Consider the following 144,179-nt stretch of genomic DNA (forward strand, 5'->3'; position numbering starts at 1 on the left):
TCTAAAGCAACTTTTCCAACAGAGGGTCTCTAGAAAGTAAGAGTCATTAGAGGCAATTTTTCTGAGGCTAGTCTTTTACTGGAGAGCGTGCTCAAATGTGCTGCTAAGCCTAACTGTTCAGGATTTCTGGTCAGAGAGACCCACTCATTCACTAAATGATCTCTCCAGCTGAAGGCAGTCAGCTGTGGGAAAACTTAGGCAAGAAGAGAAAGAAGGGTGTGGGATTTTGTGTGCAAGCCCTACAAAATAATGCCAACTCTGCCCAGAGCCTCTGCAATATCCACTTGCCAATCAGAGGTTAAGAAAACAACCAGCTTTCCCTTTGTCCCCAAGGGTGTTCAAACCCGAGTTCAAATTAGTTTGTTGATGAGGAATTTCTTTCTACATTGAATATGCCTATCTTAGTCAGTTTTCCATCTGTATAAAAGTTTACCCATATAGGGGCACCTGGGTGGCTCAGTGGGTTAAGCCTCTGCCTTCGGCTGTCATGATCCCAGGGTCTTGGGATCGAGCCCTATATCGGGCTCTCTGCTCAGCAGGGAGCCTACTTCCCCCTCTCTCTCTGCCTGCCTCTCTGCCTGCTTGTGATCTCTGTCAAATAAATAAATAAATAATCTTTTTAAAAAAGTTTACCCATATTAAAAAAATGAATTACACTAAACTTTGGGATTTGATATTCATGAGCAGTTTCTCCCACTTAAACTCATTGTTTGTTAGTTTAGTACTTAGAACAAACATTCTTGTTCAAAAGAGAATGCCCAAACTATTAATTTCAATTCTATCAGGTAAGAAGATACACATCTTTGGTTATTACATTTAGTATCATTCTCAAAACAGTTGTTCTGGTACGTAACTCATATGCAAATCAAACTGTAGGATATAGACAACCCTTAAACAATATAGGATTGAACTGTGTTAGTTCACTCGTATGATTTTTTTTTTGGATGAAGTACAGTAATGTAAATGTATTTTTTATGATTCTCAGTAACATCTTTTCTCTAACTTTACTGTAGGAATACAGTACATAATGCACATAACATTAAAAAATGTGGGGGGGGCACCTGGGTGACTCATTGGGTTAAGCCGCTGCCTTCGGCTCAGGTCATGATCCCAGGGTCCTGGGATCGAGCCCCATGTCAGGCTCTCTGCTCAGCGGGGAACCTGCTTCCTCCTCTCTCTCTGCCTGCCTCTCTGCCTACTTATAATCTCTATCTGTCAAATAAATAAATAAAATCTTTAAAATAAAATAAAATAAAATAAAAAATGTGGGGGCCCCTGGGAGGCTCAGTGAGTTGAGCCTGTGCCTTCAACTCAGGTCATGATCTCAGGGTCCTGGGATCGAGCCCTGCATTGGGCTCTCTGCTCAGTAGGGAGCCTGCTTCCCCCTCTCTTTCTGCCTGCTGCTCTACCTAGTCGTGATCTGTCAAATATATAAATAAAATCTTAAAAAAAATAAAAAATTTGTTAATTGGCTATGTTATCAGTTAAGACTTCAGTCAATGGCAGACTGTTAGTAAAGTTATTTGGGATTCAAAAGTTGTAAATGGGATTTTCAACTGTGTGGGGGTCGGCACCTCTAACCCCTCACATTGTTCAAGGGTCACCTGTAATTATTTTAATTTTTACATTCTACATTAATATATATCACCTGTGGCTGAGACTACTGAGAACCCAACCCAGGGGCTCCTGGGTGGCTCAGTTGGTTGAAGAGCCTGAGTCTGGACTTCACCTCAGGTCATGATCTCAGGGTTGTGAGATAGAGCCCTGCACAGGACTCCATGGTGGGTGGGTGTGGAGTCTGCTTAAAATTCTCTATCCTTGGGGAGCCTGGGTGGCTCAGTGGGTTAAAGCCTCTGCCTTCTGCTCAGGTCACGATCCTAGGGTCCTGGGATTGAGCCCCGAATTGGGCTCTCTGCTCAGCAGGGAGCCTGCTTCCTTTCCTCTCTCTCTGCCTGCTTCTCTGCCTACTTGTGATCTCTCTCTCTCTCTGTCAAATAAATAAATAAAATCTTAAAAAAAAAAAAAAAGAAAAGAAAAGAACCTAAGAGAAGATGATTTGTTTCCCCCCTCCCCGCCAAATTCTCTATCCTTCTCTTAAAAAAAAAAAAAACAAAAAACCAGGGTGTAATGAAAAGAAAATACGTCTTAAAATTTACCACTCACAAGGAAAAGACAATGCTTCTTAAAATTTACCCTCTTTCTCTCTGAACTTAATTCTAAAGTGCCTAGTAAGCTTGGGATCAATGAAACAATTTTTCTTTGCTGGTTACTCACTCTATATAGACCAGTTATCATTGAAAGCCACATCGAGGGGCGTCTGGGTGGCTCAGTTGGTTGAGCGACTGCCTTCGGCTCGGGTCATCCCAGGGTCCTGGGATCGAGCCCCATGTCGGGCTCTCTGCTCAGCGGGGAGCCTGCTTCCCTTCCTCTCTCTGTCTGCCTCTCTGTCTACTTGTAATCTCTGTCTGTCAAATAAATAAATTCTTAAAAAAAAAAAAAAGCCACATCGAGATGAATCTAAATCTAGAAAGCCCTTTCTTTAGGCTCTCTCAAAGGTTTACTACCTATGCAATGAGCTGTCTTCCCCCACTCCCAACCCAAGTACTGGTTTTCTACTTTCTGGTTGTAAGGTATTACTGAAATGTTACTAACACGTCTCTCAACAATAAAGTACAACTTCAGAAAAGATTCAGAAACACTTCTAAAGGTGCAACCCACACTTTAAGAAGTAGCCTTGCACAAGAACGTGCTTCAACAGCTCTAAGATCTGAGGAGCTTCTCTAACTAGCTTCCTTTTTATCTCTTTCAATCCACAGTGCTTGTGGAATCGGTGCACTTTCAGCTCTTTTCTTCCTGGCATGTACCATCTAATGTAAGAATCTCTGGTCTGTGTGCACTCAGTGGATGCTTATTTAAGTAATGCGTTATTCTGATAACTTTCTCATCCACTTCTCAACCAGCACCACCAGTTTCTTCCTTCCAGCCAACAATAAAAAACAACAGCAGGAAGTTTTACTCCATAAAGCATTAATAAGATATTTTAATGAGAAAAAAAATCTTAGTATTATGTTTCTATTCAAAGACACTCAAAACTAGTTTTTCCCTGCCCATCCCTTCTAACTGCAACTTTGTGACCATGTAATAAAGGCCAGTTTAAAGATTTTTTTAAAAAAGTTTAAACCTTTTTTAAAAAGATTAAACAACCAGGCTAGCAAAAAGGTACTCAATACATACTTTCCTTATATCAAACAAGCTAATATTTCAGTACAATGTAACTATACAGAATATATACAATACACATATGTTCACAAAGCAAACACTATAGGCTCAGAACAGATTTGAAAAAACATGATATTCACATTGATTACAATAACTCTAAAAATGATTGTTAACGTTGAAACGGCACTTAGTTTACAAAAAAGTCACAAAAATATATATATATGTATATATATATATATATATATATGAAGTCACCAAGAACTATGGTTCCTGTAAAATACTAATAGCCAGATACTAGTATAAAATGTGAAGTTCTGACATTGTATACATTTTTTAGGAAATAAAACAAAATCCAAAACCATTTTCATTATTGTTGAAAGTCAAACATGCCAAGTAACTTAGCTATGGCCACTGACACCAAGTAAAGCCATATTTAAATGAGATGACAACTGGATACAAAGCTGGTGAGCTGGGGACTGGCAGTTAAGGGAGTTGTACTGGTTTTAGGAGAGGCTAGAAGACATAAAAACACCCATCCATATACTTTTAATTCACATTTCTGCCCCAGCATTACCCTCCCCCAACGGTTTCATAAAACGCCAGTGACCAAAAAGAATCATAATGCTACAAGGTAAAAAAAAGTTTCCCCCAGACTTCTTGATGCTGGCCTATAGGAAAATATTAAGCATGCATTGGCTAAACAAAGCAGTCAGTCACCCATCTGGAAAACTGTGATGCGCAGTTTCCTCCCAGGCTGGTTGTACTAGAAAGTACTCCAGTTTTTAAATGGAGCCAGATTTGTATGTTAGCTCTGTAAATTATTGAGCTACTATAGCAGCAAATATGAAATTACAGAAACAAAACCACAATTTCATTTAAAAATTCATTTCTGTGACATCAAAACAATTTTTTCCTTCATATCTGTCTCCTGTAACCAGACATCAATTTTTTCTATCACTGAAGTATGGTCAATTTCAATTTCAATCTTTCTCATTATGCTGCTGTGGAAAAAGACAAGTCCTAATCCTGGAAAATTTTAATTTACTCTTAAAAATGAGAATACAGGAATTTCAAAGTAAAAAAAAAAAGTCTGTTCTAAAAGGATCTCACAAATATATATATTTAAATATTAAAATAGGCTACCTAGGATTTTTATAAAATGGCTTTTGAAAAGATAGTAGAGGCACAAAGAAGCCATACACTATCTTCCAATTGGACATAAGGTGCCACAAGGGTGCCCTATAAAGAGGCAGGCAATCGCTATCTGATGCAACAGGAGGCACCAGTAACAACAGAAAAATCAAATATATTATTGGGACTTGGATCAAAACCAAATTTCGCTCTATTAAGGGCTGTTTTTTTTTTTTTCTTTTTATCTTGAAATATATGCATTAGAAGACATCACTTTGTATAAGGAAGAAAATAAATACAGTTTATGATCTTACTCCTTCCAAATACCTGGTGGCATTCATTTCAGGCACCTGAAAGATGAAAAGCAGTGCAACTTTCAGTAATTTAATGGACTACTCTCAGTATGAGAGACCTTACATAGCATCTATCAACTTGAAAATTAAATTGATAACTGAAATAAAGCAAAGCTTTTAGAGAAAACACATTTATAATCTAATCATAGAAAAGGTTCTTTCTAGAAAACAGATGTTTCTAGGAACTGCATGAAAGGCTTCCCACCTCTAAATGAACACAGCTTCCACTAATGCCATTGGAAACATGTGTTAAAGGGAGTTGACTGGCTCCTCTTAAAGCAGGGAAGATTTATCCTTCCTTAGGAGGTGATGTACTTTGGTAACCTGAACATACAATTACAGGATGATTTTTTAGCTTGTTTAACTGGATTACGAAATCTGGATATAGTTAGACCAGCATTTGGAAAACAAGGATAATGTAATAAAAGTCATGACACTAGCCCCTCAAACAATCAAGCAGCGATTTTGTCAATAAATCATCACAACTGAATCCAGGGCTTTAAGCTTACTTAGCAAAATTAGTCAATTTAAAATAGAAAGGCAATAATCAAAGAATTAGATTTTATAAACCAGGCACTTCAAACTGAAATTAAAATTTTTAAAGTTAAAAACATTTTTTAAAAAAAGTTTCTGTTTTCAGTCAATGGTCTCAACTTTTAAATTCTTTGTAAACTATTATGTACACAGGAACCTTGGTACTAGTTGTAACTGGCATGGGGCCTGCACAGAGGAAGTTTGCTTAAAGTAGCACGAGCACTTTAAGGCAGTTTTGTATTTTGGATACCGCCAAACTGAGAGTCCATAACACTGCCTGACATCTCTGCAGAGACTACCTGTAAAGACCTGGAACTGTTTTTTTCTGTCATAAAAATATAATCACTACAATGTAGTGGATATATCTAACTGTATTAGTTTAGTATGAGGTTAAAAAAAAAAAAAGTACAACTAGGATGTCACTAAGAGTCTATATCCCATAATCTGATATAAGCTTAACTCCTCCATTAATAAAATTTCAGCCTTTATAATCGAAGAATAAAATATCCACAAAATGTCTGTTCCTTAGTTGAACCTGGAAATTCATTCAATTCCACTTCATTGTTTAATCTTAACCATTATTGCTTTTGGCAAATTCAGCTTGCTAAGGGCTTTCCAAATAAAAACAGCCTATATCACCACAAGTAAAATGACATTAAAAAAGTGGGTATAAGCAAAATAAAAAATAAGTTTAAATTTTGAGATTTTAGCTTAAAGCTAAAGGAGTATGCTTAGCTATAAATATTCCTCATAGATGTGTTTACTATAATAGAACTCTCCCCAATTTTGTGCCACTGCTTAAGAAAAATCTAGTTTCTATACACTTTTCTTCCAGTTACTTTTAAAATCTGTATATATTATAAATAAAGCATCTTATGTCAATAACTTATAGTGAAAATCATATTTATTACCTTTTAACAACTTTGGGTTGCTTCCAAATGCAAACTTTACCAGTCACTCCCCTTGCCATTAATATTAATATCTAGAAAACTATTCTCCCTCACTTGGATGTAAATTTCAGAGTTATAGCTTCACATTTTACAGATGAGTGAAAATAGGATAAGTGCCACATGAAAGCTTCTAATTCTCTTCGTCAATTCAACAAATCTCAAACTCCTTTCTGTTAAGATATTACAATTTCAGGACTTGATTCATCAAGCAATAACAATGATTTTCTCCATGTGGTACAGTACAGAGTTGCTATTACCTTATAATTTTTTTTTAGGGACTACAAAACTAAGAGACTAAAGATCTGAGAATCTTCAAAATAAAAGCCGCTAACCAAGATAACTGGCCTCTATCTAGACTGAATACAAAAATAAAACAGAAGATCAAATAAAAGACTGAAAGAGTTAATACAGCTTCCAAAGGTTCCCAGGGACTCATTTATACAACGGGGAGAGTCTGGCTCAGTAGTCAGAAGGTAACAGAGCTACCAATGATACTGCATTAGATATGCTGACTAGTCCATTCCATTTGAAAAAATATTTTAACAAAACACGTTTTTCTGTTTTTAAAAATCAAAGGGCATGTGTCATATCATGGATCCAAATTACTTAACCCAGAATGGTTGCTGAAAGGCTAAAATATAAGACTGAATGAGGCTATTTAAACATTTTAGTACACTTTGTCTCACTGAAATCGAGAACTTTAAAAACTGGCAGTGTAACTTAATGTGCAACTAATTAAGATGATTACTTGAAATTCCAAGTAAGAGAAATTCATTTAAATGTATTTGTGGATGATAATCTCCATCTGTATCCATTTCTAAAAACTTCACATAACCCCCCCAGTATTAATCCTTTTGTTTCTGAATTATTACAATCACGGTCACGCTAGACGCCTCCTTGTTAGAACACACCCTTAAAAATGGAAAGAACGACTGTAGGAGCTGTAACATCCAGTATCACAGCGAGCATCTTTACTCATTTCTAAAGTGTATCATCTATTTGGTAGCATAAAAATGTAAAATAATTGCTTTTCTTGTATAAAATACTCGTTTTTTAAAAAGGCAATTTATCCTGCATCCTAAAATTTAAGCCCTTTAAATATCAGAAAGTTACCCTCTTGGGCCCTAACAAAGATAGCTATACTTAAGTATTCTATACTGGAATTTTTTGTTTAGTTTCACTGGCAATCCCTAATGGATGGGATAATGTAACTAGCTTTCATCTCTTTGCAATCTTTTTCATATATTCTGGTAAAAATTATACATTCGGGTATCCCTCTCTGATGAATTTTAAATAAACCTAAATAACACTATATACAATTATACCTTGCGGCTTAGTTTCCTAAAACAGATCCATAAGCTAAAAATCCTTAAGCTGTCTATCAAGAAAAATGTAGAGCTTCAGTGAAAGAAAAAAAAGGCTTTTGTTTATATCACTTTATGTTAAATACTAGTTAGCTACCTGTATTGATAAGATTTGGGGAATAAACAAACCAAGTACACATTTTCATAATATATTCAAATTTTTCATTAAACTTGAAAAGCTGTGCAATCCGTAATTACCAATGAAAATCTAAAGTTTCCATTTGGGAAAGAAGAGCCAGTAGTGGTAATCCTACATTTCTGAGAATACAGACCACTTTTGAGCTGCCAAAATTGTGGGCTCTTTTAATGTAGAGTTCTCAGAATAGGGGACGTGTTTTAACACTTTCAACCATAAAAATCCCCGATTTTGTTTTTTTTTTTAACCCTATTTCTTTCTGTTTTTTCTTCCTTCCTTCTTTTCACACCCTTAAAAAAAAAATAACTCTTAGAACTGAAGGCAACAATGATTCCTGGCCATAATTTTACCTAGTTTTTATTTTGCCAATGTAAGATTTTAAAATTAACTCCAAGGCTTATCCATTGGTAGGCATAACAATTTTCAAGAATATGTAGGACATTAAAAATAAAAATTCCTGACCTTTCTAGCTGAGACACAGCGGTACTGTTACAAATTAAGTATCTCAGTCTGTTGCAAAAAATGTAATTCAACCCTACTAGTAAAGAAGCATAAACGGTGGAAGCCCATCATAATTTGAGTATGTTGTTCTTCCTGAAGGTAATATACCTGTGTTTGGGAGCAAAGGGGGAAAAAATGTTCAAGATGGAGATAAGGAGTCAAAAACAAGTTCAAGACAGCAGAATCAAGAAAAAGAATGTTACCTGAAAAAAAAATCTTCAATGCATTTACTTTCCCTTCCTTTACATTTGTGGGAGGAAAATCAATCAGAGAATTAGCCAATTAAAAAAATGAAACAAGTAAAATCACTAGAACTTAAAAATTAATTTTATTATTAAGGTCTAGCACCTGGACAAAATTCAGAACATGTATTTTGAATAAAAAACTGTATTTAGTTTCTTTTTCTAATTTAATCAGGTGTTCTTATAATTATTAAAGTTTGGGAATATACACAGAAAAAAGTTATTCAGAAGTTGTCTATGGACTCATGAATATTTAGGATCAAGGTCAGTGATGCTTTAATGGCACTAGATGAAAAGTATACTCCAGTCTAGAGTATCACATAAATTTCAACTATAAACAGGAAGTTTCATTTTTTTAGCAGCAAAAGAAGTGATATTAATTTAAGGTTTTAGTTTTAACGATTCTTTCCCCCCCAGATTAATGAGTCATAGATCATTAATTTAAAGCCTCTTCTTATCTTTTACATTATTGCTTACATTGTGTAAAACCTACACTAACCCTTTTAATGAACTTGGCAATGTCTAAAAATATTTTGGGAACAAAAAACAAAGTATCACTGACATAAGGAATTTTGTAAACAATCTTAATTGGGTTAAGAACGTAGCCTTAACAGAGAATTCTTTTATTTTGTCCAAATCAGCACAATAGAAACATCCCCAAGATTACATAAGCCTATATATAAAATATAGAATATCTCCAATATTTTTCCCTTATATGATATCATGCCAGTATATGCAAGAGGAAGTACTGTTCATGGGGCAAGAGAAAAATGATTTAGGCAATGACCTAATTAGCCAGGCACTAACATTCAGAGACCAGGTAAACAACAATTTTAGTCAGAAAAGCAGTATTAAAAGAGTTCCTATAAAGCTGAGATTTATGTATACTTCATTTCCCACTCCTGGTCATTTCATGCACAGCCTGACTATTCTCAATCATGGTTCTCCGACTTCATAGAAGAAAGATTATTTGGAGTGGTACTAAAAAAAGTTCAGGGACTGCCTCTCCCAAAACTATTATTTTTACCGTGAAAAATAATAGAAATGACAAAGAAATGAAAAAAAAAAGAGTACATTGGATTTCAGAAGCATTTACCCTAATAATTTTTAAGAAAGCTTACCGTAAATATTTCCAAAACCAACAGGCTTTACAAAATATTGTACAACATCTTGTGCATAAAGAGCAAATATCTACTCAGGCTACCTGTCAAATTATGTTTAGTAATTTGTTTCTGGTGTACCCTTTCATCTCAGGAAGGTCAACAATCATCTGAATTCTTCTTTACCTCATGATCTCATTAGCCCACTTTTAATAATGGAAGAAGAAACTGACAGAGGCCTTAAAGTCTACTGGTTCTCCTTAAGTCTCAGTTTCAATTATGTTTCAACATCATGTTAGTGTGCACTTACAGAAGCAATCTCTCAGTCACGAAAAATAAAACGTCAGTTGTGGGGCTTACAAAGTAAAAAGGGAAATTCTTTCCTAAACTCTTTTTTGTTTAAAAAATTAAATTAAATTTAAAAGTACAAGACCAAGCACAGGCACTTTCCAAAAACCAAAAATGAAGCCAAACCATGAAATTATTCAATGGTTATAGAAGACAGCTCTGATTTTGGGGGGTCATCTCTGGTTGCCTCAGTACAAGCACTGGTCTTTGGCTGCTCTGGCATTTCTTCCTCTTTTTCTGCCAGCCCACCAAGAGACCCCAAGGGGAAAGTGCTTTCACAATTCTGGGTTGAGGAGACCTGCGAAATTACAGGCATTTGAACAGAGGAGTTGCTTTCAAAACTGTGTTCTCCAAGATCATACTGAACAAGGGTCTCTTCTTGCTCCTGGTTTAAGTAGTCCGGTACTAGGAAATCACTAGATAAGAGGCAAAGGATGAAAGAGGGAGTTAATTTTCAAACCAGTAATAAATTAGCCACAATAAAAAGACCTGATTTGTAAAACAAGATTGGGATTTTTCATTTCTCTAATTGTTGATTGGTTATAATTCAGGATGTTCAATTTCTAAACTAAATATGAACCAATAGTATCCATTAGAACCAAAGTACATCAATTCTCTCTACCACCAATAGATAAGATTATCACCTCCACTGTCATTTTAGACACCTAAACAGACTTTCTTGTTCTATGTAGAAGAGTTTCCGTATACAAACAAATGTAATTCGCATGCTCACTTAAGCAAAGATCATGTGAGTAACTTCTGCTTAACCTTTCTTGGATTATATACTAATTAAGAGGTATATCAACTTAGCTTTTTAAGTCCTTGAGCATAAAAGGCATTATATTTGAAAATGTCATGAGACTGGTTATATATTAGTCCTCAGGAAGTGTTAATATTGAAAATATTTAATATTCTATTAGTAGAGTAATTAAGTATTTAATTTTTGAATATGGACAGTAAAATATACCCAAATTTTAACAACAGTGGGTATTATCCCTAAGTGGTTAGAACAGAAAATATTATAGTTTCTTATATTTTATACTTTCCTACATTTACTAAATTTTCTACTATATGCATTTTTTGGTAAAAGAATAAACATTATAAATCTTAGATGCTTTAATTAAATCTTTGTTAAGCTAAAAAAGCTCATTCTGCTAGGAATGTCAATAACTAATACATTTAAGAAGGATATTTTATAATTTGATTGTCCAGTATTAATAAAAAATTAAAATCTGTTCATCTGCAAAACAATTTAAAATGCCCTATGTTGTATTTTCTAAAGTCTTCAGGTGTTAGATAGAGGAATGGACAGTAGAGGGGCTCTGAATAGGGAAGATACAGGCAACAGGAGTGGTTAACTGAGACACTATTTTCGTTATGAACAAACAATGTTTGATAAGACATGTAGAATTTAGGTTTAGTGGGTGCCTGGGTGGCTCAGTGGGTTAAGCCGCTGCCTTCGGCTCCAGTCATGATCTCAGGGTCCTGGGATCGAGTCCCGCATCGGGCTCTCTGCTCGGCAGGGAGCCTGCTTCCTCCTCTCTCTCTCTGCCTGCCTCTCTGCCTACTTGTGATCTCTCTCTGTCAAGTAAATAAATAAAATCTTAAAAAAAAAAAAAAAAAAAAAAAAAAGAATTTAGTTTTAGTGATAGGACAACCAGACATTCAGACATGATTAAATAACATGAATGTCGGGTCTGGTGAGAAAAACAGAATTTATGTAGCAATAATTTAGAATTTATTAAAAAACAAGATTTAAAAAATAAAGATGATTTAAAATGTAAAGGTTTAGGAAGATTTCATTTGATAAAAAACAAAGGATTCCTACAGATGTGTATTTATGATAAAATATTAAAAAAAGATGACAGAATTTTATATCTAGAGACCTTAGAAATCATCTTTAAAGCTTACATTTTATCTTTCTCTATGTTTCAAGCTTCTTCATTTGTAAAGTGACACGTTCAATCATAACAGCAGTTAGTGGTAGAGGCAGAACTAGAACCTGATTTCCTTGGATACTCTATAAATCAGAAAGGAATTCTATTATAATGAATTATTAATATTAAAAGCATGGAGCTTTAAATTGAAAAAGAAAATTTGATCTAAAGAATCATATCCATCATAGTTGCTATTGAAGTTTCTTTCTTTATTGGTAAATATATGTTCCTTTATATAGAATTTTAAAAAATGAGAAGTGGTCAAAAATTTTATGACATCCAAAGAGTCTGAAGTAATTCAGTATCACTAAGATTATCCAACATGGTAAATTTTCCAGTATGGTCCATATTACTTTAACCCTATGTTATTGAAAAAACAAAAACACAAAAAACAAAACAAAAAGACAAAGCAAGAGGTAAGTAGTCTACTTCTGTAGGGAAAAATTTCCAATACCAACTAGAAAAATATTTATAATTGTATAAACTTAGAAGATTCAGCAAAATTTTATCAGATCATGGGATCAGAGTATGGACAGTGGGAATTTAAAGGAATGTGACTGATTAGCTGGCAACCTGATAAAAAACACAGCAGGCTGCCCTAAAAGCAGGAAAAGAGAGTTTAGTCAGCAGTTTTCCTGGTTCGTTTTTGTTGTGCACCTCACCTGCTCTGGAAGTAGTTTGCTAGCTCTGACGCTTCATGGTTCAGACTCCTCAGGTGCACGATTAAATTTCCAGAGTTGGTGAACATGGCGCCACATGTTTTGCACTCGTAAATCCGAGGCTTGCGGATAATGTGCCGGGAAACCCTCATGTGGTGTTTATATTCCCCGAAGGAAGTGAAAGTGGCACTACATATCTGGCACCGGAAACAGCGTTTACCTTCATGCTTTAGGCGATGCATCTTTAGCGAGTAAGCCCTGGTGAACTTTTTCCCACAGCGGTCACACTGAAATGGTTTAATTCCTACAAAATTAAGCAAAACAAAATATTATCTAAAAAACAAAATAAAACGAAAGGTCACAAACCTCACAAATTTCTGAATTATAATTTTGTAGCAATAGGTAATTTAAAAAGACAAAAATCAGCAAAAATGGATTCCAATTCAACATCTGAGAAAAGGTAAAGAACATCTGAAAAGTCACAGTGCTTAGAAGGAAAGAAAGAAAGAGAGAGAGAGAGAAAGGCATTAGAGGGAGAGGTAAACTTGTTTATACTGAACTTGATTTTTGAATATTCTTCTAAATCATCTATCTTATAGATGATTTAATCACAGTATTTAAACAGAATTAAAATCTCCATAAAACACTGTTATTTCAATTTCATTAAAGTAGTATTGTTTATACTGAAAAGACGGAAAAAGGACCTATTTTTCATTCCCTACCTGGGAGAGAAATGAGAAGAAAAAAGGAAAATTCTAACATCTCTGAACATAATTAATAATGATGGTAGAACTATCACTTGGCAAAGTGGGTTTCTGGGCCTTTAAAGTGACAGAAAAAGATATAGAAACTAATATGTGAATTATAAAGTATATTAATTGTCTCTTCCAATTAACTATCACAGTTTTGGCAAAATTTTTATAAACCTTCAAAATATAATCTGTTGATTTAATAAAGTCATAGGGAATTGATGTTAGCTCAAGGACTATTAGAACTAGCCAGGGCACAGGAAAGTAAGATAAAAACAGATGAAAACAGTTGCAAAGATTTCTTACTCTATCAGAGGTCAGTGTTTATCCACGAGAATTTTGTTGCCTTTATGTGATCACTGAACTAAATTTTAAATCTGTACTAAGCATCATTTATTAAAAATCTCTTTTATACTAATAAATAATACAAAGCTGATTAATCAGGGTACAGAGAAATTTAGGATTGCAGAACTGAAATTAAATTATGGTTATTAGATTAAAAAAAAACTTATTTGGAAATAAGTCCAACCCTTAAAGAAAAGTTACAAGAATAGTACAAAGAACATCAATAAATACCTTTTCAAAAAAAAAAAAAAAAGATTTTATTTATTTGACACAGAGAAAGAGATCACAAGTACACAGAGAGACACACAGAGAGAGGAAGCAGGATCCCCGCTGAGCAGAGAGCCCGTTGCGGGGCTCGATCCCAAGACTCTGAGATTATGACCTGAGCCGAAAGCAGAGGCTTAACGTTACCATGAGCCACCCAGGTGCCCCAATAGATACCCTTTTAATTTCATCTGCTCTATCTGCTTCAATAGAGAAAAGTATTTGTGCTTCTCTATTGTACATATACACACAACTAATATCCCTTTTATTTATGTATTATACACACACAGCCCTTCAAGTTTTAATCTAAATACTTAGGCCTATGGCAAATGTGCTAAGCTTTCTGATACTGTACCATTTAAGCAACAGAATAAGTAAGGCTTATCTGACTTCTCAGAGATACATATATATTTTTTTATTAACATAGAATGTAGTATTTATTTCAGGGATACAAGTCTATGATTCATCAGTCTTACATAATTCAAAGCACTCACCATAGCACATACCTCCCCAATGTCTTAGAGACATATTTTTTAAACTCAAAAACACCTGTTTTCTATTTTTAACTGGGATTTCTAAATATGTTTCAAGTACTCATTTATGCAACAATAGGGAAGGTGGCATTACCTGAGTGGATGAGCATGTGCTGTTTTAAGTTCTGAATACGGGTGAATCGTACCCCACAAGTTGGACACTGAAAAGGTCTATCTGGACCATTTGGACTTGGTCGTTCTGTACTGCTGGTAGAAGGAGCAATGTAGAGTTGGTAGGGATACTGAACATTTTCCAATCTAAAAAAACAGATCAAAGAAGGCAACCAGATTCTGATTTTTAAGTTGAATAAACATTTCTGTATAATTTAAAAATGAACAGAAGAAAAAATGACTTTTTGAGAGCTTAAGTGTTACATTAAAAGTTTCATTTATAGCAATATGAAAAACAATGTTATTGTCCAGAATGTCTGGCATCTTAAGTAACATATAAATGATTTTACCTCAGGTACCATTAATCTCTCTAATCCTTTCCTTCCTAATATTGCTTTAATTTAGGTCTTCATCAATACACTCCCTCTCTTTATGCCCCCCACCCCCCCCCATCTATCCTTCTGCTTGCTTCACAGTGATCTGATTAAATCAGCCCCCTCTTTAAAATCTTGCAACGGCTCACTGTTACCTTCAAAGTCTAAACCCTTTGCGAGGCATAGGAGACTCCTTATGATCTGGGTTCTGTGTACTCTTCCAGCCTCATTTTTTCTCATATTCCCCAAATACACCATATACCAAATAGTTCCTAATATTTCTCAATGCTGTGCTTTTCTACATTTAACTAATGACAATGCTCTTTAGAGATAGGTAAGACTGGATGACCGGGATTTAGGTGGGGAGTTACGGGTCTTGGCCATGTTAAGTCTGGAAGCCCCTTATACATCTATGTGAAAATATGAAGAAGGGAGGGACAGTTTGAAGATAATAACTTGTGAATTATGGGTATGTAGAGGAGCATTTGGCATCGTTCTCTGTAGTAAGTTAAATAATAAATATTTTTGGCTTTCATCTCTGTTTCAACCACTCAACCTGAGCATTCACAGACAATACATAAATAAATGAGCGTGGCTTTATGGGAACACTTGATTTACAAATTAAGGTGGTGAACTGGAATTGGCCTGTGGTTCACAGTTCACCAATCCCTGATACAGAAATTATTTAAAGGTAATGGGCCTGGGCTGTTTTAAATGCCAAAAACCCTGTATAGGTGGTCTAATTCATGATGTAATGACCTCTTTGCTCTGAAAAATAAAATGAGGTACCAATAAACTTCTTATATAATTAAAATTATATAGTTAAAATGTTTGGATTTACAGTTGCAATCCCCCTTTATAAGAAAACAACATACTATGTCAGTACTAACCGATCATCATCATCTGCATGAGCATTAGTGCTAGAAGTGCTTTGAAGTGTAGGTAACCCTTCAGTGACACCTTCATCTACTGAACCTGTGAACAGAAGGACAAAAAGAGGACAGCTGTCAATACTGTGGTATAAATGAGCCAAGATATTAACTGCAATCTGTATCACCAAGCCCCTAAAACACAGAACATAAAGAAATCTTTTACAGAAATCAGATGTAAGACAACAGCCTTATATTACTACTTAAATTCTTTTAGGAACAAATAATAAATTTCAGAAACAAGCAAATTCAAATGTAAACTAAACAAAAATTTGCATAAAATTAAATTATGTAAGGAAGCACTATTTTTACTTTTCAAGACTTTATTGTGACATACACATAGAACTTCTACATAGAATTTAAGAGACAGCTATAAAGTGAGTATGTATCTGTGCAACCTTCATATGAGTCTCACTAAAACACTGCCAGCATCCCGTAAGTCCCCATTTACCCTGCCTGGATCACAAACCAAAACTTCTTCCTTCCAAGTAATAACCACTCTTCTATCTTTCATGGTCATCATTTCCTTCCCCTTTTCCTTTTAAAAGTACTTTTATTTCCAACATGTGTACTTGTAAACTATGGGTTGGCTCTTGCTGGAACACAGCCATGAACCATCTAGGGCTGCTTTTACACCAGTGGCACAGCAGAGTCATTGCAGCTGCGACAGAGACCACACGGCAGCTAAGTCTAAAATACTTACTATCATGCCCTTTACAGAAAATCAGCCGCCCTCACCAACAACAGTATAGTTTAGTATTACTGCTTACAAACTTTATATGGATTACACTGGAATGCACTCTTAAGTCTTCTTTCCTTCAATACTGTGGACCGATCCATGCTATTACAGGTGAAAGTTTACACTGTAATAGTCATAATCTAGCCATTTCACTCTTAATGTACAGTTTCAGGCTACCATGAACAATGCTGCTGTGAATATTCTTGTACATGTAACATAATGCTTTTTTTAAGGGTACCTATACTTAGGAATGAAATTGTTGGTTTGGGGCACTGGGTGGCTCAGTTGGTTAAACATCTGCCTTCAGCTCAGGTCATGATCTCAGGGTCCTGGGATCAAGCCTCATATTGGGCTCCCTGCTCAGCAGGCAGCCTGCTTCTCTCCTCCCTCCCACTTGTGCTGTTTCTCTCAAATAAATTTTAAAATCTTAAAAAAAAATTGCTGGGTCATTGGATATGTGTATCTTTATTAGAAAATGCTAAACTCTTCCAAAGTGATCATACTAAATTTATATCACTACTTGCAATGTATGAGAGTTCTGTCATTCTACCTCCTTAGCAAAACTTGGTATTGTCGAATTTTTAAAATTTCACCGATCTGGTGGGTATGTAGCTATATTTCACTGTGGCTTGAGTTTTATTTCCCTATTGCTAGTGAGGTTGAGCACACTTATTTACTGAACCCCCCGTTTTGTGAAATGCCTGTTCGAGGCTTGTTATTGAGTCGTCTGCTTTTTATTATGAATTTTTTCATATTTCAGTGATACATGTTAGAAATATTTTTCTCACTTCTATGGCTAATCTTTAGATGACCAAAAATTTAAATTTTAATTGAACTGAATTTGTAATTATTTTCCTTCATGGCTGTGTCTTTTTGGTGTTGTTTTAAAAAATCCTTGGGTGCCTGGCTGGCTCATTTGGTGGAGCATATGACTCTTGATCTCAGGGTTGTGAACTCAAGCCCATGTTGAGTGTTGAGATTACTTAAATATAAAATCTTAAAAAAAATAAAAATCCTTCCTCATCTCAGGTAATCTTATCAAACATTTGCCCTTGACATTTAGGTCTTTTCTTTAATCCACCTGGAGCTGATTTCATAATCAAACACATTTCCTGAAATGTCTGTCTTTTCTTCTCTGTTCTGCAGGCCTCTAAGTGTATGGGTCTGTTTCCAGGTTCCATTAGTCCCATCCGCTTGTCTGAACTTACATCAATGCCAATCTTCAGTTACCAGAGCTTTTCTATCAGATAGGGCAGTAAGTCTTCTCACCTTGTTCATTTGCTTCCTGAACTCGTTGGCTATTCTTGGCCCTTTGCATTTCTTTATACATTTTAAAATGAGTGTGTTAGACATAAATGATAATTATCATTCTATTTCCTCTTTTTAGTTTGGAAATTATATAATCTTTCCCTATTTTTACTGGTTACTTTGGAAATCAGACACATAATTACCAAATTCTGAAATTAAAACTTTTGAACATTAAGGATCTTAGAACAGTTTAACTCCATTTTTCTACACTTTCATTCTGCAACTTATGAATTATTGTGATATTTTACTTCGCTTTGACGAAGTCCCACAAAATATCATTACTTTTATGCAAGCAATGTTTACCAATATTTGTCCATCTATTTTACCTTTCCTTTGCTCTTCATTACTTCTTGTATATTAGACTTTCCATCAGTGCTTACTTTGCTTTTGCCTGAAGTCCACTGTTAAGAATTTTCTTTAGTGAGGATTTGTGATGATAAATTTTTTGTTTCTTTGAAAATATCTTTATTTCACCTTCATTCTTGAGAGTTATTTTCACTATGTATGAAAATTGACAGTTATAATTTTCTTTTAGCACACTGAGGATATTATTCCACTGGTTTCAGAAGTCATTCTTCCGAAGGTAATGTCTTATTTTGTCTTTTCTGTATTTTCTCTATAATGTGCCTAGGTTTGTATTTTTATTATTTCATCTGGGATTTGCTGGCCTCTAATCTATGGATTGGTGTTTTTCACCAATTCTAGAAAATTCTCAGCCATTTTCTCTTCTCTTCTTAGGGCTTCATCAAACCTACATTTGTATCATCCATAACCTTTATTCTCTTCTTCGTAGTAGTTTCTGCCATTGTCCCTGTGATGGTTAATTTTGTGCATCAACTTGACTGGGCTAAGGATGCTAGGATACCTGGTAAAACATTATTGCTGGGTATATCTGTAAGAACATTTCTGGAAAATATGAGCATTTCAATCAGCAGACTGAGTAAAGAAGACTGTTCTCACCAATGGAGTTGATGGCAAGTGTCTGTGGGTGTTTCATCCAATCTGTTGAGGCCAGAATAGAAAAGGTAGAAGGGCAAATTTGCTCTGTCTTTGCTTGAGCTGGGGTATCCATCTTTTGTTCTTGGGACACCAGAACTACCAGTTCTTGGGCCTCTGGACTTGAGACTTATACCATCAGCCCTCCAGTTCTCAGACCTTCGAATTTGTACTGGAATGACATCATGGGCTTTCCAGGGCCTCCAGCTGGTAGATGGTAGACTGTGGGACTTATCCTCCATAATCATGTGAGTGAATCCATCCTAAGAAATCTCCTATATTCATACCCCCCCCATGATCTGGAGATACGCTAATACAGTCTCTTTCTAGGCAGCATTCAGGTGATTTCTTCCTTTCTTTTAAAGATTTATTTGTCAGAGAAAGAGAGAAAGAACATGTGCACGCACAAGCAGGGAGCAGCAGGCAGAGGAAGAGGGAGGCTCTCTGCTGAGCAAAGGAGGCCGACGTAAGTCTTGATCACGGGGATCATTACCTGAGCTGAAGCGAGACACTTAACCAACTGAGTCACCCAGGCATCCCACAGGTGACTTCTTTTATCTTCTGATTCACCCATTCTCTCTCCTGCAAAATCCAATCTGCTGTCAAAATGCTAACAGTTCTTTATTTTTGGTTACTTTTTTCTTTTCTAGAAGACCTACTTATCCCCCCGAAGCCCCTGCCAAATCTGCTACAACTTTTCACAGTATACTATTGTCTGTAATTATTGTTCAGGTTTATTTCATTAAAACTTGGTAAGCATATGCATTTTGTATCTGTGTGTGAAAACTAAGCACCAATGCATTTCTGCTACCTGTTTTTGTTATATTGTTGTTTCTTTCTCTGCTGTTTCCTTGTGGGCCTCAGTTGTTTTTCACAGTGGTTACTGCCCTTAAAAATGGTATGTAGAGACATGATTTGCTTAGCTTAGGATGGATATGCCCTCTTCCAGAGAAGCTTTATGTTTGCTTCTGCTATGTTCCTGGAGGCCACTATCTACACCAAATTCACTGAAATTCCCTGGCCCACTTGTGCAACTATTAGATCAGGATCTAAATCTGCAAGAGGGCTGGTCAGTGGCCACAACTTCGCAGAGATGTGTTTTTTTACCCCTTTTCCTTCCCATTTTCTACTCTGCCCACTGCCAAGGCAGCTATTTCTACAGTCTTCTGGGGTCTGGAGGAAGGGAAGCCAATTTGGTTGTAGTGGGGAAGTCCTTTGGGGTCCCTACTCAGTGTAAAGCAAGGTCTCTAGGATTTCATAACTTTCACATGCTCTGAGCCTTAACTTCTGTTTGCCTTGATCTTTGAGTTAATGAACCAAATCCCCTTTGTGTTCTGGCAAATGTCTTAGGAAACAACTGGTTTTAGTGCTCTGATATACATTTACCTCTCTGGGTTGGGCTCCCCTTACCCCACGTTTAACTTGGCAGTTCCCCGACTATTTTTCAAATACTAAAAAAAAGCCCCATGTTGTTTTTAGTGGGAGGAAGATCCGCACAACCTATCCTGTTCTCATCAAAGACTGAACTTTGCCAATGTATTTATCGTATGCAAATAAGCTGTGCTTTACCAAATGAACAAATCTGAACTCAAGTTGTATAGTCCACTGTAACAGCAAGCATGCTTTTGGTTGCAATATTTTAATGAAAGCTAAAACAAACTAGTTTGTAACAGTTTGAACAATACCATATACATGTGGATATTTAATAAATATCATCTGTTATTAGAGAGTTAGTGTGAAATTTCCTTCTGATGAAAACGTAGAATCCAGTACTTCAGTTTTCCCCTTTGGAACGCTTGAATTAGCTGACATTATTAAGAAATGAATACATTTTCCACTTAAGTAAAATTTCCCCCAAAAAATAACCTAATCGCTGTAAAGGCATCCAAACTTACTTTAAGTCATTTGTGCTAGAAAATTTGTGACAGTCTGCCTTGATTTCTTAAGAACACTAAATATAATTGTTTCTTGATGACTCATGGCAAACATCACAAGGACACCAATTACTATATTACTATTCTAATACACTGATAGAGATTTTTGAAAGGACACAGGACTATGTGCATTTACATCCATCCCCAACTGCATCTATATTCTTCCTACACACCTCTCTCCCACACCCAACCTCACTCTCACTGGTGTGTGTTTAGCATTTCTGTATGCCTTTTCATTTTCTCTTTCCCTTACTGTTAAAATCTTTGTATGCTTTTCCTCATATCTACTTGCCCAACTTATTCCCAATCCTTTTGATTTGTTTTTAATACAGATTGGGGGACCAGATACTGCTAATTTAAGAAAACTGTTCACTTGTCAACATTTCCTTCCCCATTCTCATTTTTTCCTTAAAGGGAACTAAACACTAACATTTCAATCTGTCCTAGGATAAAAACTGGAAAAATCCCAGTATTTGGACCTGGTCACCATGGACACACAAAAATCTTCTTTATAGCAGTATTCTGCAGCTATTCAGAGTGCAGACAATATTAAAGCTTATAGGCAAAGACCTGCAAAAAAGGACTAGAGGTGTGACTAGAGCAAGTCAGGAAGACTGATCTGACATTTGCTTCTCACAATCAGACCACACTACTTCTAGGTGGGGCAGGGGTGGAGTCTTGGAGAAGTGGAAGTAAAAAACCACTCTGCTTTGGATGGATTCTAGCACCGTCAAGAGTTTGCTTAAAAAGCTGGTCAAAAAAGAACTAAAATGGAGTCTAAGATACATCTAGCAGATGGCCCCTCTTAAAGAACATTCTCCTCTTGCCCATGGTTATTAATGCACCAAAAGCTAAATATAAAAACTACTCCAAGTTAAATTAAGAGTTAAAAAGCACACTTTAAGAATTCTATCTATACTGTGGACATTATAACACACAAATAATGTTATATCACTTATGCAACTATTGATGAAAATCCTTTTTTTTTTAAAGATTTTATTTTATTTTTTTTTTAAGATTTTATTTATTGACAGACAGAGATCACAAGTAGGCAGAGAAGCAGGCAGAGAGAGAGGTGGAAGCAGGTTCCCTGCTGAGCAGAGAGCCCGATGCGGGGCTCAATCCCAGGACCCTGGGATCATGACCTGAGCTAAAGGAAGAGGCTTTAACCCACTGAGCCACCCAGGCGCCCCTGATGAAAATCTTTTAAACTTTTTTCCCCCGAGGTGATGGTTTTGGCAATGATAACACAAATAATCATATGAATTGGAATTTAATTAAAACAGTTTAAGAGCAGGATACACAAACAGCATTACTTTCCTTGAGTTACAGTGATGCTTCTTAAATTATAAAAATGGAATTTTCTCACCTTATGAAACAGGAAACAGATTTATAGAGACAATTAGCTTCATATGGTAAGGGTTATCTTATCAAGATAGAGTCTACTCTCTTCCATCAGTTAGTAGTATATAATAGCTTCTGTAGCATCAAAGGGATTCCTGTTTTCTGCCGCTAACCATTATTTAAGTACCCAAGACATAACAAACTCTTCTGGGTGGTGAAAAAGAACTCCAGTGACCATCCACTACTGAACATTTACCATGTGCCAGCCACTCTTCCATGTGTTTTTAAAACATTATCTCATTTCATACTTGAGAAAGAAAAGCAGCTCCTAACATCCAGGAACCGGCCTGAACACAGACACTAAGGAGTGGGCCTGGTGTTCACAGCTAGACCCTGGCGCTTTATGTTGGACACAGATAATCTCACAGAATAACAACATCAGACCAGGTCACAATGGTCTGAGACAAAACACATAATTTTGTTTAAGCACAGCCAAAAACAAGGTCATTGTGCAATTACAAGAATACCAAACATCCCCCCTCTAGCTAATAAAAGTTATTGGGGCACCTGGGTGGCTCAGTGGGTTAAAGCCTCTGCCTTCAGCTCAGGTCATGATCCCAGAGTCCTGGGATTGAGCCCCGCATCAGGCTCTCTGCTCAGCAGGGAGCCTGCTTCCTCTTTCTGCCTCTCAGCCTACTTGTGATCTCTGCCTGTCAAATAAATAAATAAGATCTTAAAAAAAAAAAATTACTGCTGCTATAGCTTCCCACTAGTAGGCAATCCTAGATATTTGTTAGATATTTTTCCTAGATACACAATCACAGGGGTGGCTGGTTGGCTCAGATGGAAGAGCATGCGATTCTTGATCTTGGGGGTCGTGAGTCTGAGCCTCACACTGGGTGAAGAGATTACTTTAAAAAAAAAAAAGACACATAATCATAGTTTTCCCTGTTTACTGATATCGCTAGTCCTGAGCAGACCCCATCACTTCTGTGAATCCTCCCTAAAATCACTTCACACAAGCCAAAACCTCTAATTTCTTTCTAACACCCTCTTACTAAGAAACCCTAAAGACCCCAGGGTGTGTGATTTTCTATAATGCAAATGAGCAATAAAACCCAACTTGCTCAATTATATTTGTACTCCTCGTAGTCACTGGCAACCAGACACTGGCAAGAATGGAGGATCCATTGAGATTCAATCGCAATTCTTGTTCTCTTGCACTGGGCACCTTGTTAACAGAGTGTACATCTAAAATCCCATTTGAGGTGCAACTTGACCTTGGCTGGGAGATTAAGTTCATTACAAACTGAGCTAAAATATTTCACAGTAAAGTCCTTCAGTGGTGGGTTTGCTTTTGTTTTCCTAGAAAATCTTTTGGGAATATTTTGGTTATCTACTCAGATTTGTCACTGTTTCTTGGTCAGATTGTTTTCTAGCCTCCTAAGACCTGCTCCTATGATAGGTATGTCTAGGGTGTTGACTCCTGTCTAAAGAGGAATACATTACAATGAGGATGGAGATAGGCCCATCTGATCTGAACTGAATCCATCTGAACTGGGCCTGGAGGCTGAGTTCAGAAGATCTCTGATTGGCAAAAACTTTTCAAAACTCTACAAGGTATGCCACAGATGAACCTTGAAGATAGTACAGAAAGTGACAGCAGCCAGTCAGGAAAGACCACATATTGCATGATTCTACTTATCTGAAATATTTAGAACAGGCAAATCTATAGAGAGTATATTTGTGTTTGCCTAAGGTTTGGGTGGGACTAGGAGAGATTCACAGCTAAAGGTACAGGGTTTTTTTTTAGGGTGATGAAAATGTTATAAACTTTTGTGGGGATGGTTGCACAACTTTGTGAATGTACTAACAACCACTAAAGTATACACTTTAAATGGGTGAATTTTATATGTGAGTTATATATATATATATATATATATATATATATAAATATATTTATAAATATATATTTATATTTTATATAAATATATAAATTTATATATAAATATATATATAAAAAATATATATATATTTAAGATTTTGTTTATTTATTTGACACACAAAGATCACAAGTAGGCAGAGAGGCAGGCAGAGAGAGAGGAGGAAGTAGGCTCCCTGCTAAGCAGAGAGCCCAATGCAGGGCTCAATCTCAGGACTCTGGGACCATGACCTGAGCCAAAGGTAGAGGCTTTAACCCACTGAGCCATCCAGGCACCTCAATATAAGTGAGTTATATTTCAATGACGATTTTTATTTTCAATGAGGATGTTTAAAAAAAGAAAAAGATGGGGTGCCTGGGTGGCTCAGTGGGTTAAGCTTCTGCCTTTGGCTCAGGTCATGGTCTCAGGGTCCTGGGATCAAGCTCCATATCAGGTTCTCAGCTTGCCAGAGAGCCTGCTTCCGTCTCTCTCTGCCTGCCTCTCTGCTTACTTGTGACCTCTCTCTCTCTCTCTCTCTGTCAAATAAATAAGTAAAAAATCTTAAAAAAAAAAAAAAAGGTTTAAGGACTTTCTCAATTTTGTCTGCATCCCTAAGAACTGCTTTGTTTACTTTCACATGCTCAGAATCAGGTATTGTCTGGTCCCTGATCAGTGACAACTGGCCTTTAACCAAGCCCTGAAATAAAAAGTTACACAAACATTGTTTTGGACCACTGCAGTTCTCACGAATTGTCTCAATCTAAAACTGCCGCCTCTTCTAGGCCAAACATCTGCCTCCTTCATGTTTCCTCTCTCTAACACTAGCTAATACACTCACCTCTAAACTGATTTCAACAATGAAAATTTGGAACTGCAAATGACCATTTTGGGGGGAGCTTCTGACATAAACAAGATTGTTCACTTGAGGTGCATCAACACTGTGCAACACTATAGAGTGGGGATTTTAAGAGGCACTGCCATGGTTACTTCCGACGTGTGGCCTTGCTGTCACTGACACAACCTTGATAAGACATGGATATGGACCAAACACTGAAGTATACTTAAATATCTCCAATGAGCAACCAGTTTGTTCTGGTTATTGGTTATTTTTAGGGTGGCCTGAGGCTTTTTCATGCTAAAGATCTATGCTATAATGATGGGGAAAAAAATTACTAGATTTTGTATTCCTGACTTGGGAAATCCCAACTTCTTTCTCCAGTAATAGGACCACACATTCACTGATATTATTGCGAAGAACTCCATAAATGTTCTATTTTACTGAGACTTTTGACTGTCCCTATCATCCACAAACATCAAGAAAAATAAAGGGAATAAATTATGTAGCCACTAAAAAAAGAAAAGAAATAAAGAAATCTTGCCATTTGCCAACAACACGGATGGACTTTAAGGGCATTATGCTATGTGAAATCAGAGAAAGACAAATACTGTATGATCTCACTTTTACCTGGAATCTAAACAAACCATGCTCAAAGATAACAGAGAGCAGGACAGCACAAGGATGGTTGCCAGAAGCAGGGGGTTGGGAAGATAGGAAAAACAGGTAAAGGCGGTCAAAAGGTACAAACTTCCAGTATGAAATAATTAAATCAAGGGGATGTAATATACAGTATGGTGACGATGGTTAATATCGTGCTGCATATCGGAACGTTGCTAATCTAGTATATCTTCAAAGTTCTCATCAGGAGAATCTTGTGTGATAACAGATGTTAACTAAACCTACTTGCTGTCATCACTGTCATGTAATACATGTCATGTAATACAAGATTTTATTTATTTGAGACAGATCACAAGCAGGCAGAGAGGCAGGCAGAGATGGGGGAGCAGGCTCCCCGCTAAGCAGAGAGCCCAATGTTGGGCTTGAGCTCAGGACCCTGAGACCATGACCTGAGCCAAAGGCAGACGCTTTAGCGCACTGAGCCAGCCAGAAGCCCCTGATCAGGTAATATTAACAACTAATTTAGCAGTAAAATTTCAAGGTGCTATTCAGTAGATTCATGTTTCCCAACCCAAAATACATACAACACATTTTTTGAGGGATTCTTCAGAAGATGCTGATTTAAAAGTAGATAACTCCCTCCCAAGATAACAAAATCATATTAATTTTGATTCTTCAGTTATCTTTTCTATCCCTTTACTACTTACCTACTATCAATACTAATCTTGTTTAACAAATAATGTGATCTCTCATCTCTACTTCATGTTTTTTAACTCCCTAAGATCTCCTTTTGTCACTTAAGGAAAAACAATACTCTTCTAGGTTTCCTCCAGACTATAAAGACTATTTTGAATGTAACAGATCAATGAATCTATTATCTATTAATAACTGTTCCTTTAAACATGTCAGAAGGTAGGTTCCGTTTTAATGGCCCCTTGTATCATATTATATTTCAGCTCTGAGCCTTGAGAAAAAAATGTTCCCTGATCTGACATCATGAAAATGCTTCTGCTTAAGTCATTACAATCCTATCATCAAGGCCTATTCAATCAGAAAGACATTAATACAGGATATCCTGAATATGACAGTCTAAGCTTATTCTCTTCAGAGACACTTCAGCCTCTGCAGAAACTGTTTTAACTGATTAACAGTTTCCTCAAGGAATCTGTCCATTTTAAGGGACATAAAACCGACACACTCCTGTTGGTTTTTGAATGATACTTATATTCATTCGCCAAACACCAACCATGAGGATACTACTTCTTAATGTGATCACAGGGTTTACAGGTGCCTGCTGCACACCAACTTACCCTGTGTATTTGCAGTAACCTGTTAGGGATTTTCAGACATTAAAACTACTACCCTGAACTGTACAACTATGTTCCTGGTTGTCTTTTGCTGGAGGGCACTGACATATTTTATAGATAGGTATTAGTATCCTTACTTTATAGTTATAGGAACTCACTGAAGTTAAATGATTTATTTCCTCAAAGTCATACACCTATCATGTGGCAGAAACTGGTAGCAGATTCTAGATCTGACTCCAACCCCTGAACTTTTAATCATTATACTACTTTTCCATATGATCAATGTTGTAATCCTACCATTATTCTAGTCGCCAATTATCTATTCACTACTGCTACTGAGAAAACTGTCAAATTATCTCTTAATATAACTGACCCCTGTAACAATTGCTTTACTTTTGAAGGCAGATTTTAAAGTTTAGAAAAAACTGAATTCCTTTAACATAGGAAACTGTCGATTATCTAGAGCTATTTATTTTGTTTTTGTGAAGTGCCTAAAGATAATTGAATACTTCAAGACAAATAATAAAGCCATCTCACTTACATTTTTTAAAAACTGTATCAGATATTGATGACCATCTTTTTGAGTATGAAGACCCAACCGAAAACTAGCATACTATTTTTCTCTTTTAAATTTGCTGTATTTATTGCTTCTATTTGCCCTAAACTGGGGTCGTCAGATTTTACAACCCCCCTGTTGGGCCAAATGGCAATAAAAGGAACTTAAAAGAACAGGCAAAATCCTATCTAAGTTAACTTCATGGATTATCAATTTTAGAATTTTGTAATAATGGGCGCCTGGGTAGCTCAGTCAGTTAAGTGTCTCCCTTCAGCTGAGGTCATGATCTCAGGGTCCTGGGATGGAGCCCTACATCAGGCTCCCCGCTCAGTGGGGAGTTTGCTTCTCTCTCTGCCTCTGCCCCTCCCTCCTGCTCAAGCTCTCTTTCAACTCAAATGAATAAAAATCTTAAAAAAATTTTTTTAAATAATGTGTTAAATATTATATTCCCAGTTCTTAGGAAAGACAAACTACTTTTTAGATATCTTCTTTAATAAATCAGTAGTAAAATTAAGTACTCTTATGAGTATTCTTATAGAATACAGAAAAAAAGTTAGATACATATTTTTCCTTTCTCCTGCCCACATTTTTTGAGTGCCTACTATACTCTAGGAATTTTGTACAGTAAAGCTTTGTTTCGTTGTATAGATTTGGAGTTAAGATAGATTAATTGAGAGTGATTAGTACATTTACTATGAAGGCAAGGAAAACAACTCCTTTGGATATCCTTGATTCTGTGATATTCCTATCGTAGTTACTCACATGTCAGCTTTATAACAGAATCTGTACCTGACAGTATATATTGGAAGTAAATCATAGTTATATAATTGGTAGGTTTATTCTACTTAAGTCTAACTTTTCTATTTAGTCATGTTAGTAAGACAGAAAGGCATATCTCAACTGATTAGATACACCTGAGAGTGGTTAAAATCAGACTATCTCACATGCCTAGTTAGCAAGATACTGAGTGAGATTAATATTTGGTTTCTAAGTTCTCAGATAAAATGATTAAAATAATAATATCCATGAAACAGTTCATTATTTAGAAGGTGTTTGAGGAGTAAAGAATAGTAATTTAACAAAAAAACTTGGTCACATTAACAAATAGCTAACATTAAATACTTTATTGAAGGTGTGGTCACTGAAATTCTTCAAAAGTATCCTGACCCTTGTCCATCAATAGATGAGTGGTTAAAGATGCAGTGTGTACACACACGCGCACACACACAGGAATACTTCTCAGCCATAAAAAAGAATGAAATCCTGCCTTTGCAGTAACATCGATGGATCAGAAGGTATAATGCTAAGTGAAATAAGTCAGTCAGAGAAAGACAAATACCATATGATTTCACTCATAAGTGGCATTTAAAAAACAAAACAAATAAACAAAGAAAAACAAGGCAAAACCAAAAACAGACTCAAATACAGAGAACTGAGAACTCAAATATTGAAAGCCTCCCCACAGGGGAGGTGAATGAAATGGGTGAGGGGGATAAGAGCACACTCATCATGATGAGCACTGAGTAACGTGTAGAATGTTGCATCATTATATCGTACACCTGTAACTAAAATAACACTGTGTTAATTATACTGGAATTAAAATTTTAAAAAAAAGAAAAAAGAAAAAAAAACCCACCTTGACCCAAATTCAGGTATATGATCTTTAGCTGGTGCTGTGGATAGAACTATGTGAACAAAAAGCTATATTCAAGTCCTAACCCCTGATATGTAGGAATGTGACCCTATTTGGAAATATGGTCTTTGCAGATGTAATTAAGTTAGATGAGGTCATCCTGAGTAGGGCAGGCCCTAATCCAAAGACCAGTGTCCTTATAAAGTAAGGGAGATTTGTAGGCAGAAACATAGGAAGGCCACCTGAAGATGGAAGTAGAAATCAGAGGGATGCAACTACAAGTTGAGGAACAACAAGGAGTATTAGTAACTGCCAGAAGCTAGGAAGAGGCAAGAAAAGAACCCTCTTCTAAAACCTAAGGGAGCACAGCCCTGCCAAACACCTTGATTTCAGACTTCTGGCCTTCTGAAAAATGAGAGAATAAACTATTGTTTTGTATCACCCAGTCTGAAAGTACACTTTGTAGTGACAATACAAAGTAGGTCAAAATTCAAGAAATCAACAAAGTTAATATGGCATTCCTGGTTCCCCAATCTAATAGAGAAATCCTCCTTCTTAATCTTTATTGGCTATTCTTCTCTCCCTGAATATAGGTATTTCTTAAGGATCAGTCCTTTGGTTTCAGCTTATATATATATTTTCCTATTGAGGTTCAATCTGTCAGAATACAGAAAAAAAAGTTACCATACTAAAGACAAGCCCTGAACTGGTAATCTTCAGTCTTGATTTCACCAATCTTGCTTTTTCAACTGCTTTGTAGCATGACATTATGTGGTTACCACCAAAGCATAATTCACACAGAATTGACCTTGCTGACTTACTCTTAAAACTAGGTTCCCATCTTCTTCCACTGATTTTCATATTACAGTAACTAAATTTAATAGACTCCTATCCATTATATAATTACCATGATTTTTCTACCATTAAGAAAAAGTAACTGTAAAAGATTAACTGTAAGATATAGCTCCTATGAAAAATTATGACTTCAAATCAGTGAATATAATAAAATGTTATCACCATTTTTCTAATCATCTAAAGTTCTCTAACCCCTTCCATCCCTCCATCCACATATTCAATATCATCAGGTAGTAATGATTCTTCCTTTATAAAGTCTCTTATGCTTTTATAGTTTTACTTTAAGCATCTTCATTCATACAAAAGCAACTGTAACTAGTTTCTGAGACTCTTTGCCCAGAAGAACTCCCCTGCAAACTATTACCAAATTAATTTTCTTAAATATCTGCAAGTGTCTTATTTTTACTCCCGTTAAGGTAGACTCTTTATTACCACAAGGATAACATTCAAGCTTATGTGGCCTAGCTAGTGGCAAACACTGCTAGTTGCACATAGTATCCATTCTCCAATTTTGAGGCAGCAATTTTGAGGCAGTTCTATATCCTACTAATAGACATAACTTCTCAGATTCCCTTACAGCTAGGAAAGATCACATGACATAATCTGGCAGTTCTTTAAAGGATTTCTGGGAATGTTTGTGCTTTGATATAAGCACTGCCCCTTCCTAGAATATGAAGCTAAAGATGAAGTAAGCATTTCTTAACTATGAAGCAATAAGCGTATCAATGAAGCTGACAAACTAAGGACAGTGGATTATAAATATAGAAGGCACCTAGGCCACACTGATTACACTGTAAAGCCACCATACCAGTCCTGGATTTCATACTTCTGAACATTTTATGTGATAAAAATAAAGCCGCCTTTGTCTAAGCCACTTTTATGGGTTCTGTTAGATGTAGTTAAATGTAATACTAACTGAAATGAGAGAGAGCAGTGTCTCAACTGCTCATTTTGTCCTATCTCTCATTATTTCCAATACTTGCAGGCTTCCAGGGTTTATTCACATCATTTTAAACTGAATTTGCCGCTTCCCAAACATGCAATGGTTTTCCACATCTCTGGGCTCTCATTTTCAAAGAAAAGTCATTTCCTCTCGTGTACAAACTCATATTTACTGATGAAAATCCAGTTCAAATACATAGGGCTAACTTGCTCTGTCCTTTGTGACTCTTAACACTTTGTTCATATGGCTAGCCTAGTACTAATCACTGATTTACACCTCTGCTTCCTCAATTAGACTGTTAAACCCTGAGATGCAGGAACGATGTCTTTTTCATCATATATCCCCAGTGTTTGGCACAGGGTAAGTTTTCAGCAAATATTTTGACAAAGAATAAAACACTAACTGGATTTTTAAAAACCGGTATATTCTGCATTGAAAATAATTCACAATTCATATATAACACAATCTGCCTTTGACCTGTCAGAAATTGTTTAGCTATTTTCTTTCTCAGTGCATAACTTGTAAAAAATAGGACTAATAAGTCTCTAAATAAATCCAGTTATCCTGTTTTATTCTTTTTCATGATTCCTACAGGATCCAACACAAACTTTTATCTTAAAAGGTATGCTCAAGTTGACTTTACAATATCATGAAAAACAAAGACATTATACCTATAGAGGAAGACTGTGGACTAATCAGAAGGTCTTCTTGGACTTGTTCACTTCCTGGCACTGTCTGTTGATCACTCAGTGAACTCTGAGATGCACTGACAGGCTGAGACACTTCCTCATGGACCTCTTCATCACTTAACCTTTCTACTTTGACCCGGACATCTTCTTCACTACCCAAAGGCAAGGTAGTTTTTGTGCTCTCACAAGTCACATAATCAGTCATTCTTCGCCCCGTCTCAGATGGGCCAGGTAACTCTAAAGTCCTGGTGTTTTCTGCCTGCTTAACCTTATCAGGCTGAATCCTTCGATCAATTCCAAAAGGAAAAGTCCAGGGAAAAGCTAAAGAAGAGTCAACTGGCTGATTTCTATTTTCTGAGTAGGAAGCTGAAGAATTCAATACCTGGGGAGAACTTGTTTGTGTGCTACACTTTACAGGACTTTCAGGAGACATAACAATGTAGCTTTTGCGCTTTCTCCGGGACTCTCGGCAGACAGGAATGGTTCTTTCTACCACACTGCACTCTGAAGACACTGGCGAAATACTTCCATCTCGAGAAGTAAAATTGCAGTTAGAGTTATTTTCTTGTCCAGCATCTAGACCCTTTTCTGGTTGGCTGTTGGGTGTATTCCATAAAATGCTTGATTTCATGAACTCTGAGCAGGTGCTAGCAACACTAAACATTTGCATATAGCTGGCTGCAGCTAGAACATCAATGATATTTTCTGTGTTAATTGACAGAGTGGCTGTGTAAGCATATTCTAAAAGGGGTATAAAGCCAGTCACTGTAACATGATGCAAATCCAACACATTCTTGTTCTCATCCTCTGCTTGGCCTACAAGTTTGGTGCGAAAGAAATCACTGCAAGCTGCTAGTACCACCTTATGTGCCCGGAAGATTTTGTCCTGGACACGAATAGTGATATCACAAAAATGTCCATCATTTCGCAACATATTTAGCTTTCCAAGCATTTCCTGGCTGTGGGAAGAGGAGCTATGAGTAAATGTTTTCACACCCATCTTTTCCTTCCTCTTCTACAGATGCTCTTCAAGGATGCAAATGAATCAGAAATGTCCTAAAAAATACATAAAATAAACATTAATTGGTGGTATAGTGGTCGAAATAGAAGGTGATTTACATTATTTTCATGTGGCCACTGTGCTAAACAAACAAAGCTGAAGGATGGTAATGAGAAAGTTCAAGGAAGGGAATATATTAAAATACATTCTCCTTACCATTCCCTCAAACTCTTACCAGTGGAGTCTGTGAGCTAATGTTTCAATGAGCTGGATAGTTTTAAATAATAATAGTTTGTATATAAGACAATTATATATTTATAATTTAGAGTGCTCTCTATGTGCCAAACACTGTTCTAACTTCACATTTGATAATTTAGTTGACTGTCCTATCAATGAGGACATTATTATTCCTGATTAACAGAAAACGGTTAACTATTTTGCTAAAGTCAGAAAGTTACTGAGTGGCAGACCCAAGGTTCAAATCCAGACAGGCTGCTCCACAGCTCCCCTCTTAACTTTAATGCTATATATTGCCTCTTTTAGGATATAAAGTGATTAAATATAAGGGGTTAAGACTTCAAGATATAGAATATGATGGGCCTGGATTTTTTCTCAACAATTCCTCCATGATTGTTACCTGTAACAACCTGTTACCTATAAATGAAACAATGCTTAAGTAATGCTTAGCACAGTACTTGGCATTTTGTGAATGCTCAACAAATGAAACCAGTTATTTTTATTGTTTATGTTCTTAATACAATGAAACAAACTTTCTGGAAATAAATTTATAAAAAAGTGGTTAGAAATCCATCAGTTGATTGGATTTTTCCCTTAAGAAAGAAGTTAGTTTGCCCTTATCAGATTTCACATTTACTAAAAATATAAAAAACTGACATTCTCAAATAGTTTTAATATAGCACATCTAATAATGCTTCAGTTTTTTAATACTTTCCCCCTAACTTCTCTTTATACCCTCTATGTGAAGTCAGGGAGACCTTTTAAGAAAGTTAATGCTCAGAAAAGTTACAGGACTAACAAATGACAACCAAAGCTATAATCTGGGTCTTTTGACTCTTAGATCACAGACTTCTCGAGTGTAAAAAAAAATACAACTATGTACATTAATTATTTTACGTGTTATAACTTTTTTTATTGTTAGTACTGAAATAAGTATAAAACAAAGTCACTCTGGAAATTACCTCTAGATAAAAAAGATTTCAAATACTTCAAAAATACAGCTATCAATTTTAAAAGATGCTAAAGACGAATCTTTAGACTTGGAAAAATGTTTGGTTCTGAATATTAAATGAATGCCTAATTACTGACATATAGTGGACACTCAACAGTAGTAGATATTACTATGTATTTGGTGAAAAATGTGATTAGAGTGTTTGTATCCATATCACACACATGGAGCAAGAGAACAGGAGGTCTTAACCTGAGATTCATGAATTCCCTATGGGAGCCATAATCCTTCTGAAACTGTACAGAATAATGCCTGCATCTATGTACAAAAGCTTTCATCATATTCAAGGGAATCACTGGTAGGAGTGTGGGTATTTATTTTATTTTTTTGCAGATTAAGCAAATTTTTTTCTTAAAAAAACCCTAGCATACTGCTACACAACTAGGTTTTCAGGTCCTCTTGGTTCAAACTCTAAAGTCATATAGACTAGGTCTACTTTTTCTTTTCCCTCAAAAAAGTCTTAAAAAACTGAAGATGGCAATCACATGCCACTCGTTCCCACGGTTTCTCTTCTTTAAACTAAACATCCCAAATCCCTTTCAGAGCTCCTTAAAATCTGATTAACATCCCTGTTCTGAACCATCTCCACTTTTCAATGTTCCTGTAATACTGGTCCCCAGAACTGCATGCAAATATGGTTCGGTATGGTAGGATTATAAATGAGCATAGCTGTACTATTTTTACGTCCCTTGTTTTGGGCAGAAATATTAATAAGACTGAGTCAGGTATTCTAACAGTCAAATTGTAACTGATTTTGCTCAATAGTAGATTTGCCAAATGTGAGGTACTCTATTATGTGAAGGGAGGAACATTAAGTACAAATAAAACACTGTCCTTGACCTCCCTGAGCTTACAGTCGTTATAAAAAGGCATGTTCCTAACCAAGACTACAAAAGGTGTGCAGCAGTGCTATGTGAAAGCAATGAATGAAATAATTAATTTTGAATGTACAACGGAGAAGATGCATCACAGAGGATGGGGCCTAGCGAAAGTAGAATTCTGCCAGGTGATAAGGCAGAAAGGAGTTCCAGGTTATCAAGGGTTCACACATGATCTCAGCGAGTGTTCACTATCCTGATGGTTCTTCCCTGCGCAACCAATTGTTAATGTGCACTGTATGACATTTTAAATGTGAGCATGCACCTGCAACTAATATAACATTGCTAACTATACTGGAATTAAATTTTTTTTTTTTTTTTAAAGTAAAGGGGAGCCTGCCTTCGGCTCAGGTCATGATCCTGGGGGCCTGGGATCAAGACCTGTGTCAGGCTCCCTGCTCAGTGGGGAATCTGCTTCTCCCTCTCCCTCTGCCCTTCCCTGCTGCCCCAATAATTAAATAAAACCTCTAAAAAAAAAAAAAAGTGAGCATGCAGAGGGCAGTGTCAGTTTAAACATCAAACAATCCATTTGATAAATATCCCTTTGAATGTACTATGCAGATAAATATATATGTAAAGGGGGGGGACAAGATTTCTAGCTGAATAAATATAAGGTCATTGAATATTCTAAAATGGGAAGACAAAATTATCAACCTGGGATAACACAACAGAAAGGATAAAAGGCATAAAGCCCTGTGCCCAGACAGCCAGGTAAGGCCACTGAAATCATTATCTTCATTGTTATCGGAGAGGAGTTCAAATACAAATATACTTCATATACTCTTTCCAAAGACAAGTAACCGCAATACACTAGACAGCTAAAATTGGTCTAAGCAAACCTCTGTTTTAACATTGCAGATTTTTCTCATAAGAATGACATGAAAAGGAAGAAAATGGAAGGATTTTAAGTTTTAAGTTTTTAAGTTATTAAGTTTTGCTACACCACAGTAAACCGGCTTCTTTAAAAGCACGGCCATTAAGAGTGCTTGGTTTGATTGGGATCATGTGGTTCAGGGAGGAAACCACATGTCTTCAGAGCAAGTGATACAGTCTTAATCTGGGGACCATCTGCAGGAACAAAGGTGTGAAGGCAAGGAATTAAAGAGCATTTGGAGAACATGTGCAACAGGGTCTTAAAATGAAACCATTTCAATCTTGGCTTGGGTGGAGGACTCAGACACTGCTGGCCAAAAGTGAGATGCAAGGCCACCTATACAATAAGGTAGTGGAAAATTATTTTTCTTTTTCTTTCTTTCTTCTTTTTTTTTTTTTAAGATTTTATATATTTATTTGACACGGAGAGCGCAAGCAGGGGGGAGAGTGAGAAGCAGGCCCCCTGCTGAGCAGGGAGCCTGACACTGGGCTCCATCCCAGGACCCTGGTATCATGACCTGAGCTGAGGGCAGAAGCTTAACCGACTGAGCTGCCCAGGTGCCCCAGAAAACTGTTTTTCGACCTTGAGTTATACCCACCTTCAATATTCAAAGAGTTAAATATTACAAAAAGATTTCTGCAACAGCAATCAGTGTGCTTTGAGTTCCAAACCCCATCCCACTCCCTCCTACTCTTCTGCAAGGGAAAGAGTTGAGACATGTTTGCTCTTTGTCTTAGGTCTATGGAAAATGTATGTCACACTTAGAAAAAATCGAAAGGGTTCAAGTCTTATTTAAACTCCAGCAAAGACTATGAAGTATGCTTACCACTTCCCAACAGAATATAAAAGCAATAGATTAGAGTGGTTGAGATGGGGCTCTGGAGCTAGAGTGCTGGGTCTGCATCCTTGTACTGCCTTCTAAGTTTGTTAAGCTGTATGACCTTAGGCAAGTCATTAAACTGTGCCTTACTTCCCTCAATAGTAAAAGAGGGATTAACAGAACCCAACTCAGAGACTTGTGAGGATTAACTGGCCTAATAGTATATGTAAAGTACTGTACTTAGTACAAAATAAACGCTATATAAAGCTGATATTGCTTTTACTAGTATCAAACACCTTTTCCTTTTACTCAACTTTTGCCTCTCTCAATCCTGGAGGGGCCAGAAGCCATAGTTAGCAAATGAAGAGGAATAAAAGGCCAAAGGGTAGAAAAACGGGGGGGGGGGGAGCCAAATAAACCTCATTTTCACATTTTGTCTGCAGTACGACTGAAGGAGGAAAGGAGGGAAACCTTTAACTCTGAATTAAGTTCATTAGTTTTTTTAAAAAAGTATTTTATTTATTTGACAGAGAGAAAGAGAGGGAATGAACACAAGGGGGAGGGGAGGGAGAGGGAGAAGCAGGCTTCCCAGGGAGTCCCATGCAAGGCTCGATTCCAGGACCCTGGGATCATGACCTGAGCCGAAGGCAGATGCCTAATGACTGAGCCACCTAGTAGGCACCCCAAGTTTATTAGCTCTTGAAAATAATGCTTTCATTTTCTGAAAGTAACCTGAAAAGTTACTAAGACTTGACTTTAAAGGAGTTGGAGGAAGAACTAACACCACAGTATACATTTAAATGGATAATGGAAGACAAAAATAAAAATGGATTATAAGAACCTTCCATAAATTCTGCTTCTTTAATGTAATGGTTACAAATCTAAGCTACAAAGCCTGATATAGCTGAAGGTATGGGATGAGAGGAAGGTGAAGATTAGACTGAGAAAGGTCTTGTATACCATGTACTATATGCATTTCCTAATACATGTCTGTGGAAACCTAGTCTTATGATATACTCCATGATAAAAAATTACACGGACTAATATATTTTGGAGATACTGCAATATTATACATTGTGGCAAAACTTAGGATGAAATTACTCTATTTGAAAAAGTCATACATAATATGGATATAGTTTAGAAGTCAGGTTATACTCAAAAAGTATAACCTGAAATTTTTATCAATTACATAATTCTATTAAACATTTCATTTTCCCCACCTGTGTAGATGAATATGTATGTGTATAGTTACAGATTTAATTTGGAGCTCATTCAAAATTCTTGAATAAAGATAAATATTACTGCATTCCAATTACTAATGTAGAATTCATGCAGTATTTAAAAGTAATAAAATCTATTTGTGTAATAGTTTGCAATTTGAACTAGTAATTCAGAAATCGTCTCCTTCCCGCCCACCCCTCTCCCTTTTATTCTAAATCACTGATGAAATAGCATACATGGTTATGAAAACAGTAATTGCTAAATCCCATGTTGTTTTGCAGCTGGGCTGAAAAATTTTTGGCAAATAAGGTATATAGCCTAGTTATTAAAAAAAAATGGTTTAAGTTAGACAATCTTGGGTTTTGAAAACTGACTCTTCCACTTATAAGTGAGGCATCAAATCTCAGTCAAGTTACTTCACCTCTATACGCTTGTTTGCTCATATGTAAAACAGGAATAATGGAAATCACACTTTCAAGACAGTCAGAAGATTAAATTAGCACAGTTCCAGGCATTAAGTAAGCATTCAGTAAATATTAGCTACTATTACCCTAGAAAAAGTGAGAGTGAAAAGTGAAATGAAGATCAAATTTCATGTCTACTCTATATCTTATATGACACAGAATACATCTTGAATATATATATATATTTTGGTATAGAGATTAGCTGATAATAATTATCAGAGGATTTGAGGTTAAAATGGAGTAGAGCTCTTAGCATGCAAAGATGGCTGCCTCACATGATTAAATAGTGATGAAGACTGCTGATTGGAAGGTAAACTTGATATTTAAAAAGAATTTGCATGTTTAAACAACCAGCCACATTTATAACTGGACACTAACCTTCCCAATGATCTACCAAGGTTTTAATTATGGGAAGAATGAACTGAGATAACTTCATTTCTACTCTATATCCTAATTTAAACCAATCAAAGGCAGAAAAGGCGGCTAAGGAAAGGGACATACTGCTTTTAAGATGCCTCGAAGAGGAGTATCTAGGTAGAAATATATGAAGTTGCCTGTACTGTCTACCATATAGCAGATGCTAATAGTAGGAGCTTTAGATATGCTATCACACATGAGATAAGATGATAATAATCTGATTTTACAGAGTAAATTTATACTTGGGATATTACTTTGCTCAAAGCCACTTATGTTTGTTTATGCTATGCTAAGGACCTAATGAGATTTTTTTTTTTTAACTGGGACCTAATGAAATCTTATTCAATAGGGATGAGTAGCCATTGGGGAGCAGTACTGTCATATCTGTATTTTAAAAAGATAATTCCGAAGGCAATATAGATTTGAGGGTGACTATTACAACAGTATAAGTAAATGATAAAAGCAAACTAAGTGGCATTGAGGATAGAGGAAATACATCTAAGAAATATTTAGGAGGTAAAACCACTTAGGTATGATCTACCAGGACTGGGGTCGGGGAGTAGCTAGGAGAGAAGAACATGACTCTTAAGTTTCTAATCTGGGTGACTGAGTGGATGGTGTTTTCACAAATAAGAGAATGAAAGAGAAAGAAGGTTTTGGTAGGGGCTGATGATGAAGAGAAAGAACATTTTGGTTTTAGGCATACTAAATTAGAAAAACTTTAAAGAGGAACATTTACATCAATTTGTATATGAAATTGCCCATTTTGATGTGGAGTTCAGGAAGAGGTCTGCATGGATTTAAGTACTGGATCTTATATAAGTCACTGATAAGTCTCATTCTGTTGATTTTGTTACAACTAAAGACATCCAAAGAATGTACAGCTAAAAATGTGAAGGCAAGCTGTGAGAAGCTCAGGGCAGGCAGAGCAAAAAGATTTTTTTTTAAAGATTTTATTTATTTATTTGAGAGAGAGAGAGAGACAGAGATAGTGAGAGGGGAGGAGAGGAAGAAGCAGGCTCCTGCTGAGCAGAGAAGTCCAACATGGGGCTCGTTCCCAGGGCCACAGGATCATGACCTGAGCTAAAGGCAGATGCCCAACTGACTAAACCACCCAGGTGCCCCTAATTTATCTTTTGATCCTATCCAGTATCTAGCATGATATATTAAAAAAAAAAAAAAAAAAAGGCTGTGAAATATATGGATAGATATACTTCATAAAATTTCTATGTGGTACACACATATATATGTAAAATGCCTATATATATTGGTTATCGAGGATTAAAGGTAAAGAAAGTTATAATTTGAATTTATACTCTTAAATCTGAATTAAAACAGGAAAGAATAAGGCATTTATCCTGGCTTTCCAATATAAATGGTATTTTTTGGTAATCAAACAGACTATGAAGAAAAATATGTCTTTATAGAATGTTCTGGCTAATAAATGAAGGAGTATCAAAGTAAAAGATAACCATTTTGCAGTCCCCATCCCTAAATGAAGATGTATACATCACCAATGGTTCAAACTTGACCAAAAAAAGGACAATAAGACATTGCAAAAAAGACTGAACGAAATTCTAGATCCCATCAACACACTATCAGTTCATAGGAAATACACAGGTGACAGGAACATGTTAAGTCACATCACTGCAATGCAAACAGCAAAATCTATACTATACTAATCTATACTATACTCTATACTATGGGAAAGCCTACAAGAGGCTTTTTTTTTTTTTTTTTTTAAATAAAGAGCAAGGGGAAAAAAGAGATAAAGAAGGAACTAAAATAGGGAACTTATAGATTAAAAGAATTTATGAATCAATCACACTGCAGAGGGGTTATCTTAATTGAAACAAATTAACACAAAAATAAATGCTTTAAAAAAAGATTTATTTGACAGAAACAAAGGGAGAGAAGAAACACAAGCACAGGAAGTGGGAGAGGGAGAAGCAGGCTCCCTGCTGAGCAGGGAGCCCAATTCAGGCCTTGATACCATGACCTGAGCCGAAGGCAGATGCTTAATGACTGAGCCGCCCAGGCACCCCCACAAAAATAAATTTATGAGATAATTGGAAATTTGTTTTTACTGTTTGATATCAATAAATTATTTATATGTAATGACTATATATTTTATAAAAGTTTTAGATAGAATTCACCTCCCATATAAATAACCCTTTTAAAAGTATACAGTTGGGGGACGCCTGGGTGGCTCAGTTGGCTGGGCGGCTGCCTTCGGCTCAGGTCATGATCCCGGCGTCCTGGGATCGAGTCCCACATCGGGCTCCTTGCTCCGCAGGAAGCCTGCTTCTCCCTCTGACTCTTCCTTCCACTCTGTCTGCCTGTGCTCGCTCTCATTCACTCTCTCTCTGACAAATAAATAAATAAAATCTTTAAAAAAAAAAAAAAAAAAAGTATACAGTTGGAAGCTTTTTTTTTTTAATGTTCTGACATTTTGATTCTAGCCATCCTAGTGGGTGTGAAGTGGTCTTTCATTGTGGTTTTGATTTGCATTTCCTGGATAACTAATGATGTCAGACATCTTTTCATGTGCTCACTGGCTATTTGTATAAGCCTTGGAGAAATGTCTATTCAGATGCTCTGTCCATTTTTTACCTGGCTTGTATGTTGTCTTCTTACTGAACTATAGAAGTTCTTATATCTTCTACATACAAGTTGCTTATCAGACATATGGTTTACAAACATTTTCTTCCATTCCGTGGGTTGTAATTTCACTTTCTTGATAGTGTCCTTTGAAGCACAGAAGTTTTAAATTTTGATGAAGTATAACCTATTTTTCCCTTTTGTTGCTATATTTAAGAATCCTTTGCCAAAGTCAACATCATGAGTATTTATCCCTATGTTCTCTTCTACAGGGTTTTTTTTTTTTTTTAATTTTATTTATTCTTAGAGAAATAGAGAGTTCATGCAAGCAGGAGGAACAGGTAGAGGGTGAGGGTGAGAGAGAGGGAGAATCTGGAGGAGTCTCCATACTTGAGTGTGGAGCCTGGAGTGGGGCTAGATCCCATGACCCTTAGATCATGAACCCAGCTGAAATCAAGAGTTGGATGCTTTCCTGAGCCACCCAGGCACCCCTCTTCCACAGGTTTTATAGTTTTAGTGCTTATAATTAGGTCTCTGATTTTTAGTTTTTCTTTTATATATGGTATGATGTAAAAGTTTAACCCCATTCTTTTGTATGTGGCTCTGTAGCTGTCACAGCACAATCTATTGAAAATATTCTTCTTCCCCAATGATCTTGGCATCCTCATTGAAAAATTATGGGTTTTATGAAAAACCCATAAACACATTTGTATGGGTTTATATCTGGATTCTCAATTCTATTCCATTGTTCTATATGTCTATCCTTATGACAGTACAATACCTTAGTCACTGCTGCTTTGTAGTCAGTTTTGAAATCAAGAAGGATGAGTTTTCTTTGTTCTTTTTCAGTATTGTTTTGCTTATTCTGGGTTCTGTATAACTATAAAATATGAATTTTAGAATCAGACTGTCAATCCCTACAAAAAGTCAGCTGGGACTTTGAGAGGGATTATGCTCCATCTGTAGATCAGTTTGGGGAGTCCTGTCATCTTCACAACACTGAGTCTTCCAATATTAAGAACATGGGGTATTTTTCTGTTTATTTAGACCATCTTTAGTTTCTTTTGTAGTGCTAAGTTTTACACTTTCTTTGTTAAATTTCCAAGTATTTATTCTTTTTGATGCTACTGTGCATGGAACTGTATTCTCAATTTCAATTTTAATGGTTGATTGTTTATAGTATTTTTTATTTATTCTTTTAAAAAGATTTTGTTTATTTCAGAGAGAGCAAGAGCAGCATGAGGGGCAGAAAGAGAAACAGACTCCCCAGTGAGCAAGAAGTCCGGTGTGGGGCTCGATCCCAGGACTCTGGCATCATGACCTAAACCAAAGGCAGATGCTTAACTGACCGAGCCACCTAGGCATCCCCATAGTATTTACAATTTCTATTATTTCCTTTCTTCTCTTGGTTTTAGGTTGACTTTGCTCTTTTTCCAGTGTCTTCAGGTAGAAAGTTGGTTATTAATTAGAGCTCTTCTTTTTTTTTTAAAGATTTATTTTAGAGAGAGATGGGGGGAGGGGCAAAGGGAGAGAGCATCTTTTTTTTTTTTTTTAAAGATTTTATTTTATTTTATTTGACAAAGATTACAAGTAGGCAGAGAGGCAGGCAGAGAAAGAGAGGAGGAAGCAGGCTCCCTGCTGAGCAAAGAGCCCGATGCGGGGCTCGATCCCAGGACCCTGGGATCATGACCTGAGCCGAAGGCAGAGGCTTTAACCCACTGAGCCACCCAGGCGCCCCGGGAGAGAGAGTCAGATTCCACACCGAGTGCAGAGCCTAATGCGGGTCTTGATCCCATGACCCAGAAATCACAACCTGAGCTGAAACTAAGAGTCCAATGCTTAACCAACTGTATTTATAGTTACACATTTCCATCCAAGCACTGCTACTGCTTGCTGCATATAAGTTTTGGTATGTTGTATCTTCATTTTCATTTATCTCAATGTTTTCTCATTTCCTGTTTGATTTCTTCTGTGACCACTGGTTATTTAGGAGTGTACTCTTTTATTTTCACATATTTCTGAATTTCCTAAACTTTTTCCTGCTATTACTGATATCTAATATCATGCCTGTATGTTCTCAGAGCACACTTTGTATTATTTCAACCTTTTAAAATTTATTGGTAGGAGCTCCTGGGTGGCACAATCAGTTAAGTGTCCAACTCTTGATTTCAGCTCAGGTCATGATCTCAGGGTTGTGAGATGGATCCCTGTGTTAGTCGCTCAGCTCAGCACAGTGTGCTTGAGATTCTCTCCCCTCTGCCCCTCTCACTTGTGCTTTCTCTCTCTCTCAAATCAATCTTAAAAAGAATTTTTTTTATTGGTTTATGACCTACCATACGGTCTACACTAGAGAAAGTTCCAGATGCTATTTGAGAATGTATCCTACACATTTTAGTCCATAAAACCCTCTCACTTGGTACAATTCTTTGGAGTTCTACTCTATCTATATAATAAATGCTGTCTAATTCATGAATTGCTAAATAAAGCCAACCAGATCTTTTCAAAATTTATGGTTGGATTTTTCCTTTAACACACTGCAAATATATAAAAAAAGAAGAGAGAGAATACTACGGACAACTATACACAGAATTTGATAACAAAAACAAAATGGAACAATTTCTGAGATAAACTACACACAACCGAGATGAAATAGATAACCTGAACAATGTAATAACTTTAACAGACATTGAACTGACAATTAAAATCATTCTAAAGAAATCTTCAGTCCCAGATGGTTTCACTAGAGAATTCTATGAAACATATAAAGGGGTAATGCCAATTGTATAATCTCTTCCCGAGAATCAGAGAGAGAAGACTTCTTATTTTCTAAGGACAGCATTACTCTGATACCAAAGTCTTTAAAAACAAACAAACTTCAGAACATCTTTGTGAACACAGATGTAAACCCTAACAAAATATTAGCAAATCAATTCTAGCAATGCAAAAATAAAAAGAAAAGAATACCATAATCAAGTGGGGTTTATTTTAGGATTACAAGGCTGGTTCAGCATTTAAAAAAAAAAAAAAAAAATCAGTCAATTTAATCCACCATATTCAGAGTCTGAAGAAAAAATGCCACATGATAATTTTGATTGATGCTGAAAAAGTTTTGGAAAAAACTCAGCATCCCTTCATGATACTCTTAACAAACCAGGAATAAAAAGGAACTTCTTTAACCAGTTAGAGAGCATTACAAAAAAAGCCTGTAGGTTGTAACATACTTACCAGATAAAGATTAGATACTTTCCATTAAGATCAGAGAAAAGGCAAGAAAAAGAACCAAAAGGGGCATGTGTGTGTGTGTGTATAACCAAAAAAATAAAACTGTTCCTACCAGACATGATTATCCACACCCAAGGAATTAAGGAGAAAAAAAAAAAAAAAAAAAAAAGCCTTCCAGAACTAATAAGTGACTGGAGATAAGGTCAACATCATAAAAAAGTGAACTGTATTTTGATATAGTAGCAATAAGGAACAGGAACTCTAGTAGGCAAATCTATAGACAGAAAGTAGATTAGTGGCTGCTAAGGGCTGAGGGAAATTTGGGGTGACAGCTAAAGGGCTCAAGTTTTTTGAAAGTAATGAAAATATTCTAAAACTGTGGTGATAAATTAGTGAAATTACTGAAAAGTCACTGTACTGTACATTTTATTTATTTATACATTTTATTTATTTTATGGTGACTTGCCTATATAATATGCTAATTTTAAAGCCATTACAAAATAGGGACGCCTGGGTAGCTCAGTGGGTTAAAGCCTCTGCCTTTGGCCCAGGTCATAATCCCAGGGTCCTGGGACCCAGCCCGGCTCTCTGCTCAGCAGGGAGCCTGCTTCCTCCCCCACTCTCTGCCTACTTGTTATTTCTGTCAAATAAATAAATAAAATCTTAAAAAAAAAAACCAACCATTACAAAATAGAACTAAAATGAAAAACTCAAGAGATGAGTTAAAGAGTTGAACAGGAGAATGGAGTAGACAGAGGAAAGAATCAGTAAACTTGAGAAAAAAATAAAAATTACTCAATATGGATAATAGAGAAAATAGACTAAAAATATGAAGAGAAACTCAGAGGCCTAGGAACTATAGAAAAGATCTAATATTCATATCTTCAGAGTCCTGAGAGGAGAGAAGAGAAAGGATAGGGCTGAAAAACTATTCCTCTCCCCCAACAAAAGGCTGAAAACTTCTCAAATTTGGAAAAAACCTAAAACTAAGTATTTGAGAAGTTCAACAAACCCAAAGAAGATAAATCCAAAGATCCATGCCTAGATACATCACAATCAAACTGATGGACGCTAAAGACAAAAGGAAAATCTTAAAAACAGCAAGAAAGAAGTGACTTTTTACTTATAAGGGGAAAACAAAATAACAGAGGATTTCTCATAGAAACCCATGATCCCAGATGGAAGTGGCACACCACTTTGTAAGCATTCAAAGAAACTACCAATCAAGAATTTCATATCCAGGGGCGCCTGGGTGGCTCAGTGGATTAAGCCGCTGCCTTCAGCTCAGGTCATGATCTCAGGGTCCTGGGATCGAGTCCCGCATCGGGTTCTCTGCTCAGCAGGGAGCCTGCTTCCCTCTCTCTCTCTCTGCCTGCCTCTCTGCCTCCTTGTGATCTCTGTCAAATAAATAAATAAAATCTTAAAAAAAAAAAAAGAATTTCATATCCAGTGAAAAGATCCTTCAGGAATAAAGGGGAAATCAAGGAACTTGCCCATGGGGGCACCGGGGTGGTTTAGTGGGTTAAAGCTTCTGCCTTCGGCTCTGGTGGTGATCCCAGAGTCCTGGGATCGAGCCCCACATCGGGCTCTCTGCTCAGCAGGGAGTCTGCTTCCTCTCTCTCTCTGCCTGCCTCTCAGCATACTTGTGACTCTATCTGTCAAGTAAATAAATAAAATCTTTAAAAAAAAAAAAAAAAAAAGAAACTTGCCCATGAATGAAAAATGGAGAATCTGTTGCCAGCAGATCTACTAAAAAAGAATGGGCATATTTAATACTTGAAATGGAAGGAAGAATGACAGAAAAAAATATAGGCACTAATCTTTCCTCTCCTCTGACTTTTCTACATTATGTTTGACATAACTGAATCAAAAATTATATAACACTGTTTGATGTGATGCTCCAAGTATGTCGAGAAAATACTTAAGACAGGGAGTATATATAAGACTATAAACTGGGAGGGTAAAGAGACTTTAAAAGCTTTCTGCACTTCATTCTGACTGGTAAAATGTTGACATGAGTACACTGTAAGATGTTTATTCATGTTTAATGTAATTCCCAGGGCAAATTCAAAATAATCTATACAAAAAGAAATACTCAAAATACTGGATAAGTCAAAGTGAAATTCTCAAAAAAGGTAAAAGTAATATATAGGAAGGGAGAAAAAAGAAAATGGAAACAAAAAACAGAGGGAACAAACAAAAACAAAAAATAAGATGGCAAAGTTAGGTCAGAACTTACCACTGACTATAAACAGTCCAAATAAAACCAATTAAAAGAGAGATTTGGCAGCTTGGATATTAAAAAAAAAAAAATGAGTCAACTACATGCTATCCATAAGAAACTCATTTCAAATACAATGATATAGGTAGGCTGAAAGTAAAAGGATGAGAAAATACTTCTAAGAAGTAGTCATTAGCCACATGCAGTTATCTTAATTCAAATTAAATAAAATTAATCAAATAAAATTAAATACAAACTCATTTGCCTGCCACATTTCAAGTAGATCTGTATATCAAAAAGCAGTTTTATTGTATTGGTAATGTGCCCAGTATTACTTTATTTAGAAAGTTTTCTAGAACTCTGTTATAATCTAAAATGCCTACATCATCTAAGTTACTTAATTAACAGCAGTAAATTAAGGTTTCTTTTTATTGTGGCAAAATAGACATAAAATTTACTATTTTAGTCATTTTTAAGTGTATAGCTCAGTGGCATTAAGCACACTAATGCTGCTGTGCGACTATCATCACTACCCATCTCTAGAACTTTTATATCATCCCATACTGCAAGTCAGTATTCATTAAACAATAAATCCTCATTCTCTATCCAGCTCCTGGTTACCACCCTTCTACCTTCTGGCTCCATGAATCTGACTATTCTAGGTACCTCATATAAATGGAATTATCCAATATCTGTCCTTATGTGACTGGCTTATTTTGTTTAGCATAATGTCTTTAAGGTTCATCCATGTTGTAGCAGGTTATCTATCAATTTACTTTCTTTTTAAAGGTTCCACTCCAATGTACGTATACACATTTTATTCACCTACTGATGGACATTTGGTTTGTTTCCATGGGTTTTAAATCTCTACTTAAAGAAACTAATGTTCACTCTCAAATTCAAACAATCTCCAGGTAGAGAGCAATCCTGGAGGTCATCTAGTTCCATAGCCTTCTAATACTTAAATCATTTGATGGAAGTTATCACAACCATGAAGTTCTGGTATTTCTCCTGTATTATCCTGAGTGAGGGTGGCTACTGCTTTAAACTGTTCATATTTCTTTTTCAAAGTTGGTAATTATCATCAGTATTTTATTTATTTTAAAGATTTTATTTATTTATTTGATAGAGAGAGAGACCATGAGAGAGGGAACACAAGCAGGGGGAGTGGGAGAGGGAGGAGGCGGCTTCCCACTGAGCAAGAAGCCTGATGTAGGGCTCGATCACAAGACACTGGAATCATGACCTGAGCTGAAGGCAGATGCTTAATGACTGAGCCACCCAGGCGCCCCTATCATCAGTATTTTAATTAATTTATGTAACTGTGACAAATATAACAAATGTTCACATGTGTGATATACCTGCATGGGCAAGGCTAGATTTTTTAAAAATATTGTGTACAATATAGAAAATTTGCCCTTCTTATCATTTTTAAGTGTACAGTTCAGTGGCATTAAATAAACTCACATATAAATGGAATCCTCACATATGTGCTACTGTGCAACCACATAAGTATTTCTAAAACTTTTTCTGTGGCAAGGCCAGATTTTTTATGACACTCAAAAGAGCTGCAGGGAATAAAGGCAAAAGGCAAATAGCAGCACAGATTTAATTTTGGGAGGATATTCTCAAACAGATTTTATGAAGTGTGTAAGAAATAAGTTCATCTATTTAAATATATTTTAAAAAATTCATTTTTATGTAAAGAAAATGAGTGTGTTCAATCTCACCTATAAAAACTAAGCTCTGACATTAAGAAATCTTGATTTTTTTCTGACCCTTTCCACAGATACTTAAAAGGCAAGCACATATGTAGATAAAATTTATAGAATTACACTGTATGTTATGTTACTGCATTTTTTTTCATTTTATCATTCTTGCTTATAGGCAGTATGGATGTATAGTTCATACTTTGCTCACTTACCCTCATTAGTTTGTTCAAGGATACTTTATGTGGAAGACCCAAAAGACTCCACTCCAAAACTGCTACAACTCATACAGGAATTCAGTAAAGTGTCAGGATATAAATCAATGCACAAAAACCAGTTGCATTTCTATACACCAACAGCAAGACAGAAGAAAGAGAAATTAAGGAGTTGATCCCATTTACAATTCACCCCAAACCGTAAGATACCTAGCAATAAACCTAACAAAAAGGCAAAGAATCTGAACTCAGAAAACTATAAAATACTCATGAAAGAAATGGAAGAAGACACAAAGAAATGGAAAAACGTTCAATGCTGATGGACTGAAGAACAAATATTGTGAAAATGTCTATGCTACCTAAAGCAATCTACAAATTTAATGCAATCCCTATCAAAATACCATAAATTTTTTTCAAAGAAATGGAACAAATAATCCTAAAATTTATATGGAACCAGAAAAGACCCTGAATAGCCAGAGAAATGTTGAAAAAGAAAACCAAAGTTGGCGGCATCACAATTCTAGACTTCAAGCTCTATCACAGAGCTATTATCATTCAAGACAGTATAGTACTGGCACAAAAACAGACTCATAGATAAATGGAACAGGACAGGGAATCCAGAAATGGACCCTCAACTCTATGGTCCACTAATCTTTGACAAAACAGGAAAGAATCTCCAATGGAAAAAAGTCTCTTCAACAAATGGTGTTGGGAAAATTGGGACAGCCACATGCAGAAGAATGAAACTGGACCATTTATTTCCTTGCACCAAACACAAAAATAGACTCAAAATGCACGAAAGACCTCAATGTGAGATAGGAATCCATCAAAATCCTTGAGAATAACACAGGCAGCCACCTCTTCAACCTCAGCCGCAGCAACTTTTCCCTAGAAACACTGCCAAGGCAAGGGAAGCAAGGGCAAAAATGAACTCCTGGGACTTCAATCAAGGCCAAAAGCTTTTGCACAGCAAAGAAAAGTCAACAAAACCAAAAGACAACTGACAGAATGGGAGAAGATATTCACAAATGACATATCAGATAAAAGGCTAGTATCCAGGGGGCACCTGGGTGGCTCAGTGGGTTAAGCCACTGCCTTCGGCTCAGGTCATGATCTCAGGGTCCTGGGATCGACTCCCGCACTGGGCTCTCTGCTCAGCAGGGAGCCTGCTTCCTCCTCTCTCTCTCTCTGCCTACTTGTGATCTCTCTCTGTCAAATAAATAAATAAAATCTAAAAAAAAAAAAAAAAAAAAAAGGCTAGTATCCAAAATCTATAAAGGACTTCTCAAACTCAACACCCAAAGAACAAATAATCCAATCAAGAAATGGGCAGAAGGGGCGCCTGGGTGGCTCAGTGGGTTAAGCTGCTGCCTTCGGCTCAGGTCATTATCTCGGGGTCCTGGGATCGAGTCCCGCATCGGGCTCTCTGCTCAGCAGGAAGCCTGCTTCCCTCTCTCTCTCTGCCTGCCTCTCTGTCTACTTGTGATCTCTCTGTCAAATAAATAAATAAAATCTTAAAAAAAAAGAAATGGGCAGAAGACATGAACAGACATTTCCCCAAAGAGGACATACAGACACATTGAAAAGTGCTCAGCATCACTCACCACCAGGGAAAAAGAAATCAAAACCACAATGAGATACCACCTCACACCAGTCAGAATGGCTAAAATTAAGAAGTCAGGAAACAATAAATGGAGGCGAGGATGTGAAGAAAGGGGAACTGCAAGCTGGTGCAGCCACTCTGGAAAACAGTAAGGAGTTTCCTTAAAAAGTTGAAAATAGAGCTACCCGATGACCCAGCAATCACACAACTGGGTATTTACCCTAAAAATACAAATGTAGTGATCTGAAAGGGCATGCACACCCAAATATTTATAGCAGCAATGTTCACAATAGCTAAACTAAAAAAAGAACCTAGATGTAGATGTCCATCAACAGATGAATGGATAAAGATGTGGGATGGATGTGTATGTGTGTTGTGTGTGTGTAATGGAATACTATGCAGCCATCAAAAACTGAAATTTTGCCATTTGCAATGACATGGACAGAACTAGTGGGTATTATGCCAAGTGAAATAAGTCAATCAGAGAAAGACAATTATCATATGATTTATTAGTAATTTGAGAGGCAGGGTAGGGAGGGAAAAAATGAAACAAGATGGGATTGGGAGGGGGACAAACCATAAGAGACTCTTAATCTCAGGAAACAAACTGAGGGTTGCTGGGGGGTTGGAGGAGAGGCATAGGGTGGCTGGGTAATGGACATTGGGGGAGGGTATGTGCTATGGTGAGTGCTGTGAACTGTATAAGACTGATGATTCACAGACCTGTACCCCTGAAGCAGATATTCACAGATAAAATAAAATTGAAGTAACCATAATAACCACAAACTGGTAATTCATAATTGTCACAATTATTAATGGTACTATACCTTAGTAAAAGTTCTTTACATAAGATGGGGCAATTAAGTCATGGAAACCCCATTCCTTAAGCTCCAGCTGTAACTCACAACCGACAAAAAGAGGTACAATCACAAAACCTCTGGTAAGATCTTCTCCTTTGAGGACACTGACTATAGTTGGTCAAGAACAGGACTTCCTATAGGAACTCTGGAGATTACTAGTCTTTTTATATAAGACTGTGGAGAAATACTGCATTTTGATATAGTGACTATTGTCTACAGAGGAACCACATGCCAGACAGAGGTTTGACTCTGGGACTGATATGTACATGTATTTTTTTATACTATAATATCTATAACATATATGATAATATATAATATTTATAATAACAAGTATTATTTGTGCCCCGAATGTTATCATAGAAGTTAAAGAGATAAAAGATGGAGGAATAGATTGAAATGAGGCATTCCCCCCCCACAGCTGAGGAAAAAACCCTCAGAAATATAGTGAAGGGATTTGAATTTTGAAGATGAAAGGGATATTAGATTATTTGCAGTTTAAGAAGTTTTTTAGTTCAAAATACTTATCAGGTGCCAGATATCATTCTTTTTAAAACAGTCCAGAAAGACTAACAAAGTCAGTAACTTAATGGAAGATGGGGATAGGACTCAAGACTACTCCATTCTTGGGAATCCACTGGTTTGTACAAAAATCACATATAAAAGCAGGACCAGGAGCTAGAACTACTACATTATGACAAATACTCTTTCCACTGATTTGATTAATAAGGTAAGAATAGTAGTGTAAGAACAGTTAATAAAATTTTTATCTTACTACTTCTAGAACTCACATTCGATCTGTTCAAATTAGTAATCAACTATCCTGAAAGTAAACTGCTTTTATACAACTAAAAAAACCAGAGTAGGATGGGAAAAAGTTAAGATTCCTTGTAGTAAACACCTTTCTAAATTGTCAACTGATACAAAGTCAGATAAATTCTGTAACAAAATGATGTCTGAAAAAAAATTGCTACTGAGCCAGAATTTTGAAAGCTGAGTCTTAGTAGTACTTGCTGTAAAACAACCTATAGAGAAAAATAACTGTGAAAATACCTAATGTAGCCTATTCTGATGATCCGAAAATCTGATGTCTCAGAAAAATATGTCTATAGTTGCAACTTTCAATCTATAAATATAAAAATCTACAATAAAGCCTTTTAAAAACACTAATTTAAATTTTTAATAAACTTACTAGCACAATGGGGTTCCTGGGTGGCTCAGTGGGTTGAGCCTCTGCCTTCGGATCAGGTCATGGTCCCAGGGTCCTGGGATGGAGCCCCACATCGGGCTCTCTGCTCTGCGGGGACCCTGCTTCCCTCTCTGCCTGCCTCTCTGCCTACTTGTGATCTCTGTCTGTTAAATTAAAAAACAAAACAAAACAAAAAAACTTACTAGCACAATATGTATCTCTCACATCCTAATTCATTTTTTAAAAATATTTTAAAAAATATTTTATATATTTATTTGAGAGTAGGGAGAAGCAGAGAACCTGATGTGGGACTTGATCTGAGGTCTCTGGGATCATGGCCTGAGCTGAAGGCAGATGCCTAACCAACTGAGCCACCCAGGAGTCCTGCTAACTCAATTGCTATTGAGGTTTTTAAGTATAGATATGTCCATTAATACTCTTAGTACCTCTGTCTCTTTGAACTACAGAAGACTGCTCTAAGGATATATGATGTCTTTTGACATAGTACAGGTTAATAGTACTTTTGACATAGTACAGGTTAAATTAATTAAAAGAATTATAGTTTTTCACATTGCCCAAATCCAGTAACAAATTTCTCCACCTCATATATAATTAAACAAATTTCTCTACCTCATATATAATTAAGTTTTATTTACTTCACTTATATTAAATTGTTACCAATTAATACATTAGATGTTGCCTGGAGACAGCATGTACGCTAGGAAGCTTTGTAGTTCAGACAGATCTAGATCTTAATCATGGTTAAATGAGATTAAGAATATGGAAAGCACCCAATGCCTGGCACACAGTATTATTACAGTATGTACAGAACTGAGTAGTAGATGAGCTAACCTTATTGACAGATCTTGGACTCTATCAACTCTGTATGAATTAATCTTAATCTCTTAATTCCATCACTCTTCCTGAATTTCTAATCTGGACTTCTAATGACCAGATAAGAGTGCTACACAATTCCCTCTGAATGTGTCTGTCTTGTTTCAAATTTACCATTTAAAACTGAACTTAAAGTCTCAACTGATACCCCACTGCAAAATTTCTAATTTTGTTAATGATGGATACTTTCAGTTGCCTAGTCACCCAGAGCTTAATCTAGTACTCATTTTTGATTCACCTCCTCACCTCCTGTCAAAACCTGGAAATCTTCTCTCAGCTACTGTCCCTTCATAGATAAATTTGGAAAAATTACATATACTTTCTACTGATGAACATGTACTGATAAATCAAAATCATACTTTAGAATGTTAAAAAAGGTTCTGCATGGCCATTTAAGTCTTTGCTCCTTCATTTCCTTTAGTTTGCTCTCTCTGCGCTTAATTTTGTGGTTGTGGATACTATTAAATTCAGCATGGTCAATAAGCATAAAAAGCAGAAGAATGCTGAAAGCATATTAATAAACAGAGGTATGTGGGGCACCTGGCTGGCTCAGTTGGTAGAGCATGTGACTCTTGATCCTGGGGTTGTAAGTTTGAAACCCAGTATACTGGATGTAGAGGTTACTTAAAAAATAAAATCTTTTGAAAAATTATAAACAGAGGTATATGATTATGGTGGAAATAAAATGCTGAGATAAACATATTAATAAAGAATGAGAAAGCATGCTGCCCCCATGAATGGGATATATCACTGAATAGTATGAATGATTCTGAAATACCCACAACAAATCCTGTAACATATGAAGATGCTATATCCCTGTGATTAACTGACAATACTCAGGAAGTGAAAAGAAAATGTAATTGGAGAAATGGAAGAACTTTTGAGTATGTGGTTCAGCACTAGAAGGCAAGGTTTCAAACTCTTTAGTCTCAGGATCCCCTGTATACTCTTAAAATCCACTGAGAATCCCAAATAGCTTTTGTTCATGGTTACCGTATTATAAATCAGAAGTTAGATATGTAAAAAATAATTATTGATTCTTTTAAAAATAATAAGCCCATTAAGTGGTGACACAACGTATTTTTCTAAAAACTACATTCTCAGACCAAAAAAAGAAAAAGCAAGAGTGACAGTGATTTTGTAAATAGCTTAAAGTCTGGTTTATAATATAAGCTGAATTCTTATTTCTGCATCTGCATTCAGTCTGTTGAAAACTCCATGGAATACTGTGAGAATAAGAATGAAAATAACAAACAATATCTTAATACGGTTATAAAATGGTTTTGACCTTGTAAACCTTCTGAAAGGTTCTGGGGATTGCCAGGAGAGTCCCCACACCACATTAACCACCACTTTAATGTTTAATGTTAAATCAAGAGATGGTTAGAAATGTGCAGACCAGAACTTAAAGGCTAAGCGAGGTCAATTGGAGGCTTAAACTTCTGACCCAGACCAGAAAAAGATGTTTCCTTATCTTCAAATCTGTATATCAAAAGTAGTAAAATCCACGGTCACTTAAGATAATCATAAAGGAGTGTCATATGTCATGTGTGTGTGGAGGGGAGGATCAGGAGGACCTGCTTCAACAAATGTGCAATGTAGATGTAATAGTTCCATGTAGGTAAAGCACAGTCAAGAAAAAGGCTTACCTAAGAGGAATAGAACTTGCTGAGAGCCTCAGGGGTTAGCAGATTAAAACAAGCAAAGAAACCACAAAAAGCAAGCACACAAGCCTAGAATTATGTGGGCCATCTTGGAACCATAAGGAGACAGCTTACAGATGGCAAAGCAAAAAGTTGAGAACTTGGATTCTTGATGATGTCACTAAATTGCTATGAATAACCAACTCTGAAGCTACCTTACTCCAGGATTTCTTGTTGGTTTTGTGTGAAATATAAATGTCTTTAATGTTTAAGTCACGTGATTCAAGATTTTCTGAAAAACAAAATGAATATTCACATAGAGATGCCCCACAGGTACTTGAACAGGTCACTGAATTCATCATCATTCCTTACCTATGCACTCTTCCTCTTGAAGTTCTGTGGCCAATGATACTACCAATCCGAAAAAGCAAAAGTCATCTATGACTTCTGCAACAGACTTAAAAAGGTCACACACCCCCATATGTCTATGTCCTAATGCCTGGAGTTTGCAAATGTTACTTTTATGATGAAGACTTTACAGGTAGATTAAGTATCTTGGAATAGGGAGATTGCCTGGAATATTCAGGTGGGCCCTAAATACAAACGTTAGCACCCTTAAGAAGTAAAAGGAAATCTGACATCCGTACCAGAGAAGGTGATGTGAAGATGGAGCAGCAATCAGAGTGACGTGGGTTTGAAGTGAAAAGAGACAAGGAATGGATTCTCCTCCAGAGCCACATGGAAGCCGCTCAGAAGGAATGCCTGCCAACACCTTCATTTCAAAGCAGTGATACGGACTTTGAACCTCTGGCCTCCAAAACCCTGAGAGAATATGTTTGTTTTAAACCAGCCAGCTCGGGACGCCTGGGTGGCTCAGTTGGTTAAGCAGCTGCCTTCGGCTCAGGTCATGATCCCAGCATCCTGGGATCAAGTCCCACATCGGGCTCCTTGCCCCGCAAGGAGCCTGCCTCTCCCTCTGACTCTGCCTGCCACTCTGCCTGTGCTCGCTCGCTCTCTGACAAATAAATAAATAAAATCTTAAAAAATAAAAAATAAAAAAATAAACCATCCAGCTTATGACATTTATAACACAATAGCCACAGGAAACAAATACAACTTCTATCTTTCTCTTTTCCTCCTAACATAGCCTTGGTCTCTAAGGCCTATCTCATATCCATCTTTTCCTTTCCTCCTTAACCATTGCTTTGGACTACTTAAATATCCTGACTGGTCTGTCCCACCAATCCTGAATTAATCCTTCACCATTATTCAGATATTCTCCATTGTACAAATATTCTCTAAAGTATAATCATATAAGTCCAGTACTTACTACTTCATACCTTATCTCAGGAAACAAACCCTATACAGTACACCTTGTTCTTTTCAGCACTTTTATATACATATGATATTGATTTCAATATATAAAATCCTTGAGATAAGGTGGATTATCCTCCTCCCTTTATGCTGGTAAGGAAATTGAAGCAGACAGAATAAGTAACTTACCTAAAGTCATAGGGCTGGTAAATAACAATTTATATCCTGATGCTAATCTTTTTGTCTCATATTCTCTCTACTCTCTTACTTTTTATTTTTTTAAAGATCTTATTTATTTGACAGAGAGAGACACAGTGAGAGAGGGAACACAAGCAGAGGGAGTGGGAGAGGGAGAAGCAGGCTTCCTGGAGAGCAGGGAGCCCGATGTGGGACTGACTGGATTCTAGGACTCTGGGGGGGGGATCATGACCTTTGCTGACGGCGAATGCTTAAGGACTGAGCCATCCAGGTGCTCCATCCACTCTATTACATTTTTTAGGCTGCTGTCTTTTCCTCTCTACTCTCCAACATCAACTCTTTGCTCCAAACTGATTTTGATTTTTCTCAAAATATATCACACACATTTCCACTTCCCCTACCTCTGGTCCTTTCTTAGAATCCCCTCCTTATCAGTCTCAACAGATCAAATACTGTACTTGTTCTTCCTTCTACCTTAGATGCCAGCAATACCTCTCATTTGTATGGTATTTTTCAGATTATAATGTATTTTCAAATATATATTCTTTGGATCTTAAAAACCTTGTGAAATATAGGAGGAAGCCCCTTTAACGATGAAGAAAAATAGTATCAGAGAAAATAAGTAGCCTAACAGGGGCTCCAAATCAGGAACTCGGGACTTTAATTAAATCCTGTCCTAACTTTAATCAATGCTGCCCCTCCCTTCACCTAACTCCTACAGTACTTTCTGTCTTGACCCCTAATTTGGCATTTGATAGAGGACCAACTTAGGTTTTATCAGGGCTTATTCCCCAGGGACAATTCTAATATGTTAATGAAATTGATCATACCTGCGTTCTTTAAAACACATTTTATAAGTACTTGAGATATACCTGATGTACAATAAATTGCATATAAAGTGTACAAGTTGACTAGTTTTGACATATACATCATCACCACAATCAAGATAAGGAAAACTTCTGTGAGCCCTAGAAGTTTCTTTGTGTCTTTTTGCAATTTTCCCCTCCTATTCCTCTGTAGCACTAATTATTTGCTTTTCATTTTAAATTAGCTGCATTTTCCAGAACTTTATATAATAGAATTATACAATACAGACTTTATTACTTATCTGGGTTCTTTCACTGGATAAAAATTATTTTGAGATTCATCCACATTGTTGGGCTCAAGAATTTTTATTCCTTTTACTGCTGAGTACTATTCTATTGTATAGATATATTAGAATCTGTTTTTCATTTAACTGTTGACAAACTTTTGAGTTATTTCCAGTTTGAGGCTATTACAAGTAAAGCTGCTATGAACATTTATGCAAAGTCTTCATTTGGATACACCTGGAGGTTCTTAATCATTTCTGCTTCTATACCATTTACCTATTATATTCTTACTAGAAACACTGGTTATTATAGTGCAGTGATTCTCACTGGGCATCCATTTATGGCCACAAAAGAACCACTGCTCTACCTCAGTAGTTTATGTATAACAGGCGATCAACTGTTTGTAGATCTTGTGGTCTTATGGACATACATGCTACGTGAGAGGCTGAGGCTATGTGTATTCTTTGTGTATTCTCCCTAACACAGAGAGAGCACTTAAAAAATGCTGAATAAATTAGAGTTTAACATATAGGACATGCAAAGTTTAAGAACAGATAAGCCATAAAACAAACAAAAAAAACAGAAGAGCCATAACTCAAGATAAAAATTTCATGCTAGCCATCAAAAGAAATGAAATCTTGCCATCTGCAACAACGTGGATGGAACTAGAGGGTATTATGCTGAGCAAAATAAGTCAATCGGAGAAAGACAACTACCATATAATCTCCCTTATATTAGGAAGTGGAGCTGCAACGTGGTGGGTTTGGGAGGTAGGAAAGAATAAATGAAACAAGATGGGATCAGGAGGGAGACAAACCGTAAGAGACTCTTAATGTCATAAAAACAAACTGAGGGTGGTGGGGTTATGGACATTGGGGAAGGTATAGGCTATGGTGAGTGCTGTGAAGTGTGTAAACCTGGCAATTCACAGACCTATACCCCTGGGGCTAATAATACATTATATGTTTATAAAAAAAAATTTCATGCTAAAACTACACAGAAAATGTATGTAAGTGAACTAGTGAAAACTGCAACTCAATTACTTCTCTCTCTAGAAAGTTATTAAGTTAAAATAAGATGTTTTTCACTATCATTAAGAATTAATTTTTTACAAATATTACAGTACCACAATTTTAAATTTTGTTCTAAAGCAAAAACAAATACCTGTATTCTTCTATGAAAGGAAGTATACTTTTTAGAATAGATTCACATTGAGTACTCATATTTGAGAACACACTTTTACTTTCTCTGAACAGTAATAAAAGTGTCTGTGATCTTTAATTTGACAATGGTTTATTTCCCATGGGTCTTCCTTAAGTGTTTATTAAGTTTTCAGAAAGAATTTCAGATGGATCACTGTATCTGAGCTATAAAAAAATCATTTAACTTTTATAACTAGCCATTTTTTAATCAAAGATTTTAATTACTTCAGAGTTTAAGAAAGAGACTGAGATTTACCAGGATTTAATAAATCAGTTAAACCAGTAACCGAACTATTAGAATTTCCTCTCATTGCTTGTAGCCAGAGTCATGCTGATTGTTAATTTCTACATTAAGGGAAGATTAGTTAATATATATTGAGTAATTCACCAGGTGTCTTTATCTCACTCTGGATTCATGATTCTGAGAAAGGGATTTAAAAATCCAGTTATAAATGAGGAAATCAAAGGTACAATTAACTTGGCCTTTGTCCTATAAATAAATAATAAAATCAGGATTTGAACAGAAGTCTATTTGACTATAAAATTCAAATTCATAGTCCCTTCCTCCTATCCCATCATGTTGCCATTCATAAGGATTCAATCACAGTATGTAAGGAATATCAGCTGTTAGTATCAATTCATTATTATTAGAAAGCAAGCTTAAAGAAAGGACAGATCTTATTCGCTCTTTGGGATCCTTACATGAGAAAGTTAAATTCAAGTCTGTTTTAGCTAATTAGCATTTCAAGAGATTTCTTTTCTTCCCTGAAGAGTTTTTAAGCCCTCACATCAAGTACTCAAGAGTTTCAATGTGTTTCCTTTAGAAACACAACTACAGTGACTTTACTCAACAGACCTTCACAGTGCTGCCAACTTTAAATGTGTCTTATTATGGATTGTACTGTCTCCCCCCCCCATATGATTAATATAATCCCCAGTACCTGAAAATGTCACCTGATTTGGAAACAGGCTCTTTACAAAGGTAATCAAGTTAAAATGAGGTAATTGGGGGGGCACCTGGGTGGCTCGGTTGGTTAAGCGTCAGCCTTCAGCTCTTGTCCTGATCCCGGATCCTGGGATCAAGCCAAACAGTGGACTCAACTTCTCCCTCTGCCCCTCTCCCCTGCGCATTCTCTCTCTCTCAAATAAATAAATAAAATCTTTTTAAAAAATGAGGTAATTATGATGTCCTTACATAAAGGGGATATTTGAATGAAAGCAGACACACAGGGAGAATACCAAGTAAAGCCTGGAGACCTACTGCCAGAAACCATGGCACTAACAGAAGCAAAGGGAACGGCATAGCTTATTCCTCATAGGTTCCTTCCTTCAGAAGGAACCAACCCTGCCAATAATTTGATTCTGGACTTGATTTAACTACACTAAATTTTAATGGACTCAACATTTCAACTAAAAGGCAGAATAGGAATAAAAAAGCAAGTCCAACTGTATGCTCTTTTTAAGAAATAAATAAGAGGACACAGGTATGTCAGAAGATTTACCATGCAAACAATGAAGACAGGTAGGCTGAGTTCCCTATTTTTATTATCAGACAGACTTCAAGACAAAAATATTATCGGAGATAGAAGTGTGTAACAGTAAGAAATGTGTGTGCACCTAATAACAATGCTTTAAAATATAAGCAGTAAACACTGACAGAGTTAAGGAGAAAGATAATACACAATAATACTTGGAACTTTTAATATATGTCTCAATAACTGACAGAACTAGCTCCTACTCCAAAGTCACTAAAAAGACATAAAAGATCTGAATAATACCATCAACCACTTGACCTGATATTTATAGTGCAGAATACATACTCTTTTCAAGAACAACACAGTATGCTCATCAAGACAGATATGCTGGACCATTAAGACAAATCTTAACAAAGTTTAAATGAATGAATGTACACAATGTTCTCTCAAAGGGAAAAAAAAAAGAAAAGAAAATGTTCTTTCACCATACATAAACACATACGATTAGAAATCAATGAGTTATCAAGAAAACCCCAAATATTTGGAAACAAAATACTGAAATAATTCACATGTTGACTGAAGGAATCAACAAAGGAAACTGGAAAGTATTTTTAACTGAGTAATAATTAAAATACATCATTAAGATTTGTGGGATGTTGCTAAAGCATTGCTTGGGGTAATATTTATAGTTTTCAATACATATATTAGAAAAGAATGTCTAAAAATCAGTGGCCTATAATCACACACCTACCACCTTCTACCCATCAGAATGGCTCTTATTAAATAAAATAAAACACAACAAAACACACAAAAAGTAGCAAGTGTTGGTGAGAATGTGTAAGGAAAAAATCCTTGTGCACTGTTGGTGGGAATATTAAGTATAGCCACTGTGGAACACAGTATGGGCGTTCCTAAAACACTTAAAAAATAGAGGGGCATTTGGGTGGCTCAGTTGTTAAGCATCTGCCTTCGGCTCAGGTCATGATCCCAGGGTCCTGGGATGGAGGCCCGCATCAGGCTCCCTGGCTTGGCTGGAAGCACTCCCCCTGCTTGTGTGTTCCCTCCTTGGTTGTGTCTCTCTCTGTCAAATAAATAAATAAAATCTTAAAAAAAAAAAACTTAATAGAATATCATATTATCCAGCAATTCTACTTCTGAGTATATATCCTAAGGAAATGAGAGCAGGCACATGAACATCTTTTGTGCACAAATATCCATGGGACCATTATTCACAATAGCCAAAAGGTAGAGGTATTCCAAGTGTCCATCAACGGAAGATAAAGGAAATATGGTATACACATACAATGGAATATGATTTAGTCTTAAAAATGAAGGAAATCTGATACACAGTACAATATGAATAAATCCCAGGGACAGCTATGCTAAATGAAATAAACCAGTCACAAAAGGACATTGTCTAATACCAATATGAGGTTTAGAGAGTAGTCAAATTCACAGAAAAAAAAGTAGGAGAGTGGGTTCCAGGGGCTTGGGAAGGGAGGAGAATGGGGGTTACTGTTTAATGGGTACACAGTTATAGTTCTGCAAGATGAAGAGTTCTAGAGATGAATGGCACTAATGGTTGCATTAAGAGTGTGAATGTATTTTATGCCATCGAACTGTAGAGTTAAAATAGTTAAGGTAACAAGTCTTTAAAGCTGTATTTCACTAGAATTAAAAAAAAAAAAAATCAATGACCTACTGTTCTACTTTAAGAAGCTAGAAAGAGTGCAAAGCAAGCTCAAAACAAACAGAAGGAAATGAAGCACAGACATAGAGTAGGAAACAGACCCAGAACAAGTTAAAGCCCAAATGGTCCTTTAAAGAGGATCATTAGCTAGGATCCAAAATTGATAAACTTTTAGCTAAAATGATCAAGGAAAGCAAGAGGAGGAAAAAGATGGTGGGAGGCAGCAAAAAGAAAATCTGGAAAAAAGTTATTCTGAAGGACCAGGAAGGTAGAATATTCCAAAAACCAAGAGTGCAGAGTATTTCAAGGAGTGGTTGTCAGTGTCAAATGCTGCTAATAGGTCAAATAAGATATAAACCAGTCTATCTGATTTAGCCACAAGAAATATTGATGATCTTATAACAGCATATAGTAGAGTCAGACTGCAACAAAGAAAAAGAGTATACAGAAATGAGGAAGTGAAAACTGTAAGTAGAGACAATTCAATCTGAAGAAGTCTGTTTCTAAAGATAGAGCAAGAGAGTTAGTTGGAGGGAAATAAGGGCTGAAGGGAGGATACTGGTACTTTTATAGAATGGGAGAAATTAGAGAATGTTTCCTCCCCAGATATATTGTTTTTATTATAGTAAAATATAGAAATGTTTTGACAGTGGTTGGAAAGACTCAAAGAAGGAAAAGTTAAAGACAGAGGAAACAGCGATAATAGCACAAGGTCCCTACATAGGCAGAAACTAGAGTCAGTGCATGAGTAAAAAAATTAGCCTTAAACAGAAGGAGACCCAGTGATAGGAAAAAAGAGAAAAGGATAAGTGCAGTTACAGCTAAGTTTATAGGTGGGTGGTGACAAGTAGTGAGAGTTCTTGTCTGATAGCTTTGGCTTTTCTGTTATTTCTCTTTGAAACTACAGGTAGAGGAAGACTGCTGAGAAGAGAAAAGATAAAAGTACAATTTTGAGGAAAATGAAACATGAGAAAAATGTTGAGAAAAAACCCTATAATGATGGCTAGGAGGTACCGAAGACCCAAATAAAATTGGGAGATCACAATTTGTAGTGGCAATAACCTACGGCTTTTTAGTTTTATCTCAATAAATTGCCAAAAAAATAATCTGTGGCTTTGAACTAGTTTTTTTTTGTTGTTGTTTTTTTTGTTTTTTTTTTTTTTAAAGATTTTATTTATTTGACAGAGAGAGATCACAAGTAGGCAGAGAGGCAGGCAGAGAGAGAGAGAGGAGGAAGCAGGCTCCCTGCTGAGCAGAGAGCCCGATGCGGGACTCGATCCCGGGACCCCGAGATCATGACCTGAGCCGAAGGCAGCGGCTTAACCCACTGAGCCACCCAGGTGCCCCAGTTTTTTTTTTTTTAAAAGAACAATAATCTTACTTAATACTTAAACAGTACTCAATATACACCAAGCATTGTTCTAAGTATTTTTACATATTAAATAATTTAATTTTCACACAATCTTGGGATAGGTAACACTTTGGTATCTTCATTTTACCAGTAAGGAAAACGAAGCACAAAGAAGTTAAGGAAACTGGCCCAAAACCACATACAGTAAGTTTAAGAGTCAAGATGTGAACCCAGTGTGTGCTAGCTCTCAAAGTAAAGCTAAGTAAACCTAACTGAAGGAAGTAAAAGAAATGAAAAAGAAACAATAAAAAACAAAGAGAGGCAGTAATTCCTGTAAATAGAAATAATTCTCATACAGGTATGGTTTGTATAGTTTTATAAGGCATGGAAAAGGCATCAAAAATAAAGCAACTGTGCTCATCAAGTAAAAGAAAGCTACAAAAAAAGGAAATGAGCAGTGTTGGAAGATCCAAAGCAGAAAGGAGAAGCAAAGAGACCAAAAAAAAAAAAAGGCGGGGGCGGGGGGGATAGAGGAAATCAAAACGTAAAAAGGAGAAAAAAATAAAAGTAGAAGAAAGAAACTATACAACACCCTCCCTCCCCAGTTAAACAACAGCAGTAAGAGAAAAACGAAATGAAGCAAAACAAGTATGCCCAAGCCCTGGAAACTCTTAACATTTTATTTTATTTTTGTTTAGACCAAAGATTTCTTAATTTTAGCAGAGAGCACAAATACAATATTTAATAGAGACTAGTACTAAATATGCTTGCTTTTGCTTGCTAAAAGTAGGTGAGGATCAGACACTTAAGGTTAAGATCTGAATTAAGAGGAAATAATTTAAAAATAATTATCTAAAGTTGTTTCAGAAGTCAGAGGGGTGGAAGTTCTACAAAATCCTGATTCCAGAGATTCAAAGTCTTGGGTTATATGCTACCCCCAAGGTATCTGTAGTTATGCTGAATGCACCAAAAACAATCAAAACCAAATAAATAACCAAATTCCCTCAACATACATAAAATACATACATTTTAACTACTGTAGGATAGCAATACAGAACTGACATTATAAACTGATCACTTATAAAACATTTTCAAGTTTTTAAAACTATACAAAAAATTACTAATAGAAGAACACTCAATGTGGAAACAAGGATGGTTCTGTTCTCCAAGAGTGAGACATTAATAAGTTTCATCTATCAGTTTTCACTATTCTAAGACAGAGATATCAATATGAAATACCATGATGATACAACTCAAGTGATTTACTCCAAAATCAGTTATGTAAAAATGTGCTAGCTAAGGTCACCCTTGGCACTAAAAATGTTAGCGAAGAAATAAATGTAATAAGTCAATATGCCCTTCAAGCAGGAGTATAATACAAATCTAAGGTATACAATCATTATTTTAGATTCTATGACTAAGAATCTAGAGACTTCCAGCTCACTGTCTAAAATGGGGCAATGCATTTCCAATATAAAGAACAAAGAAAACTAATGTGGCTTTTAGTCCACCAGGGGATAAGTTTCTCCCAATCATTCTTTGGTACACTGAGAACTGTTTGTTTTGTCAATGTGAGGCATTTAAAGTAAAAACAGCCCAAAAAGCTTACATGAAAAGTATGCTCAACAGCAGTCCTCCGAGTATCAGAACATCATAGGGGGGAAAAAGTATATATACAAAATTAATATATCTAATATTTATAAAGATACTAAAGACTATAGCTGGAAGGAGCCTAATTAAGAGCCTCTGAACTGGGCGCCTGGGTGGCTCAGTGGGTTAAGCAGCTGCCTTCGGCTCGGGTCATGATCTCAGGGTCCTGGGATCGAGTCCCGCATCAGTCCCCGCTGAGCAGAGAGCCTGCTTCTTCCTCTCTCTCTCTCTCTGCCTGCCTCTATGCCTATTTGTGATCTCTCTCTGTCAAATAAATAAATAAAATCTTAAAAAAAAAAAAAAAAAAGAGCCTCTGAACTGATGAAGTAAACCCCTTTACAACAGTCTTTGACTCTTGATCATTTTCGGTGACAATTTTTATCCTTTATAGGGCTAGGAAGACTTACTAAAAATTTAAGAAAATCACTGTAGGCATAGAGGATATAGCATGTTACTGGTTTTTACAGAACTATCAATGTTTTATAATAACAATATATTGCTAATCACTCCTGATATTTTATTATGAAAAATCTCAGATGGATCAAAATTTAAAGAATTTTACAGGTGAATATGTGCATAACCATACCTAGGTTCTACTGTTAACATTATTATACTTGTTTTATCACGTATCTATCCATCCACCAATCCACCTTGATTTTCGATGCTTATTTACTCACTTATGCAGTTTGACTGATTGAGAGACTATGTAGGGTGTAGGAATGGGGAGTGGGGAGAGGGAGACAGAGAATCCCATGCAGACTCTGCCAAGCGCAAAGCTAGAAGTGTGGCTCAATCACATGCTCCTGAGATCATGACCTGGGGTGAAATCAAGAGCCACCCAGGCGCCCTGATGCTCTACTATTTAAATACCTATTAAAATGGTATCTAAATGCAGTTTCTGAAGCAAAGTCTGATATACTAAAGATGTGTAATAGATATGACAAGCACTTGGGGCACTTGGGGCTCTTGACATACAATCTTCAGTGTTGCTACAGGACAAACATCTGTCCCGTACTTCCTTTAATTCATGGTTAATGAAATATATTTTACTACCCATTATATTTAGCTATGAGGTGTACCAAAGTAGTATAATGCTAATTCTGAAGACAGACTTGAGTGTGAAAGCTGGATTACAGTTTCCTTACTCGCAAAATAAGACATTAGCAGCCATATCAAAGAGTTAATGTGAAATTTAAATGAAATAAAATGTTTAGTACAATGCTGACTTTCTGAAAGGGTTCAGCAAATGTTAGCAATATTCTTAGTGTATTTTCCCCTTCACTCTATCACAATTGGTTCTACCTGTCATGTGGTCATACATACTTATGCAACTGTTTGTGACATTTCCCCCCTTACTTTATGTGTTCTATTATTTACTTTATGTGTTCTAATATTAGGAAATCTCTTTTTACTGAGATTGAGGACAGAATAAGTGAATGGGTCCAAAGCACAGACATTCTCCATTTTCCTACTCCACTCCCTGAAGGAAATTGATGTTCACTCTGTTACCCAAAGCAGTGATAGCACACAAAGAGGAAAACACATGGGCCGCATCTTTTGCTTTTTATAGCACCTGGGTGGTAGGTGATTGAGATAAACTGTCCTCTGCCCACTTTAGACAACCACTGCTCCCTCCTAAACTCTCATTTAAATACCTAATTATAATTTCTATCAAATTTTGCCCAATCCAAACAAAACATGCTGTTGTCACTGATCACACGTCCGAATGCCCTTTATATCCACAGACTGCATGTCGGGTTTTTTTGTGGCATTCAAGTAGATGGATTCATAAAACTTCCACCATCTCCATACCTCTTTAAAAACTTGATTTTCAAGTGTGCAGAAGCTTGAAATATATTTTTCTGCTCACCTTCAAGGATTAGTCTTAATTCTTTCTCTTTGCCAGAGGAATCAGAATCTAATTGCAAAATTTAAAATTACTCCTACATCACTTCAAGGAAGTAACATACTGCTAAGCCTTCTGCAGTTAAAACATATGAGAATATATTAGATACTAAAGGTCTACTTCATCTTAAAAATTAATTTGGGTGAGGCTTCTTTAACCATACTTTTAAAAACAGTTGTCTTTTGAACTATGTATTGAACCATATATTTGACATATTCAAAAATAAAGAAAACCCCAAAATAATAAATAAAACAAATGAACTGTATCAAATTGGTAGCTTAAATAAACAGAAAAGTATTTCAAGTGACTTCTGAACACCATAAATATTCTGATTATATACCCTTTATATCATGCACCAAGATTTTCATTTAAGAGACAAATATAAAATCAAAGAAGGAAAAGTCTGCTATGTTAAATTCGAACTGGATATATCACTATAAACTTAGAATTCAACAAATAAGCAAAAAACCATTTTTTAGTTCTTTCCTCTGAAAGGGTCTTGAAGCAATGACACTCCAGCAGCAATGAATATGAATATATCCACATCCTGATCTTGGTTTCTATATACCCTTTCTCATCAAACAGAACCAAGACTCCTTAGATAGACAGCCCATTCTAGATCTAGAACAAAGAAAGTAACAAGGTAAGCGTTGGGTATCTTGTGCCTGAAAGCACTCCAATGCTCCAATGGCAATCAGGAGTGTTAAAAAAAAAAAAAAAAAGGACACAGGAGCCAGGTTGAAAAGGTTCCTACTATCCAAATCTGGGACAATCTGATCAAAAAGAAAAATGACTGTAACAGTTCTTTTAAAAAATGAATAAATACACTAAATACCATGAGTCCAAAGTGTATCTCGCAAAAAAAAAAAAAAAAAAAAAAGGAAAAAAAATCTCATTTGCAACCACTGGGGTAACTATTTCTCCAATCCTTTCTCTGAATACTGATAATCAAAGGGAAAAAATTAAGCATTTACTGCACATTTGTAGGAAGAACTTTAGTTTATCCCTAGCTAATGAAGGAAATCTTTTTTACGTTTTAATCTCCATAAAACAGATTTAATCAAGAGCCACCAAAGAGTGTTAAAATCACTAAGCAAAAGGTGGCCAGGAACAGGATATTTGCTTGGTGTCAAGTATTACCCCAAGATGATGTACAAATCACAAACAGCAAACCACACCCTTATAACAGATTTGGCAGTCACCACTAGAGTGGTCATTTGGCATCACTAATAGTATAGCAATCTGACAACATATACCAGTTTGTGAAGCAGTATGAAGTACATAGTATCCCTTATTCTTGCCAAAGGAGATCTAACTTCCAGTAACAGAAAATTCAAGGGGTTGGGTTATAAGTTAAATGCCACTAAGAAGAAACAGACAAATCTAGAATGCCGAAGTATTCTGTAAGACAACTGGTTTGGTCAATTAAGTGTTAGAAAAAAAGGAGATGGGTATTATTCTTTTTAAAAGGGATAATCATCAAATGCAATACATTAATCTTGACTGACTTCAGAAAAGGACAAATTTCTCAAGGAGATTTTAGAATAAAGAGGAAATCTGCATACGGATTGTTAATTTAGAAAGAAGTTGATAACGATATTTGGGATAAGTAGGAGAATGTCCTTTATTTTTAGGAAATGCATGCTCAAATAGTTGAGGGTCCTGTTGTATGCAACTTACTTTCAAATGGTCACACCCACAGAGACACAGAAAGGGAGAAGTGAGGACCGAACAATAAATGTTACTCACTGAATCTACACAGTGGAGTATTCAGTATTTCTTTCTCAATTTCATTAAGACAAATTTTTCATTATAAGGTTGAAAAAGTGTTCCTGTACTGAGAGGCAAAGCAGAAATATACTCACATTGCGATTATATCTGGGTAAAATTTTCACTTCTAGCTGTGTTATTTGTCTCATCTATATAAAATTAAAGTAACAGTATCTAAATCATTAGGTTTTTCTGAGGATTAAATAAGATTACATACGTAAAATGCCTGTAGTGCACAAAATAAGTAAATCTGGTTTCCATAATTAATGAATGTTACCTTCCTAAAATACAAGACTACAGGAAAACATTTCTTTCATTATTTTCACATTGCGTGATAAGGAAACTACATTAGGTACAATTAAATATTATTAATCCACTGGCAGTCAATGTGAAGTAATGAGGGAAATGAAGATTTATATAATACTTTTTCTAATCCAATAATTCTAACTGAAAGCCTAGGCAAAAGGAAATCACAAAAATTTTACCAAGCCAAACTATTTGCCATCCTATCAAATTGTTTATGTGCTTATGGTGTTAGTCTGTATCTGAAAAAACCTGTAAGAAAATAAGTGGAAGAGAATTTTTTCCTGACCTCAACAGATTTATTTATATGTTGAAAAAACTTAAGTTTTTGTCTTCATTTCTGTAAGTTCCAGTAAAGTACACAATTACTAATCTTTATTCTAAATTCTGGTTAAGATTCATAGAACTTACAAGGATGCAATTTCCTTTCATCAGTTCTAAGGTACTTGTCATTTCACTTGCAGGTAACCCCTTTTTTTCTGGCTAGGCCAGCAGAAAATAACTAGATGCAGAGTGATCCTCAGGTAGAGAAGAAAAAGAGGTGTTTGTTATTATTTTTTAAGAGTGCGATTCTTTTCTTTCCAGTACCAGAGAAAAGGCAGCAGGGGACACGGGGGTGGGGGGAGGTGGGGGGGACAGGTCTCCGGTTCGACCAGGTGAGAGGAGGTAACACCTCTGCCTTCTTTGGGTTAGGGTGTTGGGCAAATGGGCATGCAAATGATGGGGAGCACCCGGAACGATCGGGGTGACTTCCAACTGCGGGGCCGAAGGCTAGTCTCCTCCTTGAAGGATTAAATGCCAATGAGGGGACCCTATGGGGTGTCTCCCGGAGCGGATTGGGTGACAAGATCAGGCTTTCCTTTCCGTCCAGCGCCAGATGGGGGACGCGTGGTGGTGTCAGCCCCTGGGCGGACGCACCCCGAGGGCACTGGCGGCGAGGAGTGGCTAGTTATTGCCCCCGCTGGGGCCAAACGGCCCGCTCGCCCCCCTTTCCCCATTACCTGAGGGCGGCGGTGCCGGGGCCCGGAGGCCTGGTGCTCCTCCTCCTCCTCCTCCCCGCCAGGCTGAGGCGGCGAGGTGGCGGCGGCGGCGGCGGCGACAGCCCGGGGGGAGGGGGCGGAGCGCGCGGCTCGCGGCCTCTCTCCTCCCCGGGGAGGCTGAGGGGACCCTATCTCGGGCCGCCGCGCCTAGGCCCGTGGACAGCCTGTGGCTGGGGCATGGCGGCACAACCAGCAGCGTGCCTGGGAGGTGGGAGAGGGCGAAGCGGCGGGAGGGAAGCACCCGCGGCTCTCGGAGGGGCCTGAGGGGAGGAGCGAGGGGGCCCGGAGAGCCGCGCGCTGGCGGCCGTTGGGGGCGGTTGGCCGAAGGTAGGCGGCGGTTTGGGGAGCGCGGCGACGGCTCGCGTTTTCTCGATGGGGCGGGGTGGGGAAGGGGAAAGGGAGTGAGGGGAGGGGAGGGGGAGGTTGGGAGGGAGCCGCCGCCGCGCGCGTGCGGGCCGGCGCCGCGGCCGTTGCCGCTCCGCTCACTCCAGCCTGTTTGGGGGCACTTTGTTTGTGTCCCACAGTGCTCTGCGCGGGCGGCCGGGCTGGGGAAGGGGAGGGAAAGTGGGTGGGGCAGAATGAGCTCGGGGGCGGGGCGCCAGCGGGGTGGGGGGGGGGGTGAAAACGCGGTTAATGCGCAAGCGCAGAAGAGGCCGCTCCTGGTCCTTGGGATTTGAACTGTGGGTGGTGAGGTCTCCTTACACACCCGTGGATTTTGATACCGTCTGTGTGCGTTTGTGTATGTGCACACGTGCGGATTTACATTCATATGCGGTAGAAGTACTGCCCAGTTTGGCCTTCCTCTAGCCTCTTCTCAGCCAGCTCCCCACCTATACTGACAGCGGCATTTCTGAGCATGGTTCACGCTTATTGCATTCCCTCCCCCCCCCCCCTCAACTGAAAACGAAAGAAACTCCTCGTTTCTCAAGTGGTTTCTGTTAGTCGGGACGAAACTGGAACGAACACCCAGCCCCTTTCTCTCAGTGAGGGAGGTGGGCCAGTAGTCCGCCCATTTTTCACACTGGGAAACTGAGGCCTGCGAAGGTGTGTGGCCAAACACGTGAGGGATGCGGTCGCTTTTTTTTGTAAACAACCGGCCCGCAGCCGGTATCCCCGATTTTGAATCGCCTTTTGAACTGGCATTTTTTTTCAATACCCTAAGATTGTTCTAGCATTGCCCTGGGCGATCTGGCAGGAAGTGCGGTTCTGAAATGACTGGAGAAATCAACACCCAAATCGATCTCATTCCCTCCAACACGGGGGCACGTATATATGCCTATTCTTTCCACGACCTCGAATCTCATTTTATTACACCATCACTTTCCTGGGCCTTACCACGGGGGTTGTGTGTGGAGCACCCCAAAGTGACAGGTACTGTCTCGGGGATTTTAGAGTTCTTGGTCAACTGCAGAATCTCTTAAAATGTTAAAACTTCCAGAGCCCTAAGCCTTTTCCCCACACCTGGCGGGACTGAAACCCGGCAGTGGGAGGGGCGCTCACCGCAGGCGGAAGAACGCCCCAGGTGCGTGGAGGCGACCAGGTTGCGGGCCTGGAGGCCCAGAGCTCTCAGGCTGTCTGCTTTGAATACTTTGCTTTCCCACGCCTTCAGCTTTTAAACCGAAAGTCTTCTTTCCCAAGGGCTTTTTGTGCAAGGTGAGTTGACGTCCTGCTTCAAGTGGAGTGGAGTGGATTTTTTCCCCTGAAACACTTGGCAACATCTAACATTAACCCCTTCCCTAATCCCTTTGATGAGCAGCCAAGCATCCTGGCACCCTAATTCTAACAACTCGACTTTAGAAATAAAGGCAATAAAAACGACATCTAATTTTACAGTCCTTTGCAGTTCCAGCAAATTCTCAAGTATATAGAATGTTTAATCCTCACGGCAACTATACTGTATAGGTTTTACTGTTATTCCCACCATGATTTTTATTATTCCCATTTCAGAGATGGGGAGAGTCAGAACGATGTGAATTAGGCCCAGAAAGTTTTGTGGTGAGATTTGCAGAAGGGAAAGAAGAAGAAGGTGGGAGGCTTACCTTAGTGATGAGGGAGCACGAGGCTGGCTGAGGACAAAGCAAAAGCTGGCGCCTTGTACCCCCCACTTCCATCCACTTCCCCTCAGTCCTAAGTGTAGCATCCCTCAGGCAGCCCTGACTGCCGTGAACAATAAGCAAATAGTTAACTTGCAGAGCTCACATCCTGCTAGACAGGAGTCTCCCTTGGCTTGCAAATGTCCTAAATCTCACTAACAAAGACGATTGATAGCAGGATTGTGACATTGCACCAAAAAGTCTCCCAACTATCTTAATGTTAAAGGCTGGTCTGAAGACAACATTGATCAAGCCGCAAGGGCAAGGTCTCCGGTAGGCCTCCGACATCCTGGCACCTTGTAGGCCCTCTTTAGCATATGAAAACTCCCATTGAAACCTCCCTTCTCCTCACCTTCCCCCAACCGCAAGGTATATAACACGCCTACCCTCACAACCCCAAGCAGCAGCTCTTCCTGCCCACCGGTCATGTCCCCATGTTGTAATAAACCACCATTTTGCACCAAAGATGTCTCAAGAATTCTTTCTTGGTCATCGGCTCCGGACCTCAGCCCACCGAACCTCACCTAGGTTCTAGAACTTCATCATTAGGAGAGGGATGGTGGTGACAGAGCGAGGCTCTGGAAGGAGCAGGTTTTGAACCCCTGGTTTTGGGTGTGTGTTAGACTGTGAGCACGACATTACAACTGGTGAAGAATCAGGGTGGGAATAAAGTAGTCAAACTAGCGGCACCTGGGTGACTCAATGGGTTAAGCCTCTGCCTTCAGCTCAGGTCATGATCTCAGGGTCCTGGGATCTCAGAGCCCCAGCATTGGGCTCTCTGCTCAGCAGGGAGCCTACTTCTCTCTCTGCCTGCCTACTTGTGATCTCTCTGTGTCAAATGAATAAATAAAATCTTAAAAAAAAAAAAAAAGTCAAACAAACCCCATCTACCTCTCTTAGGGCATTTGGTAAGGCAGTTAATAAAAGACATTAGGTAAATCTTTACTGTTTCTTAAGGGTACCTGGTAGCAGCTGTTTCAGAGGTGAGACACACACAAAAGTCTTTCCTTGTTATTTGTTCTTCTCGCCTCTCCTTTTCCCTCCCTTTTGGCTTTTCAATTTTACATTCAAAAACTCCATCATCTTCTCACCCCACCTTCACCCCAGGCCTGGAGTATCTGTTAACCAACAAATGGCCAGCTGTTAGGCCCTAAGGGCCCAGTGCTGGATATTTGGAGAGGGTGTGAGAAAAAAAAAATACAGAGATTAATTTCGTAGGAGCCCTCTCTGTGTTTTGGCTTTGGGCAGGGTCAGTTTCTGTGGCTACTGCAACCTCCCACCTTTTTCTTTCTGGGCGAGAAGAGACTTGCCTTAGGGTTGGTGGAGTCAGTAGGCCTTTCTTTGACACTAAGTTAAATAATACTGCTGTGGGATTTTATGAAACCAGAATTCTTCACATAGGTGAAACAAATGGAGACCTCCCGAGGAACTTTAATTATTAACTGGGTATAGATGGTTCTGAGGAATTCAGGCTCCAGCAAAATGGCTCATTTCTGCCAGCAGGTGTTTTGGGGGCCAGATTCTGGCACAAATGGTAGTTTCCTGTAGTAGACCTTTAGAACTGAATGGAAATTTTAGTTGTTTAGTCCGCGACTTCTCTAGTCTGACTTGAATAATCTCAGTGGAGGAGAGCTCATTTTACTGTACAAATCATCTTTGCTCTCTTATTAGATCATCCCAACTATATGAAAAATAACTAATCTTGCCCCCATCCCAAAATCTGCACCTCTTCACTTTCCATCTCACTGTCCACTCAGTTGAGCAAGTCATCTTATCTGTGTCACTCTCTTACATCTCAGTTCTAATCTGTCAGCAAGTCTTGAATTTGTCCAATCCTGTTGCCACCGTCCTAATCTAAGATACCAATAGTTCATGCCTGGAGAATTCTAATAACACTCTTCTGGTTTCTCAAATACACTCTTCTTCCTTTCATTCTCCACCTGGTAGCCAGAATGCTAAGGCGTAGTGATCATATCGCACAACAACTGGTTTCCTATTGTTATTAGGATAAAGTCCCAAACTTTCAGTGTGGCTTTTATAACACTGTACAATCTCGGTTCTTTCAAGATGGTCAACTTCATTTGTCATTACACTCTATCAAGAAACATGCCAGTCACAGAATTTTTTTTCACATCTCCTAAAATGCCATACTCTTTCCTCCAATGCACACATTCTTCCCTCTGTGAAGAAATAGTTTATTCCTTAGCCAATTCCCCTCAATATTCAGATCTCACTTATATATAAACTTTACTGAGATGTAATTCACATGCCATACAATTTGTATATAGTTCAGTGGGTTTTAGTAAATTTACAGTGTTGTAGAACCATCACCACAATCACTTTTTTAACACTCTCCTTACCCCCAAAAGAAACTCATACTTATTAGCAGTAACTCCCCTTTCTTCCACAACTCCGCTAACCCTAGGCAAACACTAGTCTATTTTCTGGCTCTACAGATTTGCCGATTCTGGACATTCCATATAAATGGAATTCAGATCGCTTCTTGACCACCACTCATTCAAGGCCACCTCCCCTGGTTCCCTAGATTGCATCAGATCCCATGTATATATTCCCAGAGTGCCCTGTTGTCTAACACTCTTCTAATTACAACTGTAATTCTAATGACTCTTGTCATTCAACACTAATCCCAGAGCCTAGGACAGTGTCTAGCACATAATTGGTATTTGATACACATTTAACGGACAAATAAATCAATAATAAAATCAGTGCGAAGGCCAATTTTATCAGCTAGTAGAAACAGCAGCTTCCCGTGACCTGTGATGTCAGGGGAAAAGCTAGCTTGTGCTTCAATAAACATCCCTGTTCCTCTACAGGATGCCAGAATATCCAACACCAGAGTTCAAGATTCTTTTCAAGAGAGATTCTTTTCAAGAATTCTTCTTTTCAAGATTCCTCAGGTCTTTAAGATTGAAATACAACTCCTTTTCAGAAAAGGAATTGGTGTTTTAATTTCTTTTCAATTCACAGAAGTGGGTAATGATTTAATCTCAGGGATTTAATCTTAATCCTTGTGTCTGCTCTCAGCCCCATATTTCCACCAGATACACTACTATTTTTTCTTCCTCACATGATTAACAGCCAAACTTCTCAAAACTATTATCTACACTCAACTGTTCTTCATTTTTAAATCTTCATTACTTTATAACACCTCTAATTTGAATTTCCCTTTTGTCCACTAATATCTTCTTAAAGTCACCAATTATTTTGATGTTGCTAATCCAAATAGTATTTTTCACCATCATTTTACTGGCTGGAGCAGTATTTGGTCTTGTTAAGCACTCTCTTCCTTGTCTTCACTGATATTCTCATGTCTGTCAGGGTTGCCAAGTGGTTCCCAAAATGTGGTACTCAGGCCTACATACAGTATTAGCATCACCTGTCAAATTGTTAGAAATGCAAATTCTTAAATCATACCTAGACCTATGAATCAGATGCTTTGGGGTTAGGGCTCAGCCATCTGTGTTTGAGTGAACTCTCCGGGTATTTTTGATCTATGCTCAAGTCTGGGAGCCAATGCCCAGGCAATCCCATCCACTCACATAAACTCTGAATTATTGATTCTTAAATGTATACCACTAGCCCAGATCTTTCTACCCAGTTCCCAGTCTGCCTAACTGCTTACTAGTTTTACTTTGCTTGGTTGGTTCAGAGACACCTCAGACTCAACATGTCCAAATATTTTTTTTTTTTTTTAAGATTTTTTATTTATTTGTTTGTCAGAGAGAGAGCATGCACATGCAGGGGGAGAGGCAGGTTCCCGGCTGAGCAAGGAGCCCCATGTGGGACTCGATCCCAGGGCTCTGGGATCATGACTTGAGCCAAAGGCAGTGGATTAACCAACTGAGCCACCCAGGCGTCCCATGTCCAAATATGTAATGGCCTTTGGTAAACATAGTTCTTGCTCATTGTTTTCTAAGGCACTGAAAGGTACCACTTCGGATCTACAATCAAAAATCAGAAATCCGGGGCGCCTGGGTGGCTCAGTGGGTTAAGCCACTGCCTTCAGCTCAGGTCATGATCTCGGGGTCCTGGGATCAAGTCCCACATGGGGCTCTCTGCTCAGCAGGGGCCCTGCTTCCCTTCCTCTCTCTCTGCCTGCCTCTCTGCCTGCTTGTGATCTCTCTCTGTCAAATAAATAAATAAAATCTTAAAAAAAAAATCTGAAATCCAGCATCATCCCTGACTCTTCCATCATATTCATTCTTACCAAATAACAATTTATTATTAATTTATGTCAATTCTGCTTTCCAAATTTAAAGAAAAAAAATTTTACCATGGAGAATTCAACACATATAAAACGCAGAAAGAAGGGTTGAAAAATATTAAAATATGTGATTGTGTACCTATTATCCAAGCCACCACATCCAAACCATGACCAATACTGCCTCATTTATATCCTCTGTCATATTTCTCTCTCCATATTATTTTGAAGCAAATCATAGTTATTGTATGATTTTCTATGTAACTATTTTAGTCTTAAAATATTTAAAAGAGATAGTCTTAAAAAATGCCACAATGCTATCATCATAATTTAAAAAAATAGCAATGATTTTGTAATATAAAATATTTACATTTCTAATAGACTCATAAATGCTACGTATATGTAGATTTACAGTTTGCTTCAGAATGGAACTATACTGATTTGGATTGGTCTATCTTTTAAATCTTCTGTATTTTTGTCTCTGTTTTCCCAATAATATTTTATTTTTATTTACGGAACTTGGCTGGTTGTCCTGTAGTTTTGACCACAACCCGAATTTTGTCAGTTGCATCCCCATCGCGTATTTTTAACATGTTCTCTCATCCTCTGTACTTTTTGTAAATTGGTAGTAAGATCTAGATGTTTTCTCAGATTCAAGTTTAATTTTTTTGGCAAGGTATCTCATATGTAGCAGTATATTCTTCCATTAGGAGACACACAGTATGTGCTTATCCCCCCCCCCCTTTTTAATGTGATCTCTCTCTCTCTCTCTCTCTCTCTCTCTTCGTAATTGCTCTTGAGTAATGCCTGAGCAATTCATTCATTAGGAGTTTTAAATGGTGATATAATTCCATCATTCTTCCTGTATTAGCAGCAATATTTCTGCAGAGGGAAGGTACTGCTCTTCAATTTTTGATTACTTAGTAATTTAGTTTATATGAGAAAGCAGGATAAATACTTGCCTTTTTCCCTTTTATGAAGTATCTCTTAACCCTGCCTACTTCTTTCATTTTCAACTACTAACAGCCTGATCAAAAATCTTTAACCTGACCTCTAAGATCTTGAATCTTTGTTATCCTACTCTTATTATAAGGTCTTGAATAATCTGGCTCTTGCCTATTTCTGCAACCTCATTTTATGCCTCTTTCCTTTTCCTTTTCTTACTATTCCAAGCTACACTGACTTGCTTTAATTTTCTAAATCTTCAAGGTCTTTCCCATTTCAGGACCTTTGCACATGACCCTTCTACCTGGAAAACTTTCTCCAACTTCCTCTTTCCATACTAACTCCCACATTGCTTTCTTAAGGAAGTTTAGACTGATATACCCATTATAATCTCTCATATCACCTTCTATTTATCTGTCATGGCACATTTCATAGTTTGTATGTGACTATTTCTTTAATATTTGCCTCCCCCACTGAACTGTAAGTTCCATGTAGGCAAGGACCATGTCTCTTTGGACACTGTATTTTTTCCCTAAGCTTAATTTAGTGCTTGGAATACAGTATGCACAAAAACAATAAAGACTGAATTTAATAACATTGAATTGAAGTCAACTTGGGAAAAACAAAATACTTTGTATCTATTTGTAAAGACTAAATATACCTAACATTTGCTGAGGGCAGAGTGCCGCTCTAAATTCTCCTAATATTCACCACAACCGTGTGCAGTGGACATGATAATTATCTCTATTTGACAGATGCAGAAGCAGAAGAGAGGTTCAGCCATTTGTCCAAACTCATGTAGATAGTAAATGTCAGAGTCAGGATTCCATTCAAAGCAATCTGGCCCTAGAACTCTAGATTGAGTTTAAAATCCTAATATACTATATAATCTGCAGGGAAGCACCACACAAGTGTGTACATTGGAGAGGAATTGACCTCAATTTTTTGAATCCAAATTTCAGAAAAACTAGTGAAGGGGCTTTTTGGTTTAGCTCAGATCAGGTACTTATCCCTAAACCAATCAACCTAAATCAAGACAACGGGCACTGTAAGAACATGTAGCTTTCATGCTAGATATGTGGATGCTCAGGGGCATTTTCTGGGAGAATGGGGCATGCCTGGCAGACAGTCTCATAGTAGAGTACACACATATTTCTTCCCATATATCCAATTTCGTAAATTCCCTTGTCCAACATAATGCAGTTGTATCACAAGGAACGATAGCTTGCCTCCTCCTTGAGAAACTATGCAAAGACATGACCAGCTGCTGCATTTGTATCTGGTTCCCAGAATCAACAGAATCAAGGCTGGATATGGTTGTACACAATTTTGCCATCTATGGACTAAATGACACATTTAATGACCCTTAAGACAGTAGAGTCACAACCTTTGCCAAGTTTCTAAACTCCGCCCCTGCCATGTGAGAAATTATCTGGGAGCACTGATAGCGAGAAGTAAGGGGAAAGGGGTAAATGTTTTGGATAAGGTTCAACTGGCGTGGATGGACCATACTACCTGAATATGGGTCATACAGAGTTCATATTCCTTCTTTCCCCTCCTGTGTCAGCTTTCCTCACCTTTGGTGAGGTAATGAGGATCAGAATTGAGTTTAAGCAAGGGGTCCAAGAGCCTGAAGCTGCATGGAGCCAATATACACAATTGTCTCTTAGAAAGATTGCAGGGTCAGGTATATGTAATCAATATCTGTTTCATCAACTACCCTGATGAGTAGCTATGGATTTGATTTACATTTCTGGAGCAGAGTGCAAGGGTGCCAGAATGGGTATCATCTACAGATGATTGATTTCACATGTCCTAAATCTTGAATACTTAATGTACCTCATATATATTTGGTGAATTGTGAATATTTGGTACATCTTGGGTTTTCCTTCACTTTCTAGTTCAGAACATGTTTACTTTTACATTTCTCTAACATACCCAACATGCCATTTGCCTCTGTACTCAATTTCCTCTAGCCTCCTTATTTTTTGTTTTTCTTATTTTCTTTAGCAGAATGGAAAACCATTTTTTAAAAGTTTTTACCTATTTATTTATTATAAGTAACCTCTATACCCAACATGGGGCTTGAACTCATGACTGAGATCGAGTCCCATACTCTTCTGAATGAGCCAGTCAGGTACCCCAGAAGTTCTTAATAACACAACAAATGCATATTACAAATTTAAAAACCATGTAGCATTAACATTACCTTTGAAGATCTCTTAACTCTCCACAAAGCAAAATGTGTTGCATTTTCGAGCCATATTGGAGGCAGACATGCTGTCTCTCAATAAAGTCCAACACAGTGGATTTTTTTTCCTCCCATGTTGGAACAGATTGCTCATTCTTCTACTGAGCACCAGAGGAAGTTGTTGGTTTCTATTTAGGGACTCAAGCCTTGCACTCAGACTGCTAGATGGCCGCACCATGAGACGCCTGAGACGGAGATCCGCTGAGGAACTGACACATTCATGTCTTCCATCTCCTGCTTCCTCTGAGCAGTTACTTGCTGAGTGAAATGATCTGATGCTTCTTTCTCTCAAGCTCACTTGAATTCACATAATTACACGTGTGTATGTTGTTCTAGAATACAAGAAATATAGAGTGATGACAGACAAACAAGATTTCCCTAACTTAAAAACCTTTAGAAAGGAGGGAAAGCCATGTGTAGTGGTCACTGGTACAGATCTTCTTGAATATCTTGCTGGATGAGGTAAGGTGGGTCATAGGGCCAGCCGATGTCACAGGCACTCATTTGTTAACTCGCCACCTTGATAATGGAGTAAGTTCAGTATGGGTGCCCCATGTTCTGTCTGCTAGGAGAATTTCCTATGTTTATATCCCACAGGGCCATCCCTGAGAAAGAGCTTGGGGAGATTCCTCTGAAGAGGATTTGACTGTTTTAGTGGTATACTCTCTGTTGGTGAATATATTTGGACTGCTGTTTGTCTTAATGGTTAAGCAATAACCAACAGCTTACTGTGCAAGGATTGAGGGTTTTTTGGTTAGTACTTTTTTTTTTTTTAAGAGTTTATTTATTTGAGAGAGAGCGTGAGCGAGCCAGCAGAAGCAGAGGGGAGGGGCAAAGGGAGAGGGAGAAGCAGACTCCCTTTTGAGGAGGGAGTCTGACTCATAGCTTCATCCTAGGACCCCGAGATCATGACCTGAGCTGAAGGCAGACAATTATCACAATTAACCAGCCAGGTGCTCCTGGTCACTACTTTTTTTTTTTAGGGTTTTGTTTTTTTTTTTTAGATTTTATTTATTTGACACAGAGAGAGAGACAGTATAAGCAGAGGGAGCTGTAGGCAGAGCAGGCAGAGGCAGAAGCCATCTCCCAGCTGAGCAATGAGACCCATGTGGGACTTGATTCCAAGACCCTGGCTCATGATCTGAGCTGAAGGCAGCTGCTTAACTGACTGAGCCACCCAGGTGTCCCCGGTCAGTACTTCTTTTAAGACTTTAGTTAACTGCCTGTTGCTTTCATTTTGGGGGAACAGTGGGTTTGTTAGTAACCCCATCTAGAAGTCATTTATGGTGAGGAGCCAAAGATAATGATTTACCAAACCTGTAACAGATGGTCATCTTTAGATCAATGAACTATTGCCCAGTGGTGGGTAATACAAAAATAGAATTCCCACAGTTGCCATCTGGATGGGGGGAAAATGTGTTCCCAATTCCCTCAAGTGTTTTCCTAATGCAGGCTTATAATCATACTATATTTTGTTCACCAGTTCGTCTTTTATTTTCTTAGATGGCTATTTCCTAACATCTCTTTTGTCAAACCCCCATTACCTTCTTTCCTACTCTCTAACTCACAATTGATAACCACCATTACAGTAATTACATATATTTAGTGGCTTAAAACAACAAAATGCATTGTCTTTTATTTCTATGGGCCTTGACACAGGTCATGCTGGGCTAAAATCAAGGTGTAGGGGCTGTCCCTTTCTGGAAGCTCAAGGGGAGAATCAACTCCTTGCCTTTTCCAACTTCCAGAGGCCACCTGCATTCCTTGGCCCTTGGTCTCCTGCTATCTGCAAACTTAAGAACTCTCTGACCCTTTTCCCATTGTTACAGGTTCCCAGACCCAATCTTCTGTTTCTCTCTTCCACTTCTTTTAGTAACAGTTTTATTGAAGATCTAATTCACCCATTTAAAGTGTACAATTCAATAGTTTCAGTATAATCATGGAATTGTGCATTTTTCACCGCAACCAATTACAAAACACTAAAACACTTTTCATCACCCCCCAAAGAAATCTTATACCTTTTAGTATAAATGGAGTAATAAAATATGTACTCTTCTGTGCCTGACACTTAACATGTTTTTACAGTTCATTCATGTTGTAGCATGTGTCAGTATTTATTTCATTCCCCTTTTACACTTTTGAGGACTCTTCTAGAGATAAAATCCACTTGCTAGGAAGAAGAATTTCTGTCAGCATTAAAAGGAAAGAACAGGAATGAGAAAAACTGATGAATACCTATAAAAAAATAGACCACACCAACTTTTATTTTATTTTTCTTTGTTACTCTTTTCTGGTTGATGACAAAATTCCCGAAGGATTGATCTCAAATATAAAAAGAGATTTAGGATTTGATTCACCCTAGGCAAGATATATATTAGAAGTCCCTCTTACTTCAAAATGAAAACAGGTTTGGAAAGCTCCCAGGTTTATCAATAATTGGTTTATTCTCATAAGCCTTATTATATGTAAGGTTGAAAGGGCAGCTTCTCCTATGGTTTGACTTTGATGTGTAGAGGAGCTGCTCCGTTCCTTCCATTACCCTGTGTTGGACGGAGTATACTTACTTCCATAATAGGATTCTATATTTGGACATCAATTCCTTTCATTTAAGGCAAATTCTCCCTTCTATTTAGTGGGATCACCAATCTAGATCTGTACATCAAGCATTTTTCCTGAACTCTGTAAATAAATAGCCATCTGTTCCTGCCCTTCAATCACTTCAAATGCAACGTTTCCAAATAAAATGATCTGTCTTATTTCTACCACTGTACTACTACTCACCAAATTTTCTATGGTAGAAACCTGAGTCTTCCCATCGCCCATCCCTAACGAGTAACTAGTCTCCTGAGCTGTTATTGTGAACAATTTTTAGCTGTCTGCTAGTGTCTGCTAGTGTCCATAGTTTAGGTGCTTTGCCAGTTCTCACTTAAATGCCTGGGAAGTCGGTCCCCTCTTCTACCATTCTCCACAGTACAGTGGGGGAGGGCCATTTGAAGACCTAGCTGACTAAAGCAGCCCGTGATTTCTTTTTTTTTTTTTTTAAAGATTTTATTTATTTGACAGATCACAAGTAGGCAGAGAGGCAGGCAGAGAGAGAGGAGGAAGCAGGCCCCCTGCCGAGCAGAGAGCCCAATGCGGGGCTCGATCCCAGGACCCTGGGACCATGACCTGAGCTGAAAGCAGAGGCTTTAACCCACTGAGCCACCCAGGCGCCCCACAGCCCGTGATTTCTAAAATCGTATACAATGGCTACTCATTGCCCATATGATAAAGTATAAACTCCCGTATCGTGAAAGTTATCCATTTTCTGGAACTTGTCCAGCTCTCCTATTCTTCCTCTCTTTACCCAACCATCACCAGTTTCATATGTTATCACATTTTCTCAATCTGCTCATATTCTCTTTATTGTCTGTGTCTTTTGACGTCCTGTTTCTCTTGCCTGAGAAACTCTTTTCCCCTTTCCCCTGGCTAACTCATGTATGTTGAGACTCAGCTTAGTCACTAATATCCTTTGGAGAGGGTGTTCCCAGATATCCTGCTTGAGCTAAATGCTACTACCTATGTGCTTCATAAATTCCATATACTTACCAGTATCGTGGTGCTTATCACATGGCTTTGTTAATTTTATTTCAATGACTTTCCAGGCAGATTATAACATCCTTTAAGACAGAGACAATTTTTGTGTATCTTTGAAAGCTGAGGACCTACCATACCAGAGAGCTGACCATTGGTTAGTATTCAATAAATTTTGTTCAAACAAATGGAAGAAAATTAAATGACACTTAATGCATGGTTTGAGGGTTATGAAAACATGTTTCATCTTCAATATAGTTTAAAAAATTTTATTGTGTTAAAATGCATGAGAGAGAAAAATTGCCATTTTAACCATTTTTAAGCATACAATTCAGTGACATTAAGTACATTCAAATTGTTTTGCAATTGTTAACCACTAACCCTTTCCAGAACTCTTTTATAAGCCCAAAGAGAAATTGTATACATCAAACAGTAACTCCCCATTCCACTCTGCCCACAGTCCTTGGAAACCTTTATTCTGCTTTCTGTTTCTATGATTTGCCTATTCTTGGGTAACTCATAAAAGTGGAATCATGTAATATTTGTCCTTCTGTGTCTGGTTTATTTCACTTAGCATAAGGTTTTCAAGGTTCGTTCATGTTGTAGCATGTACCAGAACTTCCTTCATTTTTAAGGCTAAAAAACATTCCATTGTATGTATATGCTACATTTTGTTTATCCATCATCTGTTGATAGACACTTGGAGGGTCTCCATGTTTTGGTTATTGTGAATAATGCTGCAATGAATATTGGTGTACAGGTATCTGCTTGAGTCCCTGGTTTAAATTCCTTTGAATATATACCTAGGGGTGGAATTGCTGAATCATATGGTAGTATAGTTTATGTTTACCTTTGTGACGGACTGCCATAACTGTTTTACAAAGTGGCTGCACTTCGCATTCCCACCAGCAATGAACGAGGGTTCCAATTTCTCACATCCTCACCAACACTTATTTTTCCTTTTTCTTTTTCTTTTTCTTTTTCTCTTCTCTTCTCTTTTCCTCTCCTTTCTTTTTTTCCTTTTCTTTCCTTCCCTCCCTGCATCTCTCCCTCCCTCTCATCCTTCCTTCCTTCCTTCATAACAGTCCCCCTTTTGAGTGTGAAGTAGTATCTCCTTGTGGTTTCAGTTTGCATTTCCCAAATGGCTAGAGACGTTAGACATCTTACATGTGCTTGTTGGCCATTTGTATATCTTCTTTGGATAAATGTCTTTTGACGTCTTTTGCCCCTTTTTAGATTGGTTTGTTCATTTGTTTTTGTTGTTGTTGAGTTGTAGGCGTTCCTTATATATTCTGGTTGTAAGATATATGATTGGCAAATGTTTTCTCTCTTTTGGTGAGTTACCTTTTCATTCTCTTAGTGAATCGTTTGATTCACAAAAGTTTTTAATTTTAATGGAGTCCAATTTATCTAATTTTTATTGTTGTCTGTTTTTAATGTCTTAGCCAAGAAATCATTGCCAAATCCAATGTCATGAGCTTTTTTCTATGTTGCCTACTAAGTTTTTTTGTTTCGACTCTTGTCTTTGATCCAATCCGAGTTAATTTCCATGTATGATGTAAGAGAAGGGTCCACCTTCATTCTTTTGCATTTGGATATCCAGCTTTCTCAGCACCGTTTGTGGAAAGCCTGCCTTTTCTCCATTAAATAGTCTTTGCACCCTGTTGAAAATCATTTGACTCTATACTGTGAGGTTTTAATTCTTGTGTCTCTATTCTACACATTTGTATTTAGGCCAGTGCCACACAGTTTTGATTACTATGGCTTTATACTAAGTTTTAAAATCAAGAAGTGTGAGTCTTCCAACTTCATTTTTTCTTTTTAACATGGTTTGGCTATTTGGGGGTCCCTCGAGGGTCCATGTGAATTTTAGAATGGATTTTCATATTTTTGCAAAGACGACTTTGGGATTTTGATAGGAATATCATTGAATCTGTATTCCTTTTTGGTAGTCTTTTTATCTTAATAAAATTAAGTCCTCCAGTCCATAAATGTGGGATGTCTTCCCATTTATTTCTCTCAGCAACATTTTATAGTTGTAAGTGCATACTTCTTTTGCCTCCTTGGTTAAGTTTATTCCTAAACATTTTATTCTTTTTGGTCCCATTGTAAATGGAATTTCCTTTTTAGGTTGTTTGTTGCTATTGTATAGAAATGCACCCTTCGGGGTGCCTGGGTGGCTCAGTGGGTTAAAGCCTCTGCCTTCAGCTCAGGTCATGATCCCAGGGTCCTGGGATCGAGCCCCAAATTGGGCTCTCTGCTCAGCAGGGAGCCTGCTTCCCCCTCACTCTGCCTGCCTCTCTGCCTACTTGTGATCTCTGTCTGTGAAATAAATAAAATCTTTAAAAAGAAAAAAAAAAAGAAAGAAATGCACCCTTTGTGAGTGTTGGTTTTGTGTTCTGTAAATTTTCTGAATTTGTTTATTAGTTCTAACAGTTTGTGTGTGTATGTGTGTGTGTGTGTGTGTGTAGAATCTTTAACATTTCTTCCTATAAGATCGTATTGACAGTGAACACAGATAATTTTATCTTTTATTCCCCAATTTGGATACATTTCCTCCCTGCCTTTCTCCCTCTCTCCCTCCCTTCTTTCTTTCTTCATTTATTCTTCCTCTTCTCCTTTTTCTTCATCTTCATCTTCCTCCTCTTCTTCATTTTCCTCCCCCTCCCCTTTTTCTCCTTCATTCCCCCCTCCCCTTTTTCTTTGTCTAGTTACTCTGGCTAGAGCTTCCAATACTATTTTGAATAGAAGTGGCAAGAAGTAGGCATCCTTGTCTTGTGCCTGATTTTAGAGGAAAGGCTTTCAGCATTGCATATATTAGCTGTGGATTTTCCATATATGGGCTTTATCATGTTGAAGAAATTTTGTTTCTATTCCTAGTTTTTTGATTGTTTTAATCACAAAAGGGTATTGAATTTTTTCCTCCACATCAGTTGTGTTTTCCCCTCTTCATTCTATTAGTTGGCAAGGATGTGGAGAGTTTTTGACTTCTGAATCAATACACTTACTAGTTTTAGGTCTATCTAGATTTTTCTTCCTTCATGAGTCAGTTTTGGTAGGTTGTATGTTTCTAGGAATTTGTCCACTTCATCTAGATTATCCAGCATGTTGGCATACAATTATTCATAGTATTATTCATAGTATTCTTTTATAATTATTTTTATTTCTTTAAAATCAGTAGTAATATCCCCACTTTTTTTTTTATTTAGTAATTTTTTTTTTCATTAGCCAACTTAGCTAAAAATTTGTCAATTTTTTGAGCTTTTAAAGAACCAATTTTGGTTTAGTTGATTTTATTTTCTTTTGTATTCTCTGTTTTATTTATCCTACTCCAATCTCTATTATTTCCTTCCTTCTGCAAATGTCAGACTTCTCTCTTTTGTAGTTTCCTAAGGTGTAAAGTTAGGTTACTGATTTTGATACTTTTTAAAATATGTTTTTATAGTTGTAAATTTCCCTGTTAGAACTGCTCTTGCTGCATCCCGTTAATTTTGATATGTTGTGTTTTCATTTTCATTTTCATCAAGGTACTTTCTAATTTCACTTGTGATTTCTTCTCTAACTTATTGGTTGTTTAAGAGTATGCTCTTTGGGACACCTGGGTGACTCAGTTGGTTAAGCGTCTGCCTTCAGATCAGGTCATGATCCCCGCTGAGCAAGGAGCCTGCTTCTCCCTCTGCCTACTGCTCCCCTTGATTATGTTCACACACACTCTCTCTCTATCTGACAAATAAATAAATAAATAAAATCTTAAAACAAAAACAAAAACAAAAACAAAAACAAAACAAAAAAGTATGTTCTTTAGGAGAGCTTGGATGGTGCAGCTGGGTAGGCGTCTGACTCTTGGTTTCAGTCCAGGTCGTGATCTCAGGGTCATGAGATCAAGCCCCATGTAGGGATCCATGCTGTGGAGGCTGGGTGGCACAGTAAAGCTGTGGTAAAGCATACCATTTCAGGGTCGTGAGATCAAGCCCCATGTAGGGCTCCATGCTCAGTGAAGGGTCTGCTTGAGAATCTCTCTCCTTCTCACTTATGATTACTTGCTCTCTTTCTCTCCCCCAAATAAATAAAATTTTTAAAAAGAAGAGTATATTCTTTAATTTTCACATATTTTTGATTTTTTAAAATTTCCTCCTGTTTTTGATTTCTAGTTTCATTATGTTTTGATAAGAAGATGTATTGTACAATTTCAATTTTTAAAGAATTTATTAAGAATTGTTTGGAATATGGAGTGCTTGGGTGGCTCAGTAGGTTAAGCCTCTGCCTTTTGCTCAGGTGATGATCTCAGGGTCCTGGGATTGAGCCCCGCATTGGGCTCTCTGCTCAGCGGGGACCCTGCTTCCCCCTCTCTCTCTCTGCCTGCCTCTCTGCCTACTTGTGATCTCTCTCTCTGTCAAAATAATAAAATCTTAAAAAAAAAAAAAGAATTGTTTGGAATATATTACATATATTATGTATATTATGTATATTTGTATGTATATATATGTGTGTATTTGGTTCTGCTGATTAGTACATATATGCTTATATTTGTTATATCTTTTTGATGAATCAACCCTTCTATCAAGGTATAATGTCCTGGGGCACTTGGGTAGCTTTGTCAGTTAAGCATCCAACTCTTGGTTTTGGTTCAGGTTGTGATCTCAGGGTCCTGGATCAAGCCCTTCTCTGGGCTCTGTTCTCAGTGGGAGGTCTGCTTGAGATTCTCTCTCACTCATCCTACTCATGGACACTCTTTCTCAAATAAATAAAATTTTAAAGAGATATAATGTCCTTATTTGTCTCTTGTAACAGTCTTTAACTTCACTTCTACTTTGTCTGATACTATTATAGCCACCCTAACTCTCTTTTGATTATTGTTTGCTTGGGCTATCTGCTTCCACTCTTTCACTTTCTGTCCATTTGTGTCTTTGGGTCTAGTGAGCCTCTAGTAGACAGTATATAGTTGGATCATGTTTTTAAATCCGTTCTGCCAATCTCTGCCTTTTGATTGGACAGTTTAACCCATTTACATTTAAAGTAATTACTGATAAGTGATGAATCCTTAATACTACTCCTGAAACTAATATTATACTTTATGTTATCTAACAGGCATTTAAATAAAAACTTGGAAGAAAAAAATAAAGTATTGATATTAAAGAACTTACTTCTGTAATATTGCTATTTGGGTTTTTATGTCCTATAGCTTTTTTGTTCTTCATTTTCTCCATTAGTAGTTTCTTTTCTGCTTTTTTTTTTTTTTTGACTTTTCATAGTGGCATATTTTGATTCTCTTCTTATTTCCTTTCGTATGTATTCAATAGTTATATTTTGTGGTTATAATTATAACTACATATAACATCCTGAGGTTATAGCTGCCTAATTTGAATCGATAGCAACTTAATTCAATAGCATACAAAAACCCCACTTCTGTACAGCTGTGTCCCCCTCCTCACCCAACTTTATGTTATTGATGTAACAAGTTACATTTTTACATGTCATGTGCCTATGTTAGTTCCCTAGTGCTACTCTAATGAGTCACCAAAATTGGGTGGTTTAAAGATTTTTTATTTATTCATTTGACAGACAGAGATCACAAGTGGGCAGAGAGGCAGGCAGAGACAGAGAAAGGGGGAAGCAGGCTCCCCACTGAGCGGATTGCCCAATGCAAATCTTGATCCCAGGACCCTGGGACCATGACCCAGGCCAAAGGCAGAGGCTTTAACCCACTGAGCCACCTAGGCACCCCAAAATTGGGTGATTTAAAGAGGAGAAATTTGTTATCTTGCCAGAGGCTAAAAGTTATCTCTGGAGGCTAGAAGTCCAAGATCAACATGTCAATGGGATTGCTTCCTCCTGAGTCTGTGAGAGACAGTCTGTCCATGTCTCTTTCCTACTTCTTGGTGCTTTCCTGACAATCTTTCGTGTTCTTTGGCTTACAGAAGTATCACCCCAATCTCTGCCTTCATCTTCATTTGGCATTCTCTCTGTGTGCCAGTCTCCAAATTTCCCTTTTTTTATATCAGTCCTACTGGATTCGTGGCCGACAGTACTACAGTGTAACCTCATCTTAAATAATTAAATCTGCATGACTTTATACCAAAATATGGTCATATTCTGAGGCACAGAGCTTCAGAATTTCAACATAGTAATTTGGTGGGTGGGGGGGACATAATTTGACCCAAAACAGTGTTCAGTAAAGTAGCTTTGTAATTATTTTATGCATTTTTTCTTAATTCCTTTATCAGAGATCTTTATTTCTTCATGTAACTTCAAGTTACTGTCTAGCATCCTTTCATTTTATTTTATTTTTATTATTTTTTAAAGATTTTATTTATTTATTTGACAGACAGATCACAAGTACGCAGAGAGGCAGGCATAGAGAGAGGAGGAAGCAGGCTCCCTGCTGAGCAGAGAGCCCAATGCGGGGCTCAATCCCAGGACCCTGGGATCATGACCTGAGCTGAAGGCAGAGGCTTTAACCCACTGAGCCACCCAGGCACCCCCACCCTTTCATTTTAATTTGAAGGACTCCCTTTAGCATTTCTTGTAAGGCATTATCTAGTTATAGTGAATTGCTTCAGTTTTTGTTTATCTCGGAATGTCTTCATTTCTTCTTTATTTTTCCAGGAAAGTTTTGACAGTTATAGAATTCTTGGCTGACAATGTTTATTTCTCAGCACTTTAAACATTTTATTCCATGTTCCTCTGGCCTCCAAGATTTCTTGTGAAATTCTTGTTGAAATTCTTATTGAGGATCCCTAGGACTTGATGATGGCTCACTTTTCTCTTGTTGCTTTCAAGCTTCTCTCTTTATCTTTGAACAGTTTTCTTATAATGTATCTCAGTTGGATCTTTTTGAGTTTATCCTACCTGGAATTCATTGAGCTTCTTGGGCTGTAAATTTATGTATTCTTGCAGTTGTAGATTCATGTATTTCATCAAATTTGGGATGTTTTACCATTATTTCTTTAAATAATCTTTTCCCCTTTATATTTCTCTCCCAGGACTCACATAATGTTTATGTTGGTATGTTTCATAGTATCCCACAGGTCCATTAGATTCTGTTCTTCTGTACCCTTTTCTTCATCCTTTTTGTTTCTGATCCTCAGACTCCATAATTTCAATTGTCCAATTCTTGGGTTTCCTGATTTTTAAATTCTATTTGCTCAAATCTGCTATTGGATTTCTCTAGTTAAATTTTCATTTCAATTATAATTTTCAGCTCTAGAATTTCTGTTTAGTTCCTTTTTATAATTTATGTCTCTGTTGGTATTTTAATTCTTTTGATACATCATTTACCTGGTTTCCATTAGTTCTTTATCCATGTTTCCCTTTAGGTCTCTGAGTATATTTAAGTTGCTCCAGTAAGTCCAATGTCTGGGCTTCCTCAGGAAGGGTTTCTATGATCTTCTTTTGTTCCTTTGAATAAGCTATGTTTTTCAGTTATTTACTTATTTATATCTAGAGATTTCTTGCCAAAAATTAGAATTTAGCTCTTATAATATGGTAACCTCTGGGGATCACATTCTTCCCCTTCCCCAACGTTTGATTTTTTGTGCATGTATTGTTGTTGTTGAAGGCTATGGTAGTCTGTATTTTTTGAGTGTTTTCTTAACTATTTTTGCAGAGGCTAATATAATCCTTGTCTTATGTGATCACTGAGGTCTCTGTGCCTTTATTCTGATAGAGATTTCCTTGAATCCCAGGAACTTTTCCAGTGTTTGCAGGTTGGTTCTATGCTAGTGCATTCCTGCAACACTTAGCTAGTCTTGGTCTGAGGCTAGCAATCAACCTGAGGTGAAAACTTAAGGTCTTCTCAGATCTTTCCTGAGCATGCATCTTTCTTGGATGTGCTTGTTGCTTCCTAAGTTCTCCCATATATTAATTTCTCCTTAATTTCTTGGTTGCACTGCAGCTTTCCTTTTGGGTCTTAGATAGACTCTTGTATTTCCACCTGTAATCTTTTGCCCCAGAAGTCTGTGGTACTGTAGTCATATTGCAAATTTGAGCAGTACCCACTGCTTTTCCTGTGTGATTTCTGAGTTAGATGTAACAGTGACAAACTCCTTCCATCAGTCCTTCACATATCTCCCAGACAATTTTGAACAGAGGTACAAAATAATTTGCAAATAAGATCTTCTCTGCTCCTTCCAGTTTGAGGGATAGTACTGGGAACTAGGCTTCCACCACTTCAAGCCACTGCCATGCTGGGGAGGGGCAGAGCAAGGGTTAGTAAAAATGTCACAAAACTTTCTTACTGTTTGAAGATTGTTTTCTTTTTTTGATTGGGTGTTTGCTTGGCAGCTACAAACCTTTGAGTGTTTTTTAGAGCTCCAGCAAGACTGGTTTAGATAATTTCTGCCTTTTAAAAATGTTTCTGAGGGGTAGTGAAAGCTTAGAGCTTCCTAGCTGCCATTTTACTGATGTTTTCTTTTTCACCATAGTTTTGCCTTCACTTGGACTTTCACCAAAGGGCATTAGAGGCCTTGGCCTGAGACCTAAATGAAGGTGTATGCAATCACAAAAAAATGGTGGGAACAAAGACACTCTTAGTCACTATAAAGAAGCTTGGAATAAGAACTTGTCTGGGGAGTTAAAGTTTTATAGATGAGGAATCCACTAGGATATTGGATGACAGTTGAGAACAGATAAGCTCATGAAATGTTCTGTCCAGGTAGTAAATTGCTCAGATTGCTGGTGCTTGCTGACAGAATGGGACAGCTGCAGTTACATGCTACAAATGGTTGGGTCTGTTTCTTGATGCAAATTAATTCCAGTTCGTGAAGGGTTTTGAGCAATGCCAAAAATGATCTAGTGGAAGACTATGTGAAAATAATGAGATGGCTGGTTCTGGTGCTAAATTAGAGCCTCCCCTCAGGGCTTAGAGAACCTGTCTAATTCAATTCATTCCTAATGGTAGCTGTCATATCAGTTTGTCCCAACCCCGACTGTGGTTCACAGCCATACCTCAGAAGTAACCTGGGAAGGTAAGCCTTTAGTAATTGTCTCCATCTCTCTATTTCCACTCTCTGTCTCTCTCTCCTGTCAATAGTACTCCTGCCTCTCCTCTCAGTCTTCTTCTTTGACTACTTATCCTCCTCTGCCTGTTATTCCTTCAGTGAAAATAATACTCCAAGGAAACCATCTGCTAAGTAAATTCATATTAAAGTGTACATAGTAAATAAGACTTAAATGTAAATACTTTCAGGGGCTATTTGCATTTTAACAGAAATCTTTATTTCAAGATAAAAGAAAAAAAATTCTAATTGTGAAGCTGTAAGTGTTAGCTGTTCCACAGGAAAGAGAATTTTTAGAGGAACTTGTTCCAACTCAATGTTTTTCTGTTTTCTAGGTATTCACTATTCCAGATAGCATGAATAAATGCCAAATTATAAAAGAGCTTTTAAAAAAAAACACCCAAATTTGTCTTCCCAATGTGAAATGAAGCTCTGGGGCTGATTGACTATACTGTCATTGGCTAATGACCTTTTATATTTTTCAGTTAGAGACACCAGGGATAAAGCCAAAGCCTTGATGATATTGAGAAGTCAAGTCAAGTCAAGGAGATTTTCACCTTGCTATAGGAAAAGCTGATAAGTAATAGAACAGATCTACTTTAGAATCTTGAATATTTTAGAGGATAATAAGCAGCCTTCATACCTTTATATGGCCTTTCTTCCTAGTCATCATCAAAGAATCTTCACTAGGATACAGTACACAAAGTAGGGGGCTGCCATGCTAGCAAAATGTGTACCAGGAAGTAAGAGCTAAGAGCGGGAAACACATTATCATTGTGATTGAATTTGACCTCTCCGAGGTTCTGTTTCTTCCTCTGTAATGCAGAAACAAAAATAGCTATTGAGTGCTCTTTTGATTGTAAACTACAAGAAGCCATATTGAACTAAGTTAGGTTGGGAGAAAAAAGAGAATGTATAGGCTTCATTCTGGTTGTCCAAGGGGCATTGGCTTTTGGGTAAGGTTGGATCCAGAGACCTAAAGGACACCTTCAGAACTTTTTGATTCTCCATTTCTTAGTTCTGCTTGGTTTTGTTTGGATTTATCTTGTATACTTTTAATTTATATGTCAGCTAAGAAGAACTAAAAAACGTATCTCCTAGCTTAACAATTCTAGCAGAAAATCTCATTCAGATATCAGTCCCAGAAAGATTATATTGCCTTGCTTAGGTCAGATGTTTAAACCCTAGCCTGTCGCTCTGTGGTGGGATTTTTTTGATGGGCAAGCCCAAGTCATAGGTATAACCAGTGATTTGGCCAGGATACCATAGATCACGTTGCATGAGGGAGAATTTCCTAAAGGACTCAGGAGACAGAGGGTGGGAAAGTATGCTGGGGATAAAAATATTATAGCTATTATGGGGCACCTGGGTGGCTTGCTCAGTGAGTTAAGCCTCTGCCTTCAGATCAGGTCATGTTCTCAGGGTCCTGCATCGGGCTTCCTGCTCTGTGGGAAGCCTGTTTCTCCCTCTCCCACTCTCCCTGCTTGTGTTCCCTCTCTCACTGTCTTTCTCTGTCAAAAAAATAAATAAAATCTTAAAAAAAATATTTAGCTATTATAATTTATCAAGCTTGTCACTACAGAATCAAATGAGCAGACACAGGGAAACTTTATAAAATACAATTATATTAAAACTTTTCATTCAAATGATAAATATCATGATTATCAAAATCAAGAAAGTTGCATTGTATAAAGATGGCTTTATTATTATTTATTATTATTACTAAAGATGGGAAAAGATGAACCATTCAGTATGTGGGTATGGGATAACTGGATAGGCCTCTAGAAAAAATGAAAGTAGAAGCCATATCTCCCATATATAACAAACAAATTAAAGCTTTAAATGTAAAAATGAAACCATAAGAGTATTAGAAGAAAATATGAGAAAACTCTTATAATCTTGGAATGGGAATGGTCTTCCAATCATTATTCAAAATTCTGGACTCATAAAGAATATGACTGATAAATAAAACCACATCAAAAATCAAACATTTGTATGCCGAAAAACATCATTTGAAAAGAAGTCAAAAAGCAAAAACCAAATGTAATAAATAGCAGTATTGCATTGGAGATGGCCTGCACTGGCTCACAGGGGCGGATTATTAAATTTTCAGGAATTTTGAAAGCTGATTATCAAACTCAGCCATTATTTAAAATTAAGTCAAACAAGCTTATAATTAAACACAGAGTTTTACAAAGGTAATAAATTCTCCAAACTCATCACTTTCTAATTGTTTAACTACATTCTGCCGTCATTCTTGATCTTGAGGTCATTTGCGTCTGTTGTATCTGTACTGTGGAGATATTATATAATGGTCTGCTACTGCACATCTCTTTCCAACTCCACATTTAGAGATGACATATTGGTAGCTTGAGATTGTCTGTGGTGGGGATATTTACATCATGGAAGTTGGCAAATGCTCTAAACCAGTGTTAATTTTCCCTAAAGACCATTGCTCGACATTAACCAACACACCACTGGAAAAAACTTCTTCCAAGTTATATTACAAGAGAAAAGGCTGATCTCCCTATATAATGTGCTTCTGTAAGTCAAGTGTAAAAAGACGATTCACCTAATAGAACCATAAGAAAGGTATAAAGTGTCCACTCATAGAAATAAAGAGGTGCTCTGTGTCATAAGAGAAATATGAATCAAAACATACTGAGATATTATTAATTACCTATTAAATTAGCAATAATCCAAGTTTAATAAAACTCTTTTGGAAGGTCTGTGGGGAAACAGGCATTTTTTTACATTTCTGATGAGGATAAAATTGGTATACCTGAAAGACAATTTGGAAATGTATGTATAAAATCACTAATACATAGACTATTTGACTTATCAGTCCTGTCTCTGGGAATTTATCCTATCATATGGTACAGGGTGTTTTTGTTTTTTAATAGCAAGTGATTGGAAACAACACAAATGCCCATCCACATGGGCTGGTTTAATAAATTGTGGAACATTCACACAGTGGAATTGACTCGAACTATAAAAAAAAAGTAGAAATCATTCTCAAAGTTGAGTATGGAAGAAACTCCAAGTTGGATTTTCCCCCTCAGTTTATTGAGATATAATTGACATATAATAACGTATTTGTTTAAAATTTACAACACAGTTCTTTGATATATGTATATATATTGCAAAATAATCACAACAAGTTTAGTTAACATCCATTACCTCATATAGTTACAATTTTTTTTCTTGTGATGGGAACTTTTAAGATATTGTAAGATCTTAGCAACTTTCAAATACACAACATAGTGTTGTTAACTATAGTCATCATGCTGTAAATTACATCTCTAGAACTAGTACATTTTGACCACCTTCACCCATTTTGCTCACCCTCTACCCCCTCCCTCTGGCAACCAGCAATTTGTTCTCTGCTTCTATGAACTTGCTTGTTTGCTTGCTTTTTCACAGTCCAAATATAAATGAGATCATATAGTATTTGTCTTTCTCTGTCTGACTCATTTCACTGAGCATAATGCCCTATGGATCCATCTATGTTGTCCAAATAGTAGGATTTCCTTCTTTTTTTTTTTTTTTTTTTAAAGATTTTATTTATTCATCTGACAGAGAGAGAGATCACAAGTAGGCAGAGAGGCAGGCAGAGACAGAGGGAAGCAGGCTCCTCACTGAGCAGAGAGCCCGACGTGGGGCTTGATCCCAGGACTCTGGGATCATGACCTGAGCCGAAGGCAGAGGCTTTAACCCACTTAGCCACCCAGGCGCCCCTCCTTCTTTTTTTTTTTAACGGTTGAATAGTGTTCCATTATAGACTTTTTTTTTTTTAAGATTTTATTTATTTATTTGACAGAGAGAGATCACAAGTAGGCAGAGAGGCAGGCAGAGAAAGAGAGAGGAGGAAGCAGACTCCCTGCTGAGCAGAGAGCCCGATGCAGGACTCGATCCCAGGACCCCGAGATCATGACCTGAGCTGAAGGCAGCGGCTTAACCCACTGAGCCACCCAGGCGCCCGAATAGTGTTCCATTATATGTATTTTTTCTTTATTCATTCATCGGGTTACATTATTAAGTGAAAAAATGTAATTAACATTGTACAGTACATTCTCTTTTGCCTAATGAAATAAAAATATAATTGTATATGATTTGCATAAACCCTGGAAGAATAAATAAGAAACTAATAAAATGGCTATAGTGGGAGGTTGCTGTGCAGAATGTGGGAACCGGATGGGTTGAAAACGGGGTGAGAACAAGACTTTGTATTATCGGGCACCTGCACGCCTGCCTTTGGCTCAGGTCATGATCCTGGAGTCCTGGGATAGATCCCCACATCGAGCTCCCTGCTCCATGGAGAGCCGGCCTCTCTGTCTCCCTTTCCCTCTCCCTCTCCTTCTGCTATTCCTCCAGCTTGTACTCTCTCTCTGTCAAATAAAGAAAATCTTTTTTTAACTTAAATTTAATTTTTTTTCAGTGTTCCAAAATTCATTGTTTATGCACCACACCCAGTGCTCTATGTGATATGTGCCCTCCTTAATACCGACCCCCAGGCTCACCCAACTCCCACACCTCTCCCCTCCAAAACCCTCAGTTTGTTTCTCAGAGTCCACAGTCCCTCATGGTTTGTCTTCCCCTCCCAATTTCCCCCAGCTCACATCTCCTCTCCATCTCCCCATGTCCTCCGTGTTATTCCTTATGCTCCACAAGTAAGTGAAACCATACGATAATTGACTCTCTCTGCTTGACTTATTTCACTCAGCATAATCTCTTTTTAAAAAAGACTTTGTATTATCTTCTAACACTGAAATAAATGTTGAGCTATGCCAACACACTACCTTTTTACAAAATTAAGTCAAAGCTTCATAAAGGAGCACTTGGTTGTTTAATTTACTGGACATTCAATATATAGTTATTGAGCAGTGACCATGTGGCAGGCACTGTCCCAGGAACTGCTCCTAGAAGACAGCACCAGATCATGTAAGCTGTGATTTAAAGCTAAGAGTTTAATGGTTGTCTTTAGTTTCATAAACCACTCTCGAAATGCCACATCTTCTCTTATGCCCATCATCCGGCAATGTTCTCTCATTCCATCTGGTCTCATGTTCATGACTTCAGCATGGAAGAAACAACTCCCAAATCGTTCAGGTCTAGGGGCAATTTAATGCTTGTGTCTTCTATGTGTATGTCGTCTCTGTTTTCACGTCTTGGTTGCCTTTCTTTTTGAGTGTGCTCTTTAAAGTAATTGATGGAACTTGATATTTTACAAGCTCAGGGTTTTAATTTTATGGACAATGAACAAAACAGCAATTCCAGTGAATTTACATTGTAGTGCTGGTCAGGGAAGAACTTTCTGAGGAGGTGATATTTAGCACAGACATGAAAGGTATAAGGGAGTGTGCTTGTCAGTATCTGGGATTATGCTTGTAAATTCATAGTAATTATTATTTCTGCTGCCCTCAGGGGGATTGCAAAACTACACATGCACACACATGCACACTCACACACATTTGCCCTTATTTGTGAATGTATACTACTGCCAAACTAAAGGCAATGTCCTACTGATGGCATATCTGGTAATGACGGTAGGTTTGAATGGAGTAAACCATCTCTGGTTTCTTGCTCTGGCCTGCAGTAATGAAGGTCACAGCAGACATTAGCTGGGCCTCTGGATTTGATTGATGGCTACACCTCTGGGTGTGGGGTTTTTATCCTCATTCCAAATGAATCTAAATGGCCCACAAAATGAAAGCCCTGACCTTTTAATATCAGATTCTACCAACCAGAGTAAACACTCTAAAAGAAAGGCCACCGAGATGTGAAAACATAGAGAACGGAGAGGAGAATAAAACATTCGATTTTCACTAGACCTTGACATTCATGGGGGATACTTTTACCATGTTGAGGTCACAGACATGAGACAGGGTTGGAGGAGAGAACGTTGCTGGGTGGGCATAATGTTGGGTAGCACATGAAGAGTAATTTCTATGTGTTTGAAGAAACTCACAAATTGCTTAGCTTTAGATCACAACGTACATGATCTGGGGCCTGTTTCCTAGGCTTCTGCAGCACCTGTGCTCTCTTTAGTCCCAGCTCCTATTACAGTTTTCCCCTCCTATAATTGTTGACGAGGTGGTCATCTCCTTAGAGGAAAGTTCTGCACATATTTCCTCCATATTTCCCCTAGTGCCTAGCACAGCCTTGACATTAAGAAGTCTCCACTGAAAGACTGGTAGCAACTTGTCCTATGAAGCAAGAAATGGGGTAACCTTGTAGATATCTCTTTGGTTTGTGACATTTGGAATCCAAGAGGCATGCTTTGTTTTTCTGTCGGGTGACTGATGGACCGCAGGATGTTTTTGGTAACGGTTAAGATTTCCTCCTCCCGGTTAGCCTGCCCTCTGCATGTACTCAAGGTACAGCTGGCTCAGCACAGCTGACTGACAGTTCTCAGCCCCGTGCCAACTGGTGAAACTCTCCCATGAATCTGTCCCAGAGTCTCCCACACGCTGCAATCTGGCAATAATCCAATCCCCTTAGACTTCTCTGATCGCCCGCCCCGTCTTTTCCTCACCTCTGTCCCTTGCTTTTTGAGCTTCTGAGACTTCAGCAGCCCCGTGGGACTAAAGCAAAAGTGAGTTCATCCACAGAGCATGTGCCTGAGCAGCCAAGTACTCCAGGTTTGAATAAAATGACCCAATCTATTTGGTATTCACTGGGCAGTCACACAGGGACATGTCCATTCTGGGATGTCCCTCATCAGGGCAGATGCTGCCTCAGCCAGATCTGCCAAAGGTCCTTGACTTTGGTTCCCAGTGAGAGGCTGGGGGGTTGGTCAGAGTCTACCCTCCATGACTGTTCCACCAAGCCCCTTATTCTACCACCATTTTGCCTTAATAATGAATTCCAGTAGGAATTTCTACTCCCAATTCCAGTTGGATTCTTCCCAATTTGAAATCTCTCACCTGGTCTGTAACTGCAAATTTAAAAGACTCAAAATTGCAGCTTTCATAGACAAGGGACTATTTTATTTCTGGGGGTAAAGGATTGGCACTGGCTAATGAGTTATATTCCAATGTACAATGCCCCCTGATTGTGTATTATATATTAGCACTCTGGACTTGAAAGAAACAATTGTGTAATGTTTGCCCATTAATTGAGAATAATCATCTCAGCTGCACAGTATTGCATACCAGCCAAGCTTGTCATTCTCATATCCAACAGCTTTTAATTGTTGTATTGCCCTTTAATGGCAACCTTTCTCAGAGTTTGGAGAATAAAAACAGAGATTTACCTAAATATCAACTCCTTCCCACCCTGAGAGAAAAGAATCCATTTAGATGGAAAGGATTTGAGTTTTCTAATCCCCAGAGAGTGATCATGCCATAGCAATTTCCATTATCCATCAAATCTAAATGTTAAGGCCATGGGATTGCTTCTTCCTAATAAAGTTAGGAAATGTATCAGACAAGAAAAAAAGCTTGCGCGATTACACAGTACGCTGGAGACTAAAAAAGAAGAAATGCATTAAGATCATTGTCAGGACCCTTTTGAACACAAGTACAGAAAATCTAAATCAAACTATGTCAACATTTTTTGGTTCACATAAATGAAAAGTCCTATATGGGGTTGCTTCAGCATGTCTAGGTTCCAGAGCTCAAAAATATCTTCAAGCTTTGGTCTCATGCTCTCCGTGTCTTGATTCTTTTTTCCTCTCCTGCTGCATTCTTAGGTGGGCTGTCCCCTCATCTGGCAAGATGGCAGGTGGCAGCTTGGCTCCAGGCTCACATCTCTGGTGAAAGTCCCAAGATGGAATTTCACTGGATCAGCTTGGGTCATGGTCTTTATTCCAAATCAGTTATGAGGCCAGGGGCATGGAGTATGTTCAGTGGCCTGGGCTTAATCATGCTCACCCCTGAGGGTGAAAGGCAGGGTCAGATCCATCAATTTGAACCATGTGAACTAGCAATAGAAGGCGCTGGTGAGTCTCCAAGAAAAAACGGGCACGGTTACTAGAAAAACCGGACTGGAGGCTGAACAAGAAAACCTGAGGTACTGTACATTCATCTCCACTTCAGGGATGAATGCTTTTGTAGGCTGGTAATTCAAGCTTAAGATCTTTTTCCAGAACCCTCTCCAAAATGAAGATGACCGTTTACCAAGTGTCTGATATTGTGTAGGGTGTTTTACATATATTTTCTCATTTAACCCTGCTAGGCAGATATGATTAACCCCTCTTCGAAATAAGCAAATCGAGACACAGGGAGATTAAATGACACGCTCTATGTCACACAACTGTCGAAAAGTGAGTCATTATTCAACCTGGCCTAACTCCAAAGTGCAGGCCTTTTCTCCTTTTGTGTGTTTCCCAAACTTGCCCATTGGCAAGATTTTCTGGAGTGTTTAACAAAAATACAGGCTTTCAGACATACTCTCTCCTCTCCTCCCAGCTCTGCCCCTGAGATTCTGATTCAATAAATCTAGGCTAAAGTCTGGGAATCCTTTTTGTTTACAAGCATGCTCAGTGATTCTTATGATTAGACTAGCTTAAAAATGCACAATATCATGCTGCCTCCCACAGGTTAAAAAAATCTTGCCAGTGACCGCTACCAGCCCCTCTTCCTTTCTGCTCCCTTTCCCCGCAGAGCATCTGAGGGATTTGCTTTAGCTGCTGGTATGCTTGGTCAACTCTCTAGAGCAGTGGTCTCCAAAGACGGGGTGCACAGAGGTTCTGCTGCTGCCTGGGGGCAATGTTTTTTCTTTTTTAAAATTTCTATTTGATTTTTTTTTTTTAATTTCTATTTGATTTTTATTCAAAAAGAAAAGAAATTCAGCTTTACTGAAGTTGATATCCAAATTGACACTGACATTTTTCCGGAGGCACCTGTGAGGCATCTATGGTACCTGAGGTGTCTTAGGAGGAAAGCGAGTGGTCCTACAATGCACAATGGTGCTCCCATCCTTTGCAGCTTCCAGGCTACTGAGACCTTATCTGCACCCAAGGGGAATTACAGATCATACTATCCTGTCCCCCAATATCACTAGGCTCAGAGGGTTTGAGACAAAGGATACAAAATCATTTACAAACATACAATCATTATATTATACCTGTTTCAAATGATAGAAAAGGTAAGTTAGCTACCCAGATCTTTTTATGAATTAGTTTAACTTTGATACCACTGACAAGGACAATACAAGGAAATGATCTATTAGTCACACTTAAGAATGTAGATGTAGGATTCCTAAATAAAGGACTGGCAAATTTAATTCAGCAGTGTAATATATGTAATAGGTATCCATTTGCAACAATGTGGTTGGAGCTAGCGAGTATAATGCTAAGTGAAATAAGTCCATCAGAGAAAGACAAATACCAAATGATCTCCCTCATATGTGGAACTTAAGAATCAAAACAAGCAAACTCGAAAAAGAGAGAGAGACACGCACAAATCAAGAAAGTGACTCTTAACTATAGAGAACAAGCTGGTGGTTCCCAGAGGGGAGGGGGGTGGAGGAGGGGTGAACTAGGTGATGGGGATTAAGGAGGAGGTCACTTACGAGGAGCACCGGGTGACATATGGAATTATTGAATCACTAGAGTGTACACCTCAAACTAATCTAACATTGTATGTTAACTAACTGGAATGAAAATAAAAACTTAAAAAATAAGAGATAGCGAATGCTTCAAATAAGTAGGATCCGTGGGGCTCAGCCATGTAGTGTCATTATTTCCTTTCTGCTATTGTCCTTATAAGCAGATTTATGGGGCTAGTTCTTTTTTGCCTATGAATAAATGAAAATTCAAGGACTTCTCTGTATATTCCAAGTAAAAAGTCCTTTGCTCATGAAAAATTGTCTCAATTTATGAATTAAGATGTATAGTTCCTGGTAATAGTTAAACTTAGAGATTCACAAAGTTAAAGCTTATTCTCATCCCCCACCTGAGCCTGTGGCATGTGGAAAGCTTGTGGTGGGAAGCGACAGCAGGCGTGCATCTCATTTGTTTCCCACAGCTGGATTTCCTTCTTCTTCTCATGCACTTGTCAGTCAGTCTCTGACTCCGCTAGGCTTGAAACAGGGGAAGGGAGGGGAACAGTAGGAAGGTCCTACTTGCCCAGCACTGTTATGATCTGGTGTCAGAAGAGCCTGGACTGGACAGAAGCTTAAAGCTGACTTTTATTTATTTTTTAATCATGGAACTCTCTATGAGATTTCTTTGAGACCCTCTATTTCTGGAATCTCTCACCTACAATTTCATTCATGCAAAAGAGTGCATCTTTTCTACTTAGTTTCCCCCCATAGGAATGCTGGTTCTTTATAAAAGCTGGCCCTCTTACATGGCTCTAAGATGATCCCACAAAGGCACATATTATGGAAACTTGCCTATGGGAACTTCCTCCATACTTCGCTCAGATAAATTCTGGGGATGTGGGATTTCTCTAATGCTTCTGTTTGCTCTGCCTCAGAGCAGCTACCAGCCAGCCTCTCCCTGTTTAGATTTCAAGAGGTTAGAAACAGTCTACACTGTTCTTCAAATTCCAGGAGACTTCATGGTAAAGCAAGGAGCCAAAAAACCTAGATGCCATTTTGAAAAAAGATGGTGAAACTTGTTCTATGAGATATGTAGACTCGTTTTTAAATACATCTTAAAAATTAGGACATGGGATAGTGCAAAAATTTGAAAATAAATTGATGGACAGGATAGGAAGCCCAGAAACCCACTCACACATACATGGGCACTTGGTATATGATAAAGGTGGAATTGCAAATCAGAGGAGAAATAATGGCTGTTCAATAGTGGTGCTTGGGAAATTGATTATCGGTATGGAAAAACACAAATTTAGGTACCTCTCTAATCTTACAAGTGGGTTAAATTCCCGCAAGTAAAAACAAACAAACAAACAAATAAACAAACACAACTTTAAAATTTTAGAAGGAGGGACTCCTGGGTGGCTCAGTTGGTTGGGTGGCTGCCTTCGGCTTGGGTCATGATCCTGGCCTCCTGGGATCGAGTCCCGCATAGGGCTCCTTATTCAGCGGGGAGTCTGCTTCTCCCTCTGCCTCTGCCTGCCATTCTGTCTGCCTGTGCTCACTCTCTCTGACAAATACATAAATAAAATCTTGAAAAAAAATTTAAAATTTTTAGAAGGAAATATTGGTCTTCATGACTTTGTGCAGAGAAAGAATTTCTCTCTTTCTTTCTTTCTTTCTTTCTTTCTTTTTTAAAGAATTAATTTATTTGATAGAGAGCATAAGTAGGCAGAGTGGCAGGCAGAGTGAGAGGGAGAAGCAGGCACCTTGCTAAGCAGGGAACCTGGTGTGGGACCTGACCCAGCATCCTGGGATCATGACTGGAGCTGAAGGCAGATACTTAACCTACTGAGCCACCCATGTACTCCAGAAAAGATTTCTTTGGGGCACCCCACTGGCTCAGTTGGCAGAATGTGAAGTTCTTGATCTCGGGGTTTATGAGTTTGAGTCCTATATTGGGGAGTAGAGATTACTTAAATAAATAAATAAACTTTAAAGAAAAAGAAAAAGAAAGAAAGATTTCTTAGAGTTTACACAAAAACCTCAAACTGTATAGGAAAAAAAATAAAGATAATTTTTATTACATTATATTAATGGTAATATTCGACACCAACCAAAGATACAGTAAACAAAGTATAAAGGCAAAAAATGCAGATATTTGGGGGAAAGATATTTAAAATGCAAAATCTGACAGAGTAAAAGAAACCAGAATATAGAAAGAGTCCTTACAAACCAATAATGATGATAATGGTAATAGCCAGGCACTGTCCAAAGCATTTGAGATATACTAACTCATTTAATCTTTACTATGTCCCTGTGAGAGAGGTGTTTATTGTTCCCACTTTATAGATGAAATATAGGCATAGAAAGTGTTTGATAAGTTGCTCGAAGTAACTGGTAGGACTGAGTTTGAGCCTAGGAGCCTGGCTCCAGTTCCTATGGTCTTAGCCACTATGCCTGCCCTCACACTCAATAGAAAGAACAACCCAAGTAGTCAACACACAAATAAGCAGAATCTCAGTCCCACTAGCAATCAGAGAAGTGCAAATTAAAATATCAAGGAGAAATCATTTCACACCCATGAGCTGGGGAAAAAAAAAAGTCTGATAATACCAAGTTTGAGTGAGGATATAGGAAGAAGATGAAACCTTTTATTTATTAAAATTTAAAAAATTTGAGTATAGTTGATACACAATGTTATCTTAGTTTCAGTTGTACTTATTCATTTATTAAAAATTTAAAAAATATTTTATTTATTTATTTATGGGGGTGGTACAGAGGGAGAGAGAGAATATATTTTTTTTAAGATTTTATTTATTTATTTGACAGAGAGAGAGGGATCAAAAGGAGGCAGAGAGGCAGGCAGAGAGAGAGGGGGAAGCAGGCTCCCTGCTGAGCGGGACTCAGTCCCAGGACCCTGAGATCAAGACCTGAGCCAAAAGCAGAGGCTTAACCCACTGAGCCACCCAGGGACCCCAAAGAGAGAGAATCTTAAGCAGCCTCTAGGCTCAGTGTGGAGTTTAATGTGGGACTCAATCTTACAACCCTGAGATCAAGACCTGAGCCCAAGTGAAGAGTTGGACTCTTAACCAACTAGCCACTCTGGCACCCCAAGGTCTTATTTTTTTTTTTTAAGTCATCTCTATACCCAGCTTGGAGCTTGACCTTAAAATCCCAAGATAAAGATGAAATGCTCCACTGACTGAGCTAAACAGGTGCCTGTAAAAAAATTTTTTTTTTAAAATTTGATTATAATTTGAAAACAAAGCATTTTGTACACTGCTGATAGAAGTATAAGTTTGCACAATCATTTTGGAGAGGAATTTGGTTATATTTAGTAAATTTGAAGGTGCTTATACCCTAGGACCTAACAGTTTTACACTGGAAATATGTGCTAGAGAAGTTTTCATGCTGTGCACAGGGCAAAGTGTGCAAGAATACTCATTTCAGCATTGTTTGTAATAGAAAAATTTCAAAGCCTAATTAACAGGAAAAAATTGTCATAATATATACCATGAAATAACATGTAGCAGTTAAAATGAACCAGCAACGAATCTATCAATATGGATAATTATGAAAAAAAAATAGTACCATGTAGGAAAAAACTTGTTGAGCTAAGATACTTAAAATGTAATGGCATTCTGTAAGATTTAAACAACTGTAAAACAGTGCTATTTAATATGTATGTATACAAAATACATGTGAAAAAAATGAAAATTTGAACAAGAATGATAAATAATGTACTTATGGTAGTATTTACCTCCAATAGAAAAAAAAGAGCAATGAGATTGGGGATATGTCTGCATAGGAAGTCTAAATTGTATTCATTAATGCTTAATTAGAAAAATGCTTAATTAAAATAAAATCCCGAGACAGGTTTCCAAATAACATTTCACCTGGTGAAATGGCTGATCCCAGGTCTGGGAAAGAAATGTACACGCTGAGGGGCAACTGGGTGCCTCACTCAGTTAAGCATCTGCCTTTGGCTCAGTTCATGATCCCAAGGTCCTGTGATCGAGCCCCACACTGGGCTCCCTGCTCAGCCAGGAGTCTGCTTCTCCTTCTTACTCTCCCTCTGTGTGCACTCTCTTTCTCTTGAATAAATAAAATCTTTAAAAAAGAGAGAGAGAGATGGGGCGCCTGGGTGGCTCAGTGGGTTAAAGCCTCTGCCTTCGGCTCGGGTCATGATCCCAGGGTCCTGGGATCGAGCCCCGCATCGGGCTGTCTGCTCTGTAGAGAGCCTGCTTCCTCCTCTCTCTCTCTGCCTACTTGTGATCTCTGTCAAATAAATAAATAAAATCTTAAAAAAAAAAAAAAAAAAAAAGAGAGAGAGAGAGAAAGAAATATACATGACGAGCCAACTTGTTTTGCAAGGAAGCTCTCCCAGACTGAGGTCATGTCCAAACAACACAGGAACCACTTCGAATGGGCTCCTACTGGCTAAACTGGGCCATTTCTACATGAAAAAGAACAATAACTACAATGGATTAAAACTTGTCAAATACATTAAACCCGTGAGTTCATAATAATACCTGAAACAACAACAACAAAAACAAAATACAGCTAATAGTTTGCCTTTGGCAGTTGCTAGGTAATAATTAAATATTCTGAAAATGAATAAATCATGACAAAGCTTTTATTTTATCTTTTCTATGCCAACTGTATTTTACAGTAACTAGATAAAACTAGTTGATAAAACTAGATATTTGATAAAATTCCTGTATAGGGGCGCCTGGGTGGCTCAGTGGGTTAGGCCGCTGCCTTCGGCTCGGGTCGTGGTCTCGGGGTCCTGGGATCGAGTCCCGCATCGGGCTCTCTCTGCTCAGCAGGGAGCCTGCTTCCTCCTCTCTCTCTCTCTGCCTCTCTGCCCACTTGTGATTTCTCTCTGTCAAATAAATAAAAAAAAAAAAAAAAAAAAAATTCCTGTATAGAAGAATTCCAAATAATAAATGCAGAAGGAATGATAGAATTAAAAAAAAAACCCCACCATTTTTGACCTCTAATAAAATAACTGATTTAGGCAACACTCATTAATGAGACTAAAACTATTAGCTGAACTGTTGATGGGGCACATTATAATGGAAAGGTCAAGCTGAAACCACTTACACCCTGTGATCAATCTTAGCCTCCTGAAAAGTTGGACAGCCTAAACATTACATGAGATGATACACCGGGATACACCAGTATCCCTTATGGTGTTTCTTGCCTAAAAAATGGAAACTGATTCCAATCATTAGATTGGAATTAGTCTTTAGAACTAAAGATTAGTCTTTCAAACTGCTACTAGTTTATAGGAAATATGAGGGACAGAAGAGCTGCTTGAATGAGAAGGATGTGACTGGCTAGATCCCAAAGACGGGACACTATGGGAAATGTGACCCGTTTCTCCAAATATGCTTTATGTACCTGTAAGAATGGCATTAGAGAAAAAGGGAAGGAGAGTTATTATAAGATAAAATACACTGAGGAGAGAAAACAGCCAAATCATTGGGAGGCTTTTCTTTGGATCCTGATTCAAACAAATCAACAATAAAAAGACCCATTGGAGAAAAATCAAGGAAATAGGCATTGGGATTGGTAGGAGAGGTCATTAAGGAGTTATTGTTATTTTGGTAAGTGTGTTGAAGGTATAGTAGTTATGTTTAAAATGTTCTTGGGGCACCTGGGTAGCTTAGTCATTTAAGCATCTGCCTTTGGCTTAGGTCATGATCCCAGGGTCCTGGGATCGAGCTCCGCTTTGGGCTCCCCGTTCAGCAAGGAGTCTGCTTCTTCCTCTGCCTGCTGCTCGCCCTGCTGGTGCTGTTCATTCTCTCTCTCTCTCTCTCTGACAAGTAAATAAATAAATCTTTTTAAAAAAAATGTCCTCAACATTTAAATAAGGACGCTTTAGACAGAGGGTAACATGGTGAAATATATGCCTTTCCAATGGTCTTTTACCCCAACACTTCAGAGAACCTTAATTATGGAAACCAGTTGAATACTTCACTCAAGGGTTGAAAGGATGATATGAGAGCCTAGGAAGAGACTGTAATACAAATGAAGAAGGCCAGATTTTCTGTGCTTTGGTAAGGCGGGGTTGGAGTAGAGCACTAGGGTACCACACCCGTGTTTGTGGGGCTGGCCCTGTTCCTCAGCTCAGAGGAGGGGTGCCAACAGGGTCAATGCAGCTAGGAAAAGGTCACAGTGTCCTGGGGGCATTGGGTGCATGGTGGAGGCTCCAGGAGGAAGCAGAGTTTCCAGAGTACACATTAGAGGCTCAGGAGCTTCTGGACTAGAAAGGCAGGAGAGGAAGTCCCCTCCTAGGTGAGAAGGGTGCCTTCTGTATTGTTCTGTCAGGGCTCACACTCCAGGCTGATGCAGCTTGGACATCTGACCTGCACTCATGGAGCAGAGATTTGGTATTTTACAAGAAGCACAACAGTCCAACCTCAGGACAAAACCCATTTTAGAGCAAGAGAAACAAAGGTGCAGAATCATTTAGCTTTTATTGCTCTCTCTCTCTCCCTCTCTTGTTTTTTTTTTTTTGTTTTTTGTTTTGTTTTGTTGTTGTTGTTGTTTTTTAATCAGCAGGGAGAGGCAGAGGGAGGAGAGAGAGAATCTCAAGCAGGGTCCATGCCCACTGTGGAGCCTGATGCAGGATTTGATCTCACAACCCTGAGATCATGACGTGGCCCGAAATGTAGAGTTGGACTCTTAACCAACTGAGCTACCAGGGCACCCCTCCTATCTCTCACAAAGGCTGAGTGAGAACTACCTCTTGGTGCCAAGCTGTGGCTTTAACCACCACCTGCCTGTAAATTTTCTGTGCACTTTTGTCTGACATGCAGAAAGACTGTCAAAAGAGTTGCAGGCCTCAGGCCAAGGGTGTTAATAGCTACTATCTTCTTTCTGGACTTTTATCAGGAACTGCTGTTCTCACAAATCAAACTGCGAGAACGTTTGCCAGAGATTTCCCAAGAGTGGACTTAACTCTTCCTGTTATCTCAGAATTAGCCTCTTTAGTGGTCTTCACACATCCTGGGGCCTGGGGCCACTACCAAGCCAGGTTCATCCTGTCCCTAGAAGTGGGTGCTCTGCTCTTTTGATTTGATACCTGCTTCTCTGGTGGGGACTGGGTGCATTGGAATGTTTCTGTGGCAGTTTGCCAGCAGAAAGAAGACTAAGCTTGCCCTGAGAATTTCCATTCGTAGGCATTGAACCAAGTCCAGGGACCCATCTACCAAGGAGAACATTTTGATTATATTTCTTTTGATTTAAGTTTCTTCCTGCCATGTCTGTAGACTCTGGGAATTACTTTTGATCCTGAAAGACTTGTGCTTTTTGGAATTATGTAGACCAGGTCTGTCTTGTTTATAATGAGAAAGATCTCATCCTACTATAAGTAAGCGTTCATCTGTATGCTTTCTGAAGGCATGAGACCAAGAAAATTAATGAAAAGAGGAGGAAAAGAATCGGGTGTGGTGTCTTTTCTGGCCTTTGTGAAGATAATACCATGGTACATTGCCAGGTATTGAAAAGACAGAGACTAATATTGAGCAGAATCATACAGAAGAAAGAACTCTACATTGGGCTGTCTGACTTTTTCAGGGCTTTTAGTCTATATTGTCCTCGGTTGCCTGGTCTGTTTAAAGTGAGACTAATAATAACTAACCTCAGTAAAGGCCAGAGGTTCAACCTAATAAATATCTGGAGGGACTTTCCTTTTCCTTAAATGTGGGAAATACTGACAATGCCTCTCTTTCATTCAGTGATTTATTATTGCTTTATAGCCTCATTCATTCATAGATACATCCCTTCCCTTAACAAATATTCTTTGAGGACATAGTATATGAAATTAATGATGCATGATACTATTAGATAAATGGTTCTGCCCTCAGGAATTTCCATCTTAATTGTAAAGAGAAGACATGCATGGGAAATTACAATGTACAAGACGCTAAATGCCATCAGAAGAGTGCCAGATGCTATGGGAATTGAGGAAAAAAGAAATGGCTTCCAGGAGGGAATTTCAAGGAAGATTCCATGAAGGATAAAGTGGTTGGACTGAAGAATAAATAAAATGTCAATAGTTAGTTGTGGGGAAAAATATTCTGCAGGCCTAGCAAAGGCCTGAACAGAGACCTGGAGATTGGAATGTATGGGATATGTTTGGGAAACTATAAATCATCTAGAAAAAAATTGGAAACTCTTAAGGCTATTCAAGTCGAAGACCAATTCGGAGACAAGTGCCACAGTTCAAGGGACAGTTAGTGAGCATTTGAACTCAAGGGGTGAGGGGAGAAGGAGATGAGAGTCTGGCCAGGAAAGTATGACCGTGGCAGTGAGGAGGAAAGGATGGGAGTGGAGGGACTGGAGGCCAGAATCTTGATATTTGTTTCTTTTCATCAAGGTTGGTAGTCACTTTCCAAGGCCTGCTGCCCCTCAATTTTTATTTTTGAACAGCACTGGGTTTAATACCCAGTCATCTGTTCAGAGAGGGTCAGAGTCTGGCCAAACAGTGATAATATTTGCATCATGATTATCATTTTGGGTGGTATTTGTGTTTTGCTTAAGTGTGCGTGCCGTTTTGCTTTAAAAGTCAATGAATGAGTCAGCAACATTTCTTCAAAACCCACTGAGGTTTTACAATTGGTGCATAGTTTCAATAAGAGTTTCTTGAATGTCTCTGAGGTTGAAGGTGGTGTAGGCGGAGGGAGGAAATTACAGCTTGCCTATAGGAGTTTATAAACTCATGGCAGGGAAAGCTGTGTATGTAAATAATTATATAAAAGGAGATATGTAAAAAGCACAATGAAATTAGGACAAGTTCAAACGAAGAAGCATTCAGGTCTGGTAGTCTAGGAAAACTTTAGGAAGGAAGTGGCCAATAAAAATCTGGGTCTGTCTGAAATGCTCAAGGGTGGGAGGAATGAGAGGCTGGTGGGGTAGAACTGAAGGTCTAGGTAGCAGTGGATTTTGTCAGGGGGAGCTGCTCTGTTTGGGGGCCTTCAGACTCCGTTTAGCCAGTACCCACCCAACCAACTACAGGGAGTCCCGCAATCTGGTCTCTTCTGGTTGAAGCTGGCTTAGTCTCCGGGGAAAGACCGTCGTGGGATGTGTCTGATGAATCAGGGGATGAAATTAGAGTAATCTACGGGGCCTCACATCGGCAGGGTTTTGACAAGACCGTAATTTGACAGTGAAGCTTGTATGAATGAGACACGTGGTGACCTCAGGGCCCCTCGCCTTGCTGTCCCATCCTTCAAAATTGGTGTGGTTTGTTTAAAAAATCCCACCTACAACTTTTACCAAGACCAGCTTTCCACACTCTGAGAATGGATTTCTCTTTGTGGTCTGGTAGGCCATTGTGGTTTTCCCTGCTGGATTCCTTTTTGTGGTTGGAGGTCAGACCCTTTCTTGCCTGCTGGTTCCAGGAATGCATGGTGTGTGTCCCGGCGTGCTACACGGGAGGGTTTTATTTTATCTCTCTTGAATGGAATGGCAGTCATCCAGAAGGCCTGGGTGCATGTATAAATAGAAGGACATGTAAGCCTGTATTTAATATCCAGAGCATAAACCAGCCTGCACTGCGTGTTACCCCATCATGTTTTGACGAAAGGCTGCTGACAGCACCACAGACCAGGCCGTGGGGCCCAGCAAACCACCTAATCCCACAGCTTTATCCCAGGCATCGATGGGACAGATCTCCCTGCCAGGAACAATTCCTTTCCAGCCACTAGCAGGTCTGCATTTCTTCGGCTTTTCCTGCTCCTATCACCCATTACTCAGGACCCTTGGGCAGAGAGGCCAGGGTGAACATGGGAGGACGGAGATGTACAGCTAAACCCCGAATCTTTTATTTCATTCTTCGTAAGGTTGAAGATTTAGACCCACTCACTTGTGAATCCCCGGGACAATGGAGCTAATGTCAAAAAGGCGCATTCAAAGGTTAGCATGTCCAGATCTCCTGCCCAGCTTCCTACAATGTGCTGCAGGAGCTCATCCCTTCCTGGCCTCTACAGGATGAAGGATGGACTCCTGCCCTTCAGGTCCTTTACAGTATGGTTCCAGATACTGTTACCATCTTATAACTCACCATATCCTTACTTTAGCTTCTGTTTAACTAGATTGCTTTATTTTCAGTTGCCCTGGGCCACTTATGCCGCTATGCCATTATTGTATTGGTCTCCTCCCCTAAAATCATTCTCCTTCTCTCTGACAGTGGAAAAGTATTTCTAGTTATTAGGCTGAGTTTAATTCTGTGACCTCCATGACCACTCCCATCCACAGGTGTCTTTCTCTCCATAGCATGCCTTATTTCTACTATTTACTCATTGAGTCATTGCATTACTTGTGATATATTCTTTATAAGCTCATGTACTAATTAGAATCGACAGATTTTAGATTGGAGTTCTAGTCTCCTTTGGGATGAAAATCCCGTGAGGTCAGGGCTCATGCATCATCTTCTTTGTGACTTTGACAGTGTTAAGGACTATGTCCTGTACATAAGCGGGGCCAGGGAGTACTTACTGATTGAATGAATAATAATCTTCTATTAAAAAATCAGAGCTTTGGCAGTATTTATTAGTGAAGCCAGCGACCTTTCAAGGACATTCTCTGGCTAAGCAGTACAATATGAGGTAATAATTAAAGTTATTCTCAGGTACAGTAGGGAGCTCAGAGAATATCACTCCACTGAAGTTTCCTGGAGCCATCTAGAATGTCAGCTTAACTCAGCTCCCATGTTGGGTTGCTTCCACAGTTTTAGGTTTCTTGGGATTCTACTTTATGAACTCAGAAGACCTGGTTTTTATGACTGTCATCCCATAGTAGCCTCCATATTCATATTCAATCACTACTTGATGATTTGATTAAGCAAGGAGCCGTTTGTCTAAACTCTTACTAGATCTTGTGAAGAATGACTGGGATGTTTGTGTCAGATGTGAACACTTTTTGTACAAAATTTAGGTTTTGAACAATGTCTTTGAAATTCCGGAAGTACCTGCAAAATATAGTCAGTGGTTGCAAAATTTTTCTTTCCATACTGGCTTTATTTGGCTTTCCTAAAGCTCTAAATATAACTTCTAGATAAACATGATTAATAAAATGCAGACTCAAATATCATGATATTTTAGCACAAAATAAGGAATACCAAAACCAAAACAAAACAAAAAAAACGGGGATGGGGAGAAATCCAAGATTTCTGGATGTGGCTTATAGTGGGGCTTTGAAGGTGGTTTTAAAAGAGAACATTCAGAAATGTATTACATTATAGAATCATTACTGTAATAATAATAGCTTCCACTTACTGAATACTTGTTGTGAGTCATTAAGTATTTGATATTTAAAATCTCATTTAATCCTAAAAGCAGCCCTATGAAGAAGGATTTTATTAGCTCCATCTTAGAGGCATGGAAACGAAAGGTAATGATGGCTAACCTGGATTTCAACTCAGATTTGCTAGACTGCAAAGCCCTTGGGGCACTACCACAGCCCCTGTGGAGGACAAACAGTTGATTGGATGTGCTGAACTGTACATGGTTAGGGCCCCTGAGGACTGCTGACTACAAACTCCAGGGGGCGGCACTGAACTCCTGTTCACAGCATGTTTGGATAGTGTTTATGACAAAGTTCTAACAGATGGCTGTAGAGAGTCTCAAAAAAGATTTTGGGGGTGTCTGGGTGGCTCAGTGGGTTAAGCCGCTGCCTTCGGCTCAGGTCATGATCTCAGGGTCCTGGGATCGAGTCCCGCATCGGGCTCTCTGCTCGGCAGGGAGCCTGCTTCCTTCTCTCTCTCTCTGCCTGCCTCTCAGTGTACTTGTAATTTCTCTCTGTCAAATAAATAAATAAAATCTTAAAAAAAAAAAAAAAAAGATTTTGGTCCCCCCCCCCCGCCCCACCGTAATTGCTTAAAAATTGTTCTCAGTGTTCTAGTGTCACGTGTAGAAGGCAGGATCATTAAACCGAAGGAATTCGAAATCCTGAGCAGCTTCTAGATGAGCCACCTTGAAAGTGGCAAATGAGAGTTCTTAGCAGGATCTGAAGTGGTATCTCACTTGCCTGTCATCAGGGCACTGCCTTTCTTCTGGGTTTGGAGTGACCGTATTCGCTCTCAGTCCTCTTAGTTATGAGTTGAATTTAATGGAACAAACAACTTACTGAGAATCTCTCAGGTGGAAGTTGACAGGACAGACCCCTGCCGGGAGGGAAGAGCCGTCGGGGGTGAGGCATGGAATGACATCATGGAGGTGGGAATTCAAGGGAGTGTGCAAAAACAAGTACATGGCCTTGATCTCAATTTATAAATTGTAGAGGGGATGGAATGGCGAGGACTATACATAAGTATGATAATGGTGCCAGTGGAGGGAGGATATAAGGAAAATTCTTTGAGAACATGTGGGAAAGAGTAGATTATTCTGTCTGGGAGAGCTGGACAAGCTTTCATGGAGGATGGGACATTTGAGCTCCCTCTTGAAGGATGAGCAGTTCCCTGACAAATGGAGAAGGAAGGAACAGCAGTAGGAGAAACACGAGGTGAGAGTGGTTTAATAGTTAAGGCGAGAAGGAGGTGTGCACACAGGTTTGGGGCAGACAGGAGCAGGGGTGCAGGGTGCAGCAGGAGAGGTAAAGACACTTGAATAATCTCTTAAAGAGTTTAGATTCGCTATGGGCAATGGGAGTCTCAGAAGATTTTTGAGCAGGTGTGTGGCATCTTTTCATCTTTCCGGTTTCCAGAGATGGCTCTGGAAATGTGCAGCTATTGGACAGTGTTGGTTCTGTTATCTGGTGCAAGTTGCACTTTTATTTTTCCTTTTTAGGGGAGCTCTCACAAGGAAAAGATACTGTCCTTTTGTCCCCTTTTGCCTGGGAGAAAAAGTTTAGTTTGATTTTTCTAGTTACCATTTCCCCTCTCTCTTCTGATGCCTTTGGCAAGGCAGGGGTTCTCCCATTGGTTCCTGTGATTAGCATCGGAGTCAGGTATCTGGCTCCCATTACCACATGACTGTTCTTTTTGGTGAATTACTTGGGTCATCACTGCCTATGGGTTGAAAGCTCAAGAAAGTTTAGGGATAAAAGAGTTGGGGAAAGAGGCACATAGACAAAGATGTGGGACATACATCAAAGCACAGAACAGCACATCGGTGCATTGTGAGAGGTCTCAAAATAGAAGGCAATTCTCTTGGGATTCACACCACAGGCCTTGGCAGGGAGCCCACCCTTATCACCATTAATTTTTAGAGTTTGGAACTAGGCAGCACCCTCTGGTGTTAAGCCGTTAACCTCCAGCATCAAGGCCACAGCTGCTGGGAAGAATTCCTCTTTCAAGCTGCGGTCTCATCACAGTTCTTCATCTGGACACACCACAAAGGGCGAATGTTCCTGAATCCAGTCCCATGATTCTGGGATGCTATATATACCCAAGCACCTCCCACTCCCTTACTCCAGGGCGTGCATACACAGAGCGGAGCCTTCTGGTAAGTGGATCGGGGCACTGCCCTCGTGGCGTGTGTGCGCATGCGTGAGCGCATCTGTGCACGTATGATGCGGAGGGCGAGAACCACTTTCCAGAACTTTTGCCTTCTACTTCCGGAAATAGTAAAACCGGAAACGACATGCGTACTCTGAGACAACTCAGGACGTTTCTGGAACCTGGCTTTTCACAGCAGTCGTCTGCTCCAGGTCTAGAGAGACACTATGGCTCTTAGATTCGAGAGTCCTTAAGACTACCCAGTTTTCCGGGCCTCATGCTATGAAGTTCACCCAAGCCATCAGCAGAGGGCTCCCTCAACCGTAGAAGCTGGAATCCATGCTTGGAAGGCCAAGCAAAGTCCATGAGAAAAGAAATGCAGATCTGTGAGTTTAAAATCCAAAGCCTCAAAATGCTTTTGTAGAGAAGAAACCCTAACCCATCCTGAAAACAGACCACTTCAGCAAGAAGGTATTTGCTAGCGTTTACATTAAATGACACTGTTTAAATTCCTGGATCAAGGTCAGCATAATGTTTATGCTCAGTGTAACACGTAGCTCAGTTATCCTTTAGAGAACCTGAGAATCAGAGCAACTCCCTGACCAATGGTTTAATTGTTTCTGGACCAGTGCTCGAGGGTTCCTAAATATTGAATCACAGCACTCTTAATCACCATGCGTCCCAGGTCTGAACCAAAGCTCTACAGATGCCAAATCCCTGTGTGGCATTTGGCCAGATCTGGCGAAACATCAAGAACACCAGACTGATGAAGTACAACGTTAAGGTATAGTGGCCACAGTCTGTGAGGGCAGCTGGAACTGACCAGCTGCTCTAACCTATAATTGAGAAGGCTGCTTCGTGAAAATGGGATCAGGAGAAGGAAACAGGACCCTGAAAAAACAGCATCTATCTAAAGTCGATAATGTAAAAACTAAATAAAGTTGATCATATCTCTTGAGACTGTTCTGACTTCCCCCCCTTGCCGACCCAGAAGCCTGGGATCTAATGCCAGATATTAGCTACAGTTCTTCCTTGGAATTTGCTGGACAACCTCTGTCCAGGTTTTATTACCTAGATCTTTTCCCTTAGCTCTAGGGAAGGAATCATATTCCTTTATCATAACTTCATCTGAGAGGCATCTGGATGGCTCAGTTCATTAAACAACTGCCTTCGGCTTTGGTCATGATCTCAGGGTTTTGGGATTGAGCCCTGCGTCAGGTTCCTTGCTCAGTCTGCTTCTCCTTCTCCCTCTGCCTGCCCCCCATCCCGCTTGTGCTTGTTTTCTCTCTTTCTCTCAAATAAATAAAAATAAAATCTTTGAAAAAAAACTTCATCTGAGGTGTGTTACACTGAATGCCACCACGGCTTGTTGGACACCAGGTGTGCTTGGGAATTCTAGAGGCACACACAAGATTCCTTGCCTACATTTGGGAGGCATCTTGGTCTTTTATTTGGGGGTGATGGGACATACGTGGTTAGTGGGTGAGGTTTTCTGACCTTTTCAAATTCCAGGGAAAAGAAGGCAGCATACTGTGAGCAAAGTCGACCTCCCACCTGCTTTGTATAAAAACATATCAAACAGGGTAGGCGACAAGGACCCACAGCCAAGGGGCAAACGACAGCAGAGCGTGTTGAGTGGACTTGAGGGAAGGTGGGGTTTGTGAGGTCGTGGTTAATCATCATGATCTGGAGACTTTTCCGAGAAGAAGCATGTGTCCTCCTTGTGATAGAAAAGCAAACGTATACGTGGAGAAACCAGGCTACTGCAGTGGGAAACTCAACAGTTTCTGTTTGTACTGGCTTCTTTCATTCAGATGTTTCCCATCAGCTACATTCAGATTGATTCCATTTGCAAAGCTCTCCTGGCAGTCTTGGTGGAGGAGGCTTGGTGGCAACATCTCTGGCATTTTCTGAGCCTGCCCAGGCCTTGCTCTTCTTGTGTCGTTTCTTGGCACTGAGGCTCCTAAGCAGAAATTGGCGAAGCAGACACTGCTGCTGAACAAAACCAAATGTAAAACAGAACATTGGAACACCGAACTAGGAGACTTTTCTAAATGTGGGGGGGTGGGGGGGGTGGGGGTGGGAATGCCGCGGAGAACAGCAAGGGATCAGGAAAAGGAGGGGCTTCCTTAGAATCAGACTGAATCATGCTCTGGGGAGGTTTGTCATTGACCCATCTTGTCAGCATCCTCGATAATTGTGCCAGATCAGAGGTTACATCTTTTTTACTCTTCGATCTCACTAATGGATGCAATATAAAATATTTGGGTCCCATTCAGGTCCATTCTCTCATTTTCTGGCCCTTAAAAAGTTTGTGACCCATAACACCCTGACACCACTTATTTTTTCCCCCCTAATCCTTGAATTTAGCCTGTTGCCTCGTGTCACCTTCCTTCTGGGCATCCCCCTACCCAGCCCCACTCTTTTACACATGTGACCCATCTTTGAGTCCTGTACTTGATGCTAACTTTCCTTGGACTGTTAGGGAGGAGGCTTGTCATCCTACCCCTTATCCCACCACAGCAAGGAGAGGACATGCTGTTGGAGGAATTTCCAATCCCTCTCTTCCCTCGGCTGAGACTGGTAAAAGGGGGGCTATTGTCCATAGCCCGTGGCTGTCCCGCTGGAGACTGATGACACGTGTTCTATTGTTCCTGTACTTCACAGTGCTGTCTGGATTTGGCTTCCCCCCATGTGGGTCAGGGAGTCTGAATTTAGGGTAGGTACCTAAGTAGTAGGAAATAGGGAGCCCACTGACTTTTGGTCCAAGACGTTTATGCAGTCCGATAACGCCGATGTACACACACACACACACACATGCACACACACACACACGCACACACACAATATACACATGTGATGCAGGCTTATTGTTACACAGTTCAAAATTCAAAAGGCATAAAAGGGCAGAGCTTGAAAAGTCTTCCAGCATTCCTATTCTCCTGGCTTCTTAGTCCCCTCTGTAGAGGTAACTGGTGTCTACAGTGTCTTATATACCCTTTTGGACATACTTTGTAAGTCCATTAGCAAATAATACATACATACATACATACATATGTGCATACGTTTCCCCACGATTGGTAGCATACTCTATATTTTGTTGAATACCTTGTGGTTTTTTCATCTTTTTAAATGGTTGCATAGTAGTTATTGAATGGATATCCATAGCTTATTTAATGGGTCCCATGTGGATGGACATCTGGTAGTTTCCAACTTTTTGTTACCATAAAATAATAAAGTTGACATATGTGGTCCTCAAATCTTGTGTTTATTCCCCAAAGACTCGGCGCTCCCCTCTGAGCTGGTGATGAGCTGAGTGGTCGCTCTCCACATTAACTGCCAAGCTTGGTACTGGATTTGAAGTCCTGGTCCACTGAGTCAAATACATCAGGTTTGCACTTTTGTTTTCCCTAATTCTCTCCAGCATGCCATCATGCAGCAAATTATGCTGTGATTTCCAGTGTTCACTAAATTAGGTACTTTTATTCTTTTCATTCTCTTCTGCCTACATCCTCCTCCTATCCAGGGGTTTGACTGTAACTAGAATACTCTTCCAGCAAGTGGTTCCCTTATCTCTTAATGCTTAAGGCTCTGAATTCCGTCCATTTCTGTAGAATGTTATAATTTGCCAAAATACCTTCATATAATATTTTTTCCTTTGATTCTTACACAGATTTTCTGAGTTTGGCAGGACATTTTCTAGATGAAGACCTCGAGGCTTGGAGGTATTGTGTGACTTGCCCACCATCATCTAGTTGATGAGTGACAGATACAAATCTTGAAGCCAGGTCATCTGATGATGAGCCTACTGCTTTACTGCTTTCCTAATCCACATGCTAACCTTTTCACCATGTAGGTGACATCAGAGTCAGTTTTCAATTTGGAATATGGCGGGAGACTGGAGTTCTAGAAAATTCTCCCTCAAATTTCCTTTCCATTTGCAGATAGATTGAAGCTATCCAGACAAGAGAAATGATGGGCTAATTCCTGCATTGATAGAGTATCCACTGGGATAGTTCATAATGTGATGAGGGCAATGCCAGTCATCCAGGGAGCAGGAGGAAGTATAGTGGGAGAAGTACCGGGGCTGAAAACACAGGTTTAATGTGGAAGCCGGGGATGGGCTTGCAAGATGGAGGACGGGAAGAGAGGCAAAGAAAGCATGTGCATCAAGTGTCTGCTGTGCCATGCTCACCCATTACTCATTCACCAAACTGGGCAAGGACATATGCAGAGATATGACAGGTCGCCCTAGTTTTGTCCGGGTGTGATGGTGGGGGTGATGGTGGTGCTTGGGTGGTGGGACTATTTCTGCTCCACCCAGCAGGTAGGGGGAGTTCCCTAGGGCAGCAGGGGCTGTGTAACTGCTGTCATCACAGGGAGGAGGACACCATCCCATGGTGGCAGGGAGGCAGAAGAAGACAGGAGCACCCAACAGCCTCCTGAAGGAGAAAGGGGAGATTTCCAGGGGGCACCGTGGGGAGAGACCCTGTGCAGAGAGGCAGGGGCTGGGTCATCAACCCAGCTCAGAGGTTGTCCCAAGGACTTAGGGAATTATCCTATAGGCACAGGGAATCATGAGGGAGCTTTGGGTAAAGGAGTAACAAGATTAAATATGCATTTTAGAAATCCCACTCTGTCAGCAATTCATGCATTTGTTCCCTGAACACTGAGAGAATGTACTCTGGGTCTCATCCTCAAATTTGGGTGTTGTAGTCCTAACTTACAGGCTGATGGGGCCTTGAGGAGGTAGTTTTAGAGGGGGTCATGAGGGTGGGGTCTTCATGATGAGATTTCTGGCCATGTGGGAAGAGACTCCAGAGAGCTTGGGTTGTCACTCTCTCCCCATCAGTGTGAACCGAGGAAAGGCAACCATTTGCAAAGTCTGTAGGTTCTCACCAGGAACTAACCATGGGGGCACCCTGGTCTCGGACTTCCAGTCTCCAGAAGTGTCTGGGTTTAAGCAACTTCGTTCAGGCAGCCCGAGCCAATGGAGACCACACACAGCCATGTAGCTGGTTGTAGCTTGGCTCTGGATATCCAGCCACAAACAAAGAGTTCTTGTCCTTATGGAGGTTCCAGTCTAGTGAGGAGGAGAGAGAAGCATGACACCATGCGAAAGGGAGTAATGGTGCCTCATTTAGGGTGGGGAAAATGGGGGAGGACTTCCTGAGGATGGGACCTTCAACCTGGGACCCTGAGGATGAATTGAGGGGAGCCAGGAGTGGGCAGAGGAAAGAGCATCCCGGGCTTGAGAAGGGCATGTGGGAAGCCCTTGGATGAGAAAGGGTTTGGTGAGAAACTGGTAAGACACAAATGTCACCATAGTGGGGAGAGTGACATAAAATAAGACTGACAACTGTCATGTTCACTTAGGAACTGGTAGGTCTTGTTAGGAGTTTAAGATTTATAATATTAGTGGATTGGGGAACCATTATAAAGTTTAAATGGGGGAAATGAAGTGAGAAATTTTCATGTTTAAAAGATAACTGAACACTGTGAGCATCAGATTGGAGGAATATCAGGCAGAATGAGAGAGGCCTGTTGTGGCCATCCTGAGGGGAGGTGACCCTGAGCAGCAGTGGGAGTAGAGAGGAGTGGTTGCCTCTGGGGGCCAGTGGATAGTAGGGTAGGGAAGAAGGAGAAACAGAAGATAAATCATAGTCACAACAGCTGGGAGGAAGAGGGTGAGTCTGTGGACATTGAGTCTGGTGGGAAGTTGGAAAGACATGGGCCCGTTGAGGAGACAGCTCTAGCCAGAAAGCAGTAAACGCAGCAGGCCTGTCACTGCTGTCCTTAGAAAGACCTGATGGCATGGCGGGCCCCCGGCTGGTGTCTGGGAACCCGGCTTTCAGGGTGTCCCAGTCAACAGTTGACTGATAAGGCTCGTTCCCTGCATTGTTTGTGAAGACAAGATGATTTATGCTGAACACCTACTTCCCTTATGGGAGTCTGGAATTTCAGAATATGCTAGGCAGAGCCTGCTTACCTGACTGATCCCCAATTAAAATATAGGGCAGCGAGTCTCTCATGGGCTTCCTGGGGCAGAAACATCACAAGCAGGTTTTGGAACAAGGCTGGGCTCTGTGTGGTCCCTCACGGGATGGAGAGAGCACAAGGAAGCCTCCTGTGGATTCCTCCAGTCTCCTCCTGTGTCTTTGTCCCTTATAATTCAACTGCGTCTCTGTAATAAATCTCAGCCATGAGAATAGCTACATGCTGAGTTCTGTTGAGTTCCTCAGTGAGTCTCCAAATGACGGGGTTGCCTTGGGGTCCCCTGACACAGCCTCAGGATTTAAATTTGGGAGTGATTAGGATGTGAGAAAGACTGAAACTGTGGGAGCGTATGAAATCACCCAGGAGGATTGAGTAGCCCTCTGAGGATCTCCATAACCACAAAGGAGGGCCAGAACTCAGGTGGTAGGAGAGAGGAATGTCTGGATTTAGCACAAGGTCATTGGCAACCTTGGCAAGACAGTCTGTTGGCAGTTCTTTTGGGAGCTGGAATGTTAGGGGGTGAAGGGGGAAGCAATCCTCTGAGATGTGACTGTGGAAAGAGCAGAATGTGGAGGTGGTGTAAACGTACTGAGGTAGAAAAAAACTCGATCATTTGTTTTTTCATTTATGACTTGCCTGGTGTATGCAAATGAACACAACATGTGGTTTATCTCTCATGGACTGTGGGTCCAGCAGTGAAGACAGGAAGGACTACCAGGATGCTGGGTATTTGAAACGTGAAGTGTACAATACCATGAGGATATTGTTCCCTGGGGGTTTCTTTGAGGAGGTGACCTTGAATTTGGGGCTCAATGTATAAATAGGAGTTTGTTGAAGTGAGGAGAGGAGAAAAGGGAAAAACGACAATTCAGGGCAAGGGAAGAATGCGTATGGTTGTCTAGAGGGAGCAAAAAGTGTGTCCGTTGGAGGAGCAGCAGGAACTTAGCAAGCAAATTGAGTGGGAAGAGATGGGACCACAACAGGACAGCAGCAGGATGAGGGCGTGCCTTCAGACTCTCATGGGGAGGAGCCAGCAGAGTAGGGGGAGCTAAATCTACAGGAGAGGGAAGGATCCTTGAAGGACTTGAAAAGGTGGAGGTCTGTGGTGTCCAGAATGGATGCATTGTGATAGGGAAGAAACTCACCATGTAACAGAAACAGGAAGAGAGAATGGGTTTTAAAAGGACAGGTGTAGGGCACCTGGGTGGCTCAGTGGGTTAAAGCCTCTGCCTTCAGCTCAGGTCATGATCTCAGGGTCCTGGGATCGAGCCCCACATCGGACTCTCTGCTCAGCGGGGAGCCTGCTTCCTCCTTCTCTCTCTCTCTCTGCCTACTTCTGATCTCTGTCAAATAAATAAATAAATAATCTTAAAAAAAAAAAAAAGGACAGGTGTAGCTATAGGTAAGACCTTAGGACTGGTGGCAAGAAACTGAGCATCTTGTATGGTGACCTTAATTTTCTTCTTGGGCAGGTCCCCCCCCCCCCCTATTCCCTTTCCTGAAATCTAGCACATTTGGAGGCTGAGAAAACAAAATGGGCCTTTGGTAAATAACTCAAGAGGGAGAAGAGGGAGACATTTTTTCAGCATTACAACACGTCAGAGATAGGCTAGCAGGAGGTCAAAATTAGAATTGTGGAAAGTCTATTGTCTTTAAGATAGGTTGTCCTTGGACCTGTCCCTGTGAGGGCTTTTTCCTTCTTCCCTTCCTCCACCCTTGACATCTGAAGACCCAGCTCCATGCAGCAGTTACTCTACATGGAACAGAATGACTGACAAATCCTGTCAGGGGCCAACCCCAAGGAAAGGCATTTTGCTGGGTAGAAAAGGTATTTACTCTGTGGAGCGCAGAGGAGTCAACAAGGATGATAGGATGGGCAAGTTGAGCCATGTGTGAGTCCTGGATGTCTAGACGTGATGTGCTATGACCATCACAGGAGCTGAAGGATTAATTTAGTAAGGTAGAGAAGTGATCTCTCATATCGTCACTCTTCTGTGGACCTGACGGTAATTGGAATATATCACTTGAATCCAAAATAAGGTAGAATTACAATGTTATTTGAGATTCATGTCTGTACCGTGACTTGTTAACAGTGAGACTGTCCTCTCTCTCTCCCTTGTATCATGGGTGATGCAGTGTTTGGTACCACTTGGTGGTAGGAGGTAAAGCTCTCTACTCAAAGAAGCGGAAACGTGGCAGGATCACGAGTTTGAGGATGGTGGAAAAAGTGTCTAATAATTTCCAAGAGCCAGCAATAGAGCTGACTAAAGAAGGCTTCTTGGGTCAGAGTTTCCATTGGGGACCACAACTTTATAGTGACACCTATGCAATTTCCCTCAGTGAAGGAAAGCCTCGTTGTTAGCACGAAGATGATGAGCACGAGGCAGAGAGGTGAGGGTGTCTGGATTGAGGCTCTGCTTGTTGAGTTCCAGAGAATGTCAACGGGATAAGGAAGGTGGGGCTGTTGGCAAGACTGAAGCGAAGGTTCCGGAACACGGAGTCTAAGCAGCACAGGGAAAGATGAAGGGGACGCCGAGGAGGAATAAAGACTGGGGAATGTGTATATATGGAGGTGGTCAAGGATCTGGGGGTCCCCAGAATAAACGGGAGCTAGTGAGATATCTGGAAGGATAGGAGGTCGTGGTCGGTAGTAGGATATTTAAATTTATGATTTGAGAGACGGAGAAGTTCTGAGTAATAAGCAAATTCAGGATGTGGCCTTGGGAGGGCCCGCACTGACCCTTGTCACCACCGGGAACCTCTCCCTGATCCAGCGTTCACAAGGCTTTTCTCTCTCCTTTCAGCCTCTGATGTACCTCCCACCTCAACTACCCCTTTCCCACTTTCTGGTCCAGCAAAGGGAATCACAGCATCTTTTCTTACCTCAGGAGAAATTCATTCCACATGTGTCTGATTCATTTGCGTTTACTGAAAGTCGAAATCTCAGCGTCCAAAACCTCTTTCAACTCCACCCCCCGCCCTTTCTTAGAAACAGGAAGTTGTGTTTGGCCAAGGACAAACTCTTCCAGTGCCCCTGGGATTTATAAGATGTTTGGAATGAGGAACGGTGAGGTCTGGGGAAGGCTTCTTTATTCTCTCCCTTCCTGGGCAAGGCAAGTATCTGCCAGGGGTAGGCTGGGCAGCTCATGGGGATGGAAGACTAGCCAGAATTTTCCTGTCTCTCCTCACTGAGCCCAAGGCCCGAGGGAAAGTATGTTCTAAGAGACAGGTGGCTTTGAAAACTCCCGAATTTCTCTCTCCCTGCACTAGCATCTACAATTGTACATTCCATCTTACCTTTCTCTTCCCAATATTGGGCAGTGTCTATGAGGAGTTTTTTTTTGAGTTTTTAAGGGGTGTGGGCTCAGTTTTAAGCAAGGAAGACAAACTACCTCCTGAAGAAGAATAAACCGAGCTGTGAAGGGCTCACGTCTATTGTGATACACCTGGCCGGGTTGTTGGCAAGGGTTAACCTAGAAAGCAGACAGGTACTTGGCAAGGGCTGATGTCGTGCCAGTGAGGCGGGAGAGCATGGAGGTCATGGCCCCAGCACTCTTCTCACTCAGTGCTCCAACACTGAGTCCCCCTTCAGTGTGATATTTTCTCTTGTTTAGAATTTTTTCATGTGTAAGGTCAACATGACCGCAATGTATCACTTTAGTGATTATCTAAATTGACCCAGCAAAAATGTCAGCTTAGGTGAATGACTTCTCTCTCTCTTGCATTCCACATGCAGCTTTCTTGAAGGACCACAGGAAAATACTCTGTGCCAGAAGAGAGCTTTCTCAGACATACTGTCTCACAGCCAAGGGCCACCAAAGGCGAGCAAACCATTTATAGTTCTCAAGGGCAGGATTGCGGCTGCCTCCCTCCCTTCCTCTGCCTTCTGTCCTGGCACCCATGGGCGTGCATGCTTGCGTGGGGAATGCTGGTGAGGACACACGTCTCTTTACTTAGGGGATTCCCTCCCACTCCGCACAGAGCAGAGTCAAGGTGAAGAAGGATGGGTGTTGGGGATGGTAGTTTAAACTTGCCTAAAATGTTGCCTTCATTGTCTTCCTTGTGCTTACCCTCCCTCAAGTTTTGTTTTGGCTGTATCTTCCATAATTGAGCTTTAGCTGACAGAAGAGGCACAAGGAAGGGACAAGGTTGTGGCAGCAGAAATCTGGGAAACTAAGGATGATACTACATCTGATTCTCATTGGTGGCCTCTGCATTTCTGTTCACACTCCCAAACCACTCCTCTTTCCCAACTGTGAAGGGGATGGGGCTGCTTCCCCATGGGGCTTGGTGGTCTGAGGCAGAATACGTGGAACAGAAACTGTTGTGGGCTTGGGAGCCTCTTCTCCTACAACCAGGGGAGACTCAGACCCTGCGAGTCCTGGGTTTAAGCAAGGAAGACCCACGGCCTCCTGAGGCAAAATGAACCAAGGCAAGGCAGCAACACTGCCTTACCACTCTACAGACTCAAGAATGCAATGATAACAAAGCCTCCCTCTTTATTTGCCCTGGACCACAAGTTGAAAATAATCAGGACAAAGCAAAAACCAACATACTCTTAAGAACTTTTCTATTCTTGTCTTCTTCCTCTTTTCCTTCTTCTTTTATTTATTAATTATTATTATTATTATTATTTTGGTTGGTTGGGGAGGCTTGGAAAAAATGAAGAGAGCTCCGGAGGAAAGCAAGAAGAGCTACATGTTTCGATGCTTGGAAGGAGGGACAGTCCTTATCATGAGGGCTCACTTGGTTAAACACCCCAACCTAGTGAACATCATCAGAGTGGCAAGATGGGGGGCCTGGAGCTAGAGGGAAGCGGGTCCCTTCGCCCCTGGACTGTGTTCCTGGGAGGGGTGGTTTGCTACAGTGGACTGGGGAACAACAATGTTGCATAGTTTTGTAAATTTACAAATCCCTCTGGCCAGCTACAGGGGAATAAAAGGGCAGAGAGCATACCCCAGGCAAAGATTCATTTTTCTTAAGGATGGAGGAAATGAACTCTGATGCTATGTACCGCGTCTGAAATCTTTCTGGCAGGTGTCGGGAGGAACCAGACGAATGACCGGCGGAGTTACCTGTCAAGTCAGGCCCCTGGGGACTTTAGGGGATGCTGGTACCTGTTTCCATCAGGAACACTAGCTGGAAAACGCAAACTTGCAGCAGAGGAAACGTACTCTTCCCTTCTCCGGGTTAAAAGGGTGGTCGAGGCTGGCCAGGGGGAAACACTGGTGTGGTCTCTCTCTGCAGATCTATTTTCTGAGTCCCTGCACTGCAGCTGTTGAATTTCCAGACACAAACAAGTATGCATTCTGTGAGCCTGGCCGAGCCCACACAACAAGGAAGAGCCAAGCTGGATTCCATTCTGCTTTGCACATCAGCAGCTCTGTCGCCAGCTGAACTCCAGGGCAAATGCTGTGGCTGCTAACGATGCAGCCGGGCGGGATGGTACTGCTGGACCGATACGGGCAGTGCGTGAGGGACACGCTGGGACTCAGTTATTTTGGGGACAATGAGAAATGGAAGGAGATGGGGAGTCGCGGAAATGTACATCAGTCTCGACAAAAGGTACACAGCTAGGGAAAAGCTGGTTTTACTAGTCATCCCCAACAGGCCTGTGTGTGTGCTTGTTTATGTTTAGGTAAGCCTGGCCTCCCACTCACTAACGAGTCGGCAGACAGGGAAAAGGCAGTCAACTCCATGTTGAAGGCCACGGTGCAGAGTGGGGCACCACACAGAGGTGACCAGCAGCCACCAGCCGAGGGCACTGCTGTAGGGGCTGAAATCCTCTTTGTTTTGTCTCGTGCCCCCAGGGCGAGTCCTCCCAGAGGAGCCCCCTGTTCCTCATTCACCCTAGGGCTCTGTATAGCCTCCTCTCTGCCCAGGTCACCAGTTATTTGAAGAGGTCTTGAGAGAAAGTGAAAGGGAAGGATGAAGGGGTCAAAGTCAATAAAAAAAAAAAAAAAAGGGAAGATGCAAATGTTTATATGTTCCTTCTTTTTCACTAGAATGTGAGTTTTTGATGTCTCCTGTTTTCATCTCATCCATTTGTGACCAACACTGTCTCCCCTATACTAGACCATATGGAAGACTGAGCCAGAAAGAGGGGAGGAGATACAGAGTGGAAGTTGGGATTTGGGGGGCTCTCAGGGAGGTCTTGGGGGCAGGTGAGCAATGCAGTTCTGTGTAGAAAGGACAGAGGGGGCACCTGGGGGTTTCAGTCCGTTAAGCATCCGACTCTTGATCTTGGCTCAGGTCATGATTGTGAGATTGAGCCCTACATCGGTTGCTGCTCTGGACGTGGGGTCTGCTTAAGATTCTCTCTCCCTCTCCCTCTGCTCCTTCCTCTGCCCTCTCCCTCCTCCCCCTGCTCACACACGCACATGTGTAAGTGCATTCTCTCTCAAAAAAGAAAGAAAGAAAGAAAAAGCTGAGTGGGGCCATTGCAAGTGTTGGGGTCAGAAGAGTTGCGAGGTGGGGATAAATTCTGACGTGGAGAGAAGGGGCTGAGGTTGTTGGGATGATGGTGCTTAGAAACATTTCAGCATTCCTCAAGTTCTAGGAGAATCTGGTATCTCTGGCTGATCATTATATCAAAGGGAGGATGGGGTGTTCGCAGAGTGGATGGGATAGTCTTCCTCGAGAATAATGAGTCCAGAGGCATCTCACTGCCACTGCCACCTCCAAGTCAGACATTTCCCCTAGAGCTGTGGTTCTTAAACCAACAGGCTCCACATTACCATGGAACTTGCTAGAAATGCAGATTCTCAGAAACCCCGCCCCCAGCTCCTTACCCACTGACTCGGAAACTCAATTTTTTTTTTTTTTTTGGACTCGGAAACTCTTGGTGTAAGGCCCAGCAATCTGTATTTTAAGAATCCCTATAGATGATTCTAATGCCCACTGGAGTTGGGGAACCCCCGGTGTAGATTATAATGAAGAGTTGCCGGAGGGAACCAGATTCAGCAGGAGGGAGGCCTGAGAGCCCAAGGCCAGGTGCCAGCTTCCCTGGGTGTGTTCGAGGTTAGCTGACCGAGTGTTAGCTCCCGTCCTTGGGCTTCGGGTCCTTGGCCCTTTCCAAAGAAACATTGAACCAGCTCATACCACTGCCTTGGCACAAGATCACACTTTAGTTCAGAGACACATTTGCATAAATACTTGAAATGGATCCACGCCTGCAGGTGGAGGCCTGAGAACCCGCGGCTCGCCACAGTCCTTCAGCTCTGCAGCCCCTCCGGCCATGGAGCTGAATGCCGAGGACAGTCACGGTCACTTCTGAAGACCGTTTGGGGGCGCAGCTAGGGCGCTTTGACATTCATCATTATCCTCCCCACTCTGCACTTCTCTTTTACTAAGGTTTTTCCCCTCTGAGGTAGATTATTTATCGGGGAAACCAAATAGGAAAACTTTTTTTCATTTGACTGTGCTAGTCCTTTGCAAACAGGCTGAGTCTCCTGTTTGGGTCAATAAGCGCATTTTTAACCTTTTAACCTATACCCTCTACCCGAACCCACACTAGGTCCTACCCACCAGATAGTAGACTTTAGGATCTGTCATCTGCATCCTCGTCTCCCCATTAGGAATTCATGCCACATGGAGGGGCTGTGGCAATGACACGCCTGGGTAGACCATGCCACCTCCACAAGTAGGGTCCCTGCAGTGGGTACCCTGGTCTGTGCTCCAGCACCCCGAGTCCATGAGCACGAGACCATCCCCCACCCTGCCCAGGATCACAGCGGGCAGGGCTGGCTTCCACAGGGCTTGGCATCCTCAGGTTTCAGAGCTTCACTGCAGGTGGTGGAGGCCTGGCCGCTGGGGTCCAGGCACTCCACGGTCCGCCGCTGCCAGCCGGCTCCACAACTGCTGGAGCACTCAGACCAGTCCCCCAGGACCCACTGAGCGTTGAGCAGGGGCTGGATGACGTTGGTGGTCGCTCTCTCCTTGCTGTTCTGTGTACTGAAGTTCACGTCATTAGGAACGAAGAAGGTATACTTGACTTTGGGGGGAAAGACCTCACCAGGGACAGTCAGGAGCTGCACGGTCAGAGGCTCGGGCAGGGGCCGGAAGCTCTGTAGCCGCTCCAGGGTGGCAATGGAACCGCTGTATTTAAGGATGGTCCCCTTCACCAAGATGTCCTGCTCTATGGCAGAGATGGCCAGGTTCCCGTTAAGCAGGTACTGCCCATCGGCCGTCTTCAGTGCCAGGTAGTTGCCATCGTTCTGGACCCCCGGGTGGCTCCGTTGTTTCACATCAATGTTAGTGGCACCAGCCGGGATGGTCACAATGTCATTGTAGCCATAACTATGATAGGAACAGAAAGACAACCTGAGGACCCAGCCTAGCACCTCAGCAAGTTAGCGTGCTGGTGACTAGGGGGGCAGTCATAGAGGGTTAGCAAAGCATCAAGCAGTTGCCCCAAAGTTCCTCATAACTACAGTGGAGACCGACAAGAATGTTTTGCACATTGGGATTTTCAAGGGTTTTTGCTTTGCTTGGTGGCTCTGCTTCAAATGTTCGCACTTTGGATGTGTGAATCTGGATATCAGCACAGAGGAAGACATCCCAGAAGGACTTGCCAAGCTGTCTGGGTGCTGCTGAAGCTGGCAGCTCTTGGCTCAAGTGAGATCTCAATCCTGCTTAGCTCCCCGCAGGGCCATAAACCTTCACTGGGCCCCCTGCATACCCAGAGTTCAAACCCATGCAGAAAAATCTGCTCCACACACCAGTCCCAGAATCCGACAAGAATGGACATCTCTCTCTACCTCTTAGAGCCTATCAGCCCCTAGTATTTGGTTCATAGGGGCCCCAGGTCAGGAGCCAGAGTGAGAAAAGTTGCTTCTAGTTGCCTTCCTCTGTGTTTCAGCTCTACTATAGCTCTAGGACTTTACATGGGATGGAGAAACCTTAGTTTTTATTCTTCTCTTCTGGGGCGAAGTGTTTGGGTTACAAAGGCTGGGAGGAAAGCAAAGAAGATTGAGGACAGGCAGTTGGTTCTCTGCTAGTCTTGCCTTCAGCCCACTCAGGCTAGCTGCTGAATCTAGGGCAGCTTTGAAAGGCTCTGCAGCCCCATATGTCTAACGCCTATGAGAAAGCCGGCTAACAGACCCAGGATCTGAATATCCCACACCACATGCTTCTTTTTTTCTATATCTCTTGAGTTTAACTTTGAGGCCTGCCAAGTTGTCTGCTGTTCTGTTCTCCTAGCCGGACGAGGTGAGAGATGGAAAGAGACCAAGAGGGACGCAGCATGGCCACATAACTTATGCCATGGCCCTTCCTCTCTGGGAATCGTAAGCCATGGCAGGAATTAAGACACCTGGGCTCTGCTCCTGGCTGTCATTAACTATCAGTATGACCTCAGTCATGTGATCTTTTTGTGGCCTTGGTTTCTTCATCTGTAAATTGGGTATAAGAGTACTGGCCACCTGATAGACTTATTTTAGGAATCAAATGAGGCCATAGAAATGAAAGCACTTAAGAAAAAAAAGAAGTGAAAGCTCTTCCATATTAGGAATTTCACGAACATATGGCATTAAGGTCCACAAAAGCGTCCGGAGTTCTCAGATTCATGAAAGCAAGGCCACCAAGATCCCCTTCTTCAGACCCCCTTTTGAGTGATCCAAAAAGGATGGGACTCACTGGTGTAGGGTGGGGTGTCCTTCCCAAAACAGGCCCAGAAGAGCTGTTTTCTGGCAAGGTCCCAGGTTACTCAGCAGAGCTCTATGGCCAGTTGACTCAGAGCTGACACACCCCTATCCTTAGGGCCTCTGGCTGCCCTGTGCCCCATCCGCTCTATGGGGCAGACCCCGAGCCAAGTGTTCCGCCCATCTCATGACTTATTATGGTGATTCTGAGATAGACGGGACTCCCAGTGCTTTACAGAGAAACTACAGCTCAGGCCCGCATGGGTAGCAAGTAGCTGCCACAATTCACATTAAGGCCAGTGTGATGCTGAAGCCTATTCCATTCTTGTAGAACCTACGCACAGAACTATGGGTGAGACTCACCTGGAGGGGTTGAGGGAACCAGACACCTTCCTGCATGAATTGCCTTTGCCCCCACACACCCCACATTTGTCCAGCTTTCTAGGCGAGTCCACCACGTGGTCACAGCCAGCCTTGACACACTGGCCACGGACACAGATGGCCAGAGTCTCTGGTCCACACAGGGTGCCATCGATCACCTGCAGGAGGGAAATGGAAGGTAACAGAGGACGTGGTGTGCATAGAGGCAGCCCATAGGTGGGGTCGGAGCAGGGGGCCTTCCTCCTCACCCGTGGTTCTGAGCTCCAGAAAGATTCTCACCTTGGCCTCGAACACTTTGAATTCACTCCTTCCCCGGGCTCGGCAGAACAACTTGCAGCGGTCCCGGGGGGACACCCCTGCATACTTGGGGACCCACTGTAGGAGGTTCCCATCCATGTCAGTGTAATTGTAGGCATTATACTTCTCACACTGCTGCTCCCTGAAGCTTTTCCCTGTAAATTACAGAGGAAGACACGGTATGACGTTGACATTCCTTGCTGAAGCCGGGAGGACCCAGCAGCAGAAATGCCAGGATTCAGGGCCCCTGCCTTCCTCCTGGTTTTGATCCAATCCCAGGACATAGGTTCAGTGTCATCTGGGCCCAGCGTTCCTAGACATGTCTGACCTAGGTCCGTGTGGCCTGGGAAGGAGCCTGCAGCCTCAAGCTGGGCTTTCTGTGACAAATATTCTTTCCATTTGGGGAAGATACCAATGCTGTTTTATAGGTGAATACACTTAGGAACAGGGGACAATCAGTAAGCTCGAACAATCCGTGGAGCATATTTTTGGGCCCTGCTAATCATGCTCTGTTTTGACTTCCTTGGTGACTATGAACGTGTGGCCAGAGACTGTCAGATCGACATCTCTAGCTCTGACCTTGCCCCTATTACAGCTCACCTATTGTAATTCCAGATGTCTCTGGGGGGCCTCCACGGGTAGCGGTGCAATTACCTCCAGCTCAGAAAAAAGCCCAACCCCACATGGTTCCTCCATGAACTGGTTTAGTTTTCTTTTGGGGATACTGCCACATTTTGGTGTGAGACGGGCATCTGGTATCCGCTTAACACTTGAGTATCTAGATCGACTATTTCCAACCTGTCCTCATGTCCTACACACTATTTGTGACAATCTGTGATTTTAAGTGTCTCCTTCCCACTCTCACCATCTGAGTCCACCCTCCTCAAGTCCAGGCCTCTTGGTTTCCTGTGAGACCTAGTACCCAACCTCCTCTCCCATCCTGCATCATGCTGCTTCCAGAACAGTCTGTCAGAAGTAAGAAATGTTCCCCACACCCCCCAGATCCTGAAATTAAAGCTGCTCTTACTACTGAGGTTCTCTATCCTAGCTGTATCTCTGCATGGCCTATGGAGACTTTTCAAAACACAGATGGCCCTACCTTCCTCCTGAGAGTCTGATTCAATGCATCTGTGGGGTCCGGGCCTCTGTGTTTCAACAAGCTTCACAGGTGACGTGACGGGACAGCTGGCCCAGAGAACCTCCAGAGACCATTTCAGCTTTCCCAGATCTTTGCTGTGCAGCCTTGAAATGTTAGTGGGCTGCTTGACTCCAGCCGAGTGAATGCTAGCCCTCAGAAGCCTCCCCTCTCTGCGTGGGCATGTGTCCTCCCACACCCAATCACCATCTCCAGCCTCCAGGCCCTGCACAGCCTTGACTCCCTGTGAAGCTTCTGGCTAGCCCAGGCTTTTCCTTGCTCTGGATTCTGCATAGGCGGCGGCCCCAGCCTCAGAGCTTTAGGCTTTAATTGCTTTGTAAAAGGCATATGGATCTCTACGTAGCCTGCAAGTTCTCTGAGGACAACGAGCATGCTTTGTGCTTTTTTACAAAGTCATTTGCAACATCCATTATAGTTTGAGCCACACGAGAGGCACTAAAAACTACTTATTGATGGAGAGGCTGATCCCGGGGTAACGGAAATCACAACGTCTATCTTGTGCCTTATCTTCATCCCTCCCCTTCGTCTCTCTCTCCCTCTCTCTCTTCACTGCATATGCCAGGCAAACTCTCATGATTGCAGGGCAAAGTTTCTAGAGCCGCATGCCACTGCAGATCCTTCCCGTCTTGCAAAACTGCAAAGCCTACAGATTTCCTCATTAGACACCAACCCAATGTCAGTGTGTCTTTGCACTTGGATGCATCTCTCTTAAAACTCTGCTTGTCTTTTGCTGTCTGCCAATATTTCCTGGAGCTGCACAAAGGGGAGTTGGATGGGATGGTGGGGAAAAACTGCTAATGATTCCCTCTCACCAGTTCTGCTGCTACCCCTGCTGCCTCTGAGTTAATGTGTGTGCTCTCTCTTGGGTACTAGGGGTGTAGGAATGTATGTCAAGGGGAGGTAGAGGCAGTGCTGCTCCCTAGTAAGCTTCCATCAGGCAGTTGCCACGGCCTCAAGGGAAGATGGGCAACTCTTCTCAGCAGGAATGTGCATTAGAATCAGATTCAGAAACGCTCCCTCCACCCTGGGCTGAATGTTGGCTGGAAAGACAGTAGAGGTTTGGCTCTGACACTTGCTTTGGAAAACACTTCTATTCTGCACACAGACGAGGGTTCAGATGCCTCCAGAAGGATTATTATCTGAGACGTTAGCCTCTGCAGAGCTCCTCCCAACCCCCTGAATAAGTTTGGTTGGGAATGACATCCTTGATTTCCACATCTTGGAAGATCAGGGCAATCTCTTTCCTTGGCTTTGCTACACTCTCCCAGCACAATGAGAGTTGGGGCCATTAGGGTTTGTCCTAAAACTTGGTGCCTTGCAGGGTCTCTTTATGTCTGGCTCCCAGGAAAGCTCTGCATCCCGGGAGACCCACCCTACTTCCTGTCTGGGGATCTGCTACAGTGACAACAGTAGTGGCTGTCAGGTCTGATTACCGTCAGGGGGGCATTCCTCTGTGTGGCATGACTGATACTTGGCTCTCCGACCCAGGCAGTATCTTCCTCCGTTCTGAGGCTCAGGGTCCTTGCACTCACGGTGTGAAAATTGAACTCCTCCTCCACAGGTCCGGGAGCATTCTCCCCAGGGTCCCCATGGGGCCCAGCCTCCATCCACCACAGCCTGCAACACACAAGGCCACACTGAGTCAGGAGCAGAGGTGGGGAGGCCTCAGCTCTCAGTGTAACAAGGGGCCATGGCCCTGACCTCCTCATCTAGTTATGCTCATCCTGGTGGGTGTTGTTCAGTAAACTGCCTTAGTCATTTTTTAGTGCCTGTGTGGCTTACTTGGAGATTGGCCTCTTGAACACAGAGGATGTGCTGGACTTGTTCACTGCTAACTCCCCAGTGCCTAAAAACAGGGCCTTGCCATTAGTGAGGTGCTTGGTATTAGTTGTTGAATGAAACAACATTTTATAGGAATAAAGTTGGGTCTAATGCAGCAGTTCTCCATCAGGGCCATTTTTATCCTTTGGGGACATCTGGCAGTGTTTGAAGACACTTTGGTTGTCACAGTTGGGGAGGACGTATGTTGCTGGCCTTTAGCAGGTAGAGGTTGGGGCGCTGCTAAGCATTCAGCAATGAAAGGCCTACCACAAGCCTCCAGTAATGTGCGTCCAACAATGAACATCCAACAGGGAACATCCAACAATGAACATCCAACGGGGAACAACCAACGGGGAACATCCAACAAGGAACATTCAACAATGAACATCCAACAATGAACATCCAACGGGGAACATCCAACAATGAACATCCAACGGGGAACAACCAACGGGGAACATCCAACAAGGAACATTCAACAATGAACATCCAACAATGAACATCCAACGGGGAACATCCAACAATGAACATCCAACGGGGAACATCCAACAGGGAACATCCAACAATGAACATCCAATAGGGAACATCCAACAGGGAACATCCAACAAGGAACTTCCAACAAGGAGCATCCAACAATGAGATTCTAACAATGAGATTCCAACAATGAATGCCCAAGAATGAGCATCTGACAATGAACGCCTAACAATGAAGAAGACAGTCTCCTACAACCAGCACATATGTGACCCCAAATGTCTCTAGTGCTGAAGTTGAGAAGTCCTTATTTAAAGGAATAATTGCTGGGAGCTGTTGCTATTGGTCTACTGGCTCCCAGTTCCAATGGTAGGATAATGCCTGGGAAATCATCAGAGTTGCTTCCATCCTTATAATCAACCTATGAGAACAAACCTTTGCCCTTGATTGCTTCCGAGTTTTAGAAAGGGAAATACTTGTAAGAAATGACAAAAGTAATATCTGCTTATATAAAAAATGAAAAATACAGAAAAATATAAAAAAGAAAACTTAAAAAAACTCCACTACCCCAGTAAAACCACTGATGGGAGTTTCATCAATAATCTCTCATACTTTTGCTCTGAATAATCATAAAGATGTGATGTCTTAATTGTACATAGTTATGATTCTGTCACATGTATAGTGCTCTATGATCTGTTCTTTGCCCTTAAAAATAGACGATAAACATCGTCCCATGATCATTCCATGTCAAACTCTCCCTGAATTGAGCTTGGCTCTGGTGCTGGGGAATGTTGGACAGACCTCCTCCCCTACTCTCAGTAATGTGTGAAGCACGTGCTTTGGGGAGGGAGGGGGTAGAAAGACTCAGTACAGAGAAGAGAAACTCAGTGTCTGGAGGGGGAGGATGAGAAGAGGCTGAGGATGGATCTGTGACCGCTGGCCTGGATCAAGCTTAGCCAGAGTGGGGCTTACCTGAGCCAAGCCGGATGCCGAGCCTCAGAGAAAAGGACATGCTGCTGAGGACAGCGCTCTGGAGAGTGAGTGCTCAGGCCACCCTGGTGATTCAGGGCTGGGCCCGGACCAGGCCGTGAAACTCAGCGGATGCTGTCTCATAGGCAGGGCTCAGTGACTCTCAGTAGGAGAAATGTGATCGGCCTCACAGTTTGCAAGTATTAAGAGCAGGGCAAAGAAGCGAATCATTTAAAAAACTCTCACTGATGTTGCCTTGGTTTTTCTTGTTTAAGTTTACTCTGTCCTAGGCCAAGTTGTCTCTGCCTGGCCAGAGACAGCTGTGATTCCCTCTCTCCTCCTGAGTACGGAAGGCTCACAGTTAGTCTCATTCTCCTGACCTCTGAATACGCATGCAGCTGCGACAGGGGTGGGCTAGGAATACTTTTCCCTCAGCTCTTGATTGAATGTTCCTCTTCTGCCATCCCTCTGTCTGTTTCTAATGGAATTCATAATGGACTCCCTTTACTGAATGCCCACAATCGGGTCTTTGTGCCGGAAGGCTTCATGCCTATCTCCTACCCTCATAAACCTTCAAGAAAACTCCAAAACAGTTCCAAAGGGGGAGTTCCCAGAATGCCCCGAGCACGAGCGGCATCGTCCGCCTCGTGAGTCCAGCCTCAAAGGGCTCCTCTTGAGTTTGGCTAAATAAGCTTTGCTTTATTTGTTAAAAGAGGAATGATTTTACTCAGAAGTCATAGTTGCAGCCTGGTCCAAAGTCTCTTCAGTCATGGCTCTCCAGTGTGGTTTCCTCCTGGAAAATAGCCCTCCCTTCTCTTTCCTCCCACACCCCCCAGTGGCCATCCCTCACCTTGGGCCTGTCCACTTCCTCCTCAGGCAGACAGCTGCCATCCCAGCAGAGGTGCCCAGGCCCACAGGGCGTCCCATCCGCCCATGGCAGACTGCCGTTCTTCGTGTGGCAAAGGGGCTCGGCGCCATCCATGTGGCACCAGAGCTGGGCGCAGACGTCCTGTGCTGAGGTGTTGGGGCAGTGGCGGAAACCCAGCCCAAAGATCTGCTTGCACTGCTGGTCCAGCTCATAGAGGGCCCTGCGGCCTGGCAGGTCTGACGGGAGGGGCAGGGCCGAGGTGGGGGCATCCAGGAGACAGTCTCCTGAGAAATGGAGGCAAGCAGAGGAACAAGAATGACGAGCAGGGGTTTCCCACTCTCAGCTCCCCCATGGCCTCCCACCTTACACTTACATCCCTACTGATGGGGTGTAAGGCCTAGCCATCATAGTTTCTTTGACCATAACCTAACAACGGTCAACACTCAATCATCTAGATGAGCTTATCCAATTTTTGACTATAAGTTAAGTACAATTTTATTAGGATTGAATGTTTTTTGGTTATCCAGAGCATTCTACATACATGCAGTGTGCACCTAGGGATTGGAACTGTAATACTGGTCTACAGCACGTATAATTGGGGGCGCACATGTGCTCTCAGAAACCACGGCATGCAAAATAAAGCCCAAGGACTGATGTTTGGATAATCTACTAGTTTTGTATCTTAGGTGTCCCTGTCTCCTTCGATGAGAACAACCAAGGGTAAGTTGTGTTTCCACTGCTGTACTGAGTAAGCCGAATGGTTTTAACCCAGCACATCACCCACCTGTACTCCCTACCCTTGCTCTCCTACTGACCTGTTCCCTGCCTCCTTGCCATTTCTGAGCTACTGCACAATCTATCTCTCCAGCCCCGATGGTTTCTTTTCTCCTCCGTACAGCATCCTTCCATTCCTTCGAACCTCCAGACAAACCTTCTCAGACTAATTCCACTTGCTCTGGGATTTCATCTAACTTAGCTCAGCATGCTGGCTGCTGGAAGACAGGGCAAGGAAGACTAGGCTTGTGGGGGATGGTTAGCCTGCCAGTGGCACACGAGGCAGGGTGAGGAGCACCTCTCTGATGTCGGTTCTACCCGAATTGTCTCTACTGCTCTGTGAAAGAGCTCAGCCAGAAAGTGCCTAGGTGCCAATAGCACTCCAGCGATCACCGGGGCAGGCAGGGCAGACCCCAAACACCAGCAGCTGACGAAAAAGAAGCAAAGAGAAGCTGAGGGACACCTACCGTGTCCCCCGTCCAGGAGCTCCGTGAGGTACATGGCACTGCAGGGAGACCAGGGCAGCGTCTTGTTCAGGTGGACGAAGAGGGGCGCCATCATGTGGTGTTTACCCATGGGCCCAAAGAGCCGTGCACAGGGTTTGGAGTCATCATGCGGCATGCTGAGGACATGCCCTGCAGGGGAGAGAAACCCAAAGCCCATCCTAGTCAGTGTCCACTGCCCTCCTGCTCACCCTGTCCCACCCCAAGGGCTCCCCACATGGCCCAGCACCCCTCTCCCTCTCTCTGACCCCTCTCTCTCCACTGACCAAAGAGGGCGTCTCAGGGGACAACCAGTCACTAGCTCCTCACAGGGGCAGCCATGTCCTTATTCCTTAAAGATTTTTGGTTTGGGCTTCACTCTGGGCTTTTCTCTTGCAGAAAACCTGGGAACCTTGATATCCCTTTGTTTTCTGCCTCAGCCTGTCCTTGTCCTCAATGAGTCACTCCCTCACACAGCGCTCTTTGCAATTGATTTTCCCAGAATTCTTACCGTTACTGCTTCGCTTGGGCAAAGCGTCACAATTTTACCCGAGCGTTTATTTCATTTTGGCGTTTCCCTGGTGACCCCTGATGATGGTCCAAGACCCTATTTTAATATTATGGCCTCAGCTCAGGGTGAAAATGGAGAAAGCACAGTACCTATTTGCATATAATCACTCTGTCAAAACTCTGAGTGGAACCTGGTCAAGTGTGAGAGCTGCATCTTCCTTAGCCCCTGGGCTGGCCTGGATTTGAAAGAGGCTGTTCCCTTGGACAGAATACAGTCTAGTCAGCTTGGCATGGGAAGTCTTACCGAGCTCGTGGGCCAGGGTGTAGGCTGCTTGGAGCCCCTCATCCTCGATTACAGAGCAGCTCTTGTTGGGGTCGCAGATTGTGCCAATGTCCGCCACACCCAGGGTGTCACACATCCCCTCCTTCCCACAGAAGTTCTGCTTGGTGGAGAGAGTGAGGGTGTGACAACAGACATACAGTAGGAAATCTTCCTATTTCTGCTCTTCCTGAGTTGAAGGAAATCTTTTTTTTAAAGAGAAGGGTAGAGAGAGGGAGAGGGAGGGACAGAAGGCAGGGGAGAGACACAAGGCAGGGGAGAGAGAGCGTCTCAAGCAGACTCCATGCCCAGCACAGAGCCTGACACAGGGCTTGGTTTCACAGCCCCATGACCATGACCCGAGCAGAAATCAAGAGTCAGATGTTGAACCGACTGTACCACCCAGGTGCCCCTAAAGGAAAAATTTTAAGCTGAAGGCCCTATTTCTTTGCAAAGGCCACTCATGTGAGGAAGTCTACTTCTTTTTATTCTTCTTCTTCTTTTTAAATTTCTTCTTCTTCTTCTTTTTTTTTTTTTTAAAGATTTTATTTATTTCTTTGACAGACAGAGATCACAAGTAGGCAGAGAGGCAGGCAGAGACAGAGAGAAGCAGGCTCTCCGCTGAGCAAAGAACCCAATTCGGAACTCCATCCCAGGACCCTGAGATCATGACTTGAGCCGAAGGCAGAGGCTTAACCCACTGAGCCACCCAGGCACCCTCTTTTTCTTTTTCTACTTTGGTGCGTCCTACGGCTGGCTGGCTGCAACTTTGTGTCCTAGAGTTGGTGTGTCCTAGGGCTGGCTTGGTCTGGGAGTCAGGATAGCATAGTTCTGAAGAGTACTGACCCTGCAGCAAGACTGCCTAGGCCTGACTATATGGGTGCCACCACTGTGGGGGTGGGGGCAATCTGTGCCTCAGTTTCCTCCGTTGTAAAATGGGCCTGTGTGGGCTTGTTGTGAGGACTGAAGGCATCAACAGGGCTTGGCACATGTTATTAGATTTTCTAGCCTTCAGGAAGCTATCTGTTTCAATTGCACAGCTAGGAGGACAAGCCTCCTTGTTTGGAGAAATCTCGAGGGTGACCCCCAGTTTCTTGCCTCTGTGTTTAACAATCATTGTGGTGGACCTCCTCTCTTCATTCCAACTCCAGATTTTTGCCTGGGCAGTTTGAGCCCATTTCCTCTTGCTATGACCTCAGCAGACAGCTGGTCACAAACTTTTGGAAAAGAGCCCTTACGAGATTCCTCTCCTTCCCTTGCAAATACCTCACACTTGTCCTCATGACCTCCCCCTCATCATTCCACACACGAGGCTCCTGGCGTCCAGCTGGGGCCAGCAGGGAGACATTTCCCATGTTTGGGCAGGCCCTGTGGTCCTCCCTTTGATCCGCCCATCCCGCCTCCCTTCCTGCCTGGGCTCTCTGGAGCCAGCCCACGGACCTGTCTGGTGAGCAGAATGGCCGTGTCGAAGTGTTCTGGGTGCCGGTCACTGGGCTGGTTGAAACGCCGCTGCCAGCTGCAGAAGTTGCGCAGGGTGAGCCCCCCATTGTCAGACACTTCCGGGCCCCACTTTTCATCCTCCACAATCAGCACTTTTACCACCATGAGGTGGATGGCGTTTTTAATGCTGGGGTGCTTGTAGATACGGGCTGCCACGGACATCAGCGTCAGGATGTGGTTCTGTTGGAGAAGAGGGAGCAGGGGGAGGGAAGGGTTCAATCTCCCAGCCCATGGTCTTCTGCCTGCTGCCACCGCCCCTCAGTGTGCCAGGCTCTGTGCTGGGCACTGGATATACGACACTTGCAGAAGACTCACAAAATCCCAGAGGTCCTGGCCTGATTTCTTTTCATTTTACATATAAGAAAATTGGAGGCTCAGTGAGTGGCCCAAGATCACAGAGCTAATAGTGCAAGGCCAACATCGGAACCCAGATGGCTGGGCTCCAAAGCCTGTGCCTTTAATGTCTCGACCAGCCACATGTGGCTGTGTAAAACGGAGTTAGTTAAAATTCAATAAAATTAAAATTACAGTGCCTCCACCACACTGGCCACGTTTCAAGTACATCAGTAGCCACCTATAGGTCAAGGCTTCTGTATTAAACTGAGCAGACAGGACATTTCTAGCATCACCAGAAGGTCCCATGGGACTGTACTCATTATTCTGCTTTAACTTGAACACCCAGCGCCTCCCTGCCAAGCATCCCCATCCCCTCTCTGTTCTCAGCCCAGAAGCAATTACTGGAGTGTTCAGGGTTAGTAGGATGTGTCCCTTAGAAGCCAGTGGAGCCTCTTCCTGGTGCCTGCTGGGGAAACTTCTCCTCTTCAGGATGAGCCCTGTTAACCTGAAATCGTTCCAACAGGCACCACTCACGGCGAGCCTGCCCCCGTCACCAGACCCGCACCTCATTAAATGGGCACGCTCACTCTGTGAAGTAGGCATTATCATCCCGGTTTTATAAATGAGGGAGTAGAGAGGTTCACACGAGTTAAATAAGCTGTCTAAGGTCACACAGCTCTGAAAGCCAGGACACCAGCCCAGGCACGTCTGTCTCTGAGGCCTACACTCTTCAAATGAACTTTCCCAGTGCTTGACTGCTGGGTTTCTGGACAACCACGAAAGGTTTCTTCCTTTCTGCCAGGGGCTTGAGAGGAGGCAGTGGGCCTAATGAGAGCCAGGCGCTGAGGATCACACCTGCTTCCAGTTTTGCCCAGGCCAGCTGAAGGAGTTCACATCATTGCTTGGCCTCTGTCCTATCCTTGGCCTGCCAACTGCTCCCAAGGCTTTGGAGGCGGCCAGATGGAGCTCACTCTCCTGCCTCAGGGACCTCGAGAAGTGAGTCCTCTTGGATTGTTTTGCAGAAGAGAAAGGGGCAGAGGCACGCATGCCTTCAGCCCGGAGTGTGGCCAACGGAGCTGCCATTCATTTGCCGTGCTCCCCGTTCCCTAGGGCACCATCTCCCGCAAGCCTTTCTTTTTTCTCTCCTGTGGTCTGGAAGGTAGGAGTGGAAGGAGGGGCAAAGAGGGTGAAAGGCTAAAGAGGGACACTCCGTCGGTTGAGGCCACGTGTGGGAGTTCCAGACGAATCCTATTATTTGTGAATGGGATCTGTCTGTTCACCTCACGGGCAACAAGCCAGGTATTTTGTAAGCCCTACAAACAGGGGTTGGCAGGTTTCTTAGCGTGTCAAGCACTCTCGCTATGTTTAGGCTGATGTAAACATCTTATCAGCAAAGCTGAAACTTGGCGCTTGCTCCTGGAGCTGGATTCCTGAGGGAGAAAAGCAATCACATCATTATGCAACTGGGGGTGAGGGCTGAGGAGTGGGAGCTTGCTGAGGCTGCTTCCTGGCCAGACCTTTGCTGTTCCCAGGGGGCAGACAGAGTCTCCTGCTCTCTTGCCCCAGGAGAGGTTGAGTCTGATGGGCCAGGGACCAAGACATGAAATTTCTTCAGAGCTAGCCTGCAACTCTCCGCACAAGATCTCTTCACTTTGAGTCTCAGTTTCACAGTCTCAGAATTGGGGAGATGATGTTTTACCAAGAAGATGTTAACACAAGAGCATCAGTCCCGGAAGGTTTGGGTTTAAGAGGGCTCAGCGTTCTCAAGTGACCAGATCAGACTGAGGTTCTGGGGCAACGTGGCTGAGTGGGGACCATGCACCCCAGTGACACAAAGGGTGTCAATTTTTGCGCAAAGGAAGAGGTGGGGCATCAGGGGAGGCTTCCCGACACTCAGAATTTCAGGGAGTCCTCTCTGCAGGTCAGGTATCTCAGAGCATCCTCTAGACACTAAATAACTATCAGGTGAGTGGGCTTCAGAGCCATTTCCCGTCAAGGAAGTGGGTTAGAGTTGAAAGCATTTGGATGTCCTCTGGATGCTATTTCAGAAGACAATTTTCATTGCAAGAAAACTGCAAGGACTACACAGTCCCAGTGTTTCTGTTAAAATCCCCAATCCTGGTTCTACTCACCTCCCCTTTTGTCTTGCCTCACTGAGATTTTGGAGGTGGGAGGTACTACCATCCCCACTGTTAGCTCCTCTGGGAAACCATGGCAGGGATGCCTGATATTTGCAGAGCATCTTATAGATCCCTAGGGGAAGGACACGGTCGGGGCAGTAGCTGAGGGTCTGTGAGCCTCTGAGTCTTGGCCAGTACCCCGGGCCAAAAGGCTAAGCCTGACTTAGAGTTCCATGGAGAGAGGGCTCAGGAGCCAGTCAAGAAGAAGGTCAGATGGCTCACTCTACCACCTAGTGCCTATTTGTACTTCTTTGTGCACCATCGAGGTGTGGGCTGCTTGCTGAAGAATGTGAACGAGATGGCACCCCTAGTGGACTGGGGGAACAAGATGGCACCCACCATGGCAGACAGCCTCCAAGAACCATCTCAGGCAGGTGGGAGCCCATGACCAACCTGGCCAGGGGTGGTCAAACAACCCTGCTCTTGAATGACTTGGGGACCTCATGCTCCTGATTCTCATTAGGAAAAGGCATGATATTATTTTAGGCAGTGTCCTTCTTCATTGGTGCCCCTACAACCTGAAGAGAAAGAAATGGCCTAGGCAGCTGGGCTGGGTCACAGCCTCTTTGATTCTTTGTGATACAACTCAGGACATTCCTCCCCCAGAGCTCCCATGGCAGCCAAAGCCAACTGCTGTGGGAGTCTAGAAGTCTGGGCCTGGGCCAAATGCATTTCCAGCAGCTCCTGTACTCAGAGGGTCATCCCTATGCTTTGCTTATTTGCTCTTCATACCGTGGTTCTGTCACTGCTTCTTGCAGCACTCCTGGGAGAGGCAAGGAGAGGAAGAGCAGCATCATGGAAACTCTCTGACCTCAGCCACTGGTGCCCTACTTTTCCTACTGGAGGGTCTCTCTGGGGCCCAAAACTGCTGAGGAGGTGGTGGAGAAGCAAAGAAGAGTAAAGAGGCAGTGGGAGAAAAGAGAGGGTCCTGCACTGATGTCCTTCATCTCTCCTCGTTCTCAAAACAGCAGGGGGCAATGTCACCTCTCCAAAACCACACACACTTAGCACAAGGGGTTAAGCTTAAACACTCTGAGCAGAGCAAGCTGAAAAGGAAGGCCTCCCTGCCGCGTGGGACAGCAGAGCTGACGTGGCAGTGGATTGACTGCGAAGGCACATCCTACCCTGACAAACACAAACATCCTACCCTGACAAATCACCAAAGGCAACTTCAGTATTAGCTATGCTTTGTTGAGCACCTACTATGTGCCAGGCACTGGGTCATGTGCTTTCTGTGTTTTATTGTATCCTCCAGGCAATGCTGGGACATTGGTATAACTGTTCCTATTTTTCTGGGGAGGAAATCAAGGTCCAGAGAAATTGATAACTTGTTCAGGGACACTCAGCTATATCGATGATCCTTCAAAGTATATGTTCTTCATCACCCCACTGACTGCCTCCTCTCCTCGCTGCTACAAGGACAGCCACAGCATAGCCAAAACAAACCCAAAGCACGCCAGCAAGCAAGCCTACCCCTGGCATTGTCTATACCTGCAGAGGCAGAAGTGGTTAATCAAAGACCTTTGAATATTAAGGCACTTTCTTTGGGAAAGACTTCCTATTGTTATTCATTCTGACTGGAGCAGACAAAAGAGACTTGTTCGCTTGCTAGGAGGGGAACACAGTTCACACGTGGACATGTCTCTCCCCCTTGAAGATGTAGGTAGCTACAGAGCAATTGGGGCACGTGTCTGCTTCGGTTATTTTCCAAACCAGGATGCTTTTGCGAGTGAAGACGATGCTATTAATAATCATGCCAGAAGAGGCCTAAATGGGGACTGTGCTGGGATCTGTGATCATTTTAGTATTAGGGCTTGTGGAAGACATTTTTCCAGAGGTTATGGGTAAGGGGAGAAGGAATGGCTGGGATTTAACCCTCTTCTGAAATCACTTACGGGTAGCCCGACATCTTGGGAAAACTATGGTTTCCTCTGGGGAT

The 144,179-nt window shown here is 40.4% G+C and overlaps 2 protein-coding genes across 7 annotated transcripts in view; both read right to left on the reverse strand.

Annotated features, from left to right (window-relative positions):
• Positions 1–3,010: 3,010 nt before the first annotated feature.
• On the reverse strand, positions 3,011–70,057 carry ZBTB44 (zinc finger and BTB domain containing 44). Of its 6 annotated transcripts, none has more exons than XR_014298829.1 (7): positions 69,487–70,050; positions 31,444–32,517; positions 15,741–15,825; positions 14,460–14,623; positions 12,695–12,778; positions 11,790–11,898; positions 3,011–10,294 (listed from the first exon to the last, which is right to left on the reverse strand). XR_014298829.1 is itself a non-coding variant. In XM_082683380.1 (6 exons), exons 2-6 carry the CDS (start codon positions 32,459–32,461, stop codon positions 10,284–10,286), a joined length of 1,311 nt encoding a protein of 436 aa, XP_082539506.1. In that variant the 5' UTR covers positions 32,462–32,517; positions 69,487–70,057; the 3' UTR covers positions 3,011–10,283. The 6 variants fall into 6 exon arrangements, 4 of the variants coding, with proteins under 4 accessions (XP_082539506.1, XP_082539505.1, XP_082539503.1 ...); XR_014298830.1 differs by having other exon boundaries at positions 12,478–12,778; XM_082683380.1 differs by lacking the exon at positions 11,790–11,898 and having other exon boundaries at positions 14,460–14,572; positions 69,487–70,057.
• A 57,589-nt stretch (positions 70,058–127,646) lies between these two features.
• The window catches only part of ADAMTS8 (ADAM metallopeptidase with thrombospondin type 1 motif 8), a 21,142-nt gene continuing 4,609 nt past the window's right edge, over positions 127,647–144,179 (reverse strand). The window contains exons 2-9 of the mRNA XM_082684073.1: positions 139,665–139,904; positions 138,210–138,345; positions 137,381–137,548; positions 136,122–136,423; positions 133,447–133,630; positions 130,840–131,012; positions 130,543–130,718; positions 127,647–128,836 (exon numbers count right to left, since the gene is read on the reverse strand). Coding sequence (XP_082540199.1) covers positions 128,266–128,836; positions 130,543–130,718; positions 130,840–131,012; positions 133,447–133,630; positions 136,122–136,423; positions 137,381–137,548; positions 138,210–138,345; positions 139,665–139,904 — 1,950 coding nt within the window. The 3' untranslated portion in view covers positions 127,647–128,265. The remainder of the gene's footprint in view (positions 128,837–130,542; positions 130,719–130,839; positions 131,013–133,446; positions 133,631–136,121; positions 136,424–137,380; positions 137,549–138,209; positions 138,346–139,664; positions 139,905–144,179) is intronic.

This window comes from Mustela nivalis, assembly GCF_964662115.1.
Source record: "Mustela nivalis genome assembly, chromosome: 9".
Lineage (NCBI taxonomy): Eukaryota > Metazoa > Chordata > Mammalia > Carnivora > Mustelidae > Mustela > Mustela nivalis.

Coding starts and splice junctions, on each gene's coding strand:
- ZBTB44 (XM_082683377.1), bottom strand. CDS start 32,461: ATGGGTGTGAAAACATTTACTCATAGCTCCTCTTCCCACAGCCAGGAA. Junction 15,826..31,443: donor TCCACAGTCTTCCTCTATAG/GTATAATGTCTT, acceptor TTCTGTTCACAG/GTTCAGTAGATGAAGGTGTC. Junction 14,624..15,740: donor CATGCAGATGATGATGATCG/GTTAGTACTGAC, acceptor CTGTTTTTTTAG/ATTGGAAAATGTTCAGTATC.